This window comes from Tachyglossus aculeatus, chromosome 14, assembly GCF_015852505.1.
Source record: "Tachyglossus aculeatus isolate mTacAcu1 chromosome 14, mTacAcu1.pri, whole genome shotgun sequence".
NCBI classification, from domain to species: Eukaryota; Metazoa; Chordata; class Mammalia; order Monotremata; family Tachyglossidae; genus Tachyglossus; species Tachyglossus aculeatus.
The window spans coordinates 52248873-52370712 of NC_052079.1; the positions used below are offsets into that span (position 1 = coordinate 52248873).

Genomic DNA, 121840 nt, shown 5'->3' on the forward strand with positions numbered 1-121840 from the left:
AACGTACCAACGTAGTTCTAAAAGCAGTATGGAAAACGATGGGGAATTCACAAGGCTTCCCATCTCCCTGGAAAGTAAAACTCCCCAAGAGAATGCGATGGGGGCGGCGACAGAGAAAGAAAGAAACAAGTGGCCGGGGATGGCGGGGGGAGAGAACAACAACTCGGAAAAGAAAATATTCCAAGGATCTAGACAAACTGGATGCGGTGGCTGGAAAAGGAGGTAGTGGGAGAGGATTTCCCTGCTCACATGAGACTGCGCAGTTAATCTTTTCAATTGCTCTGCAAACCCACCGGTGCAGTAAAATGCTCCAAAAACAAACACAGATCTCCATCTCCAAGTTGGGGCTTTGATGGGCGACGGATTCATTCATTCCATCGTATTTATTGAGCGCTCACTGTGTGCAGAGCGCTGGACTAAGCGCTTGGGAAGTACAAATCGGCCACACAGTGCTCGGGATAATGGGATGCTCGGGCGGCGGGTCATTCTTTTTTCCTTTTTCAATGGCATTGGTAAAGCGCTTACTATGTGTCCCCCACTAAAATCATCATAATAATAGTAATAATAATAATGATAATGGCATTTATTAAGCGCTTACTATATGCAAAGAATGTTCTAAGCGCCGGAGAAGCAGCGTGGCTCAGTGGAAAGAGCCCGGGCTTTGGAGTCAGAGGTCATGGGTTCAAATCCCAGCTCTGCCACCTGTCAGCTGTGTGACTTTGGGCAAGTCACTTAACTTCTCTGTGCCTCAGTTACCTCATCTATAAAATGGGGATTAAAACTGTGAGGCCCCCCATGGGACAACCTGATCATCTTGTAACCTCCCCAGCGCTTAGAACAGTGCTTTGCACATAGTAAGCGCTTAACAAATATCATTATTATTATTATGTGTCCCCCACTAAAATAAATATAATAATAATGGAATTTATTAAGCGCTTACTATGTGTCCCCCACTAAAATCATCATCATCATAATAATAATAGTAATAATAAGGGCATTTATTAAGCGCTTACTATGTGCAAAAAATGTTCTAAGTGCTGGGAAGGTTTACTATGTGTCCCCCACTAAAATAAATATAATAATAATGGAATTTATTAAGCACTTACTATGTGTCCCCCACTAAGATCATCATCATAATAGTAATAGTAGTAATAATAAGGGCATTTATTAAGCGCTTACTATGTGCAAAAAATGTTCTAAGCGCTGGGGAGGTTTACTATGTCCCCCAGTAAAATAAATATAATAATAATGGAATTTATTAAGCACTCATGTGTCCCCCACAAAAATCATTGTAATAATAGTGATAATAATAATAATGGCATTTGTTAAGCACTTACTATGTGCAACAAATGTTCTAAGCACTGGGGAGGTTTACTATGTGTCCCCCACTAAAATAAATATAATAATAACGGAATTTATTAAGTGCTTACTATGTGTCCCCCACTAAAATCATCATAATAATAGTAACAATAATAATAATAATGGCATTTATTAAGCACTTACTATGTGCAATAAATGTTCTAAGCGCTGGGGAGGTTTACTATGTATCCCCCACTAAAATAAATATAATAATAATGGAATTTATTAAGCGCTTACTGTGTCCCCCACTAAAATCATCATAATAATAGTAAAAATAATAATAATGGCATTTATTAGGTGCTTACTATGTGCAACAAATGTTCTAAGCGCTGGGGAGGTTTACTATTGTCCCCCACTGAAATAAATATAGTAATAGAATTTATTAAGCGCTTACTATGTGTCCCCCACTAAAATCATCATCATAATAGTAATAATAATAATAATAATAATAATAATAATAATAATGGCATTTATTGAGCGCTTACTATGTGCAAAAAATGTTCTAAGCGCTGGGGAGGTTTACTATGTGTCCCCCACTAAAATGAATATAATAATGGAATTTATTAAACGCTTACTATGTGCACAAAATGTTCTAAGCGCTGGGGAGGTTTACTATGTGTCTGCCACTAAAATAAATATAATAATAATGGAATTTATTAAGCGGTTACTATGTGCAAAGCACTGCTCTAAGCGCTGGGGAGGTCACAAGGTGATCATGTAGGAGACGGTCCAGGGTCCCACCTGGGGCTCCCAGTCCCATTCATTCATTCAACCGTATTTATTGAGCGCTTACGGCGTGCAGAACACTGTACTAAGCGCTTGGGAAGTACAGTCTCAAGCCCCATTTTACAGATGCACAAGGAGAAGACAAAGTGACTCAGCCCAAGGTCACCCGGCAGACAGGTGGGAGGGTCGGAATTAGAACCCAGGACCTCCCGACGCCCAGGGCCGGGCTCTTAAATGCTTGCCAGGCTTTGGAGTCAGAGGTCGTGGGTTCAAATTCCGACTCCGCCAATTGTCAGCTGTGTGACTTTGGGCAAGTCACTTAACTTCTCTGTGCCTCAGTGACCTCATCTGTAAAATGGGAATGAAGACTGTGAGCCCCCATGGGACAACCTGATCACCTTGTAACCTCCCCAGCGCTTAGAACAGTGCTTTGCACATAGTAAGCGCTTAACAAATGCCATTATTATTATTATTATTATTGCCGCATTACTGCTTGGCAAATGCCATAATTAGTATTTTATGCACATTGGAGGGGAAGTGGGAAGGCCCTGGGGGGGGGGGGGGGGGGGTGTTTGTGTGTATAATGTGATTTTTTTTTGTGTGTGTGTGTGTGTTTATAATGTGCTTATAATGTTCCCTCCCAATCCCCTGCACCTTACCTCCTTCCCCTCCCCACAGCACCTGTATATATGTATATATGTTTGTACAGATTTATTACTCTATTTATTTATTTTACCTGCACATATCTATTCTATTTATTTTATTTTGTTAATATGTTTTGTTTTGTCGTCTGTCTCCCCCTTCTAGACTGTAAGCCCGCTGTTGGGTAGGGACCGTCTCTGGATGTTGCCAACTTGTAATTCCCAAGCTCTTAGTCTAGTGCTCTGCACACAGTAAGCGCTCAATAAATATGATTGATTGAATGAATGAATGAATGGGTAGGGACTGTCTCCAGATGTTGCCAACTTGTACTTCCCAAGCGTTTACTACAGTGCTCTGCACACAGTAAGTGCTCAATAAATGCGATTGAATGAATGAATGAATAGAACAGTGGCTTTGCACATAGTAAGCGCTTAAATGCCATCATCATTATTATTATTATTGCCGCATTTCTGCTTGGCAGGTGCCATACTTAGTATTTCGTGCGCATTGGACGGGAAGTGGGAAGGCCCTGGGGGGGGGGGGGGGGGGGTTGTGTGTATAATGTGATTTTGTGTGTGTGTTGTGTGTAACTTGCTTTTTCTAAAAAAATATACTGGACGGGCAAAGGTTGGGGAAAAGAGACGTTTTTCCCGGGGTCACCCGCCTGCCCCTAGACTGTGAGCCCGCTGTTGGGTAGGGGCCGTCTCTAGATGTTGCCAACTTGTTCTTCCCAAGCGCTTAGTCCAGTGCTCTGCACACAGTAAGCGCTCAATAAATACGATTGAATGATTGAATGAATGAATGGGTGGGGACCATCTCTAGATGTTGCCAACTTGTTCTTCCCAAGCGCTTAGTCCAGTGCTCTGCACACAGTAAGCGCTCAATAAATACGATTGAATGAATGAATGAATGAATGGGTGGGGACCATCTCTAGATGTTGCCAACTTGTTCTTCCCAAGCGCTTAGTCCAGTGCTCTGCACACAGTAAGCGCTCAATAAATACGATTGAATGAATGAATGAATGAATGGGTGGGGACCATCTCTAGATGTTGCCAACTTGTACTTCCCAATTGCTTAGTATAGTGCTCTGCACACAGTAAGCGCTCAATAAATACGACTGAATGAATGAATAGAACAGTGCTTTGCACATAGTAAGCGCTTAACAAATGCCATCATCATTATTATTATTGCCGCATTTCTGCTTGGCAAGTGCCACAATGACTATTTCGTGCGCATTGGAGGGGAAGTGGGAAGGCCCTGGGGGGGGTTGTTTGTGTGTATACTGTGCTTTTTTTGTGTGTGTATGTGTGTGTATAATGTGATTTTTAAAAAAAATAAACTGGACGGGTGGAGGTTGGGGGAAAAGGACGTTTTTCCCGAGGCCACCCGCCTGCCCCTAGACTGTGAGCCCGCTGTGGGGTAGGGACCATCTCTAGATGTTGCCAACTTGTCCTTCCCAAGCGCTTAGTATAGTGCCCTGCACACAGTAAGCGCTCAATAAATACGATTGAATGAATGAATAGAACAGTGCTTTGCACATAGTAAGCGCTTAACAAATGCCATCATCATTATTATTATTATTGCCGCATTTCTGCTTGGCAAGTGCCATAATGAGTATTTCGTGTGCATTGGAGGGGAAGTGGGAAGGCCCTGGGGGGGGTTGTTTGTGTGTATACTGTGCTTTTTTTGTGTGTGTATGTGTGTGTATAATGTGCTTTTTTAAAAAAATAAACTGGACGGGTGGAGGTTGGGGGAAAAGGTCGTTTTTCCCGAGGCCACCCGCCTGCCCCTAGACTGTGAGCCCGCTGTGGGGTAGGGACCATCTCTAGATGTTGCCAACTTGTCCTTCCCAAGCGCTTAGTATAGTGCCCTGCACACAGTAAGCGCTCAATAAATACGACTGAATGAATGAATAGAACAGTGCTTTGCACATAGTAAGCGCTTAACAAATGCCATCATCATTATTATTATTATTGCCGCATTTCTGCTTGGCAAGTGCCATAATGAGTATTTCGTGCGCATTGGAGGGGAAGTGGGAAGGCCCTGGGGGGGTGTTTGTGTGCATAATATGATTTTTGTGTGTGTGTATAATGTGCTTTTTTAAAAAAATAAACCGGACGGGCGGAGGTTGGGGAAAAGAGAACGTTTTTCCCGAGGCCACCCGCCTGTGGGGTAGGGACCGTCTCTAGATGTTGCCAAGTTGTCCTTCCCAAGCGCTTAGCACAGTGCTCTGCACGCGGTAAGCGCTCAGTAAGTACGACTGAATGAATGAATTTCCCTCAGCAAGCGTTCAACAAGTACGACTGAATGAATGAATGAGTGCTCCCAGCGCTTCGCACAGGCTCGCTAACCGCCCCCCCCCCCCCACCTAGGCCCGGCTTAGCCACTGAAGCGCCTTCTCCTCCGACGAGAAATCGCGCCGGCCCCTCCCCTTTAAGGCCCGCCGCCGGGGGGGCGGGGGGAGTTTGCGGAAGCGCCCCTCCGCCGCGTCACGTGACCCCTCCAGGCCACGCCCCCCGGCTCCCCCTGCCTTCCCATTGTGCGAGGCGCCGCGGCCCAAGCCCCGCCCCCTTAGGAAGCCCCGCCCCCTTAAAGTCCCACCCCCTTTTTTTTTCGGCTTGGCTCACTTCCGGCCGCCGCCGTCGCCGCCGCCGCTCCCCCTGTGAGGAGGACTCGGGAGAGGGAAGAAACAACAGCCGCCATTTTGTTTGTGTGCGAGACTGGCGGTGGGGGGGGCCGTGAGGGGAGAGAGAAGGAGGGAAGGGCGGGGAAGGGACGAGGGGTGGTCGCGGGGATTCAGGGAAGGGGTTGGAGGGGGAGAGCCGACCTTTTTCCCGCCATCACACCCCCCCCCCGGGGAGACGGAGAAGGGGGCACCATTACATAACCCCCCCCCCTCACGCTCCCCTCAGCCCCGTCGTCCCCCCGGCGACGCTCTTCTTTTTTTCGGGGCGGCACCATGTGAGGCGGCGAAGGACCGGCTCCTCTCCCTCGAGGCCCGCGGCCATTTAGGGGCCGGGGAGGAGGCAGGAAGAAGGAGGGTTGGGGAGGAGGAGGAGGAGGTGTGTTGGGGCGATGGGGAGGAGGAGGAGGATGGCGACCAAAAGGCCCGACAGGCGGAGGATGGCCCACCACCACCACCCCTAGACCCGGAGGAAACAACCCTTTCGTGGATCTGCTCAACAGCCCTCTTTTTAATTTTAATTTTTATTTTTTATCCCACCCCCGGCCCCAGAAGGGGGGAGAAATAAGGGCCCCCCAACGGTGTAAATTTCCGCCAGGGCCGAGGAGGAGAAGAAGAAAAAAAAAAAAGGAACAAGTCCGTGGCAGGAGGGGCCGGGAGGGGGGTCCGACCCCCCCCCCCTTTCTGTGAGAGGGGAAGGGGGGAGGTTTGGGGGCCAGCCTCGGCTCCCCCGCCCTCCGCTTGGGGCTCGGAAAAGAATTAAAAATGGCCGAGAATGTGGTGGAGCCGGGGCCGCCTTCAGCCAAGAGGCCTAAACTCTCCTCCCCGGCGCTCTCCGTGTCAGCCAGCGACGGCACAGGTTAGTCCTGGGGGGCGGGGGGGGGGGCTACACTCTTCCCTTTCCCCTCCCTGAACCCCCCCCTCCCCATTTTGTTGTCTAGATTGAACCCGTTGTTGGGAAAGGACCGGCTCTGTAGTACTTCCCAAGCGCTCAGTACAGTGCTCTGCACACAGTAAGCGCCCAGTAGATACGATTGAAGGAACCCCCCCTCCCCATTTTGTTGTCTAGACTGAGCCCGTTGTTGGGAAAGGACCGGCTCTGTAGTACTTCCCGAGCGCTCAGTACAGTGCTCTGCACACAGTAAGCGCCCAGTAAATACGATTGAAGGAACCCCCCCCCCCCTCCCCATTTTGTTGTCTAGACTGAGCCCGTTGTTGGGAAAGGACCGGCTCTGTAGTACTTCCCGAGCGCTCAGTACAGTGCTCTGCACACAGTAAGCGCCCAGTAAATACGATTGAAGGAACCCCCCCCTCCCCATTTTGTTGTCTAGACTGAGCCCGTTGTTGAGAAAGGACCGGCTCTGTAGCACTTCCCAAGTGCTTAATACAGTGTTCTGCGCTCAGTAAATACGATTGAATGAACCCCCCCCTCCCCATTTTGCTGTCTAGACCCCGAGCCCGTTGTTGGGAAAGGACCGGCTCTATGGCACTTCTACTTCCCGAGCGCTCAGTACAGTGCTCTGCACACAGTAAGCGCCCAGTAAATACGATTGAAGGAACCCCCCTCCCGATTTTGTTCTCTAGAGTGAGCCCGTTGTTGGGAAAGAACCGGCTCTGTAGCACTTCCCAAGCGCTTAATACAGTGCTCTGCACACAGTAAGCGCCCAGTAAATACGATTGAAGAAACCCCCCCCTCCCCATTTTGTTGTCTAGACTGAGCCCGTTGTTGGGGAAGGACCGGCTCTGTACCACTTCCCAAGCGCTCAGTACAGTGCTCTACACACAATAAGCGCCCAATAAATACGATTGAAGGAACCCCCCCCTCCCCATTTTGTTGTCTAGATTGAGCCCGTTGTTGGGAAAGGACCGGCTCTATGGCACTTCTACTTCCCAAGCGCTTAGTATAGTGCTCTGCACACAGTAAGCGCCCAGTAAATACGATTGAAGGAACCCCCCTCCCCATTTTGTTGTCTAGATTGATCCCGTTGTTGGGAAAGGACCGGCTCTGTAGCACTTCCCAAGCGCTCAGTACAGTGCTCTGCACACAGTAAGCGCCCAGTAAATACGATTGAAGGAAACCCCCCCTCCCCATTTTGTTGTCTAGACTGAGCCCGTTGTTGGGAAAGGACCGGTTCTATAGCATTTCTACTTCCCAAGCGCTTAGTATAGTGCTCTGCACACAGTAAACGCGCAATAAATACGATTGAATGAACCCCTCTCCCCATTTTGTTGTCTAGACTGCAAGCCCGTTGTTGGGAAAGGGCCGGCTCTATACCACTTCTACTTCTCAACAGTGCTCTGCACACAGTAAGCGCCCAATAAATACGATTGAATGAACCCCCCTCCCCATTTTGTTGTCCAGACTGTGAGCCTGTTGTTGGGAAAGGACCGACTCTATAGCACTTCTACTTCCCAAGCGCTTAGTACAGTGTTCCGCACACAGTAAGCGCTCAGTAAATACGATTGAATGAACCCCCCTCCCCGTTTTGTTGTCTAGACTGTGAGCCCGTTGTTGGGAAAGGATCGGCCCTATAGCACTTCTACTTCCCAACCACTTAGTACAATGCTCTGCACATAGTAAGCGCTCAATAAATACGGTTGAATGAACGAATGAATTCCTTAACCTTCCACCCTTCCCCTGCTTGAACCCCCCTCCCCATTTTGTTGTCTAGACTGTGAGCCCGTTGTTGGGTAAGGACCGGCTCTATAGCACTTATACTTCCCAAGCGCTTAGTACAGTGTTCTGCACACAGTAAGCGTTCAATAAATACAGTTGAATGAACGAATGAATTCCTTAATCTCCCCATACCCCCCCCCCCCCCCCCCCCGTCTCCCCTTCTCCTTTCTCTCCACCGCTTCTTCTCTCTCCCCTCCGGGATTTTTAAGGTGCATCTGCGAGATTCGTTCATTCATTCAGTCGTATTTATTGAACGCTTACTGTATGTAGAGGACTGTACTAAGCGCTTGGGAAGTAAAAGTTGGCAGCATATAGAGACGGGCCCTACCCAACAGTGGGCGCACAGTCTAGAAGATAAAAAAAAGAAGTCCCCACCGATGTTGGGGTCCTCCCCCGAACCCCTCATTTCCTCGCTTTTCTAAAAGATCACGGCAGCGCTATGTCATCTTGGCGTTTTTGAATCCGACTCGGGTAGGGATGTCGCGACTGCCCACTTTAAATCGTGGAATTGGGGACTGGGGTTCACGCCCCCCCCTTGATTATTTTCGAAATTCCGTAAGGCCCCCTCATGTCGTTTTCAGTTTCAGAATTTCCATTCGGTTCATAAAAGAGGGATTCGGAACCCCTCTCCTCGTAGGCGACTCCTGTTTATTTCCCTTACTTTCTACTTTTCCCTTTCGGTGTTTCTTCCCCTTGGTCAAGGATCTCGGATACGGTTAGGCTGTTTTGGTTTAAATTGTTTACTTGGTTTTTTTTTAAGGTTGTGGATGGGGATTGACTTGTGGGCTTTAGCAAGATTATTTTTGTCTTAACAACAAACACATAGCGTTTTTTTTCTTTATTTGCATTCAGAATCAATATGGAGCATAGCTCATTTTGCATCTCCCATTTCTTTGCTGCGAGACCAAAATGTCTGAAACTCCCATCTAGGCTTATCAGGTTGGGGGAAAGGGAGAGGGGTTTTCTTTGCACATACACACGCGCAGAATTTTTTTTTTTGGGGGGGGGGGGGCATGATTTTCTAGAGAGGAACAAACCGGTTTGTGTGGAAACGCCATAGCTGCCTTGAAATCAAACCAAGGGATAGAAGTTGTAGGTGTCTCAATATCCAACAGACCTGTACTGGTTGTACTGGAAGCTAACAATGAGGGGCTTACCTTTCTATGCCTCGACTGTCTTGAAGATGAGAATTTCAGATTTTACTTTGTTCTAAATTATTTCTGTGAACCACACCAGCGTAATCATTTTGGGACTTTTTTTTTTATGACCAGAAGAGAATTTCAGGGACTCTTTTTTCCAACCCCTCCTTCCCATTGCACATTTAGTTAAATAGTGTTGTTATCCCTGATGGCCACCAACCTCCTTGCTCCGTTGTTGTAGTGGTTTGAGCTAGCCAGGAAAATGAAGGGGAAAAATGGCTGGCCATTTGACAGTAAACAAGATGTTTTGGCTGCCCACTATGAATATTCAGCCTCATTTAGGCGCTGGTTTAACTGGGAGTAGCCAGTATACCACCAGAAATAGTTTAGACCGTCTTCCCTTCCACAGATAATTGTGAATGACGGATGTTCATGAATTGGCTATCCGAATCTACCCTTTAAGTTTGCGAAGAACTTTAATCACGTTTGTAAGTAGGCACCATTTTATAGGGTAAGAACGGTGAGATGACATGTTTGGAGTTTCTTCTGGAGATGGTGGTATTAATAAGGCAGCAGAAATGTTTCCTTGTGGGCTCATTGGAGTCCGGCTTTGAGGATCAGTTTATATATGTTGGCAGTGGTGAAATTCTTTAAGGCAGCAATTTTTTTTCCCTCTTCCCGATTATTTTACTTGGGAAAATGAGGTGTAGTATTCAAATCAGAAAGCCCAGCCCCTTCCCCCCACAAAAAGGGCATGCAGTATTTTGACTTGCAACAAGCTTGGGGAGCAGTAAAGAACGTTTAAACTTGGATAAATGGTGTTTTCCCAGTCAGTAAATGCATATGTGAGTTCTACAAGTTTTCATAAGAATGCAGGTGGTAAAGGACAAAATAACAGATGTTTTTGGAAAGTTGACTGGTTAATCACAGGTGACTTGGCCAGCAGAAATTGGTCACAGTACTATCTAGGTTTTGGAAATTTTAAGTAATGTTGTAAGTCATTCCTGAGGTGTATGAAGATGGGTATCTCCACCTTCTAGACTGTGAGCCCGCTGTTGGGTAGGGACCGTCTCTAGATGTTGCCAACTTGTACCTCCCAAGCGCTTAGTACAGTGCTCTGCACACAGTAAGCGCTCAATAAATACGATTGAATGAATGAATGAATCTAGCAAATTTAAAATGGTAAAATTCCCTCCGACCCCAACATATTTCTGCATCTTAGCTAGTCTTGTCATGTTTCAGCGTGGTGTTCCTTCATTATTCCGAGCTTTTTCTTTGCTCTTTCTCTGGTACCGTAGTATGTAGTTTGGTGCAGTGCACCTTCATTTATTTAGATAATCCACAGATTTCATCTGTACGAATTTAGGGGCTTCCCCTTCCCAAGATAAAAGGTGGGAGCAAAAAGTGTCTATTTTAAGACCTTTACTACTGAGCAGGTGAGAATTCAGAGACTTATGCTTTATGTATATTGCAATCTCCACCCATTTTATAGAGGACTGAACATATTTTCAGTTTGCTTTATTCTGGTTTTGGGAATTCCAAACCTGAAAAGATTACTTCACCACCTGAATGGTACCGTGGGCAGTACACCATTGATTTTTCAAGATTTAAGCCTGAAGACTACTGTAAGAGTGTAATTCATTATGTGTTCTGTTTCCCCACACAAACCGTTACCCCTTGAAATACATTTGAATGATGGAGATCATCCCAAACACGTTAAAGTGAGTTTTTATAAATGCTGTTTGTTCATCAATGAATTAATAGCTACTTTCTCATAATAATGCGCCTTTCTTTTCCTTTAACTGCTTTATCCAATTTTGAAGTCAGAATAGATTTTTTTCTCCCTCCTGATGTCAGACTGTACTGCAGTAGTACAAATAACTTTTGCCTTAGCCCCCCTCCCCCCCAAAAAAAACTATCCCTTTTTGTGCATGTGTGGTCTGCAGGGGGACGTGAAGAAAAACTTACTGCTTGTGAGCTTACTTTCCTATTGTCTGAAAATGAATGGCAAGTAGTAAGTATGTTGCTTCAAATTGGTTATGGGGCACGTTTGGTTCTTTGTAATTTAAAAATTGTAGGTTCTTAACTTAAAATCTGGGTGTGCTTAATTGAAAAAATGTTTCGTAAAGGTAGGCGAGGATTCTGTTTTTGAAACTGACTATAGTAGCTTTGGAGATTCCTTATTGCATTCTTCAGTCCCTCTAGGAGGCTTTCTACTAAATGGTTTAGATATCCTCCCGTTGGTAAAGTAAGGCCTGTTTAGAATGTGTTTCACTAGCATCCAATATTTTGACTAGAACACTATTTTTTACAGATGAAGCAACTGAATTCCAAGTTGGTAGGTGACTTATCAAACGACACAGCGTATATTAAAGCCATATTGAAACTTGAGTTTCCAGGCTGTTACATAGACAATGACCCAAAATGAAACTTCTGGTTGTTTTTTTAACTGAAGTGTCCACTGCCCTTCTTTTTTCGTTTTTTTTTGGCTCCTAATTTTTAGCACACTAAGTTTTGAGTTAAACTTAAAAAAAAATCTTTTACAATCTTTTGACTATAATCTAACAGGAATGATTAACATTCTTTTGGTAAAATGTAGTAGGCTTGGTAAGTGGTTATTCTCATGGGGTAACATTTGTAAAAATGGGTGCCAACCCAGTTGAGGTCTGGTTTGTGGAACTCAATGGTATTAAGGGCTTCCTCTCTGCAGAACACTATCCTAAGTGCTTGGAAAAGTTCAACAGAGTTAGTAGATGTGATTTCTGACCTCAAGGACCTTACAATTTAGTGGGGTAGGTGGGCGTTAAAAGAAATTATAGTTAGGGGAAGCAAACAAGTATAAAGATATGTACATAAGTATTGTGAGGGTGGGCAGTGGGGTGAATGCCCAGATGCTTAAAGGGTTGCATGGGTGACACAGGAGAGAGGGAAAGTAGTGTAGGGAAATGAGTCTGGGAAGGCTACTTGGAGGAGATGTGGTACTTTGAAGATGGGGAAAGTATCAGCCTTTCAGATTGAAGCCGTAGGCATTTTCAGGCAGGAAGGAGAGGGTGAACAAGGGGGTCAGTGGCTAGAGAGCTGAGACAGGATTAGAGGAGCAAAATACATGGGCTTGATTGCAGTAGCAGTTAGAATAAATGGTGGAAAGGAAGCTTATTGTGTGTCACAAATGGTTAGGAGTTTCTGCTTCAAGTGGGTGTGGAAGGGCAGGAGGAAGAGAGAGGAGACTTGTTCAGACCAGTGTATTCAGAATGAAGTATGGACTGGAGAGGGGAGAAACTGGAGGCAAAGAGGTCTTAGAAAGGAGGCTGATGCAGGAGTAGGCAGGCTATGACAAGTGCTTGGGCCAGTGGGGTGGCAGGTTGGATGGAGAGGAAGTGATGGATTCTGGATATGTAGTTATGGAGATAGAATCGACAGGATTTGGTGATTGCCTGAATACGGAAGTTAGCGGGCTTGTGAGACAGGGAGAAGGGTGATTTGGCAGTGGTGATGAGAACACTGGAGAAAGGAGGGGATTTAGGAGGGAAGATGAGCTCAGCTTCGGACATGTTTGAGGTGCCATCCAAGTAGCGATGTCCAAGTCTGGTCTAGTGCATGGAGCACAGACCTGGATTCTAATCCCGGCTCTGCCCCTTGCCTGCTGTGACCTTGGGCAAATCACTTAACTTCTCCGTACCTCATATGGAAAATGGTGATTAAGACTGTGAGCTCCATGTAGGACATGTGCCGTGTCCAACCTGATTCACTTGTATCTTCCCCAGCACTTAGTACAGTGCCGGGCACATAGTAAGCGCATCACAGATGCCATTAAAAAGAATAAAAAAGACTGTTGTTGTGCCTATATGATGTGGGTGTGTTTAGAAAATTTTCAGGTGGAACGTTAATGCCCCTAAAGTGGATAGCCATCGGATCAGGTGCTTCATACTTTTGGAGAAAACTAGGTTCAGGTCTGCCACATCAAGTGTTTTCACTCTGCATTTTGGCTAGCCTGTATGGAATTAAGGAACTGTCCTACAATGTAAACCAATTTGGATACGGGGGCTACTGGAGAAACGGCTTTGTGTGTAGTGGGTGACATTGGTACAGGAGACCTCCCCTCTGGGGTGTTGCAAGAATGCAACTCCCCTGTTGTAGGAGAACGGGTGTAATACAGATGAGTAACTTGTGGGTGTTTGGTCTAGATTTCCCCTCCACACTGTTAGCTCCTCGTGGATAGGGAACATGCTATAAACGCTGCTGTAATAGACTCTCCCAAGCACTTAATACAGTGATCTGCACCCAGTAAGCACTAGGTAAATATCACTGGTTAATTTTATGTTTTTCTTCACCCATGCGGCAGAACTAATGGCAAGCACCAGTTTAATATTAATAACCGTATAGGTAGGACAGGTGTATTCGATGGCACATACCACTAGTCCCAACATCCCGACCCTGGGGTAGCATGGTGGCCTGATGGGTCCCTTGCAACTGGACTTCTTCCCTTCAGATCTGTCCCCTCAGTGGGGACAGGTAGTCTGAGCTCAGGCATGTTAGTGATGGGTTGAGAAGAAGGGCGTGCACTGCTTCCCAGGTGGCCACTTGGGCCAATCAAGAGTGCCTGGTTTCACATCAACTGCCCTGTCCCCAAGAGCTCACCTTGACATTTTTGAGCCCTACCGTGTAGAAATGCAATACATATTAGTATCAAATTCCTGTAATGTGCACTGGCTAAAGGATCAAATAGCATCAGTGCCAGAATCCAAGAATTTTTTTCAACCCGTTGTTAAATTTGTCACCAGACCCAGCCCGTGGCACTATCCTTGACTCTTCTCTCCCCCATCGGTTCTATCTTCGTAACATCTCCAGAATCTATCCCTTCCTCTCTGTTTCTTTTGCTTTGGAAGGACGATGGGTGGTTAGAATTGGACAGTGCTTTGCACATAGTAAGTGTTTAATAAATGCCATTATTATTATTATTCATAGGTCCAGGGAGTTGGAGAACACCCACCAGGACAATAGTAATAGTGGTACTAAGCAGTGAGGTAGGTAGAAGAGAATCAGATCCCATATGATAATTGGCATTTGTTAAGCGCTTGCTATGTGCAAAGCACTGTTCTAAGCGCTGAACAGTCCATATGGGGCGCACAGTCCAAGAAGGAGGGAGGAAAGGTATTGAAACCCCATTTTGCCAATGAGGGAACTGTGGCACAGAGAAGTTAGTGACTAACCCAAGGTCACTCAGCACATAAATGGCGGAGCTGGTTTAGAACCCAGGTCTTTTGACTCCCTGGACGTGATACTTGTCCACTAAGGCTCCCTTTTGTCTTGTGTTACCTTTCAAAACCTTTTCATTATTTCTTTAGGCTTGTCAGACTAGGCTTTTTCTTCTTTGTGACATGAAGATAATTTGCCACCATGGTTGAGAGCCAGTTAGCAGTGGCAGTTTGTATAAGGTCACTCAAATCAGCCTGAACTACACGATTGGAACCCCATTCCTAGTTAGAGGTGCAGCCTTGGGAAGAGATTCTTGTTCTTCTAAGTCCATGTTCGAGGCCAGAGTGAGGCAGCCACTGGGTTGACTGTTGGATAAAAGGTGGTGTACAAAGTGTTCCGGACTGACGTGTATAATAGCCCCTTTTTCCTGGTGCAGTGTAGTTTTCCGTCAGCTTAATTTTGCTATTCCTTTTCTATTCTTTGCTGTCCAGGAGATGGGAAGGAAAGCACGAGATTGAGAATTGACACTTTCTCGTGTCAAGGAGCAGTTACTCCTCCAAGTTCTTGTTTGATGTGTAAATACCTGTGTCTCGGCGTATACAGTGTACATCACTGGGCTAAAAGCTGTCTGGAGATCTCATAGTTCAAATATTTGAGTATTTTTGAGGTATGAATTTGCATACAGTAAAGCAAAAATTTAGTGCAGGGGTAGATGAGAACTCAGCCGTGTAGATCATAAGTGCTACCTAGCAGTGTACCCATCAATCAGTGGTATTTATTGAGCACTTAGTGTGTGCAGAGCACTGTTTGAAGCATTAGGGAGAGTCCAGTACAACAGTCAAATTTTACTCAAGAGCTGGAAATCTGTACTGCCACTCAGTATGGTTTGAGATCATCAAAATCGCCAGCCTCAAATTTGCTTTGAGGAATAGTAACAGTTTGAACTGATGTTTGCTTTTTGGTTCAAATCACTGACAGTGCCATTTAATAGATGACTAACTTGAATTGTGGAGTGGGTAGAGTTTCACGCGCAGTTTTGTCTCCATTTAGCAGCTACTGAAGAGGATGGTATAATAGAGGAGGTAGACACATTTCCTGTCCACAACAAACTTACAGCCTAGAGGGACTTTTTACTTTAAATTTTTAAATGAGGGAAGGCTGTCACTTGGAAAAATTATTTTTCAGCTCTTACCACATGACACTGAGTTGATCTTCCAGTTTTTGTTTTTTAACTGCTTTAAGGTGTTAATGTAGGCTTTGTTGGATTTGGGAGGAAACAAAAATGGAAAATGTTGAGTTCGAGCTGAAAGTGATAATATTTTTCTAAGTAGAAATCACTTTTGATTCAAACTGGCCTATGCGAAGCTTTTATGATGAAGATTTTTAGAATTTTACTAAAGCACTAATTTCTTTATAGTCCTATGTAGTTTTAAAGACAGTGCCATGTTTGCTACTTGATTTTTCTTCTGTGGTAGACATCTGTCAATTTGGAAACATGGAAAAACTTTGGAGTTCCTTAAAATTTTTGCTCAACATATTTCTTATTATTACTCCCCCCTTCATATCTGACAGACTGTCATTCTTCCCATCTTCAAATTGAAGTCCCATCTCCTCCAAGAGGCTTTCCCCAACTAAGCCCTCTCCATTTTGTGTCGCACTTGGATATGTACCCTTTAGTCCCACAGCACTTGTGCCCATATCTGTAATTTATTTTAATGTCGTGCTCCCCCTCTAGACTGTAAACTCCTTGTGGGCAGGGAATGTGTCTACCAACTTTGTTAGAGTGTACACACCCAAACGTTCAGTAGAGTGCTCTACACAGGGCTCAGTAATCAATCAATTGTATTTATTGAGCACTTATCAGTAAGTAGGATTGATTGATCGCTCCCTTAGGTTTTACAGCTCTTTCAAGGATTTAGCAAACTGTCCAATTCTAATCAATGTTTTTGTACTGTCGGTAGGAGCAGGTTGTCACTTGTCTGGTTTAAGTGGAATCATAAACTCTTCACCTATGAAAACTCTTGGCAAACTAATGGCAACACAGCGTGATGGGCAGTGGAAATAGAGGGTTTACATCAGCCTGTAATTACGATACTACTAATATCGAGGGCTAACTACAAAAGTTGAGTTCAAGTACAGTCATTTCTCAAGTTGGTTCAACCAAGTGTTTAACATTTCTTTGTTTTTCTTCGGTGGTTCTTCCTTGTATAACGCTATAAGGGAGATAGTATCCCAGTTTCACAGATGAATGTAGAAGAAGTAAAATTGGTTGATATTTGGTTAAAGGGCATCCAGCAGGTCAGGGGAAGAGCTGGTAAAAGAAGTCTAGAATCCCTGACTTCCAAATTTATGTGTTTTCCATTAGGATCAACTACCTCGGTATACTTACTGTAGAGACTAGATTCGGTCAGAATTACAAAATTTGGCATGAGTTTGAACTCTCTTTGCGGTGGCAGCAGGCGGGTCTGCGAGTGCTGCTACTCTGCTTCTCTCAGGGCTCGTCTGGAGGTTGAGTTGGACTCTCCTGAAGCGGATAGTAAGACTAGGCCATAGCCTGCTTCCTTCTTTTTCCAATCACATTTCCAATGTGGAGGAGAGAGAAGGTGGGATCCGGCATAACTCCTTCTCTAGTGAGAAGGAAGTGAAGGTAGAGCTGACTGGCTGAGTGCCAAAGTCAGATTCTGACCAGAATGTGCCCAGGCCAATTGACTCCCACTGGTGGAGAGACTGAAAGTGATCAGGACCAGGGTTAAACTAGAGCTCATCCTGAATCTTATCTAGTAACTACCTATTTTTGAAGAATAAGGCTCTCCGACAGATCATCACCAAAGCATCTGTCCAAAGGGCTCTTAAAAACAATTTTAAAGCTACATATATACATATGTATTTTATACAGATATAATCATTCATTCAATCGTATTGAGCGCTTACTCTGTGCAGAGCACTCTACTAAGCACTTGGTAAGTACAAGCTGGCAACATATAGAGAATTATGGTATTTGTAAAACAGTGCTTGGCAAATAATAAGCACTTAACAAATACTATTATTATTAATAATATATAATGTAATAAAATGCTTACTATATGCCAGACACTGTACTAAGTACTGAGGTGAATACAAGCAAATTGGGTTGGACAAAGTCCCATGTGGGGCTCACAGTCTCAATTCCCATTTTACAGATGAGGTATGTTGCCAACTTGTACTTTCCAAGCGGGGCTCACAGTCTCAATTCCCATTTTACAGATGAGGTATGTTGCCAGCTTGTACTTTCCAAGCGCTTAGTACAGTGCCCTGCACACAGTAAGCGCTCAGTAAATATGACAGTGAATGAATGAGGCACAGAGAAGTTAAGTGACTTGCCCAAGATCATAGAGCAGACAAGTGGTGGAGCCAGAATTAGAGCCAGATGCCCAGGCTCTAGCCAATATGCCATTCTGCTTCCTACAGTTATTACTATAATGTATAAAGATAGCTGATAAAACTGAAGTTCTGGGCATTGAGGTTTTATTCATGAACGTAAGTGTGCTCTTAGACTTACTCATACCCAACTATCCCAGCCTCTGGGGTAAAAGTATTTTGCTCTTTGTTGCAGTTGCTTTTTGCAGGGTTTCATGATTGAAGTGTAGGACTGAAGATTATTCCTTCAGAGCTTATATATGAAGTACCTAATGACAGCTGAAATTTAGGTATTCAAAGTCAGTGTAGTCATGAAAGGAAATAAATTTTACAATTTTTATTATTTTTTTTGGCCAAAGTTGAGAGCAGGGTGATTCCTGGGGTTCAGTCCCTATGTTGCTGCATGTTTTTAGATCTGTGCTCCCTTGCATGTGGGGATGACGCTATTCCATTAACCACAAATTAAGCAGGGGATTGGGAAGAGAAGGCATTAGAGGAAGCTTTCCAGGGCCACTGGGCTCCAGGACAGTTGCAGAATGTTTCCCATCACATACCCTCCCCAGAATTCCTGTCAGTAGTTTGTTTTGAGGATGTGTTTGATGAGAGTGTTGGAAATCTGGGCTGGGTTGAGGATGGGCCCCTAGCTCTGGTTACAAAGAGCAGTTCCTGTCCCTGGGGCTTCCTCCCAATAGTCATGCTGGAGTGAGAGAGGAAGGGTTAGGGCTAGAGGACTTTGTCTCTTCTCTCCCAGGCAAGGTTTTGGATAAGAGGGGGATATTAAAAAAAAAAAGTTAGAGATCACTAACTGTGACAATTTTGGCAGTTCCAAAATCTTTTTTTTTTTAAGTATTTGCTTTATCAAGTAGGAAATAGATGTGCTCATTTTACTTGGGTTCAGAGGCCAGGTGAAACCTTGGAGAGTTAGAAAGGGCACTACCCTGCCTCAGTTCCTCAGGAAAGCAGAGGAAAGTTGGAGTTCATCCCTCAGTGATTTGATGTCTATCCACTTTTGGGAATAGATCTTACAATCATAATGATTTAGTGACAAAGTTAGTGGAAAGAGTGGAAATAATCTCAATTTGACAAGTATTTTTTAGATTTTTAATCCATTCATTCATTCAGTTGTATTTATTGAGCGCTTACAGTGTGCGGAGCACTACTAAGCGCTTGGGAAGTACAAGTCGGCAATATATGGAGATGGTCCCTACCCAACAATGGGCTCACAGTCTAGAAGCAGTTAATTGACAGTTTGCAGCATTGTGTAAGCATACAAAATATTAGAGTAAACTTATTAAAATTTGAAACTTTTGAATTTGTTGAATTTGTCCTTTCAGTTAATACTGTGTACATAGTGGGCTAAAAATATGCTCATGCAGCTGAAGAAAAAAGTCAGCAATCAGTTTGCAATTTGAGCCATATTTAAATTTAAATGATGACTTGCCGCCAAGTTTTCTACATTTGTAGTATTCATTCATTCAGCTGTATTTACTGAGGGCTTACTGTGTGCAGAGCACTGCACTAAGCGCTTGGGAGAGTATAGTACAACAATACACAGACACATTCCCTGCCCATAGTATTGCCATTGAACTTATGGTGCTTCTTGGTCTGGTTTTTAAGAAACACTGGTAAACATTGACTAAAATCACAAGATAAGAACTTTTGAATGATTTTAGTCTGGAAAAACATCTGAGCCTATGTATTATGAATTCTAGAGAAAGGAAGGTTGAGTCCACAGGTAGATGGTAAGATGGAGCCTTTGCCCTTCGAATTGCTTTTTCGTTGCCTTTCTGTTGTTCCAATATCAATGTCATATTTAGCATTTACTTTGTGGAGAGCACTGTACTAAGTGCTCGAAAGAGTACAGTATAGTGGAGTTGCTAGACAGGTTCCTTGCTCACAACCAGTACAGTGCTCTGCACACAGTAAGCGCTTAATAAATGCGATTGAATGAATTAATGAACCAGCTTACAGTCTAGAGAGTGTGGTTTTGAGGTCCTATAGAGGGTTCTACCTTTGGTGTCAGTACTAATTATTTAATCTTGTGTAATATTGCTAACTCCAGTAACCTATAACCTCTCCGATACTCAGCCAAGAGTCATTTAGGCTTTATTTAACAAATGAAGGAATTTTGTTGCAGTGTTTACGTGATAGCTTAAACCGCTTGTACCCTTCTCATAAAATGTGAGTTTTCAAAGCGCTAGCAAGGTGGCAGCAGTTGTGTGTGGCAGACATAAAATAACCCCTGATCCATGTCAATTATAGGGCCTAAAGCTCACAAGCTAGTTATTTCTCATAGTTTTATTATGAAATTATCCATTTCTTATTCAATGTAAGACTGTTTTTAGGATCACTGTTTTATTTTGTCCGTTCCAAAATCATTTATTTTCAAGCATTTGCTTTATCAGGGAGGAAATAGGTGTGCTCCTTTTACTCTCCTTCTTTCCCTTCCTTTTGAATAGAACTTTTAAGACCAGTAAGAGCACTCCTAATTACCCACCAAAATCATTTCAGAGGGAATGGAGAACATTTACCACATAGACCCCTGTACCCTCAGAACAGTGAGTTTGTGGGAAATACCCATATTTGTGTGAAAACTTCCAACAGTCTAGGTAATCATGTTAATGAAAACAAACTACATTAAATATTTTACCTAGTGAGGGGATTTCTCCCCCCTTCCTCCCCAGCCACTTATTTTCTGGCCTGCTCTTTTAAATCGGGTGAATAAATTCTTACTTCCAGGAAAGGTTTTTATCTATTTAAAAAGAGTCCTTGAAAATCATAGTTCTTTTTTTTTAAAAAAAAAAAAAACAACAACCAAAAACCTAGCTTGTTTCTTTTTTGTGTACTCCTAAACAACCCAAGTGATCAAGTGATTTCTGATGAGCGTTTAATTTCAGGAAAGATGCAAGCTTTACTCTTTTCCCCCCCTGTGGTCAAAGCCACCGACAAGTCTTTGCATAGGTATTCTGATGAAGAGGAGATAGAAAGTAAAGACTAGTGTAATATAAAATGGGCCCTGAGCTGAGTATCTTTAATATAGCCCAAATTGAGAGGAAAGCCCAGGGAATAAGCGGTCTGTGCCTGCCCTGACACCTGGCTAGGCTCAATCTCATTTCTGCTGAGTGCAGGGTTGGAACTGTGGCCTGCTGGGGTTTACTTTTAGTGAAAACAAGAAGGATTTTTGTGCACCCTCAACTCATCTGTCATGCATAGTGGCACCACCGTGGGAAGCTGCATAGCCTAGTGGATAGAACACAGTCATGGGAGTCAGGAGGACCTGACTTAGATCAGAGGACCTGATCTAGTCCCACCTATGCCACTTGTCTGCTGTGTGATCTTGGGCAAGTCACTTCACTTCTTTGGGCCTCAGTTACCTCGCCTGTTAAATAGAGATTAATACTGTGAGCCCCATAAGGGTCGTGGATTGTGTCCAACCTGATTAGCTTGTATCTACCCCACCACTTAATACAGTGCCTGGCGCTGAGAAGCACTTAAATGCCACCCAAAACAAAGAAAAAACAAAAAACCACCGCTGTTGCCTTCATCTGGGAATACAAGTACCCAGTCTAGTTTCCTCCCAGCTCAGTCTGACCCTGGTTTGTGAGGACTCTAATCTACATGCCAAATCTTCTAACACTTTGTGAACCTAGTTTTACAGATTTGGTAACTCAGGCCCTAGTTTGCCTGAATTGTGTTGATGAGTCTAAGAACCAGGACTTTGACAGCCAATTCTTGTTCATGTGAGGGTTGACTTTTAAGTTTTCGATATATCCAGACCTGTTGTCTCTCCCCCTTCTGTTACTTGCCATTTGGCCGTTGGACAGCTCATTAACACCTCCGTCATAGGGTGGGTGGGGAAATACTATACTGTTTTAGGAAATGAAACTCAAACCATTCAATTTTTGTGCTTGTTAGGAGGGCTGTTAAAATGTTTAGAGGGGGAGTAGAGTGAAGGAGTTGGCTGAAATGGGATTATGGGGTTCAATTTTCCATACTAGATTTTCCATACTAGCTCTGTCTTCATTACCATGTGTAATTAAGGTTTGCCTGTTCTATTTCTGATGCTTTTTTGAAAGCAGCTTAGGGTTTTGAAAAAATTAAGTGCAATAGATTAAAAGAAAGCATTTAGACTTAGTATGCTGAAAAATGAGAATTTTCACCATAAGCTTTAATTGCTAAACCTAAATTGGCGTAATTGAAATCAATGAGTGGTATTTGAGCCCTTACTTTGTGCAGAGCACTGTACTAAGTGCTTGGGAGAGCACGGGTTGACAGATGTGTCCCTTGACCACAAGGCGCTTGCGATCTAGAGAGGGATGCAGACAATAATATATATAAATTATGGATATGTACATAATTGCTGGTGGGCTGATGGAGGGGTTATTAAAGGACACAAATCCACGTGCAAGGGCCATGCAGAAGGAAGAGGGTGGGGAGGATGGTGGTCTGTCGGATATCGAGGGGGAGGGAATTCCAGGCCAGAGGCAGGGTGGGGGAAGACAGATGAGACAGAGGTACACTGAGAAGGTTAGTGGTAGAGGAGCTGAATGAGTGTACTGGGTAGTAGTAGGAAATCAGTCATGTAGATAGGAGGGGACAAGGTGATCGTGTGCTTTAATGCCTATGGTTAAGGTGTTTGTTGCAGAGCTGGATGGGGAAACAGTGGAGGTTTTTGAGGGGTAAGGAAGTACAGATTGGACATTTTTTGGAAAAATGATCTGATAAAGCAGGTGAAGTATGGACTGGAGTGAGGAAACAGGAGGCAGGGAGGTCAGCGAGGAGGCTGATGCAGTAGTCGAGGCAGGATGGGATAAGTGCTTGGGTCAGCGAAGCAACAGTTTGGAAAGGGCAGATTGCAAAAGGTTGAATTGAAAGGATTTGGTGGGTTTAAAGAGAGAGGAGTCGAGGATGGTGCCAGTGCTACGGTCTTGTGAGACATGGAGGACAGTGGTGCTGTCTACAGTGATGGGAAAGTCAGGAGGAAGATGGGGTTTAGGTGGGAAGGTAAGGAGTTCTGTTTTGGACATGGTTAAGTTTGAGATGTCATCCGAACATCCAGGCCGAGATGTCCTGAAGGCAGGTGGGAGAGATAAGGGCTGAAGATGGGAAAGCAGCATGGCCTAGAGAATAGGGCTCGGGCTTGAGTGCCAGAAGGACCTGGGTTCTAATCCCGACTCTGCCACTTGTCTGCTGTGTGACTATGAGCAAATCACTTCACTGGGCCTCAGTTTCCTCATCTGTAAAATGGGAATTGAGACTGAGTCCCATATAGAACAGAGACTGTATCCAACCTGATTAGCTTCTATCCACCCTAGTGCTTAGAACAACACCTGGCACATGAGCGCTTAATAAATACCTTAGCGGAGAGACATCGTCAGTGTAACACAAAGCAGTGTTCAAAAAGGCACAAGAACCAAGTGAGACCAAGACGAGGGAAGCGAAGCCTAGATTGGACGAGCCATGGAGGGTGGTGTACTTTTGTAGTGGAAGGATAGTTTTAATTTGAGCTGCTTTTGAATTATATTGTGACCAAAGTTTGTTCAGGTGACCCTACCCAAGGCCAGCACATAAATTTGAGGAGAAAGGACTTGGAAGTGAACATGATAGAGAAAATGTTTAAGATTCTCGAATTTACTGATCTTCCCCAAAAGACCTTAAAGAAGCTTTTAGCTTAAATGTTATCTCATACACTACAAGGACATTCGGTTTCAGATCAAGTATTCAGCTATAAAGCATAATCTGTATATTGCTAATTATTCTTGTCTTCTAACATTGTTAACCTGTTTTTCAACTCTGAGTTAAACTTTCATTCTTTGATGGTACTCTTTCTATTCTTCCTTTCTGTTCTGTTCTTATTCTGATTTTTCCAATGTCACTTTCAGAACTCCTCATTACAATTCTTGTCTATTTCCATTTGCCCACTGATTTCTATTGCTACTGCTCAGTAAATTTAGTATTTTCTTATCTAGTTGGTTGTGGGCAGGGATTGTGTCTGTTATATTGTACTCTCTCTGGTGTTTAGTACAGTCCTCTGCATACGGTAAGCGCTCAGTAAGTACAGTTGATGGATTGAGTCTCCTAATGTTAGAGAATCGTAAGGAACCCTTGCCTTGTATAGGTTGCAAACATCTTAAAAACTCAAATTGTTTTCCCTCTCCTTTAGAAAAAGTCATTATGTACTTTAAATCACTATTGACTTTAAAAGGGGTCCAACTTTTTGTCAGCCAAAGGTCTCCTTGGCCCCACTCAACATTTTTAGTAAACTCTCTGGTTAGTTTGATTACAGGAAAAAAAGCAATTATCCAAACTTTAGTTTCCTGACCAACATTTTATCTGAACCAAGTTTGTCTGGATAATACATTTTTTTTAAAAAAGAGGTTGTTGGATCAAAATTGGGTAGACATCTGCCTGTGATCGTCAGACCCAATTCTGTTCAACCATCTAAATGAGCTTTGGTTCCAGATAGTTTGGAAAAGTGACCTTACTGTGCTAGGCCCTTTTAAGCAGCTAATTTACTTTTAGAGATTGTAGGTATTCCAGTTCTTTTTTGGCTGCTCATATAATTTCATTATGAAATCTAGTAATGTTCATCATCATCATCATCAATCGTATTTATTGAGCGCTTACTGTGTGCAGAGCACTGTACTAAGCGCTTGGGAAGTACAATTTGGCAACACATAGAGACGGTCCCTACCCAACAGTGGGCTCACAGTCTAAAAGGGGGAGTCAGAGAACAAAACCAAACATACTAACAAAATAAAATAAATAGAATAGATATGTACAAGTAAAATAAATAGAGTAATAAATATGTACAAACATATATACATATATACAGGTTCTGGATTTTCAGTACTGCTAATTTTTTTGTGTTTATACCTTTACTTTTAAAGTTAGGACTATCTTAAGCATCCTATTTACTATGGAAGTTTTTGGAACCTTTCCAAAAGTTCCCTTAAAAAGTAATAGTATCCAAGTTACGTTTTAAACCAGCATAATTTCATATTTGCTTACACTTTATTCTGTGAAATTCTTAGCAGAACTCTTAAATTACAATAAACACAACTGTTTAGTAACTATTTTTTAAGTTCATGAAGTGTTTCAGTTTCTTATGACTAAAAAAATATACTGTGCAACAACAACAGTAAATTTAGGCGTATAGGTTAGGTTTGAGTTCCACTGATTTGGAAATTCTAAAAAAACCTTCATGATTGTTAACAAAGGATTTTGAAAACTACTACATTAGTTCTCTAGTTCAGTGTTGACATATTAAACTTAAATCTCTTCCTCTCCCCCCCCCCCCCCTTTTTTTTTTAGATTTTGGGTCTCTCTTCGACCTGGAGCATGACTTACCAGATGAATTGATCAACTCTACGGAATTGGGACTTACCAACGGTGGTGATATTAGTCAGTTACAGACGAGTCTTGGCATGGTTCAAGATGCTGCCTCTAAACATAAACAGCTGTCTGAGTTGCTACGGGCTGGTAGTTCCCCTAACCTAAATATGGGAGTTGGTGGCCCAGGCCAGGGCATAGCCCCCCAAACTCAACAGAACAGTCCTGGAATGGGAATCATAAACAGCATGGTCAAAAGCCCCATGGCACAGGCAGGCTTGACTTCCCCCAACATGGGAATGGGCACCAGTGGGCCAAACCAAGGTCCACCAGCTCAGTCGACCGCCGGTATGATGCCAGGGGTAAACAGTCCAGTTAATCAGCCTGGAATGGGAATGAACACCGGGATGAATGCTGGCATGAATCCTGGAATGTTAGCCGCAGGCAATGGACAGGGGATGTTGCAGGGTCAAGTCATGAACGGTTCTATTGGAGCAGGCAGGGGACGACCTAACATGCCATACCCAAACCCAGGAATGGGCAACGCTGGCAACTTGCTTGCTGAGACACTACAGCAAGGGTCACCCCAGATGGGAGGACAAGCGGGACTGAGAGGCCAGCAACCTGGAGCAATGAACAAGGTGAGAAAAGCAGTTTGTTTATTCATTTTGCATTTTCTTTATTCTTTTTGGTTCTGCCGTCAATAATCATTTGTATGCAATCTAGGCGTTATCTAGAAAAGCCATCATGTTTGAACTCATTTGGAGGTCTAGATGGGCCTCCAGAGCATGCACGTGATTGGACTGGTATGCTATTTTGCACTCTTAAACTGATGCTTTAAATTTCCTTAATTGAGGTTGAGGAAGGGGTTGAAGTTTTTATTAATCTTCTTTTCCTCCCCACAGATGTGTCCTTTCACTCATCTAAATTGTATTTTTACCTTTTTATAATCAAAAAATCATTATTGAGTGCTTATTGTGTACAGAGCACTGTAATAAGCACTTGGGAGAGTAAAAAGTAACAGGCACATTCCCTGCCCAAAACGAGCTTACAGTGTACATTTCAAGGTGGGACTATTTTAAGCATCCTATTTACTATAGAGTTTTGTGGAACCTTGCCAGAAGTTCCATAAAACTGTAACATTTTGTAGTTTAGCAATAGCTTAAATCCTTTGTCAGGAACTCATTTTGTTATTTAACTCTTAAGGAAGCCTTTCATTTTCACTTCGTGTATGTTTTCATTTTTGCATAGAGCTTCATAGTATTTTTAGTTCCTGCTCCTATCACAAACTGCTTCTCATACTAGAACACTTTTTAAAATTTCTGCTCTCTTATTCCCATCCCATTTAGGTTTTGGGACTCCCTTTTCCCATCAATGTAATCCATACCTAACCCTACTTTAGGAAACTATTATGAAATTTATGACAACAGTAAATTTGTCAGTGTATACCTCTGCTTTCTGTTAATTCATTTTAGCACTGTTTTTTTTTAACACATCCTCTTCAAAAACAATAGACAAACTTGTAGATTAAGATATTATATAATGCTCTGTCATCCACTGTAATCTTAGCTAAGTGAAAGCAAAAGCAAAATTGTGTGTGTGTGTGAATTTGTTTCCTCCACCATTGTGGAAAATAAGCAGATGCTCACCTCAGATCTAGTTTCTGCCACAATACTTAAAAGATTCAAGTAGGTTTTAAACAAACAGGATATAGCAATTACGAAGAAATATGACAAAAAGAAAGAAAAAGAAGTTTAGGAAAAGACAGCCTCTGCCCTCAGGAGCTATTTGAATGTTTTAATTAAGGAAGAATGTCTTCATTTGTCATTTTGCTAGCCTAGTAAATAATAGTGATAATAATAATAATAATAACAGTAATGGTATTTAAGTGCTTGCTATGTGCCAAGCACTGTTCTAAGCACTGGAGGAGATATAATAATAATAATAATAGTATTTATTAAGCGCTTACTATGTGCAAAGCACTGTTCTAAGCGCTGGGGAGATACAGGGTGATCAGGTTGTCCCACATGGGGCTCACAGTCTTAAATCCCCATTTTACAGATGAGGGAACTGAGGCACAGAGAAGTTAAGTGACTTGCCCAAAGTCATACAACTAATTGGCGGATCCAGGATTTGAACCCTTGACCTCTGACTCCAAAGCCTGGGCTCTTTCCACTGATCCACGCTGCTTCTCTAAGGTTATCAGGTTCTCCCAGGTGGGGCTCACAGTCTTAAGCCCCATTTTACAGATGAGGTAGCTGAGGCACAGAGAAGTTAAGTGACTTGCTGAAAGTCTCACAGCTGGCAAGTGGTGGAGCTGGAATTAATCAATCAATCAATCGTATTTATTGAGCGCTTACTGTGTGCAGAGCACTGTACTAAGCGCTTGGGAAGTACAAGTTGGCAACATCTAGAGACAGTCCCTACCCAACAGTGGGCTCACAGTCTAGAAGGGGGAGACAGAGAACAAAACCAAACATATTAACAAAATAAAATAAATAGAATAGATATGTACAAGTAAAATAAATAGAGTAATAAATATGTACAAACATATATACAGGTGCTGTGGGGAAGGGAAGGAGGTAAGACGGGGTGGGGGGGTTAGAACCCACGACCTCTGATTCCCAAGCCCATGCTCTTTCCACTAAGCCACTGCTGCTTCAATATTGAAGAGATAGGCTGATTTAAAAAAATAATAATGCCTCCGTATGATTTTATGGGGGGGAAGGGTCTTGTTCCGTATATTTGTTGATAGTAATTAAATAGTGTTATTTCTAGGCATAATTAGGTTCATACTAGTACTAGTAAAAATTGACTCTGGGGTATGGGATTGGTGAAAACTTGTTAGACTATTGGAAAATTTGAGGAAGGCTTAGGTTTTTTGAAAATAATGAAACCCTGTTAAACCGACTTCTGAACAGTGAGGTACCCACTCGGAATTATGAATATAATCTACAGGTGGAAACCAAGCCCCGTAGTATTTAGTCATTTTAGATCAGCGTCCTAGACTATAAACTCATCACGGACAGGGAACATTTTTGTTAATTCTGTTGTACTCTCCCAAGCGCTAGTACAGTGCTCAGCACGTAGTTAACGCTTGATGAATACCATTGATTGATTGATTCTCAGCGTGACCCCTGGAAGGCCAATGGAGATTGAAAAGAGGAGGTCACAGAAAAGATGTTAGGGCATAGCAGAAACCAGGTAGACACGAGGATTTGAGACCTCAATAATTTAAGTAGACTTTTGGCCAATTTTTTTATTGCATTAAGTAACGAACAAAATTTTGATCCAAACCACCCTATCTAATCTGCATATCTAATATATTTTCCCCCATGATTCTTTCTCCTTTCTGATGAGTGTACTAATGCACAAATTCCTCCAGTCTTCTCTTGGGGCACCCCTGGTTCCAGTATCACCCTCTCCTTGTCTTTTCAGTGCCAGGGTTTCTCTGAGCTGTTTCTCCCCCTTTCCCCATTTGAGGGCAGGAGTTTCACGCCTCCAGACCCTCCCTCCCCCCACCACCATGTGTCCTTCCAGGGTCCAAGCCTTATCTGTAAAGCAGCGTGGCTCAGTGGAAAGAGCACGGGCTTTGGAGTCAGAGGTCGTGGGTTCAAATTCTGGCTCCGCCAACTGTCAGCTGGGCCAATTGTCACAACTTCTCTGGGCCTCAGTTACCTCATCTGTAAAATGGGGATGAAGACTGCAAGCCCCCCCCCGGGGACAACCTGATCACCTTGTAACCTCCCCAGCACTTAGAACAGTGCTTTGCACATAGTAAGTGCTTAATAAATGCCATCATCATCATCATTCATTGTCATAATTATTGAGCGCTGCGCAGAGCACTGTACTAAGCATTTGGGAGAGTACAATGCAACAATACACAGACACATTCCCTGCCCAGAATGAGTACTCAAAACCCCCCTCTTCAAAATGGCTGAGGGTCTTCTTCCTTCAAATACCTGACCTCTCTTCCTCTTTTACCTTTTCTCTGCTTGGTTGGGTTCCAGGTTAATACCATATAAGTCATTAGAAGCAGCTCATTCCAACTTCCCTCATGAAGGGAAAGTTAGGAGTCCATGTCCTGGGTTCCTCTTTCCCATCCTAAGTGTGGAAGGCTAGTTAGTGTGATCGTCACAGGGGATGTGTACAAAAGTGCTTTGGAGTTAGGGGGCAAGTACATAAGTGAAGTAGGGAGAGAAAAGAGGCATTGGGGAGGGGATGTGATTTTAGTAGAGCTTTGAAGATGGAGAGAGCGGTGGTTTGTCAGCTCTGAAGGGCAAGGGGGTCAAAGGAGGGGCAGAGTGTTGACAGTGAGAGGGACAAGACTGAGACACAATGAGGAGTTTGGAGTTTGACAGTCTTCTAGACTGTGAGCCTGCCGATGGGTAGGGACCGTCTCTATATGTTGCCAACTTGTACTTCCCAAGCACTTAGTACAGTGCTCTGCACACAGTAAGCACTCAATAAATACGATTGAATGAATGAATGAATGCAGGCTGTGTTGCAGTGGGAGAGGAGTGAGGATGTTAGGGCAGAAAGCGCCGATTGAACATGTCAAAGCCAGTGATGAATTTCTGCCTGAGATGGAGATGGAACCTTTGGAGATTCTTGAAGAGTGGGTGGATGTGCAGAGAACAATTTGAAAAATATGATAAAGGGAGCTGGGCTGAAATAAGGCTGGGGAGTCTAGAGGAGAGGAGGTCAGAGAGGAGGCTGATGCAGTGGATGAGACAGAGCAGCCTCTCCTGTTGGTCCAAGTGCTTGGGCCATCATGGTAGCAGTTAGAATGGAAGAGAGTTAGAGTCTGGAGAGATGAAGGACGAACTTACAGGATTTGGTGACGTATCAAATGAGTTGAGGATATTGGCATGGTAATGGGCTTGTAAGATGGGGAATAGTGGTGGTATCTACAGTGGTGGGAAAGGTGTTGAGGAGAACAGGGTTTGGGAGGGAAGGTGCATTGGGTTCTGGACATCTCTGAGTTGGAAGGATTGGTGGGGCACCGAATAGAGATGTCCGTATGGTATTTTTTGAGTACCTCCTGGTTGCATTGCATTAATTCAGTTGTACTTTTTGAGTGCTTACTGTGTGAAGAGCTCTGTACTAAGCGCTTGGGGCACACAACAAAAGCATGACGTTCCCTGACCACGAGGATCTTACAGTCTATTGAAGGAGACCGGCCCCCAAAATTTTGAATATACTTACAAACCATATTTATTGACATAATGACCTACTTTTAAAATTTTGTAACTTTGAAACAGGACTGGGCTATAACAAAAGTTATGACTGAAATTTGAATTTAGGAGGTAAGGGTGGAAAAGGAGTTGGAAGAGAGAGGTAAGGGGCACTGGAGGGGAAACTGCTTCTCTTCTAAAACACTCTCAAGTGCTCCATCCAGTAGGCGCTGGGTGAGTTACTCCCCTTCCTCAGATCCTCCCCTAGCCTGTTGTGACCCTTCTCAGCATCAGCTTATGTCTTCTGCATTATCACATTCTGACCATTCTTCTCTTCCTGCCTCAGTGAACATTGCTGTCATTACATGAAGAAATTATACGAGTAAATATGGAAAAAGTTTTAGAAGCTCTGGCCTAGATAAATGCATTCTGTTGCATATCTGTGCCTTTCCGTGGCATCTTTTTGCCCCTTGGAAAAATGCATTCTTTAAAAAGGAACTGTCCTTAGCACAGTTCGTGGGGAATGAAGCCTCTTGTGTGTTTCAGTAGGAAAAAATGGAATCCCCCCTCTAGACTGTAAGCTCATTGTGGGCAGGGAACATGTCCATCAACTCTGTTATTTTGTACTCTCCAAAGCACTTAGTACAGTGCTTGTGCACATTAAGCCCCCAATAAATATGATTTATTGAATCAAAGTTTGTGAACAGTTTTGCCGGGGTAAGGGGGTAAACAGCTTGAAGGCAGAAAACTTACACTACCCTGAAGGAAATTTGTGCATGTTGAATCAACCCAAGTTCATGTTGTCTCGGGAAAGACATCTGGTTTACATTCAGGATTTTAAATGCATTTAAACTTAGCTAGTTTTAAAAATGCTTCAGGAACCTCCACGATTATAATGGAAGTCCTCTTTGAGGTTGCGCATTCTCTGAGGTGACTTGAAGGCTAAGATTGCGTTTGACCCTTCTCTTCCAACCCCATCTTGTGCTTGGAAGTTGCAATTTTCACACTATGAAGGGTCCTTCAATTACTAGTGATACTTGAGGGTGGGAAGCTTGTTTGAGCATCATTGAAAGGAAACTCCAAACTGAACTGTGCAAACATATTTGTTGATGTGTTAAAAGTGGGGGGGGGGGTTGGGGGGGGAACCTTAGTGCGAACCTCACAGTCGTGTTCATTATAAATAAGGTGTATATTGGCCTCCACGAGGTGCTAATGAGTGGCCATAGCCTAGATTTAATATTGGTTGGACAGTAAATCTAATGAATAAAGCTATGCTTGTTTACATAAATTCAGGCCTCCCTCTTTAGAGTGGTTCTGTTTTGTTTCAGTGTACAGAAGGCATAATTGGCCTGAGGTGTGTTTAATACATTATTTGAAGTTGCATGAGTTAAGTGCAAATGCCACCTCAGAATTAAATCTTAATTGCTTTTTTTCCCTTTCCGTTTGTAAAGTACATTGTTCAGAAGGCAGAGGGAACGGTCTGAAATGGAGGCTGAAATTCCAGAATGTCCTCAATTGGTTTGGTTGTTGGCAGGGAGCCTGTGTTTCAATTTCTGCAGCGGGTTAGCTGAAACTGACAACAGTTATGTCTTTCCAACAGTAGGGTTCTTTCCCCACCCACCCCCTTTTCCTTGAAGCGAGAATCTCCATCTTCTGGAAACGGAAAATTCTGATAATGAAACAAGCAGCATCATCTGTAGGGTCTCACTGTTTCTAACCCAAGAGCCGATGCTCTTTTGGCTGCTCTTGGATAGTGGAAGTGGTGGTGTTTGGGCAGTGATGTTAAAAATGAAACACTTCCTCAGTAGTGTTCAGCTTGGTGATGGAGCGGAATGTCGTATTTTCAAGACAGGCGGGTGTCTGCAGAGGGGAGGCCCAGAAAGAGTGCATGAGTTAGCGTTTTTTGGTGTATGATGAGCTTGCATTTTGGAGTAGGGAGATAATGTCATAAGTTCATCTCCTTTCTATTTGAATTTCATTCATTCATTCAATCAATCGTATTTATTGAGCGCTTACTGTATGCAGAGCACTGTAGTAAGCGCTTGGGAAGTACATGTTGGCAACTTATAGAGATGGTCCCTACCCAGCAGCGGGCTCACAGTCTAGAAGGGGGAGACAGACAGCAAAACAAAACATATTAACAAAATAAAATAAATACAATAAATATGTACAAGTAAAATCAATAGAGTAATAAATATGTACAAACATATACACACACACACACACACACATATATATATATATATATACAGGTGCTGTGGGGAGGGGAAGGAGGTAAGGCGGGAGAAGGGAGAGAGGAAGGGGGGCTCAGTCTGGGAAGACCTCCTGGAGGAGGTGAGCTCTCAGTAGGAGCTCAGTTGCATCTGTTGTTTTTGCAGGCCTAGAGGGTTTCAAACTTAGTGGCACTTAGGAGTTTGAATGCCTTTGCCATATACTATACTGAATAAAATGCAAAACAAGGGACTCCATTTTTTATCTTACTTTAGCTATTGGATTTACTGTGTGTTTGTTGTGGCAGTGTACTTATGTAGCAGTTCCTTAATGAAATGGGGCCTCTCTCAGCTTTGTAGAACTCAGGATTTTTGTGTCAAGTATCCTATTGGCTTTCTGACTAAAGGTCTCCACTCTTTGCTTTCTTTCCTCTTGCTCCTTTAAAGGTTTTCAAATGGAAAATATCAACCCCTTCGTGGTGATGTCATTGACTTCTTGGCTAACAATTAACCAACTTTTCCCTAAAATAGCAGTCTCTGTTTCCACCCACCCCAAATATGGGATCGTTTTTGCATAATAGAAGGCTCCCATTCACGAGACTTTTGGGTTTTGTATTCTCTCGTCTTTATGTGAGGTGGTTTGGTGTAAGTTTGGCTTGAGCAAAAGTTCCGAACAGGTTCTAGTTGTAGTAAGTTAATGGCTTCAGGGCGGCTCTGCAGAGTGAACCAAACGATAATATTAATTGTGTTACTTACCTGATCTTGGGCTAGTATGGTGAAGATGACATGATTCCTACCTATCTCGAGTTTATAATATAACTGGAGAGACAGAGCTGAAATGATATTCAAATAGGAGGAAGTGCTCAAAGTATACCGTGTAAAACTATATATTATCAACTGGTGGTGTTTATTGAGTGCTTTTTAAAAAATGGTTATGTAAGTGCTTACAATGTGCCAGGCACTGTACTAAGCTCTGGGGTTGGTACAAGCTAATCAGGTTGGATACAGTTCATGTCCTATGGGGAGGCTTACATTTTTAATCCCCATTTTACAGATGAGGTAGCTGAGGCACAGAGAAGTGAAGTGACTTCTAGACTGTGAGCCCACTGTTGGGTAGGGACTGTCTCTATATGTTGCCAACTTGTACTTCCCAAGCGCTTAGTACAGTGCTCTGCACACAGTAAGTGCTCAATAAATACGATTGATTGATTGATTGACTTGCCTACAGACACATAGCAGGCAAGTGGTGGAGCCGGGATTAGAACCTAGGTCCTTTGACTCCTAGGCCTGTGCTCTTTCCACTGGGACATATTGTTTCTCTCTGTGCTCCTCTACACGCTATGTGCAGAACACTGTACTAAGCATTGGGAGAATAGAATACCCCAGAGTTGGTAGACATGTTACTATGTACAAGGAGGTTTACAGCCCGGAGGGGGAAACATTTGACAATAAATGGCAGAGAGAGAATGGCAGAGTGCGAGGTTTTAAAGAATTTCAGGAAACTTTCTTCTATGTGGGGTATTAATACCCCCATCCCTCCTCCGACCCCATATCTAGCATCTCTAGTAGAGAGAACACCCCTTCTGCAGTTGCCTGCAGGCAAAGAGCTACTGCTATTATTGCTGTATATATGTATATATGTTTGTACATATTTATTACTCTATTTATTTATTTTACTTGTACATATCTATCCTATTTATTTTATTTTGTTAGTATGTTTGGTCTTGTTCTCTGTCTCCCCCTTTTAGACTGTGAGCCCACTGTTGGGTAGGGACTGTCTCTATATGTTGCCAATTTGTACTTCCCAAGCGCTTAGTACAGTGCTCTGCACATAGTAAGCGCTCAATAAATACGATTGATGATGATGATTATTGCAGCTTCCTTTGAGCTTCTAGAGCAAGGAAGATATGGCAAGTTCAATAGGAAAAATAATGAATTTTTCAGTCACAGACAAAACAACGTCCGTGGTTACAGTGGGGAAATGACAAATCATATTTAGCTGTGTCTTTGCTTAAAGATAGTGCCCTGAACAGAAGACTGCAGGGTGGCACTGAAAATGTTAATAGTACAAACTGCTTTTCCCACCCTCCCTCAGTGTCACCCATTCAGATGAACCGATGTCAAAGGGGCCCGTGATATAACTGCAGTCACTCCTCAAATAGACCCCTTAGGGTCTAAAAGGAGTAAGGCTGTAGCCTGAGAGCTCCTCACGGGCAGGGATTGTGTCTGCCATCTTTGTTTTTATTGTACTTTCCCAAGTGCTTGGCACAGTGCTCAGCACAGAGTGCCCAAATGCCACTGATTGATTGGAGAATTGGGCTCAACATATTGCTCAGTTATGTAGGAGCCATAAGCACACAAAACCTGCCAAAAGGCATATCGAGCCGGTCATGAAGTGATTGGGGAGGAACCCAGATGGTGACCCTTGGTGTTTTCAGTTCTGGATATTTTTAAAAAGAGTGTATTGGTTTTTTAAAAAAATAATAGTAAATGTTTAAACTTCAAAACCATAAAAAATTTGAAGTTTTAGCATTTTATTTCCATCTTCACAAATCACACATAACACCTGCACAGTTAGTGTTTTTAGTAAGGGAACTCCATGCCAATTTTTATAAATGGAGCAAATGGCTGAGAAGGCTCAGTGTTATAGTTATGGAAAGCTATACATTGCAGTTTTAGGACAGCCTTGCTTAACTTAGGATAGCTGAGAAATCTGAGTCCAGAGTCCATCCACATCAGTATCCAAACTTTGGATTTAAGGAAGCAAGAATAATAATGGTACACCCAAGGGAAAAGCAAACACCGACCAAGTGGGCCAGTTGTTCAAACTGTTTGCAGACTCTTTTTTAAATGGAGATACAGGAATATATATATATATATATATATATATATATATATATATATATGTCAGATATACAGATATAACTAGTTCAAAATAATGTTCATTTTATTAATGCCAGTGGAAATGCTGACAGTTCATCCCATAATTGTGTTAAATCATTGTCAGGACATTTTGGCAGAGAGAGAGTCAAACCTAACAAATTTTTTAAAAGATGGTAGGTTTATTCTAATTAAAAATAGGGTTTAAAAAGTTCATGAGGATCAAGGGAGATTTGGTTTGTTTATGATAAAACATCAAAAATCCATACTCCTTGTGACAAGGGGAAAGGAAACAGAAAATTATTGCAGCTAGCTTTCATCAAGTAAGAAATCTTGTAAGATGACTGCGCAGACATGTTGTAAACCATCCATTTTCATTTAACCTCATAAGCTCAAACTTCTTTTGTAGCAAAGGTTTGCAGCATTACAGAAGTGATAGCAATTGTGGTATTATGGTACTGAGTGCCAAGAACTGTGGTTGCTCAATTTTTTTTTGTTGTTTTGTTTTGATGTTATTTGTTAGGCACATACTAGGTGTTGAGCACTGCTCCATGTGCCGGAGTAGATCCAAGACCCTCATTCACATGGGGCTTAGTGTTTATTGAGTGCTTACCGTGTGCAGAGCACTGTCCTAAGCAGTTGGGAGAGTACAGTTCAACAAGGAGACGTTCTCTGCCCACAAGGAGCTTAGAGTCTAGAGCAAGAAACAGACATTAATATAAATAAATTACAGATATGTACATAAGTACTGTGAGGTTGAAGGTGGGGCGCATGAAATGTTCAAATCCAAGTGCTAGGGCAATGCAGAAGGGAGTGGAAGAGGAAATGAGGGCTTTGTTGGGGAAGACCTGGGAGGAGATGTGCTTTTAATAAGGCTTTGAAGGTGGGGAGATTGATGGTCGGTCAGATATTAAGGGGAGAGGGACTTCCAGGCCAGAGACAGGATTATTGTGAAGAGCTGGCAGCGCGATACATGAGATCCAGGTATAGTGAGTAGGTTGGCATTAGAGGCATGAATTGTGCTGGCTGGATTGTACAGGAAATCAGAGTTAAGAGATGGCAAGGTGATTTCAGTGTTTTAAAGCTGATGGTAAGCAGTTTCCGTGTGATGCAGAGATGGAGGTTCTTAAGTAGTGGGGAGACTTGGGTTGAATGGTTTTGTAGAAAAATAATCCTGGCAGCAAAGTGAAATATGGGCTGGAATGGGCAGAGCCAGGAAGCAGGAAGGTTAACAAGGAGACTGGTATAGTAGTCTAGGTGGGATAGGGTAGTGCTTTGATTAATGTGGTAGCAGTTTCGAGATGAGCCCACTGTTGGGTAGGGACCGTCTCAATATGTTGCCAACTTGTACTTCCCAAGCGCTTAGTACAGTGCTCTGCACACAGTAAGCACTCAATAAATACGATTGATTGATTGATTGATTTTAGGGGTGTCGTGAAGGTTGAATTGACAGGATTTGGTGACAGATTGAATATGTGGGTTTGTTGAGAGGCGAAGATAATGCCTAGGTTACGGGCTCAGGATGAAGGGAGAATGTATCTACAACAGAGTAGGTAGAAACATTCCTTGTTTACAAGGAGTTTACAGTCTAAAGGGGGAGACAGATATTAAAATAATTTAGGGCAAGGTACATAAGTGCTGTGGACCTGAGGGTTAGGTGACTATCAAGTGCTTAAAGGGTATAGGTGCAAGAGCATAGGCGAAACAGGAAGGAGAGGGAGTAGGGGAAATGATGGCTTTATCAGGGGCAGCCTCTTGGAAATGTGATTTTAATCAGGTTTTGAAGGTGGGGGGAGTGGTGGTCTGATAGGTGGAGGGGGAAGGATAGCTATGATCAAGGTACAGTGACTGGGTTGACATTAGTATGTAGGCTGGTTGTAGGAAATCAGTGAGGTAATGGAGGGAAGGGAGAGCTGATCTGGGGGCCTTAAACCTGATGATAAGGCTTTTTGACATGGAGGTGGATGGGCAACCACTGGAGGTTCTTAAGGAGTAGGAAGATATGAGAAGCAGCGTGGCTCAGTGGAAAGAGCCAGGGCTTGGGAGTCAGAGGTCGTGGGTTCATTCATTCATTCATTCAATCGTATTTATTGAGTGCTTACTGTGTGCAGAGCACTGTACTAAGCGCTTGGGAAGTACAAGTTGGCAACATATAGAGACGGTCCCTACCCAACAGCGGGCTCACAGTCTAGAAGGGGGAGACAGGCAATGAAACAAAACATATTAACAAAATAAAATAAATAGAATAAATATGTACAAGTAAAATTCATAAATAGAGTAATAAATATGTACAAACATATATACATATATGCAGGTGCTGTGGGGAGGGGGAGGAGGTAAGGAGGGGCAGATGAGGAGGGGGAGAGGAAGGAGGGGGAAGTCCCGGCTCCGCCACTTGTCAGCTGTGTGACCTTGGGCAAGTCTCTTCACTTCTCTGGGCCTCAGTTCCCTCATCTGTCAAATGGGAATGAAGACTGTGAGCCCTACCTTGTGTCCTCCCCAGTGCTTAGAACAGTGCTTTGCACATAGTAAGCGCTTAACATGCCATTATTATATGGGCTGAATGTTTTTAGAAAAATGCTCTGGGCAGCCAGAGTGAAGTAAATAACTGGAGTGGGGAGAGGCAGGGAGGGTCAGCAAGAGGGCTGATGGAGTAGTCAAGGCAGGATATAAGTTCTTGGATCCGTGGGGTAGCAATTTGATTGGAGTGGATACAATAGAAGCAGATTGGACACTGCCCCTGCCCCAAATTTGGGACTTTCAGTCCAGGAGGGAGGGGGAATGGGTCCTTTTTAGAGAAGCAGCATGGCCTAGTGGAAAGAGCACAGGCCTGGGAGTTGGAGGACCTGTTCTGAGTCCACCGCTTGCCTGACGTAACTTCTCTGTGCCTCACTGAAAAAAATAGCCACCTTAAAACAAGTTAAAAAACTTACAACTCACTTTAAAAAAAGGCAGGGGGAGCAGCAGCAGTGAGGCCTACTGTAAAAAGCATAAGCCTGGTGGGTCAGAGGATTCGAGCTCTAATCCTGGCTCTGCCATTTGTCTGCTGTGACCTTGGGCAATTCATTTCACTGCTCTGTGCCTCAGTTATTTCATCTGTAAAATGGGGATTTAAGCTGTGTCCAACTTGATTAGCATGTATCTACCCCTGTTTAGTACAGTGCCTGGTACATAGCGCAAACGCAAGCACCATTTTTTTAAAAAAAGTGCAGCGTACAAAACTTAAATGATTTGTCAGATGATTTAAGGTAGAGCCAGAATTAAAACCAGGTCCTCTGATTCCCAGGTCAGTTCTCTTTCTACTAGGCCTTGCTGCCTCCCGTCATCAAAGAGGGGTGGGATAGATGTGTTAAAAAAACAACAACAACAAAACCTCCTGTAAAGCCTGTAAACAGCAAAAATGAGAGCCATTGATTTTCATCATCACTGATATTTGCCGACTATATTTAATGCAGTACTCTGTACTAAGTCCCAGGAGAGGTTTAGAAGAGAAGATAAAACTTACCCCTCTGTTACAGTTGCTTTCAATTAATCAGAACCCAGTTTGGAGATAGGCAAAGCAGAGATTTGAGATACTCTTATCCTTATTGAAACACCCTAATTTGTATTTCTTTCTTCTCTTCCTGCCAATCACTTTTAATGGCTTGTGGAATTTACACTTTCATTAACCTAGTTTTTGAGCATGTTCAAAACCAGTAGGAGTACTAAGGTAATTTTGCCTCAAATGGTGAGCAAAAATAAGTACTGCTTACTGAAAAGAAATCTCAAAATTGGGCACATTATTTAACATTAACTTTTTATAGAAAAGCTTTTACAACCTCAAAACTCAAAATTCTATGCTTTATTTTCCCAAATCTTTATAAATATTTGAAATTCATATCTATTGTTTCTTAAGCATGGTTTTTTGAACGCATGGCACTGTTTTAAAAGGAATATTCATTAGGCACCCAGTAATGGTCTTGATACATCGATCAATTGTATTTATTAAGCACCTTTTGTTTGCAGAGCACTATATTAAGTGCTTGGGAGAGCTCAGTATAATGGAGTTGGTAGGCATGTTCACTCCCCACCAGAGAGCTTACAATGCAGAGGGGAGTGCAGTCATGTATAAATAAAATACAGTTATGTATAAATGTGCTGTGGGGCTGAAGGGATGAAAAAAGTGTGCAAATCGAAGCACAGGGGTGACACAGCAGGGAATGGGAGAAACCCAGAGTAGCCTATTGCTCGGCAATCTGTTAAGCAGGTGGTAGTATAATGAAATCTAATGAAATCTCTGTATTCTCTAATAAAACCTGATAAATTACATCTAATCTGCTCATTCCAAAATAGGAACAAAACACCATTTCTGTGATACGGAGGGATTCATTTTGGAGTTTTTCAGTCCTTCAATAATTCACCTCAATATAAGTACTTCTGAGTTCAAGAGTATTGTAAATACTCTAAATCTCTCCTAGAAGGTACTGCTTTGCGTTAGAGCTGCAATAATTTTCACCTTTCATTTTTAAAGGAAATTTCAATAATTTAGAGGAACCCAGGTGGTTTTTAACCAAACATTTGGTTGAATTTTTGGCCCCTTAAAATTTAAAAGCAGTGTGGACATACTCCTTGAAAACTTGGGACTTTGTATCATTGGGAATCTGTTTTCCCATGGTCGGGCATGCACAAATTAGGATCCATTCCAGAACCACTGAGGAAGTAATAAATTATTTTGTGTGCTATGTATTGTAGTGATAAATGTCACCAAATTGTATAATCTTTGTAATTGAAAGCACAGCGTAACCATTTTAATTGAGTTGCAATGTGATAGAGTCTTTGCAAGAGGCTATAGAAGTAGTAGAAGCTTGTTATGCTGATGTAGTGTCTTTTCAACTTCAATGAAGAATTTGTCCAGGTTAGGTTGAACAGGAGGCGTTCTTTTATTGTGGGAGCACCTTGTGGAAGAAAATTCTTTAATGAACATCAGAGTACCTCTGAACCCTCCATTAAGGCCTTTGATCCTTTTTTATAAATTCATCTGCTTTCTTAATTGATGCAAGACATTTTAATCCCAAGACCGTAACTGGCGGTGGAAAGATCATAACTGCTACTTAAATTATTTCAGCCTCTTGCAGTGGTGCAGCAGGTTTTGGGAGTTTTCTGTCTTCTGTGTAGATTTCATAGGAGATGGAATTTAATTCCCAGTCTTCATAATCCATTTCTAAATTAAGTTTCTCTCCAGTTGAACAACTTCCTTGGTTATCTACTCAGGGGTCTGTTTCTAGAACATCTTGAAAATCTAGCACAAGCAGTGGGCAGAACTTCCCCCAAGATCTCTTCGTTGTTGATTGCTTAATCTCAGCCCAAGGGGGTAGGGGGTGGAGGGAGGATTTACTTGCCCAAAGCTGCAGGCTGGAACTTTGGGGCTAGTGAATGTGTGTGTGTTGGGTAAAGCATCGACACAATGAGGGCTGTATCCCCATGGTGTTTTTTTTCTAGGATGGTTGTAATTTAGGATTTGCCTAGTCAGTAAACTCCTTTATGCTTCTGCCATCTCTATTGTATTGCACTCTTCCTAGCACTTAGTACAGTGCTCTTTTCTGCTCCCAGTAAATGCTCCGTAAATGTCACTGATAGATTATGTTAAATCCTTCACTGTTCTGGGACAGGCTTCTTCAATTCTTATGGTGGGATTCTCTTACTCTGTCTTCCCGAGTGAATTTAAAGAGTGATAGAATCATCCAAGATCATAACTTACAGTCGAAACAATAAGATTGTGGGCTTTCCATCCTTTGGTACAATCACATGACTACGCCCCAAACCGTGGTATTTATTTGAGTGCTGACTGTGTGCAGATCACTGTACTAAGCACTTGGGAGAGTAGTATACGATAGTGTACAATGGAGTCCTCTAGACTGTAAGCTCGTTGTGGGCAGGGATCGTGTCTACCAACTCTTATTGTGTACTCTCCAAAGCACTTAATATGGTTCTCTACACAGTCAACGCTCAATAAATATGATGGATTGATTGAGCCCTAAGTGAGCTTTCCCCCACCTCACTGGGCCACAAATTAAGGTCAACAGTTTATCGCCATTCATGAAGATGAGTCTCTTACCTCTGTTACAAGTCATGGTGAACTTAAATCTTTTAGGCATCATTATAACCCATGGCTGGGTCATCTCTTCCTCCTCTAGAATCCTTTCCTGGGAGTGTGTTTCATCTCTGAATTTAGGCTGTCCAAGCTAATGTGTATTGACAGTGCACTGTGTGCAGTCCCCTGAAGTCAGGGACTATGGAGAGTTCTCAAAGAAGGCGGCAGGGTCCCTGGCCTTGACGAGTTTCTAGAGTAAGCGAAGGCAAGATAAACATTTAATGGAAAACACAGTGTTCCTTTGTTATACTCAGGCTCAATCTGCATCCATTGCTATGGCCAAAACCGGCTGTGCTGATGAAAAAATAAAATTTTCGTTTCCTGTCGGTCAGTGTTCACTGCCTTCTTTTTTCAGTGAGATAGGGAGTCAAAGATTAGTATCCAAAATTTATTTTCTTCCTTATCTGTCCACCTCTCTTCCATCACCCCACAAAGAAAAGAGGTGGTCTGGGTGATTGCTAAAAAGAGCAGGGAGGAACCATTCCTTCCAGCAATAGCTGGATTTGCCAGAAAGGGCAGACAAACCCTTTCACCTGCTGCAGTGGCTGAGTTGTCTCCTGAATATGGGTAACTTCAGGCCAGAGTTTAAAGGAACCAAGGCGTTCGGGCACCTCAGAATAACCATCCAATCTGGACTACCGCTTATTAGGTTTTAGGCTGACAATTGAGGCGGTGCTATAGGTAATTTATGCACCTAGGGCTTACTTCAGGGACTGAAGGGGAGTTTACTTGCCCATCTGCCTACTTGGCTTGTAAATACCAGGGCACCAAAAGGTCCACTATAAATAATCAATATTTGGCAGAAAATATGCTATTATGAGTGTTTTTGTTTTGTAATTTTTTATTAGCTGTGGCACGAAAGCCCAGTTACCTGAAACCAGTTTTCAAAACCTGTATTTTAATTCTTTTCACAGATGAGCTGGGGTCTGGATGCTAATTCAGCAAACAACTTTTTATTGGCTAGCCATTTTTACAGTTTCTGAGTTGAGAACCAGCTTATTAATTTATTGTATACTGACATCGCGTAAGCTTTGTGCAGAGTGCTTCAGGATATCACTGTACATCACTTAAAATACCCTGAGGCTTTTGATGTTCTCTAATTCTAACATGGAGGCAAACTGTTGAATACTTACCTTTGGACTTTGAACTGTTGATTCATTCCTTCAGTGTGCAGGGTAATACTCCCAAATAGACTTTTGAGGATCATAAGCATAAGATTCCCTAACACCTAATCCACAGTAAAAATGCATAGACTGGAGTTAGAATTTATGCTCTCTGGAAATTGCAGTATCCTATTTATTAATTACTCTGGATACTATGTAATGGATTAAACGCCCGCCAACCTGCACTTAACTGCACTAAACTGCAGCCGTCTCTCTCGTCTACTAAAAATAGTGTTAATTTTTTATTTTCAGGTGAAAAATAAAGTGGCAAAGTTGGCTGTATAAAAATGCTGCATCAGCTTAAAAAAAGGAAAATCCATATAATGCTGTTTTTCCAAGTCACTAAAAATGACTTTAATGCATAATATCATCTTCTTTTGTGTTTGCATGGTTAATGAACTTTGTTGACTAAAGCACTTTTGTATATAAAATGCAAAAAGCAACATTAGCATGAAGATAATTTAGTGGATGAACTGAGTTGTCTGTGGCTATTACATTTTGTGTTATCTTCTCCTTTCACTACTAGATGGGAATGATGAGCAACCCTAATCCTTACGGTCCACCGTACAGTCAAAATTCTGGTCAGCAGATTGGACCTGGTGCCCTTGGTCCTCAGATGCAGAATAAGGCTGGGCTACCCAACAGCCTGCCCCAATTTCCAATGGACAAAAAGCCAGTTCCGGGGGCAGGAATGACTAACATGGTGGGTACTGTTCTCCTTTAAACGGTGTTACTGTAGGGGGTCAGGGTTTAGCTTGGTGTAGGGGCTGCTTGGACCCCTAGCAAAAATGGATAAAATATAAATGAAACAGTTCTAATAAAATAAATACAGTTTTGCTATTTTTCACCACAAAGGTCATGGGAAAAATATGGGGGGAAAAAATACATGGGTGTATTGTCTAGAAGTCTCCAGTAGCCTGGATGGTGAAAGCATATCCTGCTTGGAATTGTGTAATGGAGTGGTACCCATGAATGGTGAGGAGGCCTTTGGGTGGGAGCAAGCTCATCTCCCCACTGAGCATGAGAGCACCTGGCTCACACTCAATTTCCAGGGGAGAATGGAGCTCACGACAGTTGGTGTGCCTCCAGAAGCAGGCACTCACTCAAAACAGGAATGTGATGAAAGTGCCTGGTGGGAAGGTTTTTGGTATTTATTCATCAAATATTTTTTCAGTTACTGATTTAGCCCAAATACAAGAGGGCTGTCTCTCAACTGCCGCCTTTGCTCCCCTGTTCCTCCTTGTCACCAGAAATGGAGTGTGGCTTCATTCATTCAGTCATATTTATTGAGCACTTAACTGTGTGCAGAGCACTGTACTGAGTGCTTGGGAAGTACAAGTTGGGTTATATTTGCTACTTCAATAATATGCAGGCCCCCTAGACTACGTAACATGTTAACTAGCCAAGCCTTGGTTTGGCTACCTGGTTGATGTTGGGATAATCAGGTTTCCGGTGTTTTACATACCAGCCTTAGAGAGAGCAAAAAATGTGTCCATAGACTCTTTTTCTTTAGCTTGCTTAATCTCTTTTCAGAAGGTTCGTGAATAAAGGGCACTTGCTGATTATCTGAGCCATCAAAAATTCATTGGCGAGTGTGTTTTTACTCCCCATTTCACTAGGAAGATATTCCGCAAAGCTTCTCTTCCTGTTAAACTGAAAAGTAATTTTCTTTCTGAAGTCAGACTGAAAATCTTGGCAACTTCAGTGTAGATGAACCATTTGTAGTTTCATATATCCTTTCCGTAATAGTGCTCCTAATTTCCTAGAGTAAAAATTTTATTTCAAATTGACAGAATTTTTATTTTCAAAAATTTTCGGTAAGCTCTAGTTTCACAGTTTGCAATTTAACGCAAGGAATTGCAGCTTAAATGTAGAACTGATTTGTAAAATAAGCGTGTGTAAAAAAAGGAAAGTGTTCACTTACCAAAAGAGTCCTAAAATAACCTTCAGAAATCCCTCCTTTAGCAGCAGAGTTTTATGAAATATCTCGCTACCCAGTGGTTAAATTGAGTGCTATAATTTGGGGGGAAATGCTATCAAGTTTCCATTTGTTCTTGTATTTTTAAGGGCCAACAACAGGCCCCAGTTCAGCAAGCTGGGATGGTGCCTACAGCCCCCCAGGGAATGGGGTCCGGGGCCCCCACAGCAGATCCAGAGAAGCGGAAGCTCATCCAACAGCAACTTGTTCTCCTCTTGCACGCCCACAAATGTCAGCGGCGGGAGCAGGCAAACGGTGAAGTCCGACAGTGCAACCTTCCCCACTGCCGCACGATGAAGAATGTCCTCAACCATATGACGCACTGTCAGGCCGGCAAGTCCTGTCAGGGTAAGTGGCCGGAGAAGCAATAGATCAAATGGGTGGAAAAAAACAAGAAACAAATGAGGCCTCAGCGGAAAAAACAGTTTCTCACTACTTAACATAGTGAAGTCCTGCTTGGATTTGGAAGTAGTCCTCTTTTCTCTAAAATAGGGAGATGTACAATGACTCCATGCTAACTTACCTTATTGTGACCGGAGTCAGAGGTGAGCTTGGGAGAAGGAGTGAAACTGAAAGTAGATACTTTATTGTTACAGTACCGTAGGGTAGTGGTTCTCAAGTGGTGTTCTACAGAAATCTCCCTAATGAGCTCTGAAACTCTGGGGGTTGGACCACCATTTAAAATTTTTGTGCAGCTCCACTCCCAAACCAGAGAAGTCATTGGGTGGACTAGATTAGACCACTCGGCATCAGCTGGGTGTGCCTCCAAAGCACTGCAATAGAGTGTCACCTTTTTTGGCTTTTGGTCCCAGGGGAGAAGGGATAGAAAGTGGTTTGATTTTCTTTGGTTGAGTCAGAATTTAGACCAACACCTTTGGTTTTCATCTCGATCTCTATTTTGGTCATGTGTGGCTTCAAGAGAGAAGGAAATCAGTATCTATCTATTGTGATGATTTCTGCTTTCCTCAGACATTTGGTTCCTCAGAAGAAAAGTGTGATTCAAATGTAACAAAAAAAAGAGTTGTATTCAGTGATGAGTCCCTAGGAAAGACTTCCAGATATTGGTAGTCCAGTATAAAAGGTGTCACAGATATGTGACGCCTTTTAGACTGTGAGCCCACTGTTGGGTAGGGACTGTCTCTATATGTTGCCAATTTGTACTTCCCAAGCGCTTAGTACAGTGCTCTGCACACAGTAAGCGCTCAATAAATACAATTGGTGATGATGATGATGTTACTTTCCCACTTCGCTGGGACCTGAAGCCCACAGAGACTACCGATTTCAGGCAGCTGGCTCCAAGTCAGGATGGGGCCACTGCAGGTGGAAGTGATTGGACTTTAAAATTTAAAGCCCCCATTGCCGCCTACTCCTTTCCTCCCATCACCTCCATCCTGCCCTTTCTTTCTGAATTGCCTTCCCCCGTGTAAATTCAGGTAACACACCACAATTGGTCTCTGCCTTGTTACAGCGTAGATTCTGATCCTGAAAGGGCCCAAGCCACCTTAACTGTTCCTGTATGGAAAGAGGCTTTTGCCCCTCACCTTGGATTTCGTTCTGCCACAATCCAGAGCTTTTTAATGTAGAATCTCTCCCATGAATGTTTCAACTTTTATTTTGTACTGAACTTCGATTAAGTCAGTTGAATCAGGAAGGAAGAACACCAAATGGTCAGTCAGCGCCAGCCCCCTCCATTCATTCAGTCGTATTTATTGAGCGGCAGAGCACTGTACTAAGCGCTCGGGAAGTACAAGTTGGCAACACATAGAGATGGCCCCTCATTACTGGAGTGAGCCGAGTGAAGCCGCTTTAATACAACTCCACCACCTCCTGAGTCCAACCGACTGGAGGGTTGTGGAGGGCACTAGGGGGTAACTGGGGTGCTGCTATACGTGGGAGGTGCATTCACATTGTGGTGACCACCCAGTCCCATGCTGGGATATACCATCATCATCATCAATCGTATTTATTGAGCGCATACTATGTGCGGAGCACTGTACTAAGTGCTTGGGAAGTACAAATTGGCAACATACAGAGACAGTCCCTACCCAACAGTGGGCTCACAGTCTAAAAGGGGGAGACAGAGAACAAAGCCAAGCATACTAACAAAATAAAATAAATAGAATAGATATGTACAAGTAAAATAAATAGAGTAATAAATATGTACAAACATATATCCATATATACAGGTGCTGTGGGGAAGGGAAGGAGGTAAGATGGGGGGGATGGAGAGGGGGACGAGGGGGAGAGGAAGGAAGGGGCTCAGTCTCGGAAGGCCTCCTGGAGGAGGTGAGCTCTCAGCAGGGCCTTGAAGGGAGGAAGAGAGCTAGCTTGGCGGATGGGCAGAGGGAGGGCATTCCAGGCCCCGGGGGATGACGTGGGCTGGGGGTCGATGGCGGGACAGGCATACCAGCTGTGGGAGGGTGATCATGGTGCATGTGAAACCTCAGCAGAGCCTCCCAAAGTGCAGGCCAGGCCCTCTCCGTTCCCAGTGGACCAAGGTCATCCCTATCATCATCAGCCAGAGTATTTGAGTGCCTGCTGCATCAAAGCCTTGTCCGGTGGGGAAAATCCAGCCCTTGTGGGGCTTTACTTTCCAAGCTTTTGCCAGGCAATTTAAACCTGCCAAGTCTACTATGGAAGAGCCAGGCAAAAGAATCCTAGAGGTGATAGTCTAATTTTTGCCTATTGTGTGTGTAATTAAACCACTGTTCACATTTTTACAGAAAAAGATAGAGCATGCCTTTCTCTGTCTGAGTGAAACTGTAAGAATAAATGAGAAAATACTTGAAAAAATGCTTACCTTCTCTCTTTCACTCTTTAGTGGCACACTGTGCATCGTCACGACAAATCATCTCTCACTGGAAGAATTGTACAAGACATGACTGTCCTGTCTGCCTGCCCCTCAAAAATGCAGGAGATAAGAGAAATCAGCAATGTAAGCCTTGAACTTGCGTGTGTTTGTGTGTGTGTGTGTGTGTGTGTGTGTGTGTGTGTGTGTACACATGCATATATGCATATATGTCCCCATGATGGAATTATGACTGCCTCGTTTCAAGAAGCTCAACAAAATTCTGTGCAGGTGATATTCGTGACAGTGAGAGATTATAATAAAAATAATTGCATGTTACGTTGCACTCTTGATTTGACAGTGAGACTTTTCTAATACTATAATTAGGCTTCTGGTATTCAATATATTTGATTTTAATCGAGGTCACAGCTGTATTTACAGATTTAGCGATCTTTTTGCCCCACTTATCGCTATGGGTTACCTCACTGTTAATATATTAATACCAGAGCCTGCACTTCCATTATGTTTGCCATTTTAGAAGACATCATCCACCAGCAGAAGGGCAATAGAGAGAAAGCACTTGCAAACTGGTTGTTTAAAATTTGTGATGGGAATGTTTGTATTTTTCCTTTCTTTGAGCTCCTATTTGGATATTCCTAGTGCCTTTTTTTCTTCCACTGGCCTCCTAATGCTTTTTGCTGTTTTTTCCCCCGCTTCTAGCATTATTGAGTGGAGCTGCAGTAGGACTTGGGAATCCTGGCTCCGTAGGCGTGGGCCAACAAACTACCCCCAGCCTCAACACGACCAGTCAGATTGATCCCAGTTCTATTGAGAGGGCTTACGCAGCCCTTGGCCTAACCTATCAAGGCAACCAGATGCAGCCCCAAACCCAAGCTCAAGTGAAGAATCAGCCGGCAGGGCAGTCCCCCCAGGGGATGCGCCCCATGAATACCATGAGTAAGTTTATGTGTCTTTCACTCATCACTCGGCATTTACGATCAGTGTGTTTTCTCATCTTCCCCTTTAGAGGCCCATCCAGGTATAGCTCACCTTGAAAAATATCCAGATTGCCTCAGTTCACACCAAATTTTTCATCTAGCATTCCTCAGAGAGAGGTCTGGGGTAAAATCGGTTGTCAGCTTTCTTTTCTGCTTGTCAGACTCCAACTCTAGGTATTTTGGTAAGGCCCTTTTCCAAGCCTGTAATACACCTGAATTTTCCTGTTCCACCTAACACATTTCTTCTGTGAGCAAGTGTTGATCAGTATCGGCTGCTTGAAAAATGTTCTTAGAAGGTTTTATGTGTTTAATTTTCTCCCTTTAGTTCATTAACTGTAAATGTAGCAAGAGACTTTAAAAACTAACTTTTCAGCCGTATCACAAGCCTTCAAATAGCTTTTTAGGCTATGCATTTCTTCTGTGAAGGCCTTTTGTAGCTTTCCCTCTGGTATAATTGTTTTAAGTAATTTTCTTAAATTTTAATTTCATATCGCAGGGATGAATTTCATAAACAGTGCTGTTGTCTGACACTTCAGGGCCTCTTATCCAAATAGACTCACCTTGCCGGGCAGTGTTCTCTAGTTTCCTAATAATATTTTAGCCAAAAAAGTTATTGCAGAACTGAGTATTCTAGTTGGGACTTTAGCTATCTATTGACTTCTCAGAGCACTTGGCAGTCTTCTAAATAAAGGGTTGCTAGGGAAGACCTTCCATTTCAGTAGCCAATTTGACCTAAAAAATGTGTCATTTAGTGGAAGGAGAATCAAAGTAGCTACGATGTAGTTCTCTAATAAACTAAAAATGAAAGGAATGAATGCCTTATGCCTGGGGCCCCGATTAAGAAGGTATTTTTCCTTGGAACTCAATTCTGTTAACACATAGACCGCGTTCTCCGGTAGCACAGGAGTGTTCTTGAAAAAAACAGTGTCAAGGAAGACTCTTTCTGTAATTCTTTTTCTCTGACACCATAGCGTGCTGTATTCAGAAGACAAGAGTGACCAAAAGAATGTCCTCCTCCTTCTGCTGCTGTCTTAAGTGCTTAGTACAGTGCTCTGCACACAGTAAGCGCTCAATAAATGCGATTGATTCTACATAAAATGTGTAATCAAAGCACGTGTTCTAACAGAACGGAACAAAAATGTGTTGGACCTCTGGAAAATGTTCTAGCCTCTATGTGATCAAGATTCTTGAAGAGAAATGCATTACCGACAAGAATGTCGTTCCTGCTTCTTTGAGCAGTAAAGCCCAATATAGAAACTGACGATCTAGAATAATACCTAAATAGGGGTCTCACTTTCCTATTTTGTGAGTGGAATCATGCTACCCTTTTGATGGTCTGAAAAAGCAAATAGCTTAACGGTTGGCTCGGAATCTACTGCCTCATCTGTTGTAGATAGCTGATGGCCAAGACATGCGAATGCAACCCCGAGATTGTGTGCTTTCTCCTTCCCTTTCTGGGGCATGGAGAGCAAGGTCTGGAGAAGTGAAGTTAGTCTCCCAGAATGTGTAGGGAAGTCTGTGGTGCAAATTCCAGGGTGCTGTGGAAACCAAACTGAGCGTGCTTCAGCCTTGATGTGGGAATCTGAGTCTTGAAAGTGAGCAAGAGGAGCTGGAGTCAGCCCATCCTCAATGAGGCTAGTTTATCCAGGAATCAATTAGTTCTTGGGCGTTAAAACCACTGAGGTTGGCTATGAATATCCGAGTCTGTCCTGGCTAATAAAATTTTCCCAGTATTTAGAATTGGTTTCCTTCCAAACCGTAGCCCTGGGGCTTTCTTTTTGGCTGTGCACTTTTTGAGGAACCTGAATGGGCTCTTGGGATACTGTGACATCTCCTTTTTTAAAGACTGAAAACTAAAAACGGGCCAAGGTGTCCATCTGTTTGGGATAGTTTAGGGGTTGCTCACCTTGGAGAGTGAGGAAGCGAGCAGGAGGTGCCAAGTTCCCCAGCCCAACCCCAATAAGTCCTGGACTGACTAAAGAACCGGAGAAGAGGGAGGTGCGTGACAATGCATTCAGTTCCTGGGTAGCACTTCTGTAGCATGCATCTAATTCTCTTCACATGACTGCCCGAATTTTAGGACTTGGGAGAACACCTGAGGAGGTTGCCTTCAGTCTGTATGTCTAAGATTACATTATTATTGAATGTGGCCTTTGTCACTCCCTCTCCTTCTTGTGGTCTAAGTTGCCTGCAAGCTACCCCTTGTTCCAGGTAGCTGAATGGTTGTCTCTTGTACTACCAGAGCTTGGTTGGTTTCTGAATTATAGCACCATTCATGTGAAAATCCTCCCACTGATTTTGCAAACTGAAAATGCAACTTTGTATTGACCATCATCTCCTGTCGTGTCTGGTTGTTGGTAGGGCAAGTATTAGTTGCAGGATTAGCTAGGTTGGAAGTGCATTGTTGTGTAGGGTTTGTTTGTGTTTTTGGCTTTGATATATACTAGCGACTTCATTAGACCAGCGTGCCGCTTAGTAAGGTTAAGGGGGTTCTTTCTAGGTGGTGGAACAGCCCTTTAACCATGGTAGCATTGGCTCTGGATCAGCAATAACTGGAAATTGATAGTGGGACCCGCACTGGCAAGGTAGGAAATGCCCCATGCGCTGTGCCCGCTGCTCGTTGTTTGGAGGGGTGGGAAGGTAGCGTTATCCCTACCGCCCACTATTTATTCAACTAGGAATGTCCTATTCAGCCCCACACTGTTTTCTCCGTCTTTGTTTTTGGATCCCCTTTTGAACCGTCAATCTTCAGCAGTAGATTGATTGTGGTCATTGCAGCTACTCTTTCATATTTAAGATCTTGGTATGGCTAATGGTAAAGACTCCTTTCCAGGTATTAGTCTCAATGTTCTCTTCAGAAGGAACAAGAAATCTTACTCCTTTTTCAAGGCAATCATTGGTTAGAGGGATGGCCGTTAGAATTTCATTTCCTTAATGGCGGTCCTATTGTCTTGTACCATGCTTTTCAGGATTGTGACACAATAAATGTTGTCCAGAAAATGTTCCCGTGTTACTTTCCTTGCTGTGTATAGGTTTTCTCTCGTACCACTTGAAGGACTGAATCTCGGTAGCTCATTAGTTGTTGAACTCACAAGGCCAAAAGACATTCCTTGTCTGGTGTTGTGCTTCTTTCGCTCTCGGTCCTCTTCCTCTCTTTCCCCTCCCTATCTGTTGAAGTCTCCAGAATTCCTACACCCTTTGTGCGCAATTCTTTCCCTTGGTCTAGAGTATGTGTACGATGTGAATCCTTCAGTCGTCACTTTGCCACTCTGCCCAGTTGAGACAACTGGATGATCTTGTTGCCCCTGAGGCCCAGTAGCCTTGGACTGTTGGTGCTCGCTTGCTTTGTGGAGAGCCTGCTTTGCTGCTGAGGATGCAGGAGGCTGAGACCACATGCAGCAGTAGCATAGCGTTTCCATGTGGAAACAGAAGGCAAATAAGACATGCAGAGCCTTCTCTTGTACAGTCAATCTGTTCCACACCTTTCGCTCTATTGCTTCCTTTGCCTATGAATAAAACTGTCTTGAGAGGGTACAATATTTTTTCCAAAAGTGATACCACACATATGGGTGTTTCCGGTGACAAATGCAGGATTGTGGGCAAGCAGGGCCCTTTTTCTAGGGGAGAATGACTATTCCAGAAGCGCCACTGCATAGTATCCATCTGCTGAGAGAGAGAGAGAGAGAGAGCGTGCATGCACTCTCTGGGAAGCAAGAATCATTCACTACAATCGAAACACATGATACACAAATGTAACATTTTTGTGATGGCTTTTTGGTCTGTTATTTTTATGTGGTGTATAAAGTAATGTCTTCTGAAAAGAAACCATCTAAAATGCAAATCTTCTCTTGGTTATATAGGTGCCAGTCCCATGGGAGTAAATGGAGGAGTGGGGGTTCAAACCCCCAGTTTGCTTTCTGATTCAATGTTACATTCAGCGATGAATTCTCAAAAGTAAGTTCTCTATTTTGTTTCCAATCCAAGAGATGATTTTTGATACTTGGATCCCACAAAGAAAAAGGAAAGATTTTCCTTCCCTGAGCATGATTTCTCTCATTACACTAGAAAGAGCGGGGGGGGGGGCGGTGGGGGGGTGGGGGGGACCAGAGGAAGACCAGGTCAGCTGCCCCAGACCTCAGGCCAACAGGAAATTCTGCACTGGCAGAAGAGACCAAGGAGCCCTCCCTCACCCACAGACTCTGGCTCAGGGGTGTGTGGAGATGGATTTTCTTAATTCCTTTAGGAAAATATGTCATTTGACCTCTTGTAGAACTAGTCCTCAAGGTGGACCTATCTACTAATAAATTGGACTGGCTATATACATGCTGGACAAGCCCTGGTGGTACTTTGGTCCAGATGTTGGAAGTGAACCCATCCCTTTATCCCTCATGCTAGGAAATCCTGTAGTGTGAGAAATCTCAGAGCACTTTCAACCTGCCAACAGAAAGTGGCAGTGTCAGCTTTATGCCTCAAATCATAGTGAATATTATGGGAACTCTAGTTTGACAGAACCCCCTCTCCCAGTCTTTCTCCTAGTCCCCCTCTACTTGGTAAATTATATCTATAACTCCTTTTTTAAAGCCCAATGATGAGCGAAAATGCCAGTGTTGCCAACTTGGGGGCCATGCCAACAGCAGCCCAACCGTCCAGTACTGGAATTCGGAAACCATGGCATGAAGATATTACTCAGGACCTCCGAAATCATCTTGTTCATAAACTGTAAGCACGCTGGCATGATTTCATTCTTCCCCATGCGTGCTGCTAATAGAACCCTAATTAACAACATTTAGTTCCCCTTCCTTGCTGCTGCTCCTTCTGTTCCTCTTTTGGCTTCTACTGCATTCCCCCTTTTGCCCCCTACTCCTCATCCTTTACCTATCTAACCGTGATCCTCATTCCCACCCTGCTTTTCCTGTGCAAGAAATGGGGCGTGAATCCAAGAAGCTAGTTGTCGTCTCTTCTACTCCCCCTCCCTCCCAACACCCTTGTTTCTCCCCTCCCGTCCCCCCACCCCCACCCTGTATTCCCAGTTTTCTAATTGAAAGATTCGCCCAGCTTTGCAAGGCTCTGTGTTGGCTCTTTGTGTGATCTCCATGCATGGGTACCATCATTGGATTTCATTCTGCCTCTTGAAAGGGTGCATAAGAAATTGCAAGTTGAAGTTGGGGGGTCTTGGAGAGCAATAGAAGCAAGGCGCATTGTTTTTTGTATTGTGGGGTTTTTTGTTTTTTGTTAAATTAGTAATTGACTATTTTTAGGGGATTTTCCTTTTGTGAGTATTCATGACGATCATGCCTGGTGCCCATTTTTATATACTTAATGGGGTTGGAAAATTCTAGGAACAGAATTGGGGAGGACAGTGGGTTATGAAGTGATCGCTATTGTGTCTGCTTTCACACCTCCACGTCTGCTCTTGCTCTCCCTTTGTATGTCCATTTAGAAGTTGCTTTTTGTATAACTCATTCTTAAAATAGATCCTGGAGATTTCGTTCCATCTAGGCTAATGACAAGGTGGGAGGATTTTTTTTACATGATGGGAAAACACCACTTATTTTTCTATTTCAGGGTCCAAGCCATATTTCCTACTCCTGATCCTGCAGCTTTGAAAGACAGGCGAATGGAAAACCTGGTTGCGTACGCTCGGAAGGTGGAAGGTGACATGTACGAATCAGCAAATAGCCGAGTAAGTATTTGCTGTCCATATACAGACTTCACTCTTTCTGTGGTCAGCTTAAAACTGATTGAGGCTGAGAGTCTGTTATGATGGCTTATGGTAGTAAATCCAGTTGGAGGCATTACAGTCGTGTTGTTTGATCTTTTTCAGCAGATTAGTAAAAGCTAGAACTATGCTTTAAGGGAGAGGGAAGTTTAGCTGAAGTATTTCATTCCTAAAACTATTAAATATGCTGAAAAGAAATGTGGAAGCATATCTTGTAGCGCTGTAGTACTTTTTAACCCCACGCGTGTTTAAAGAAATGGAGACCACTGATGAGCTAACAGGCCAAAGTCTCATCTCCCTCTCCTCCTTGCCAGCAAATCTACTCAGATGAAGCCAATGAGCAAATTCATCTCTACATTTAACCTGTTTTCTCCCCTTGCTCCCTCAAAATTGTAAAGGCGGAGTACTATCATCTGTTAGCCGAGAAGATCTATAAGATCCAGAAGGAACTGGAGGAGAAGCGGAGGACTAGACTCCAGAAACAGAGCATGATGCCGAATGCCCCAGGCATGCCGCCCCCAGCCTCCATGAATCAAGGACCCAACATGGGGCAGCCACAGCCAGGAATTTCTGCTAGTAAGAGCTGTTGTGATTGTGTTGGTGGTGGTAATATGTTGGAGGAATCTTGGGGCAAGTTAAATGTATCAGGATGGAATGCCCTCTCCCCTCCCAAAAGCTGTTTAAATCTTCACTGGCTAGAAGGGCTTGAAATGGCTCTGGGTTTTAAAAGAATTCTAGCCTCTGTTCATCTGGATGGGTTCTTTGTCCTACTTGTCAGATTGTACGTGTAAAACAAGTGGCTTCTCAAGATTCAAGACGAGCTCAAGAGATTTGAGAGCAGCCAGAAATACTTGTTAGAATTGAAGAGCTGAGTTAGATTGTGGAAGCTAAGCGACCGACTTGGTCCCTGATAATGGCGGTGGTACTTTGGTGGGCCGGATAGATCTGGCGCTGATGGGAGGGACCCTTCCTCCAAGGTCCTGTGGCTCCTCCCAGGCGCCCCGGGGGGACATATTTTATCCTGGCACTTTGGCCAAATACCAATGGTGGCAATTATGTTTTGCCAATATTTCATTTTCCATTTCGCTTTGCTAGAAAATTGACATTTGTGTTTTAAAGAGTTTAGACTGTATCTTTCAAGCATGCACTATCCAACAAAATTGCATTGATGAATGCGAATGAATACTCATGCAGTGATTTCACAGTCTTTCAGTCTAGAAAAACTTCTAGGAACATGATTTAAGCATACTTTTAGAAGCCGCTTTTTTGAGTGCTTCTCTCAGTGTCCTTATTCGATTGTATCGGTTCTACTTTTGGGTGAAACACAATTCTTTCTGGAAATTATGAGCCCGAGAGAAATTTTTTTGGGGTGGAGGAGTCTCTATCTTTTTGTAGATCGGTGTTAATGTGAGCTACTTGTCTTTTTTTTTAAGCAGTCTCTTAGATTGTGATTAGATCGCATATTCAGCATGTATATTATTTGTCTGAACCATTTCCTTTGTACCAATACGTTGCTTTTTAAAAATCTCATTCTTCAACACCAAATTGGAAAAAGAGCAATATTTTCATGATTTAATTTCCATTGTCTTTCTATAAAATGGAGGGTTTCCTGTCAGTTAATTAAGGAAATGTTTTCTTTTTTTATGCTACTTCCTTACTCAGAATAGACATCTAATATCATTATCATCAATGGTATTTATCAAGCACTATGTGCAAAGCACTGTACTAAGTAATTGAGAGTGTACACTACAACAGATTATCTAATACTCTCTTTTTAATAGAGGACTAATTTTACATCTTACACTACTTGAATCCATTTTGTATTTTTTCGGTAATACTGATACATTCCAACCAAAAGGAAACTGCCCTGTGAAACCAAAAATCCAACAAAAATAGAAGAGGGCTGTTTTTCAGAAGCATTGGTCCCAGATTCAAATTGAACCACTTTTTCTTACCCTACTTATTAGTGAACAGCGTGGAACAGGTTAATCCGTTGTACGTCATTTGCCCCCTGAAATCAGCAGGTTGGATCATTTGCCAGAAAAGTGAGCATGAGCAGTCTTATTACTATCCTGAATTGAACGATGTATTTTTGTTTTTTAATGCTTTTATTGTAGAGTGTGTTATATGTAGATGCCAACAGCATTGAAGAAGGTATGAAGTGGTAGTTGAGGTCTCTGATTTTTCAATTTGATTCTCTTTGTGCTAGCATTTAGAAAAACCATACTGTGATTTTGTGTGGGTAGAGTAGGAATCTACTTAATGTTCTGCTATGTTCTATTCAAGACTAGACTCAAGTTCTGTTTTCGGTGATGCAGAACCAAATTTCTGGACTTCATTGTGGAAGATTAATGTTGACTCACCCCTTTCTTTTCCCTTTCCTGTAGATGGTCCTCTACCTGACCCAAGTATGATCCGTGCCAATGTGCCCGGCCAGATGATGAATCGAATGCCCCCACAGCCAGGTAAGTCAAAGGGAAAGGTGACTTAATAATCATCCAACATGATCGAAACTGAGTTGGGTATTCTTTTGCTTCAGTGCATCAAAGTCCTGCTGCTTGGCAAGTAGAAAGAGGTGGTTGGGGGAAGCAGTTGAGGGAGTATTTTATTCCTCCTTTAATGGCCAAGAGGCCTGATTACTGACCAAAAGGGAACTCTCCTGGAGATTGGATAACTAGCTGAATTATTTCATTTTAGAACAGCTGTTCCCGAAACTTGGCCGAAGGATGATATTTTAGTACGGGTTGACTCTGTGGGAATGTGGAATCGTCAGACTCTGTAGTTCAGTAAATGTTGCCTTGCTTTTATTTGTTGGACCTGAAGAAATCTGGGCATCATTGAGCATTCTTACTATTATAGACTCATTTGGAAAATATTCGAAAGAGACTTTTCCTGAGAAATGGATAAGAAATGAAACTTTATGGACTAGATCAGTTCTTGAACACTTTGGTGGCCCTTGGAAGGTGGGAGGAGTGTACGGGACTGGGAGTGCAATGCACAAATGTGAGCAAGCCCCCACGCACAAGTCCTGTCATAGAAACACTTAGAACAGCTCATCCAAGTGGGATACTTGCCTTTTCCTAAAGGTGGGAACCTTGTGGGAATTGTGTTGGGCTGAAAGGGCATTGCTTGCTTTGCACACGTAAAGCTGGAGCTATTATAACGGAGTGCTTAAAGCCAAACACCCGATACTCCGGAAATATGGAGCAGTGGATTGAAGCCTAGTTCCGTGAAACGATTTTGCCTTAATGTTTTGCCTCTGTGAACCCAGGGATGAATCAGTTTGGCCAGATAAACATGCAGCTGCCATCCATTGGCCCGCGGCAGACGCCTCCCCTTCAGCACCCTGGACAACTGAGCCAGCCCGGGGCCATGAGCCAGGTCAGTGTCCTTTTTTTTCTTACCATGGGTCAGTGGGGATTCTCAGTTGCTTCCGAAAGGCTGCCGTAACAGTTGGACCAGTAGGCAAGTGTGTACCGATGGGGAATCTCAGTACACACCCTTGAACCCCCCAAGTGATAATCGAATCCGGGGGTTGTAAAGAAGATAGGTTAATAAATGTATTGATATTTGCTTCATCAAGTTGATGTTTCTTTTGGGACGAAGATGTGACAAAGTCCTTTTGGCACGTGTGCTTTGTTAACAGCAGATGGGATTTGCCTCTCGGATGCAACAGCCAGGGGCTGGACAACCTTCTGGCCAGAGCCAGTTCCTTCAGAATCAGTTTTCCGCTTCCACTCAAGGAATGAATCCATCAAGCATGCCCATGGCTCAGCCTAGCAATCAGACCCCAGTGTCTCAAGTAGGTATTGTATAAGTGCGTAAGGCTTGTCGTGTCGTGGAACCGGGCTGTTGGAAATGGCAGGAAAGTGGGAACTGGTAAAGGGGAGTGGGGGCAAAATGTGATTTTTCTAGAAATTAGAGTAATTATGGATTTGTAGGATAGTGATCACTGAGATTGTTGACTGGTGTAGCAACGGTGGTGCCATTTGCTCTTTAGCAAAAGACCCACCAAACTTGGTTTTCAACTGTCGGTAAGGCAGAGATGACATATTTTGAGACCTGTGACGGGCACGTGCAGAAACATTGCCCTTTTGGATTTCCAGTTTGTGCTCGACGATGGTTTGTATATTCCTGGTTTTTCTATAGGCACAGATGTCTAATTCGTCCTGCTCCGGGAATTCTCCTGCCATGGCCCCAGGCTCTCAAGGGAGCCATATTCACTGCCCGCCTCTCCCGCAGACGGCTCTGCATCGGAATTCGCCCTCCCCCGTACCCAGCCGAACCCCTACCCCTCACCACACCCCTCCAGGCCTGGGGCCCCAGCAGGCACAGGCTACGGCTCCTGCGGCCCCTGCCCCAACGCCCCCAGCCATGCCCCCCGGTTCCCAGCCCCAGCCTCTGCACCCCACTCCGAGGCAGACTCCCACTCCACCTCAGGCGCAGTTGCCTCCACAAGTTCAGCCTCCGATTCCTGCCGCGCAGCCAGCTGAGCAGTCTCAGCAGCAACCCCTGTCACAGCAGAGCACAACGGCATCTGTGCCCACTCCAACGGCTCCGCTCCCACCTCAGCAACCCACGACTCCGGTAAGAATCGGCCTCTTTGGTTACTTCGTCCGGGGGTTTTCATGCAGAAAGTGTTACAGGCACGCTTAGCCCTACTGAAGGACATAGTCGATGGGGGATAGATCCCTCGATTTGGGGCGTAACGTTGCACGATTGATTGGATTTTGTGGAGAATTTGCACCTCCTTTCGATACTCATTCCCTGAATGTGGTATTTGTGTGCCAAATTACCTCCCAGTGGTGCTTCGAGTAGCAGAATCATAAATTGGCCTCTTCCTTAGACTGAGTGGCCATATGCTTTTATGTCTCACTCTGGTAGAGCACCTGAATGGCCATTTTATTGGCCATAAGAGCAGACGATTAAATGGATGATTGAATCATACGAAAGACCCAGTTTTCTCCTTGGTCTCGTTTTACGTAGAGATGGTAGAGTAGGAAAAGTTGTGGGCCTGAAACATAACACGCTGATGAGCACTGCCACGTGCAGTAAGATTTAGGCTAACCCTTGGTAAATCTTTCCAAGAAAGCCATCTCCCATTCCGGACCGTGCTTTCTATGGTTAATGATAGGGCCGTCAGTAGTTCTCAGTAAAGTCGGTAAAATGTTGGGGGGTTTTTCGGAGCGTTTTACATCCTGTGATCTTGCTGAGTCTGTAATTTTCTGGGGTTTTTTAATGAATCTTTTTTAATGATGCAAAGAATATTTCAGTTTTGTAATGTGAGGGTCATGGCAGAAATGAGGCCCTGGAACAGCTTCATGCTTATTTCCCAGTCATTTGGCTGCTGACAGTGACATCGACAAATAATTAAATACTTTCAAACTTTATCCATTTGTTAGAAAGAACTGCCCGTCCCTAAGGAAGTTAAAGTGCCTCAAGCCCTTTTAAGGAATTATTGGTGGTGGATATACCACCAGTAAAGTTCTCCATTATGTTCTTCACTAGCCCAGTTAGTTATGTGAATTTACTTCTGGGCTTCATGTCATGTAATATGGGTTGGGGTCCTTGTTGCTTCGGTCAGTTAAATTTTATTCTGAAGATAATAATAATAATAATAATGTTGGCATTTATTAAGCGCTTACTATGTGCAAAGCACTGTTCTAAGCACTGGGGAGGTTACAAGGTGATCAGGTTGTCCCACGTGGGGCTTACAGTCATCATCCCCATTTTACAGATGAGGTAACTGAGGCACAGAGAAGTGAAGTGACTTGCCCAAAGTCACACAGCTGACGATTGGCAGAGCCGGGATTCAAACCCATGACTTCCGACTCCAAAGCCCGGGCTTTTTCCAGAGCCATGCTGAGTGATGAGAGAAGCGGCATGGCCTAGTGGAAAGAGCATGGCCCCTGGGAGTCAGAGGATCGATTCCTATCCCAGATTTATCTGCTGTGTGACCTTGGACAAGTTGGTTCATTTCTCTGTGCCTCAGTTGCCCCATCTAAAAAATGGGGATTAAATCCTCCTCCCTCCGACTAGAATATGAGAGTCCTGTGTGGGATGGGGACTGTGCCCAACCAGATAATGTGTATCTACTGCTCAGAACAGTGCTTGGTACATAGTAAGAGCTTAACAAATACCATAAAAGAGAGCAATTGTAACCAATGATCTAAGTTCAGTTTTTCATTTACGCTCCCCTTTCAGCTTACTGCCATTGTTTCATTCATTCAATCGTATTTATTGAACGCTTACTGTGTGCAGAGCACTGTACTAAGCGCTTGGGAAGTACAAGTTGGCAACTTATAGAGACGGTCCCTTCCCGACAGTGGGCTCGCAGTCTAGAAGGGGGAGACAGACAACAAAACAAAACATATTAACAAAATAAAGCAAATATGTACAAGTAAAACAAATAGAGTAATAAATATGTACAAACATTTATAAATTTATATAATATATATAATATATTATAATATATAATATATATAATATATATATATATATATATACACACACAGGTGCTGTGGGGAGGGGAAGGGGGTAAGGTGGCGGGGAGGGGGAGAGGAAGGGGGCTCAGTCTGGGAAGGCCTCCTGGAGGAGGTGAGCTCTCAGTAGAGCTTTGAAGGGAAAATTTCATGTATTTGGTGGTAGAAGAATAGATCAATTCCGTACTTTTTGACAGCCATAACATTTCTTGAGGGGAGGAAGTGTGAAACAGGCTGAATTGAGGGTTTGAGATGGTAAGCTCCTTGAGGATAGGGGTCATGTCTGCCAACTATTATTTACTCTCCCAAGCACTTTGTACAGTGCCCTGCCCACAGTAACCACTCAGTAAATACAGTTGATAATCTGTGAACTTTATCAGTGCCGCCCCCCTTACCACAGATAATTCAGAGTAGTTGGGCATTTAATAAGATAATAAGGCATACATACAGATATTTAAATTTTAATCCTAAAATGGAGGATAAAAGAATCATGTTGGTTCAAAGTAACAGAACCCTCTGCCCTAAAATACAAGTTTCCAGACTAACCTGTTTTTTAGTTTTTTCATAACCTGTTTATTCATAGCAGCGTTGGCCTGGTGGAAAGTACACAGAGCTGGGAGTCAGAAAACTCTGGTTTGAGTCTCAGCTCTGCCCTTAGTCTGCTGTGTGACCGTGGGGAAGTAACATCACCTCTCTGGACACTCAGCATCCTCATCTGGGATAAATGGGCATAAGATAAGGTTTTTGAGCCCTGTTGTGGGGCTGGAACTGTCAAATCTCATGACCTTGTATATACTTCAGTTTTTAGGACATGGTAGGGCCCTTCGTAAATGCCATTAAAAATCGCAACAGGAGAAATGTGCAGTTTAAACTAAAACATAGTATTATTTCTTAGTGTTTAGGAGGATTTTAGGATTTTCATGCCTTCAGAGTAAAACATCTTATTTGCTCTCCAGAAATTTTCTTTAGAGAGCTAATAAGGGGTTTTCCAGGATTTCATCAGCTACCACAAGCATCAAGATCAAGTGTAACCCCTGAGCAAATGGTGGCAACTTTTTCTGAGTGCCCACAGCTTAGACTTGGCTATCGGTTAAATGCTTTGATTTTTCTTCCTTTCTTCACCCAGCTCTCTCAACCGGCTGTAAGTGTTGATGGACAGGTATCTAACCCACCCTCCTCCAGCAGTACAGAAGTGAACTCTCAGACTGCTCCGGAGCAGCAGCCCTCACAAGAAGTGAAAATGGAGCCTAAAATGGAAGATGAGCAACCAGAAGCCACAGATGCACAGTCAGAGGACAAACAGGAGGCAAGGAGACCCCCCCAAAAAAAAATCTTGTATTTTGTCCAGATTTAGGTTAAGAAGTTGCCTAGAAAAATCAGAATTGTAGGGAGAGTTGTGATTTCTCTGACAGCTTCTTGGTTACATTCTCTTACTGGGGATTTCTACACATTCTGTTTAAAATGCGTATCATAACTGAATTGGGGTTCAGATGCATAAGTGCACCTGGAAAGAAACAATCCAGAGTAAGTGATTTGCACGTAAAATGTTCCATTAGCTACCTGAGTTGCTTAACCAGACATGTCAAAAACCTTAACTGGTCCCCTCACAAAAATCACAACTCTCCGGTTGCCTTCTCAACCAGGGAACTTGCAAGCGAAGTTTATAAGGCTGTTTGCAAAGGAGTTCTTTTCTCTGTCTTCTAGGTGAAAGTGGCGTCAGTGGCAGAAGACTGTAAGCTAGAACCTATGGAATCTGAAGAGAAAGCAGCTGAAGGGAAGACTGAAATAAAAGAAGAGGAAGACCAACCAAGTACTCCAGCAACCCAGTCTTCACCAGCCCCTGGACAGTCAAAGAAAAAAAGTAAGTCCAATAATGCATTCATTCAACCATATTTATTGAGCACTTACTGTGCGCAGAGCACTGTACTAAGCGCTTGGAATTACAATTCAATCAGTCAATCGTATTGAGCGCTTACTGTGTGCAGAGCACTGTACTAAGCGCTTGGGAAGTACAAGTTGGCAACATATAGAGACGGTCCCTACCCAACAGTGGGCTCACAGTCTAGAAGGGGGAGACAGAGAACAAAACATATTAACAAAATAAAATAAATAGAATGGATATGTACAAGTAAAATAAATAAAGTAATAAATACGTACAGTAATAAATATGTACAAACATATATACAGGTGCTGTGGGGAAGGGAATTCAGCAATAGAAGCAATCCCTGTCCATACCAGGCTTACAGTCCAGACTGTATGCTCGGAGGAAGGGAAAGAACCATCTTGTGGAACACATGTTTTTGAAAGGGAAATATAGAGTTCTAAATAAATGTGAAGGTATTCACTGGGTTGAGCCTGTTGGATTGAAGGAAGAAAACTCACTCTTAGATATTATTGTGTATCCGCCCCGAAGGTACCATTGGGAACACTGTTTTCTGCATAGTGCCCAGTAATAATAATTGTGGTACTTGTTAAGCACTTAATCTGTGCCAAGTTCAGGTAAAAAAAAAACTCATTTGAGTCAGATGGGGCTCACGGTCTTTTGGCGGGACCGCAAGGCAGAGGGGCAGAAACGTGAGGGAATCCTGCCTACTAAACAGCCCAAGGGTTGCAGCCTTACGACTGAGATTGGGGACTAGTGGGATATATCAGGAATCATCAGACTGTCATTGAGGTTTGTGGGGAAAAGTCAAGGGCACTGGGCTATTACTTGGTCTGGGAGTCAGCAAAATTCATAGCTAACACTTGAGGACGTCACTCCAGCCTCCCTGGGCCCCTCAGATCAGCCTAGGCCAGCCCTCAAATCGCCTAGGCCGGGGGGCTGGGGTGCAGGTATAGTTAAGTAGGCGCTGATATATTGCCACTCGAAAATACCTGGTGTCAGATCTCAGGGTGGGTGGGAGATTCAGAGGTGGTAGTCCCCCCTGTAGTGATTTTTGAGGCATACCCTATATATAAAACAGGGGAAACAGAGTAACCTACAGAAGAACACTAGTGTAAATACAATACTGACAATGCCATTTGCCAAATCTCGCCCAAGTGGCCTGACTGAATTAGGACACCTTCTTTGCAGGGCAACTTATCGGCAGGTGTGGGTTCACTCGTTGTCTTGTGCTGCTGTGGTCTGGCAGTTCCTGTTGTCTCTTCCAAAGTCCATGCACCATCTAGTAACCATTCATTCATTCAGTCGTATTTATTGAGCGCTTACTGTGTGCAGAGCACTGTACTAAGCGCTTGGGAAGTACAAGTTGGCAACATATGGAGACAGCCCCTACACAGCAACGGGCTCACAGTCTAGAAGGGGGAGACAGGCAACAAAATGAAACATGTGGACAGGTGTCATGTCAGAATAAATAGAAGTAAAGCTAGATGCACATCATTAACAAAATAAATAGAATAGTAAATATGAACAAGTAAAGTAGAGTAATCTGTACAAACATATATAGGTGCTGTGGGGAGGGGAAGGAAGTAGGACAGGGGGATGGGGAGGAGGAGAGGAAAAAAGGGGCTCAATGTAGGAAGGCCTCCTGGAGGAGGTGAGCTCTCAGTAGGGCTTTGAAGGGAGGAAGCAAGTTAGCTTGGTGGATGTGCGGACTATTCATATCACTACATATTTGAGCCTTATAGTCAATGCAGCATTGCCACATCTACACCCCTACTGTCATAACTTGTTGAACCTCCCTGAATTCTCTTGGAGGCTTAAAGATTTTAGAGTCGAGATTCTTAGAGAAGCAGTGTGGCTTAGTGGAAAGAGCACAGACTTGGGAGTCAGAGGATATGGGTTCTAATCCCGGCTCCGCCACTTGTCCGCTGGGCGACCTTGGGCAAGTCACTTAACTTCTGTGCCAGTTACCTCATCTGTAAAATGGGAATTGAAAGTGTGAGCCCCATATGGGACAACCTGATTACCCTGTATCTACCCCAGCTGTTAGAACAGTGCTTGGCACATAGTAAGTGCTTAACAAATACCACAATTATTATTATTATTATTATTATTATTATTATTATTGAGCTTCAGCTCCTTGGTCAAGTTACTTTGTTTTCGGGGGGTCTCAGTTACCTCACCTGTAAAATGGGGATTAAGACTATGGAGCCCTATTTGGGACAGGGACTACTGTGCCCCACCTCATTGTCTTGTGTTCCCTCTAGACCATAAATTTGTTGTGGGCAAGGAACATGTCTGTCAACTCTGTTGTATCGTACTCTCCCAAGTGCTTAGTACAGTGCTCTGCACTTAGTAAGCACTCAGTAAATGCCATTGATGATGATAAGACAATAATCTTAGTGCAGCGCCTGCCCGGCACTTAGGAGGTGCTTTACCATTATCATAAATGAAAATAGAGGCAATCCTGCTCGTATGCTTTTTCCATTAATTTCATGTATGTTCTTTAAAAGTTTTCAAGCCGGAAGAATTACGACAGGCACTTATGCCAACACTGGAGGCACTTTATCGTCAGGATCCGGAATCCCTTCCCTTCCGCCAGCCTGTGGACCCCCAGCTTCTAGGAATTCCTGTAAGTGTGTGATGGTTTCTCTGATTTAAATTACTTATTTATTCATACGAATGCCTGTCGCCCCTTCTAGACTGTAAGCTCGTTATGGGCAGGGAGCATGTCTGCTAATCCTGTTGTATTGTACTCTCCCAAGCACTTAATACAGTGTGCAGCGTATGATAAGCACTCAATAAATACAATTGATTGATCAAGCAGCATGACTCAATGGAAAGAATGCAGGCTTGGGAGTTAAATGTCATGAATTCAAGTCCCGACTCTGCTAATTGCCAGCTGTGTGACTTTGGGCAAGTCACTTAATTTCTCTGTGCCTCGGTTACCTCATCTGTAAAATGGGATGAAGACTGTGAGCCCCCCGTGGGACAACCTGAGCACCTTGCAGCCTCCCCAGCGCTTTGAAGAGTGCTTTGCACATAGTAAGCGCTTAATAAATGGTATCGTTATTATTATTACTACTATTTAAGCACCCCTTTGGGGGTTGGGTGGAAGAGTACTGTAAATCATTGGCCTTACAAATGTCCTCATTTACAAGGTATCCTGTTTGTCAGTAGGATTCTGGGGTGCCGTACTCGCACTTAATCGATGCAAAACCATCATCCCCTAACATTTTCATTGCAGTCCCCTCTCACCTTTGCCCCCCTCCCCCAGCCTAGAGAGCGGCCCTAAAGACTTTGTATTTGGCAAATGGAAAGACCTTGACCCGATGTTTTATTGCAGGGGTCGGGCAAACTCGTTAGAGAAGCTGGTAGTGCTGTTAGAGGGGCAGCAAAAGTTAGCTCTGTTGCCGAATAGAGCTTGAAGTGACAATGGGATTAAGGTTTCGTAAAAAGCTACGGCAGATTCTGTGTAGAATCTGAAATGGCTGCAATACCGTATAATGGCCAGTGATGATTTCGGAAAATAGTCTAATGGATTGTCACAAGTGGAAAGTAGAAAGTAGTTCATTACTTGCGTGATGGTACTTTCAGATAGGTGGTCCAGCAGCAAGTTAGTAAGAGTTCTGTGAGTGCGCCGCGTCTCCTCTTCCAACTGTCTATCTTTGTGCCCTTTGGTTTTTCTAGGATTATTTTGACATAGTAAAGAGCCCCATGGACCTCTCCACCATTAAGAGGAAGTTAGACACTGGCCAATATCAAGAGCCGTGGCAGTATGTGGATGATATCTGGCTCATGTTCAACAATGCCTGGCTGTATAACCGCAAGACTTCCCGGGTGTATAAATACTGCTCCAAATTGGCTGAGGTGTTTGAGCAAGAAATCGACCCAGTAATGCAAAGCTTGGGCTATTGCTGTGGGAGAAAGGTAAGATCTCCATTTCAAAATGCCAGTGATTTCAGATTTTAGAAATTTATCTTAATGCTTTTTTTTTTTGTCTTCTCCTTAAGTGATAAAGCTGTGAGGGTTGTTTTAGGTCCTCCCCCAGGGGCTTCCAAGGCTGACCTTTCACTCCAAAGTCCTGGCACAGTGATGATCATACAAAGCCCCTAGCCAAACTCAGGCGACTGGCAGTTCTGGAGTGGCTTGTGAGTCTATTCACCACCTGAGAATGTGATCTGCCATCCAAATGTGGATCGGGTTGGGCTGGCTAAGGAGTTTTTTCCCTATGAGTGGCCCAACTTTCCCAGAGTTTGGAGTATCTTCTCCTCTCCTGGTCCTGAAGTAGCCTTACGGGTCCAGCCCCTCCTTTGCAGCTCTCTCTCAGACTTGGAGAAACTTCCAATGTGGCTCCAAAGTTGGGCTCCCATGGCATCTGTCCTTTAGAAGATAATATTTCTTTTAATCGTGTGCTTCTAAATTGGAGCTCCCTTTTTGAATGTATTCCTATAGATTTTGGAGCAGCTTTGACAGGATGATTGCATGAATAGTGGCGAATGTATTTCTTGTCTTCTCCCATGTTATCCTCTGCTTGTTGGGGAAGATTGTAGTTCTGTCTTTACATAATTGTAGAACAGGGAGAAGACTTTCCTTGGCAAAATAATATTCCAAATAGGAAATTGGTTTGTCACGTGTTAGCATCTGCCATTCACGCCTAAGTGCGGGACTTAAAATTCTGTTTCTCTTGCAGTTGGAGTTTTCTCCCCAGACACTTTGTTGCTACGGCAAACAGTTATGCACAATTCCTCGAGATGCCACTTATTACAGTTACCAGAACAGGTGAGCAAGACCTTGGTCAAAAAAAAAACCATGTGTTCCTGTGTCCTGTGAGAGTCTGAGGCAGGCATGCATATGCGTGCTGCAAACCTAAAGCATTAGCTTGTATTGTCTGCTAGACAGCTAGCTTCCTTATGGCCAAACTTCTGGACCCTTTATTCCCTTGCCCTATGTTTTTTGTGCAGGGACAGAGGGGAGAGGAGAGGTTCAGCTCTTTCTATTCAATGTATTCTGCAGTTCAGGACATTTTCAAAATGAATTAGATTTGAGCACCAGAATAAAGATGCTGACCTGATTCCTTTTAATTCGATCATATTTAATTGAGCTAAGCTGTGTGCAGAGCACTGTACTAAGCACAATTCTCACAATTCTTCCTTTCTCTGAGGGCCCAGCAATCCTCATTCAAGGCTTGTTGACGGCCTGAAATTTTTTTTAGATATTTTAAGTAATGTTGTGGTTTCTTAAAAATAAAAAAGTTCTAGGGTGTGGAGCCAGTATAAACTTGGGTCTTGTTTGTAAACTCTAACCAGGAGTGTAGAGGAGGCTTCTGGCTGACTGTTGGCCTTGAAAAGTTCCAGGAATGGAACCGTATCCAGAGGATTGTTACAAAGCAGCGTGTGACGTATTTTGATTTTTATATGTGTACATGTTGAAATTATTTTCTCTCTCAGCAACTGGTGACTTGCTCTAGTAATTTTGGTATTTATTAAATGCGTTCTATGTTCCAGGAGCTGGGCTATGGATAGATAGCAGTTAATCGGATAGTCTCTGTCCAAAATAGTCTTTCTCCCTTCCTTTAGTGAATAAATCCAATAAGATATTTGTCACCCTTAGTTCCTGTAATTTGTCTTCCATTTTCAAGAGCTAGCAGACAATACAAGTGTAAACATTGTTTCAATTTTCATGCTGTAATAAAGTGAAGACAAGGCTGGAGAATTCGATTAAGCAGCCTGTCATCCCCTTAGTGATGGCAACCCCTAATTGTTGGTTTGTGTTGAACCTGTGTGCTATAGGTGCATTTCTGGCTTTGATAAACTGTCGCTTTTTTTTTTTTTTTTTTAATTTTTAGGGGGGTTTGGATGTTATGTGCACTATAGTTAACATGATTTGTGGTGATTGAGGGGCCACAGTTTTTTTTCCCTCCTTTTATTTGTTTTGTTTTTGTTCATTTTTTTTTCCTGATTTTTGGTGTGTTTTACTGAATTGAGCCATTAAAACATGTTGGGTTTGGAATGCGAGAAGTATCTGGCATGAAATCTCCCCCATTTTGCCATCTTGACATTTGTCTTATTTCCTCCTTCTAAATTGGATCACTCCGATGTTTGTTTATTTGGCAACTTACTGAAGTGAGTGTGAGCATGTACATACACACCACCCCCCCTTTCTCTTTGGCCTTTTGACTATTGTCAGCAGCTCAAGTAAATGCATGAGAGTGGTTTTCACCACCATTGGTTCTGGCCATTAAATTGGTGAAAGCGTCAATAGTCCAAGCTTACTCCCTTCCTTGAAGAGAGAATTCTGTGGCTTTCCAATCCCTGATTTTTGGAAAAAAAAACAAAACAACCCAGATGATTCCTTTCATCTCGCAGATGGTTTTTAGGAAAATAGGATTGCTAGGCTTAAGTTATCGTTGAAGTCGCAATTCTTCCCTTTGCCGATGCACTCTACCCCCTTCCTCATTTTGATTCTTTGCCTCAAGTGGCATTGATTACTAAAATGAGAGGGTGTGGGTATGCTTAAATGGAATATTCTTTTGTTTTATTTGCTGTAATCATTTGCTGCTTGTGATCCCATTTAAGAGATTTAATGCTAATCTGTGCTTTGCCTTGGCTTTCTGCTTTGTGTTGTCTTGTCTTGCTCTGTGTTTTTTGTTGTCCTGCAATCCCTCATTTCTTCGTTTGTTTTTGTGTGTTTTTTTTTTTTTATTTCTCCCTCATGCTTGTCGTTGTCCGCACTTGGCTTTGCACAAAAACAAACCAAACAATCCAAACACAAACTGTGGGGGCCCATAAATCTACATCATTGAATGTCCTTGTCGCCGTTGATGACCTGCTCTCTGCTCCCGTCCCCCTCCTTGGCCTGCTGTGATTGGTGGCTCCGTTGCTTGGCTTGGGCTGTGTTGTGTGAACGGAACAGTTCACCCCAATATGGCCTTCTTGCCGACAGGTATCATTTCTGTGAGAAGTGTTTCAATGAAATCCAGGGAGAGAGCGTTTCTCTGGGGGATGATCCATCCCAGCCTCAAACGTAAGTAACCGTGTGTCTGCTTGTGGCTTGTATATAGCATTTTGAAAGCTTTCATCTTACCTTGTTTGCCCTTCTCCCTCAGTTCAGTTTCTCCATATCCCAACTCAAGCGCTCTCTTGTTGCCTTCAGAATTGCGCAAGTTCTTATTCTAGAGAACAGTGTCAAGTTGTTGTATGAACAGTCATTCCCCTTAACACCGTAAATAAGAGGCAGGATTTTTCTCATCCCAATTCATTGGCATAATTGTCAGTTTAATATCGAGCAGTTCCTTTGAATCATCGTGGGAAAGGTTGCTTTGGCCTTTCTCATTCTCCCAAGCCATTTCCACGGTGATGGAGTTGAGTTTACTGAAGTGCCCAAGACTATGATTTGACCTTAAAAAAATATATAAGAAAAAACTTAAATCTTCTTCAGAAGCTTGCCCCATCACATCTACGGTGCCCGACTGTCCCTTCTTTAGTCTTTGAGGTTTGACTCGAAAGGAAGAACTTGCGAAAGTTACTTCTCTCTAGCAGGGACTGCATGCTTCAGAGAGAGAGGGGAGCCTCCGAAACGGAATTGACTTTAAAACAGCTTCTGAAAGTCTTAGTCTCTCCAGACTTGAGCTGAGCCTGTTTGCAGATACCGAATTTGATTTATTCTGGCCTCGAGCCTTTCCTTCATACTTAATCTACAAAAATAAATAGAACAACTAGGGAAAAAGGAAGATGGGTAATCATGAGACCAGTAAGAATTATTTAGTTATCTCTGCAGAAAGCAGTTGGCTGGGCCAGATGATCTCAAGGGCTCATCCAGGTGAAGGATTTTAGGATTCTAATGAGAAAAGTCCAACACATCCAGGAGCTGTGAGGAATTTCTGTTCCCTTTTTATCAAGGCAGGGTTTGATGTTGAACTATGGCTAGAAGTTATTACTAGAGGTAGGATATGTTCACTCTCCCGAGTTTTATAGGGGAAGGCCACCGTCAGCGGAGAGCTGACTTCTAATGACTGGTCATTAGACAGGTGAGCCCACTGTTGGGTAGGGACCGTCTCTATATGTTGCCAACTTGTACTTCCCAAGCGCTTAATACAGTGCTCTGCACACAGTAAGTGCTCAATAAATACGATTGATTGATTGATTTTAGGAAAAACAGTAGCGAAAGCAGGGAAGAGTGCTCAGAGTGGCCGATGCTGTATTGTGTATAAGAGACTCAGTCAGTGACAATCTGGTTGGGAAAGTGGTTTGCATAGTCACATTCCCACTTAGCAGATAATTTAATCATCCTGATGGAAGTACCATTCTGTCTTAGTCCTTGTGAGGGTCTGTTGCATCTGGCTCTAAGGTTGGGCTGAAATGGTTAGGTAAGAATGTGGTAAAACTGTTGAGAATTTCATTCTAAATCACTGGGCGAGATGGATCGCAAAAACCAGAGTGAAATATTTGGCTTAGGATTTTGTTAGATCTCCATGATCTAAAGCGGGATTGGTGTTTCCAAAACTGGTCAGTAACTTAGTGGGAATACAGATTTAGGGCAAAATTATTTTTTAAGTAAACTAAAACTGAGCCGCATAATTTTATCCTCCCAAATCAGCACTTGGTGCACTGGAAATAGTAAAGCCATAAATAAGTGCGTTACCAATAGACAAACTTTTTCCCCCTATAAGCAGCCATTTTAATTGACAGATTCCACTAAGGTTAATCAAATTTAGTTGACTTACCTCACTCCAGGAACCATTTTGAATTTTCGGCATGTTTTCCAAAATTATGGGTGAGACTGTAAGGTCTGAGCAAAGATGGATGGGAAGGAGGGATATTCAAACATTAGACCTTGATATGGTGGACAGGAGTGGTTTTTGTAAGACTTTCTCCAGCCCCACGTTGTTTCTAAAATACAGTGAAAACAACTGCAAGTGCCAAATACCACAGCATCCATGATTATGCATTTTTCGCTAGCCTCTTTCATTTGTGAAAACTCTATTACCCACAGCAGTCTTAAAGAATTCTAGTTAGAGTATTCTTCTTGAACCTTTTGTTAGCCTTTAGAGTGTGTATTGTGAGTGGTTTGTTGTTGTTTTTTCCCCCCTATTCCTTATACTCACCATGGGTATCCCCTTTTTCCTCTCTCCATAGTACAATAAATAAAGAACAGTTTTCCAAGAGAAAGAATGATACTCTGGACCCTGAACTGTAAGTAACTAAGGACCTCCTGGACGTGTTTTCCCATTTTGTTACTGCTGGAAACTTTCCACCTCTACCCATTCTTCCCCCCTCCACCTCCAGCCTGCTACGGTGGACTAGTTCTGTTTGTTGAAAGGCAGAATTGGTACCACTTTATCATCTGGACAGCCGGGGTCAGTCAACCAGGTAGTCCTGCACCCTTTCCCAGCACCAAGCCGCATTGTCCTTTTCCAGGGAGTGTATTTCACTCCTGTCATTGTGTGACACAGATGGAAACAACTCTTCTCGTTGATGCTGTTATCTGAATGTTTGGTTGAGTAACTGAACACCAGTCTGCCTGAGGGACTGATTGTGTGACGCCCTGGTTTGTGACCCAGAGGACCGGGAGTTATTAAACGACCATGTGTTCTGGGTCATCCGAAGGAAGAGTGACTGGATGAAACCATGTCAGAACTCAAAGTTTTGAGTAGTAACAGGCTAGCAGGTTGCCCAGTCAGTTGGTGGTTTAGCCAAGCAGTAGGCCTGGACTCTGCTTTTGACAGTTGTTCGCCCCTCTCCTTCTGACATCCGTCCATCTAGAAGTCGGTTTACATCTGCAACGACTGAGCATTTCTCTTTGGCCTAGCTAGTCCAACAGGTTCGTAAGGATTGGCGTACTAAGAAGTTGAGGCTTGTAAGTTCCAGATTTTGAAAGATCACTATGGATCTCTCTCAGCTTATAATTATCTCCTTTGGTTTGTTGTGAACCTTCAACTTCAAGCTTTATTCGGAGCCCTCACCCCCGATGTCTGGGAAATTAAGTTCATAGCAATTCCACGATCACCCTGTCCACAATCTTTTTGTCGTTTCCCAGGCCCCAGAACTTGCTGGGCCTATATTTCCTACTGTTTACGTGGCTCCTCTCGGAGCAGAAAGGAAATGCGAGAGATTTGGTGGGTTTGATGGTGAGACATGCAGGTTATCTTGAGTTAATAACTGTAAGTGTGCTTTTGTTCCTTCAGGTTTGTTGAATGTACTGAGTGTGGCCGAAAGATGCATCAGATTTGTGTCCTCCACAATGAGATCATTTGGCCATCCGGGTAAGGGTTCTGGACAGTCTTGGGTCCTCTGCTAGTATTTGCAATGGCTTATTTATGTATTGGTTCTCTGAGCTTCTAAAACTGTTATTCCTGTTTGACACAAAATGCCTTCAACTTTGTAGAGTGTCCTTGCCAACCTTAAGATAATTTTGATTTTATCAGTATTTTGATAAATGACTTTTTTCTATTAGAGATTTTTTTTTCTTCTCTAGAGTGAGTGACACCGGGAGTTTTTTTGTTTTGTCAGCTTTTATAAGGAGTGATTTGTGGTGTCTGAACTAAATACGAAAGTTCCTTTTTAAGCCATTTGTGTCTAACAAGACACCATTAGAGGGGTGTAACTGCCATGGTGACGATGATGTGTAGCGCTTTATAGAAAAGCCTAAAGCCCCTGCTACAGTCCCAGGTCAACTTCATTCCTGCCTGGTGTGCAGAGGGTTTCATCTCAAAGACTTACCTTTTAAACAATAGCCAGAGTGACTATTTTGTCAGGAAATTTAGGAAAAGATGATTTTTCAGCAGATTCCTGATCTTGCTTTTGCAAAATTTGCCATTCATGTGTGTGCAGACATTTGTGGGAAATGTCCCCGTGCCTGAGGAAGATTCTTTCCTGACCAATTTGGTGGTCATTTACATATTCAGGCCCTGTTTGGCGACCACCTGATTTTAGTTCCCCCTGAAAGGTCCTCACTATAGAAGATTCTTGGTTTTAGCTTTCAAGCCTGTCATGAATTTTACTTTCCAGTAATTCAGAAGAGATATAGTTGTCTTTTTTTTTCCTTCCCCCACTCCCTCAATTCTAGCTTTGTTTGTGATGGTTGTCTGAAGAAAGCGGGGCGAACTAGGAAAGAAAACAAGTTCTCTGCTAAAAGTAAGTTTCCTTATTCCGAGCACGTTTTGAACTTGGACCATTAGCTTAAAGCCTGTTATCTCTCATATCAGAGGGAGACCTCGGAAAAGCTTGATGGGTAAACAAATAGCCTTTCACCATACGGCATATGATCTCATCGTATATGAATAATATCCACTCCAGTGCGAAATGGCTGCTTATGGCCTTTATGATAAGAGCCGTCACCTCAAAACTTAGTTCAGAATACCTTTTTTGTAACCTGCCACCCAGGCTAGATATCAAAAGGCAGTGAGTGAGCCAAAAATATTGTGCATTTTTCCTTCTGAGATGGTTTCTTCAGGCAGAGAAGTAGCTAAAGAGGGAATAGATTTTAATTTCCGCTATCCCCAGTTCTGTGACTAACCCGTACCTTCACTAGTTAGGTACAGGGAATGAGTATGGCTTGATGACATTTTCTTTGAAGAAAATAATTTCTTTGCCAGATCTTTAATTTCAAAGCAAAACCTACTGGAGCACTCGTTTTGTTCCAGCAGTCTCCAAGAGCAGCACTACTTCCTGGGGCCGGAGTGGATTGCTCCACCTTGCTAGTTTTCTCTCAATTACCTTAAGACGTGGAAAAGTCTACCCGGATGACAACCAGAGAGTTATATAAACTTTTAAAGGTTGAACAGTTATGCCCCACCATGGTGTAGGGTTTCTGAGTTTGCTAAGAAAAAGTTTCTTGAGGGAGTCATAAAGAATGAAGTGGTTTTGTTCTGTTCTCAGAGGCCCTCCCTGGGATGCAACTACTTCCTGCCGGCGGGCAGCGATCATCCCTGAGGCTCTGGAAAGCATTCGCCTTTGCCACACATTTTGAACTGGTCCTGGAGTTTGTCAGACACTTTAACTTCAGATTAGTGGTGGGAATAAGGAGACCGGTGTAAATTCAGCCCTGGAAATTGAACCTGCCTCTGAAAATGAACTAGAATTTAACCGGGTTTATCCCCTACGAGGAAAAGTATTATGTTGGATGATAGCGTATGTTGGAAATGCTAATGAAGTGGGGGGTTTTTTTGTATGTGTAGGGCTACCATCCACCAGGCTTGGCACCTTCCTGGAGAACCGAGTGAATGACTTTCTTAGGAGGCAAAATCACCCTGAGTCAGGAGAAGTCACTGTTCGGGTGGTTCATGCTTCTGACAAAACTGTGGAAGTGAAACCTGGAATGAAAGCAAGGTGTGTATTTCTCTCTTTCTTAGGCTTTTAATTATCCTGTTTTACTTTCCAAGGATTTCCCCCTATTTGCACAGAAATTCTCCAGCAGAATATCGTGGTCGTCTTTTAATAATAATGATGGCATTTGTTAAGCACTTACTTTGTACGAAGCACTGTTCTAAGTGCTGCGGGGGGTGGGAGGGATACAAGCCTGTACTAGGTAGTGTCCTTTCGTTTGGTTTTCTGTATTGACCGCTGACTGTGTGCAGAGCACTGGATTAAGCATTTAGGAGCATTCAGTATGTCTCATTTTTTGCCCTCGGAGTAAACAGTCTGATGGACAAGAAACCAGCAGACTCTCACTGTATACTTAAATGGGAACAAGATAGTTAATCCCCTGTGTATTCCAGGTGCATGCACACCCGCATTTGTGTGTTTGGTGTTGGTTTTTAACGGTCCACAAGTGGCTTATCCGAAGCAAATTTATTTTGAAATGTCTTTCCAGCTGCACCCCCACCTTCCTTTTGACCATCTCCCAGAGTCGACAAAAGTAGCTCTTTCTAGGCTCTGTTGACCCAAGACTGTCTTCCCCATCATTGAGTCAGGTCCTCTATTTCGGAGCCGAAGTTCATTACCTCCCCAGTCATTATTATTCGCACTTTGCCCTATTAACCCCAGGAACTCAAGACTTGACTCTCTTCATTCATTCAGTCATATTTATTGAGCACTTACTGTGTGCAGAGCACTGTATAAGCGCTTGGGAAGTACAAGTTGGCAACATATAGAGACGGTCCCTACCCAACAGCAGGCTCACAGTCTAGAAGGGGGAGACAGACAACAAAACAAAACATATTAATAAAATAGAACATATGTGCAAGTAAAATAGACTAATAAATTTGTACAAACATACAGGTGCTGTGGGGAGGGGAAGGAGGTAAAGGGAGGGGGAGAGGGAGAGACTCTCTCTTGCGACTTTTCCCTCCCATTTGTAATTTTTAGGTTTGTAGATAGTGGAGAGATGGCCGAGTCCTTTCCTTATCGAACAAAAGCACTCTTTGCCTTTGAAGAGATTGATGGGGTTGACCTGTGCTTTTTTGGCATGCATGTTCAAGAGTATGGATCTGACTGCCCCCCGCCCAATCAGAGGTGAGACTTACTTTGGAAGCTCCGGCTGTGGGAATGGTAACTTGTGAGGTTTGGAGAAGAGATGAACGGTCCAAGCCCCGATGTGGGGGGGTACTGGGAAGGAGGGAATTGAGGGCTAGGAGAAGGCTGTTTTGTTTTCATTCACAGGCATTTCTGTTGCCATTTCTTGGCCTGAAGGATGATAAAGATTTGGGGCGGCGGAGAAGGAAGGGCAAGAATGAGAAGTGGAAACTGTAGCAAACAGTTGGCAGGCTCCTGGTTGGTTGCAGACAAAGGGGACAAAAATCTGCTAAAGGCATGGAGGGTTGCAGTAATCTGTGCTGAGGATAAGATATATGTATCCTCCAAGAAAAAAAAAATATAGGAGCTCCGCAGAAACAGTTAGCAAGCAGTATTGCCTCATAAAGAGGTGGGATTGTGATCAAATACCCCCTAAAGAATTTCTCATCTCATTGGTGCCAAAAATCTATGCATCTACATGAACAAAGTCTTTCATAACGACATGTGCCACTTTTCTGCTTTTCCTCTTCCCCCTAGGAGAGTTTACATATCTTACCTCGACAGTGTTCATTTCTTCCGCCCAAAATGCTTGAGGACTGCGGTTTATCACGAAATCTTAATTGGCTACCTAGAATATGTCAAGAAATTAGGGTAAGCCTATCACTGTAGTCCCCTTCCCCCTACCCCCTCCCCCACCCCTTCTTTTCTGTGTGTTTTTTAAGTGTCAATTGCTGTATTTTTTATTAATGGTTAAACTAGTTGTAGTCAGGAAGGGAAAGGGTAACTGACCTGTAACCAGGTGCTCCTTCGGAAAAGCGGGTTGTGAATTTGTCTCCTGGTAACTACTGCACTATAGCTAGCCCAAACCTGTTGATATCTACGTTTGTGCCGACACAATTATAGGGTTATAGGTAGATTATAGGGTTGTCTTGTGTGCTGCCAGTCATCGTGGGCGGGGGGGGGGGGGGGGGGCGCCTCTTAAACCCTTGATTTTGGAGGGTGGTTTTTTTGTTTTGGGGTTTTTTTGTTTTGTTTTTACAGTTCTGTGTTGTCATATTACTATGGAAGGGGACGATTGGTGGGGCGCTTCACATTACACAGTCTTGGGGGCATAGTCTAAGGTTCCCAAAAGGAAAGAAAAAGATTTTAAAATACTACCTACATGTTGCATGAGGAAGCGTCAGTGAATTCTTAAAGAGATGCTGTTTGAGAAGAATTACCTTATTTGTCACCTGAGGTTTAGGGGCCTTGAGCTGTATTCAGTCCCTTCACCTTGGTATACAGGTGATGATCCCAGGTGATGTTCTTTCATCTCCCCAAATTGATCTGCCTGGTGGACCAACAGTTCATCAGCCTGGCAGTTGTGGGACTACCCTGTGAAATTGACTCAGTATCCTCCATTTGCCTTCAGTGTGAGAATTCGCAGCCCTGTCAGTTTAATGCAGCGGTTCGTTTGTGAGTGTGTGAGATGCCCCCTGCAATATAAGCAAACTGCATGGAGATGAGCACAACCCCACCCCCCGCCCCTTACAGTCCGTTTCCCGCCTCCTCTTGTTGGAGGTATGCAAGCGGCAACCAAAACGTCATCGGTTCTGGGTCGCTCGGCCGCCGCTGCAGTGCTAGCATTTCGATCCGGAGCGTGATTGCGGTAGCCGTTATCGTGCGATAGTGGCCGTGTTTTCTGGTCGTGGCCCCATCTGGTGTCTTCCTGTCGTATATCAGGCCTTCTAGGAAAAAATCATTACCCCTCCTTCTCCTCCACCACCTTCTCCCCTCCCCTCCCCTCCAAAAATGCGTGCGTGAAGACCTCAAACACGCTCGCCTTCCTGGACTAATATTTCCTCCCAATTGCTAGATACACAACTGGCCATATCTGGGCTTGCCCGCCGAGTGAAGGGGATGACTATATCTTCCACTGCCATCCTCCTGACCAGAAGATTCCCAAGCCTAAGCGACTGCAGGAGTGGTACAAAAAGATGTTGGATAAGTCCGTGTCGGAACGCATCGTCCACGACTATAAGGTCGGTTGAAAAGTGATGGGGCTGTTTCGTCATCATCATCATCGATCGTATTTATTGAGCGCTTACTGTGTGCAGAGCACTGTACTAAGCGCTTGGGAAGTCCAAGTTGGCAACATATAGAGACAGTCCCTACCCAACAGTGGGCTCACAGTCTAAAAGGGGGAGACAGAGAACAAAACCAAACATACTAACAAAATAAAATAAATAGAATTTCAGTCACTGTCCGTTGATTTCGGGAAGAATTGTGAACATGGGCATCCGTTGAATTACTCCTTTGGACTACCAAAGAGAGAGAATTCACCACTCCACAAACCATTACAGATACCATAGCTGAATCCAGAAGGAAACAGGAGGGTTTGTGTAGAGGTAGGCCAGTCCAATATATAAAATTGAGCCGCAGATGAAGTCTTAGGCGCCATTTGATCCTGGTTGTGGAAAGGCCGGGTAGAGGTGGGAAACAATTATTTTCCTTCGAGTGGAGTTGGGCTGTCAGTTTGAGCTGAGATGTTCAAATGGAAATAAGATTCCCCCCAGTAAGTCCATAAGGTACACAAATCCTTGTCACGTGGGCTTTTGGGGCAATTGGGTGGTCTTCATGGGTTCCTGGGAGATAAGGAAGGGCACGAAAAGTTTTATAGTCAACCGTTTCACTGGGAAATGTCACCTTGCCTCGTGTTGGGCTGCTTTAAAACTTGACGGTAAATTTAAATATTTTACACAATCTGAACTGTAAATCCATCTAAGTCCTGTATTTGGAGTTGTGTCAGCCTTTGTGCAGGTGTACTGGAAAGGATGATGGTTGTGACTAAGCTGTATTTGGGTTTTTTTTTTTCAATTCCCAGGATATCTTTAAACAAGCAACAGAAGACCGATTAACAAGTGCAAAGGAGCTGCCTTATTTTGAGGGGGACTTCTGGCCTAATGTGCTAGAGGAGAGCATCAAAGAACTGGAGCAAGAGGAAGAAGAGAGAAAGCGAGAAGAAAACACTAGCAATGAGAGCACAGATGTAAGGAAAAAAATTTCCCCTGGAACTTATCTTTTTGTCGCAGAATTCTTCTTGTGGTGAATGACTACTCTTTTCTGACTCCAGATAGAACCCACCAATAACCCTTCGCTAGTTCCAGTTGAAGACCCTCCTTAATTTTACGTGACTGGAAATCAGATATCTGTCTACGGTGAAACCTTGAGTGATTTTTATACCTGATTCCTATTAAGGTTGAATGTAGTCATTCTGATGCATTTCTGACTTCTTTCTGATCTGGCGTTAGTAGTGTGAAATAGAGTAAGCTACTTCCCAGGTTATTCATAAGCGTCACAAGTACCCAGAATATCCCCAGGTGCCCTTTTTGGGGTTTGACTTTTTAAACTGGGGGGTATTTATTAATATCATTGTTATAATTATTATTATATTAGTGAATTGGAAGGGGGAGATCATTCCTGAGTATTCCTCCTCTCCTATCAATTATGTCACTCCATAGGAGCAGAAGAGAAAAAGCGTGCGTTCTGCTCACTCCATTTCAAGGATTCCCCACTTTCCATCTGGTCACTCTGAGTTTTATATTTTCCAACCCCTCAATCTGCCTTTTTTTTTTTTTAACCCCCCTCCCCCTTATGTGGGATGGGGCAGCAGGGGTGGTGTTAATATTTCTAGGTGAAATCCTCTGGGTCCCCCAAAAATAGACTCTGTGCACTCCTTTATAATTCTCGTTATGATATCGCAGCCATGGGAGCTCTCATCTGTTAGCAACAGTGGAATTCAAAATTTGAAAAATTGGACTTCCCTTAGAACGTTTTAATATAAGATGTGAGAGTAGGCCGTAACTTCTGAAAGAGGAGATTATCACCCTGGGCTCAAAGGTATTGTGGCTTGCTCAATCGATGTTATTTACGGAGTGCTTACTGTGGACAGAGCACTATACAAAGTGCTTGGGAAGAGTCCAGTACAGTAGAGTTGGTAGATATATCCCCTGCCCCCAAAGAGCTTAACAGTCTACAAGGGGAGACCACTTTGCTTAGGAAAGATCTGAAGTGTGTAAGAAGTGAACGTTGCTGGCCATTCAGTTATCCCCCCTTCTCTTCCCTTGGTAAATGTATGATTATTCCTTATTAGGTTGACATCGGGAAGTTGAATTTGCAGGAACTCACACCGAGAAGGATTATTCTACAGGCTAAAATGCAGCTGAGAATTTAACTTGTATTGTTGAGCTGTTTTCCTTTGCTTGGTCTCATCCTATTTTTCTTGACTGTCGTCTCGTCCAGCCTTAATGGGACTGTTTATTTTTTTCTGTCCTGGGGTGGGTGTGGAGTGGTATGGGGAGAAATATTTAGGTGTAATGAGCCTGATTCTCCCAGTCCCCTGATAGACTAACTAACTACCGAGGAGTATCATTAGGAACTGGGAAATTGGACTGTTTACTGAATATGATGAAGATGGCATTTGTTAAGCGCTTTCTATGTTCTAAGCGCTTGGGGGGGATACAAGGTAACCAGGTTGTCCCACATGGGGCTCACAGACTTCATCCCCATTTTCCAGATAAGGGAACTGAGGCCCAGAGAAGTTAAGTGACTCGCCCAAAGTCACACAGCTGACAAGTGGCAGAGCTGGGATTAGAACCCATGACTTCTGACTCCCAAGCCCGGTCTCTTTCCACTGAGCCACGCTGCTTCTCAAAAATGTTGGTATTTAGCGCTTACTGTGTGCCAAGCACTGTTCTAAGCACGGGGAGGGGTGGATATACAAGGTAATCAAGGTTGTCCCACGTTGGGTTCCCAGTCCTAATCCCCATTTTACAAATGAGGGAACTGAGGCCCATGTATCTGTGTGTGTATAGTGGGTGACTCTAGATGGGGTGTAAACGATCCTTTTGAAGCTGATTTGCCAATTAGTCATCCCTGGATCAGCCGTGGCCCCGGAACACACCCCTACCTTGCCTGTTGTCCCCTTACTAAGAATGCAGTCTTTGCGGGGCACTTGAGATGCTGTATTTACAGCGGGGCTGCTGCTGAACGCTCTCTCTAAAACTGATGCCCCTGAGGAAGTGGCTGGCGGTTCCAGTTCTGCATCAGAGGTGGTCCATTAGGACTTCGAAGGCAGTAAAGTGATGCTTCAACTGAAAAGTTTGGAACCACTGTTTTAAAGCCTAAGAGGTCATTTAGATGTCGACCTCCATCTCTATCTTGACATGAGCGGGACTGCCACCAACACATCCCACTAAGGGAAAGGCATGGTTTTTATCAGTTGTGGTCTTCTTGAGCTTCATGAAGCTATGCAGTCCAGATTTGGCCTAGTGGATTCCTATTCCGAGAAGCTCACAAAGATCAATCAATCATCAATCAATCAATCGTATTTATTGAGTGCTTACTGTGTGCAGAGCACTGTACTAAGCGCTTGGGAAGTACAAGCTAGCAACAAAGATGAATATAAAATTTTTACCTTGGGAACGAATTATCCCGGCCAGACCCGGTGCCTGCACTGAGAAAGGAGTCTTGAAACTGATATATAAATATGGAAGTTTCTCTCTCCTGAAATGGTGTGTGGCATAGGCATAGACGATATTGAAAAACTAACCATCCCTCACCCCCTTTGAACACATCTGCAGGTGACCAAGGGAGACAGCAAAAATGCCAAAAAGAAAAATAATAAGAAGACGAGCAAAAATAAAAGCAGTCTGAGTCGTGGCAGTAAGAAGAAGCCAGGCATGCCCAACGTCTCCAATGATCTCTCCCAAAAGCTGTATGCCACCATGGAGAAGCACAAGGAGGTAAGCACCCACTTCAGAGAGGCTGGTTTCAGTTTTCCTTGAAAGCAGCAGGGACGTTGGAGGTTTATCTCTGTGGGGTTTTAACAGTGAATCTATAGGATGGTTTGGCCCTTGTGAAGAGAAAGGAGAGCTGGAGGAAAATTCCCCAGTGTCCCGCTTTTCTAATTGGAACCGTGCACACATATAAGTAACTGGATGACCTTCTGGGGGATTTGGAGGAGCAGGGGAAGAGTGCTAAAACTATCAACTAAGTGCAGAGATTTGAGTTTTGTCCAATCTCTCAACTTAACTGTATCAGAGGAAGGAATTCCTCTGTTTTGAATAAAGAAAATGTGGCCAGCCTGATTGTTATGTATTTCAGATTATATAATGTCTATTTTTTTGAAAATCTCCCTGCACCTGATGCTCCCAGATAAGCCCCACGGCACTCAGAAAACCACTCTGGAGATTTGAGCTCCACACAAGCAGGGTGCTGAACAAATAATGTCACTAAGATAGACAAAAGAGCCCTGGGAACCAGTCGTTTCACTTCTGGCAGGGTCTTCATTGCTGCCTCAGCACAAGCGGCACGGATCCAAGCTCTTCCTGGGGCTGCACCTAGCCATGGTTCCCCGAGGCGGCCCCTCTTCCCGGGTAGCCCCCGGCCCCAGGTCAGGGCTGCCGGGGCAAAAGTGGCTCTTGTCTCGGGGCTGCACAAAAAGATGTGCTTTAAGTTATACCAATTTCTTCTTCTTAGATGTTTTCTTGGAAATCATGGGTTTGGTCGTTTGAGTAGTGTTTATTGAGTGCACTCTGTGGGGTGCTTGGAGAGGTATGGCTCGCTGTGTCCAAGTGGGGAGACAGGCAGAATTCTTTGGAGTGCACGAGGTTGCCGGCACCTGTCCAAGGGAGATGATTTAAGGAATGGTAAGGAAGGGAGGTAAAGGAGGAGAGAGTAAAAAGACTCCTTTTAGTATCTCACTTTCTTTAGCTTCTGTTGACAGTTAAACTAGTTCCCATATTCTTTGGCTGTTTTGTACTTTGTAATAATAATAATGATAGCGTTTATTAAGCGCTTACTATGTGCAAAGCACTGTTCTAAGCGCTGGGGAGGTTACAAGGTGATCAGGTTGTCCCACGGGGGGGCTCACAGTCTTAGTCCCCATTTTCCAGATGAGGTAACTGAGGCCCAGAGAAGTGAAGTGACTTGCCCAAAGTCACACAGCCGGCAGTTGGCGGAGTCGGGATTCGAACCCTTGACCTCTGACTCCAAAGCCCAGGCTCTTGCCACTGAGCCACGCTGCTTCTCTTGTACAAGCGAACTAGATTTTGAATAAAGTAAGCCATGTTAACTCAGCATTTGTTAGCTTGTCGCTGTGCTAGCGGCACAATAAGGGGACTAGAGATAAAGACCATTCAAGCCCAAAGCCAACACATAGACGTACTCACGTGAAAGTGTAGTGGGAAGTGAAGTTTAGACAGTTGGATCAGGAAACTCCGAGTTGGTGCCGGATCAGTCAAAGTGAATTCCGGGGGCCCGGCTTGCGGCATCCCAAGCGTGACCGTAATCGATCAGCAGCGGCCGTCAGCGTCCTCCGTTGGGCTTCTGGCAACCCTGGGACCCCCGTCGCTGATTCATTCATTCATTCATTCAATCGTATTTATTGAGCTGATCCTCTCAGTGGGCGGGCATCAGACTCGGGCTCTGTCTTGCAGGTCTTCTTTGTGATCCGCCTCATCGCCGGCCCCGCCGCCAACTCTCTGCCACCCATCGTGGAGCCCGACCCGCTCATCCCCTGTGACCTGATGGACGGTCGCGACGCCTTCCTCACCCTCGCCAGGGACAAGCACCTGGAGTTCTCGTCCCTGCGCCGGGCTCAGTGGTCCACCATGTGCATGCTGGTCGAGCTGCATACGCAGAGCCAGGATCGCTTCGTCTACACCTGCAATGAATGCAAGCATCACGTGGAGACCAGATGGCACTGCACGGTCTGCGAGGTGAGCGGGCCGGCGGCACGGCTGGGGAAAAGAGGACTCCGGGAATATGCCCATCCTGGGGGGCGGCCCTGATTCCCAATGCTGGAAAGTCGGGGGAGAGAAAAACATAGCTTTCATTCTACGGGTGGCAGTGTGGCCTGCCTGAATCCAGCCACTCATAATGATGATGATAATCACTGTGGTATTTGTTAAGCGCTTAGTGTGTGCCAAGCACTGTATTAAACCCTGGGGTAGATAGATGATCCCCTCCGACCTGGGCTCACAGTCTAAATAGGAGGGAGAACAGGTAGTGAATCCCCATTTGTAGATGAGGGAACTGAAGCATAGGTAAGTGACTCGCTCAAGGTCACACAGCAGGTACGTGGCAGAGCTGGGGTAATAACAATAATGGTGGCATTTATTAAGCACTTACTATGTGCAAAGCACTGTTCAAAGTGCTGGGGAGTTTACCAGGTGATCAGGTTGTCCCACCTGGGGCTCACAGTCCCCATTTTACAGATGAGGGAATTGAGGTCCAGTGAAGTGCCGTGCCCAAAGTCACACAGCTGACATTTGGCAGAGCCGGGATTTGCACTGATGACCTCTTGACTCCAAAGCCCGGGCTCTTTCCACTGAGCGACACTGCTTCCCCGCGCTGGGATAAGAACCCGTATCCTCTGACTCCGAGATCAATGCTCTTTCCACTAGGTCACAATGCTGCTATTTATATTGGGCCAGCCACACCTCTGGTATCTATGGGGAAGACGTAGAAACCGCTGCGGCGGAGAGGGCTGGTCGGGGGGTACTATTCCCAAGGCTTGATAGGAAGAGATGAGTCTGAATCCTTTTGAGGCAGCCACTCTTAGTAGTAGTATTTATTTCACACGTACTGGGTGCAAAGCACTGTTCCAAGCACCGGGGGACAAAGTGTATGGATGCGAATTAGACACAATCCCTGGTCTTCGAGGGGCCCACAATCCAAGGAGTAAGGTGGGAGGATCCCAGGCACACTGCAACAGACACGTAAGGAAAGGTGATGACAAAATATGTAGTGGTGCTTACTGTGTGCTGAGTGTTGGGATGATATACAAGGCAATGGGTCCCTTGCCCACAAGGAGCTCACAGGAGAACAGGCATTTTATCCCCATTTCACAGATGCGCGGCTGTTTCAGCCCCGTTTCAATGCTTTAGTGCCTTCAGGAATTTAAAATTCCTGGATCGGGTGACCAGCCGTGTGACTGGAGCATCCAGAAAACGAGCTTGTGGAATTGTAAACTCAAGGAGCCAGAAGGGACCTTGAGAGGTTTTCTGGCCCAGTCCCCGCCTTCCAAGCTGGTGAATGACATAGCCAAGCGAGGGCGGGTATCGGCCTCGGTTTTCCCCGCTCGCTGTTGCCGTTGTTCCGTTGCTGGTTTTTAATCGTGCTGACGATCAGAAACTTCAGTAGCATCCCAGCTGAAGATTTTTTTATTCCCCTCCGTTTCAGACAACCCACACTGGTCCCTCATCCGTCGTGTCCCAAAAGAGAAAATAGCGATGTTACGAGCAGGATCGGTAGACTTTTTATCATCAATCGTATTTATTGAGCGCTTACTGTGTGCAGAGCACTGTACTAAGCGCTTGGGAAGTACAAATTGGCAATAGACTTTTTAGAGACATTTAACTAAAGGAATCCTTTCTCCAAAGGGACCCAAAGCATCGATCGCGGAGTCGGATGGAGGGGCTTCACGCGTAGAGTCAGCCGCAGCGCGGGTCGAGAAGGGGAGCTTGGTCCGACGGTCGAGTCGCGGGGTGTTCACTCTCTGTCTTGTCTCTAGGACTACGACCTGTGCATCACCTGCTATAACACTAAGAAACACGATCACAAGATGGAGAAACTGGGCCTCGGGCTGGACGACGAAAGCAACAACCAGCAGGCCGCCGCCACCCAGAGCCCCGGAGACTCGCGCCGCTTGAGCATCCAGCGTTGCATCCAGTCCCTGGTCCACGCCTGCCAGTGCCGCAACGCCAACTGCTCGCTGCCGTCCTGCCAGAAGATGAAGAAGGTGGTCCTGCACACCAAGTGCTGCAAGCGCAAGACCAACGGCGGCTGCCCCATCTGCAAGCAGCTCATCGCCCTCTGCTGCTACCACGCCAAGCACTGCCAGGAGAACAAGTGCCCGGTGCCCTTCTGCCTCAACATCAAGCACAAGCTCCGGCAGCAGCAGCTGCAGCACCGCCTGCAGCAGGCCCAGATGCTCCGGAGGCGGATGGCCAGCATGCAGCGGACCGGCGTGGTGGGCCAGCAGCAGGGCCTGCCGTCCCCGACGCCGGCCACCCCCACGACCCCCACGGGCCAGCAGCCTCCGACCCCGCAGACGCCGCAGCCCCAACCTCCCGCCCAGCCCGTCTCCCAGCCCCCGCCGGCTCCTCCCAACAGCATGCCGCCCTACAGCCTCCCCAGAACTCAGCCCCCCGGCGTCGTCTCCCAGGGCAAGGCGGGTGGCCAGGTGACCCCTCCCACCCCGCCGCAGGTGGCCCAGCCGCCGGTCCAGGGCCCCCCCCCGGCGGCGGTGGAGATGGCCATGCAGATCCAGCGGGCGGCCGAGACGCAGCGCCAGATGGCCCAGGTGCAGATTTTCCAGAGGCCGATCCAGCACCAGATGCCCCAGATGCCCCAGATGGGCCCCATGGGCATGAACCCGCCCCCGATGGCCCGCGGGCCCGGCGGCCACCTGGATCAAGGGCTGGGGCCGGCGGGCATGCAGCAGCACCCGCCCTGGGCCCAGGGCGGGCTGGCCCAGCCGCAGCCGCTGCAGCCGGGCATGCAGCGCTCGTCGATGATGTCGGTGCCCCAGCCGGGGCAGCCCATGAACGTGGCTCCCCAGCAGGGGATGGGCCAGGTGCCCGGCGTGGCCCAGCCCAAGCAAGGCTCCTTGCCCCAGGCGGCCTTGCAGAACCTCTTGCGGACTCTCAGGTCTCCCAGCTCGCCCATGCAGCAGCAACAGGTGCTCAACATCCTCCACTCCAACCCCCAGCTGCTGGCGGCCTTCATCAAGCAGCGAGCCGCCAAGTACGCCGGGGCCCAGACCCCCCAGGGCCTGCCCGGGCAGGCCGGCATGCCGCAGGGCCAGCCGGGCCTCCAGCCCCAACCCACCCTGCAGGGGCAGCCGGGGGTGGTGCACCCGAACCCCGCCATGCAGAGCCTGCCGCCCATGCAAGCCGGAGTCCAGAGGACCGGCCTGCCGCCGCAGCCGCCCCCGCAGCCGCCGCCGCCGCCGCCGCCGCAGGCCATGGCGGGGATGGCCCCCCAGGCCCAGCAGATGAACATGAATCACTCGGGAATGTCCCCTCAGTTCCGGGAACTCTTAATGAGACGGCAGCAGCAGATGCTGGAGCAGCAGCAGCGCCAGCAGCAGCAGCAGCAGCAGCAGCAGCAGCAGCAGGGAGCCGGCCCGGGGATGGGCCCCGCCATGGCCAACCACAGCCAGTTTCAGCAGCCCCCGAGCGTCGGCTACGCCCAGCAGCAGCAGCAGCAGCAGCAGCAGCAGCAGCAGCGGATGCAGCATCACATGCAGCAGATGCAACAGGGGACCATGGGACAGATGAGCCAGCTTCCCCAGGCCATGGGGGCGGAGCCGGGAGCCAGCCTGCAGCAGGCTTTCCAACAGCGGCTGCTGCAGCAGCAGATGGGGTCCCCGGCGCAGCCCAACCCCATGAGCCCCCAGCAGCACATGCTCCCCGGCCAGGCCCAGTCCCCTCACCTGCAGGGCCAGCAGATCCCCTCGTCCCTCAGCAACCAAGTGCGCTCTCCTCAGCCGGTCCCCTCCCCGCGCCCCCAGTCCCAGCCGCCCCACTCCAGCCCGTCCCCGCGGATGCAGCCCCAGCCCTCTCCGCACCACGTGTCCCCGCAGACCAGCTCCCCGCACCCCGGGCTGGTGGCCGCCCAGGCCAACCCCATGGAGCAGGGGCACTTTGGCGGGCCGGACCAGAGTTCGATGCTCTCGCAGCTCGCTGGCAATCCGGGACTGGCCGGCCTCCATGGTACAAGCGCCACGGAACTGGGGCTCGGCACCGACAACTCAGACTTGAACCCAAACCTTTCACAGAGTACACTAGACATACACTAGAGATACCTTGTAGCATTTTGGGAGCAAAAAAAAAAAAGGAAAAAAAGGAAAAAAAAAAAGAACTTATTTTCTCTTAACAAGACTTTTTGTACTGAAGACAAAAAATTTTTTTGAATCTTTCTTAGCCTAAAAGACAGTTTTCCCCAGAACACATCCGAACTGTGCAGTAGTAACGTTGTGGTCGAAACAGGAAGCGGACAGAAAAGGAACCTGAGGGATGATAGAGTACAAAGAATATATTTTTGTTATGACTGGAAGTGTCCAGTCTTCCTTTCTTTTCTCTTTTTTTTTTCTTTTTTTGTTTTTTTGGGTCCCCCCCCGCCCCCCCTCGCGTGCGTGTGTGTGCCCTAGAGGTGTGGGCCACGGTATTTTCTGATCTCGGATGCTCCCTCTCTGCATCTCCAATAGGTTTTATTATTTTTTTTAAATTAATGAAAATATGTAATATTGATAGTTATTATTTACCGAGGCAGATGGTTGACATTTTTCCCTATTTTTTTCCTCACGTCATGGCGCAAAAAAAATAGCATTCACGGACGAACATTTCCTAGAAAGAGGACAAAGGGGTTAATGTTGCTTTAAAAATACATTCTATATATATATATATAAATATATATTAAAGTACCAATTTTTCCTCTTCGGGTGCAAAGATGTCAATTCTTTTAAAAGTGTAAAAAAATGAAATAACCCGGTCCCCCTCCTCAGATCCACTTTTGTCCTCCAGAAATTTTCTACGCGAAGAGTCGGAACGTAAAACTTCAAGTATTAAAATAATTTGTACATGTAGAGAAAAAAAAATGACTTTTTCAAATATACAGGGGCAGCTGCCAAATGGATGTAGTATATATATTGTGGTTTCTGTTTCTCGAAAGAATTTTTTTCGTTATTTTTACATCTAACAAAGGAAAAAATAAAAAAAGAGGGTAAGAAACGAGTCCAATGGGATGATTTTAACACACAAAAGGTCCCTGGGGTTTCTTCTTTACGCTTGCTTTCTTTACCCCATCCCTCCCTCTTCCACTTTCTGTAAAACTTGAAGATAGAAAGCAAAAAAACAAAAAAAAAGAAAAAAAAACCCTCAAATGTTGTAAATCATGCAATTAAAGTTGATTACTTATAAATATGAACTTTCGATCACTGTATAGACTGTTAAAATTGATTTCTTATTACCCATTGTTAAATAAACTGTGTGAGACAGACAGCCTGGTTTTTAATGACTCCCTGTCTCTTGCCACCCCCGGAGGCTCCGTGTCTTGAAGGAAACCGGTTGGAATTTGGGCCGTGTGCTGTTAGAGGATTGCCCCGTCGGCAATCCCGGCCGAGGCGTGAGATGGTATCGTAACCGGCGTCGTCGTTGAAAAACGTAGGCCGCAGCCCCGCGAAGCGGGGCCGGTGAATGAATTTCGCCTAGCCAGAAGAAGGTTCGGTTGGACGAGAACGGGGAGGTCGCGGCCCTGGAGAATCCCGCGTGGAGGAAATCCGTGTTGTGCTTCCACCGTGTCCGAGGCCGCACATCCGTGCACAACCATTCCCACCTCCCGCCGCATCACCGGACTCAAATTCTGCTGTTGCGTTCTTTCAGACGAGTACTCGAAGGCGTGATACGGCAGAACCGCGAGCCTCCGTGTCTTCGGCCCCACGGAATCTGTCTTCTGCCCTACGGAATCTAGCTACCGCTAAGAGCGTCGGCCGCCGGTTCATCGCGGAAAGAAGTGTTGAGGTCATCTAGGCTGGCTTTTCTGCTGGGCTTCTGGTTGTCCGCTCCCTTAACTGCCGCTGCCTAGGGGCAGCTTATACGTCGACGCCACTTTGCTGTGACACTGGGGCTCCCTTGGGACCGCAGGAGAACGAAGTGGTGGGACAGGAGCCCAGGAATAGATCGATCGATATTTATTGAGTGCTAACTGGGCGAGCGCTGTACTAAGCACTAAATCATCTGTATTTATTGAGCACTGTATTGAGTGCTTGGAAAAGTACAATATAACAGATCGGTAGACCCGTTCCCTGCCCACAACCAGCTTTCGGTCTAGCGGGGGAGACAGACGTTTAATATAAATGTTACAGATATGTAAGTGCTGTGGGGTGAGGGAGTGTGCAAATCCAAGTGCTAGGGTAATGCGGAAGGGAGTGGGAGAGGAGGTTCTGATCAGGGAAGGCCTCTTGGAGATGTGCTTTCAGTAAGGGCTTTGAAGGTGAGGAGGCTGATTGTCAGATATGAAGAGGGAGGATGTTCCAAGGCCAGAGGCAGGATGTGGGCAAAATGAAGAGAACGAGGTACGTTGAGTAGGTTGGCACTTGAAAAGCAGAGTGCGCAGGCTGGATTGTAGTAGGAAAGCAGCAAAGTAGGAGTGGACAAGGTGATTTAGTGTCTTAAAGCTGACGGTAAGGAGTTTCTGGGTGATGCCGAGGTGGATGGGCAACCCCTGGACATTTGTGAGAAGTGGGGAGACACGGACTGGACGTTTTTGTAGAAAAATGATCAAGGCAGCAGAGGAAAGTAGGGACTGGAGGAGGGGAGAGATGGGAGGTCAGCAAGGAGGCAGATATAGTCATCAAAGTGGGGTAGGATAACTGCTTGGATTAACGTGGTAGCATTTTGGATTGGAGAGGAAAGGGCAGGTTTAGCAATGTTGTGAAGGTTGAACCCAGGGGATTTAGTGATAGGGGAGTTGAATGAGAGAAAGGAATCAAGGATAAAGCCAAGGTTATGGGCTTATGAGACAAGAAGAATGGCAGTGCTGTCTACAGTGATGGAAGAGTCAAGGGGAGATCAGGGTTTGGGTAAGAAGAGAAGGAGTTCTGTTTTGGACATGTTAAGTTTGAGGTGTGGGTGGGATATCCAAGTAGACATGTCTTGAAGGCTGGAGGAAATGTGAGACAGCAGAGAAGGAGATAGATCAGGGGTGGAGGTGGAGATTTGGCAATCCTCCACAAAGAGATGGTAGTTGAAACCATGGAGATGAATGAGTTCAAGAAGGTGGGTGTAAATGGAGACTAGAAGGGGACCCACCACTGAACCTTGAGGGACTCCCACAGTTAGGGAAGGGAAGGCAGAGGAGCCCATAAAAGCGACTGAAGATGAGCGGCCAGAGAGATGGGAGGAGAACCAGGAGAGGACCGTGTCAGCAAAGCTGAGGTTCGTTAATGTTTCCCAGAGAAGGGGGTGGTTGGCAGTGTCGAAGGTAGCTGAGCGTTTGAGGAGACTTAGGATAGAGTAGAGGCCATTGGATTTGGTAAGAAGGAGATCTTTTGTGACCTTCGAGAGGGCAGATTCTGTGGAATGAAGGGTCCAGAAGCCAGATTGAACGGGGTTGAAGAGAGAATTGGAGGAGTCGAATCGGGAGACAGGAGGTGTAGACAACTCATTCAAGGAGTTTGGAGAGGAATGGCAAGAGAGAGATGGGGTGATAACTGGGGAGAGGGTTTTTGAGGAGAGGGGAGGCATGAACATCTTTGAAAGCGGTGGAGAAGCCATTGGAGAGTGAAAATTTAAAGATGGCAGTCGGGGAGGTGAGTGCTTTGCTAAGGTGTGAAGGTATGGATTTAGAGGTGAAAGTGAAGGGGGTGGATTTTGAGAGGAGGTGGGATGTCTCCAGATACTGCTTAGGAAGGATGGGAGGCAGGAGGAGGGAGGAACTGGAGAGGAGTAGGGGAGATTTTAGGGCGATCGCACCTGTTGGTTTCCATTTTCTTAACTATGTGGCCAGGTCATTAGGGGCAAGAGGAAGGGGAAAATGGTGTTTGTGGAGGGAGTTAAATATCTGAAACAACTGGTGAGGACAATGAGCATGGGAGTTATTCAAGATGGAGAACTCTGCTGGGCAGAGTTAAGGTATGCAAGGATGAACTTGAGGTGGATAAGGTCAATTTAATATTTGGATTTCCACCAGGAGCAAAGAAAGTGGACTGCTCCAGGGCTTTGGGTTAGTGGTATGAGTTTGTTGAAGAAATTGTTGGGGGCTCGGGGGGAGGCAAGTGAGTTGAGTTCTGGAGAGGATTATGTTGAAGGTGTCAAGGTAGTTTAGGTATGGAGACTACATGGGGCATGACGAAAAAATTGGGTAGGGGCCAAAGATGGGATGTTTATGGGGGAACAGGGTGGATGGGAGAGAAGGCAGGTGTGGAGATTGGGGTTGGTGAGAGGAATTTCAGGGTTGGTGATTGGAGAGATGGGGAGATGGAGAGGTGGGGTGGAGGAGGAGGTCAGTGGATTTGAAGCGGGGAGCGGAAGGGTTGTCGGTATATATCTAAATGGATATTGAAGTCCCCAGGGGTCAGTGTAGGGATGGAGAAATCAATCAATCATATTTATTGAGCGCTTACCGTGTGGAGAAGAAATGTGAGAAAGGGATCAAAATGGTTCAGAAAGTTGGAGATGGAGCCTGTGGGGTGGGTGGTAGATGAGTAGTAACTGGACTGGGTGGTACAGATGGATGATACTGGCTTCAAAGGAAGGGGAAGGGGGGAGGGGGAATGGTGCATAAGTGGCATTGGGGAGCAAGAAGGAAGCCCACTCCTCCCCCTTTCCCTGGGGAGAGCCAGGTTTGTGATGGTGAGGAGAAGTGACTCGGTCTAGGATGAAGAGAATCTTTCCCATAATGGAGCAGGCATTGGTTCCACAGCCACACTTGGCCGAGGCTGTGAAAGGAGGGATTGAATGGGAGTAAGCTGATGGCAGGGAGAGGGGAATGAGGGATGGCACCGGGACAGGATAACAGGGATAAGGTGGGAGCGGGGTGGGGCTGGGAAGGACTGACTGGAGGGAGGCGTTTGAGAGGACATGTTGAGGTCGGAGAAGTTTAAGGTTGCAGGTGAGATTGTCAACAGCAATAAGTGCTTGATTTGGTGGTTCCATCATTAAATTGCTGAATTGTGGGCGGGTCCTTGAGAGCGGCGGGTATGTTTAGGGGTGACTAAACTAAGGACTGGGTTCAGGCAGCTGCTGATCCGAAAAAATCTGGGTGGTTGTCACCGGGGTGTCACACCTCTTCTGTATTCTACACTGCAGATTCACTTGGGAAGAATACAATAATAATAATAATGGCATTTATTAAGCATATGCTATGTGCAAAGCACTGTTCTAAGCACTGGGGAGGTTACAAGGTGATCAGGTTGTCCCACGGGGGGCTCACAGTCTTCATCCCCATTTTACAGATGAGGGAACTGAGGCCCAGAGAAGTGAAGTGACTTGCCCAAAGTCACACAGCTGACAATTGGCAGAGCCGGGGTTTGAACCCATGACCTCTGACTCCAAAGCCTGGGCTCTTTCCACTGAGCCACGCTGCTTCTCTGCCACAGAGAATGCCACAGAGTTGGATAAAACCTAAAATGGAATCATGAGGGTGGCTGTGGCGTGAGTCTCCGGGATGAAGTGGAAGGAGAAGCTAGTGGTAAACAGTTCTGAGAAGCTCCGACTGCCCAAAGCTACCTCTATGTATAATAGCCTAATGCTTAGAATCGTCCAGGGTAGATTTCATTAATGAACATTGCATTTATTTCCCTCTCCACTTGGAATATAATAATAAAAAGAAAAATATTGATGATGCTTCTGTAGTAATGCCAGGCTCAGAGGAGGGTCCATTTCTAGACTGTGAGCCCACTGTTGGGTAGGGACTGTCTCTATATGTTGCCAACTTGTACTTCCCAAGCGCTTAGTACAGTGCTCTGCACACAGTAGGTGCTCAATAAATATGATTGATTGATTTAACCAGGCGCAGCAGGAGCTCAGAGGGTCAAATTCCTAGATTGAGGGGAGATTACTGGTCTGAGTGCTTGAGAACTGACCTACTCATCCTAATTACGGTATTTGTTAATAATAATGATGGCATTTGTAAGCGCTTACTATGTGCAAAGCACTGTTCTAAGCGCTGGGGAGGATACAAGGTGATCAGGTTGTCCCATGGGGGGCTCACAGTCTTAATCCCCATTTTACAGATGAGGTAACTGAGGCACAGAGCAGTGAAGTGACTTGCCCAAAGTCACACAGCTGACTGTGTAGCCGGGATTTGAACCCATGACCTCTGACTCCCAAGCCCGAGCTCTTACCACTAAGCCATGCCACCTAATAATAATAATAATAATGATGGCATTTGTTAAGTGCTTACTATGTGCAGGGCACTGTTCTAAGCGCTGGGGGGGATAAAAGGTGATCAAGTTGTCCCACGTGGGGCTCACAGTCTTAATCCCCATTTTACAGATGAGGTAACTGAGGCCCAGAGAAGTTAAGTGACTTGCCCAAGGTCACACAGCAGACACGTGGCAGAGTCGGGATAAGAACCCATGACCTCTGACTCCAAAGCCCGGGCTCTTCCACTGAGCCACGCTGCCTCTCTAAACCCTTGTCTCAAGCCCTGTTCTAAGCGCTGGGGAAGTTACAAAATAATCAGGTCAGACACAGTCCGTGTCTCACACAGGGCTCACAATCTAAGTAGGAAGAACAAGCACTGAGAATCCCCATTTTACAGAGGAGGTAACTGAGGTATAGAGAAGTTAAGGACTTGCTCAAGGTCACCGAGCAGACAGGTGGCAGAGCTGATATTTGAACCCAGGTCTTCGGACTCGCAGGTCTGAACTCTTTATCTACTATGCCACGCTTCTCCTCAGTTAGCAAGTAGTACAGAACTTGGCACATGGTAAGTAATAATAATAATAATAATGGCATTTATGAAGCGCTTACTATGTGCAAAGCACTGTTCTAAGCACTGGAAAGGATACAAGGTGATCAGGTTGTCCCTCGTGGGGCTCACAGTCTTAATCCCCATTTTACAGATGAGGTAACTGAGGCCTAGAGAAGTGAAGTGACTTGCCCACAGTCACACAGCTGACAATTGTCAGAGCCAGCATTTGAACCCATGACCTCTGACTCCAAAGCCCGTGCTTTTTCCTACTGAGCCACGCTGTGAGTTGACCATCATATTAGGAACTACTTATCAGTACATTTTGGGTTAATTGTTTTCAATCGAGTCCCATCGTAGTTTTGATGATTGCCTAAGTACTTTCTCCATCATCTTTATTTAACCCATCTTAAGTAATTAAAATACTAAGACAGAGAAAAATAGGTTGGATATTTGTTTTTTGGCTTCCAATACCATGATTTCCCTGGGTATGTGACAAAAGATTTTTTTATGGCATTTGTTTAGCATGTTATTGGGTATTCTTGGACCGAATGGCTGATAATTGAGGCTAATGAGTATCTCACAGGTAAGTGCGTAACAAGTACTGTTACTATTACTAATAATAATGATGATGGCATTTGCTAAGTGCTTACTTTGTGCCAAGCGCTGTTATTAGTAATAGCAGTAGTGTTTTCATTATTATCATCATCATTATTATTAATAACGGGGTAAAAGGCATGATCAGTGCTTACTGAGCTTTGTGTTAAACTAAAACTTTCATCTTAAGAGAAGCAGCGTGGCCTCATAGATAGAACACAGGCCTGAGAGAAGGATCTGGGTTTTTATTTCAACTCTGCCACTTGTCTGATGTGCGACGCTGAGCAGGCTACTTAACTTTTCTGTGCCTCAGTTACCTCACCTGTAAAATGGGGATTAAGACTGTGAGCCCGATGGTTGGGCATGGACAGCTTCTAACCTGATTAGCTTGTATCTATCTACCCTGGAACACAGTAAGTGCTTAACAAATACTATTATTATTATTATTACTGTTATTACCATTTTTTTAGTTCAGAGTAGCAGGCCATGTATTGCAGCTGCAGGAGAGAATGGAGGAACATCTGTGCTGAATAAGGCCAACAAAATTATGCCCAATACCAAGCTAGCTTTGAGATACTCCACAATCTAGTCGAAGATTTGGTGACCCAGGAATCCCAACCTGAGAGCTCGGATCTGTGGTAGCCAGCTCTTTCATTCATTCAATCGTATTTATTGAGCACTTACTGTGTGCAGAGCACTGTACTAAGCGCTTGGGAAGTACAAGTTGGGAACATATAGAGACGGTCCCTACCCAACAGTGGGCTCACAGTGTAGTTCAGAAGCAAGGCATTCCCTGTCCTCACGTACTGTGACTTCAGCCCTGGGCCTGCCTGAGGACAAGCAACCATGCTTTGAAAAGTCATCTGATTTGTTTTTTTGTTGTTGTTTATTTTCAATTCTGCCTGGTAACTCTCTGGGCTTGTCAGACACCAGGGATGGGTGAGACTGGGAACCCGCCTGAAAATGTTTGTTGGGGGTAAGGGAAATGATAAGAATGATTGTGGTTTTGGTAAGTGCTTACTATGTGCTAGGCACCGTACTAAGCATTGAGGTAGATATAAGGTTATCGGGTCGGACACAGTCCCTATCCCACACAGGACTCGTAGTTTTAATTCCCATTTTCAGACGAGGTAACAGAGGCACAGAGAAGTGAAGCGACTTGCCCAGGGTAACGCGACAGACAAGTGGCAGAGCCAGGATTATAACCCAGATCCTTCTGATTTCCACGCCCGGGCTCTTGGCTCCCACCGAGTTGGCATCTTTGGGCCATGGTTTTTTGGGTGTGACTGGAACTAGGGTTTAGATGGCCTGTCATGCAGCCACAGAGGGATTATTGGTTTGGGACGTGGAGCGTTCCGGCTGTGATCTTTCATTCCGGCGCTGCATCTTTCAAGTTGGGGTATGAGCCAGAGGTTCAGACCCTCCCAGGTGGTTGAGACAAGTAAGCCCTGTGCAAAATGGATTCTTTTAAGTGCCAGCACCCTAAAGCACATGCTCAGAACTTGAACCAAGGAATCTAAGTTCTTCCTCCTTAGGAAGGACTTTTTGAAGCAGGAAAAGCCCTGAAGAGCAAGGGATGGGAGGAATTAATAATTGTGGTATTAAGCGTTTACTATGTGCCAGGTCCTGTATTAAGCACTGGGGTAGCTACAAGCTAATCAATTTGGACACAGTCCCTGTCCCACGTGGGGCTCGGTCTTGATCAGACTGAGCCCCTTTCTTCCTCTCCCCCTCGTCCCCCTCTCCACCCCCCCCATCTTACCTCCTTCCCTTCCCCACAGCACCTGTATATATGTATATATGTCTGTACATATTTGTTACTCTATTTATTTTACTTGTACATATCTATTCTATTTATTTTATTTTGTTAGTATGTTTGGTTTTGTTCCCTGTCTCCCCCTTTTAGACTGTGAGCCCACTGTTGGGTAGGGACCGTCTCTATATGTTGCCAACTTGTACTTCCCAAGCGCTTAGTACAGTGCTCTGCACACAGTAAGCGCTCAATAAATACGATTGATGATGATGATGATGATGATCTCCATTTTACAGACGAGGGAATTGAGGCACAGAGAAGTAAAGTGACATCCACGGTCACAAGTCACACAAGTGACAGAGCCGTAATTCCCAGAGCCCTGATTCCCAGGTCCTTCTGACTCCCAGGCTGGTGCGCTATCCATTGGGCCACACTTTTGCTTAGTCCCTGATGCTGCAGGTGAGCCAGAGAGGAGGGGCAGGAAGGATGCCGGGTTGCCGCTCCCACACTGAATTCTGAGAAGGGAAGAGACACATAAAAGAGAAAGAAGAGACAGACTCAGACGGGGTAACAGAAAAACTCCCTCTTCCTCCTCCCCACCACTTGATCCAACTTTTCTGTCCCCAGGCCCCTCCCCAGGAGAGAGGCTGTACGGAAGAGGGGAGGGAGGAGAGGGATCTCCAAAGGATCCCACCCCCAACTCCTCCCAGCCAGGAAGAGCTTCGTTTCAGAATTAGGAAGAAACCTCTTCTCATTACTTCACTTCCCGCCCAGCCTGCCTGCCTCCCTCAGCCCTGATCCTCAGCTTGGAAAACAAGGTGAGCAGAGGGGCTTCAGTGATGTGTGCCCAGCAAACCCCCGTGAGGTCAGAGGGGCGGGGAAGGCATGTAAGGCACTCTCCCCCTTTTAGACTGTGAGCCCACTGTTGGGTAGGGACTGTCTCTATGTGTTGCCAACTTGTACTTCCCAAGCGCTTAGTCCAGTGCTCTGCACACAGTAAGCGCTCAATAAATACGATTGATGATGATGATGATGAGTGCCAGGGTGGCCTTAAGGAGCAAATTGGGTTTTCCTAACTTGCAGGCCGAGGGGGAGGGAGTTCTGGGCCTGGCAGTGAAATGCCCAGCAAACATTAATACTGGGGGGAACTTGGGGAGTCCCTTTTCTCCCCTTCCATGGAGGGCAGGGGGTCTCCGGGGACCAACTTCTCCCACTTCCAGTGCCCCTTCCTTCCTCTCCCCCTCATCCCCCTCTCCATCCCCCCCATCTTACCTCCTTCCCTTCCCCACAGCACCTGTATATATGTATATATGTTTGTACATATTTATCACTCTATTTATTTATTTATTTTACTTGTACATATCTATTCTATTTTATTTTGTTAGTATGTTTGGTTTTGTTCTCTGTCTCCCCCTTTTAGACTGTGAGCCCACTGTTGGGTAGGGACTGTCTCTATATGCTACCAACTTGGACTTCCCAAGCGCTTAGTACAGTGCTCTGCACACAGTAAGCGCTCAATAAATACGATTGATTGATTGATTGATTGGAGGGCCCAGCTGTCCCTAGCAGAGGTGACCATGGCTCTTTCTTGGTGCAAGACCACTGAGCAGCTCTTCCCTCCTCAGGGCCCAGCAGCAGTGGCCGAAGCTGGGCCACTGGGCGAGTTGGAAGAGAAGGTGAAATGCTTCATTCATTCATTCAATCGTATTTATTGAGCACTTACTGTGTGCAGAGCACTGTACTAAGCGCTTGGGAAGTACAAGTTGGCAACATATAGAGACGGTCCCTACCCAACAACGGGCTCGCAGTCTAGATCTGCCTGGACTTCGTGTCCCACCCGGTGACCGTCGACTGCGGGCACAACTTTACCAACCACTACGACACAAAGGGCGGGGACCACGGGGCCATCTCATGCCCCTTCTGCCGGATCCCGTGCCACAAGGAGAACTTCAGAGCCAACAAGCAGCTGGCTCTTTTAGACTGTGAGCCCACTGTTGGGTAGGGACCGTCTCTATATCTTGCCAACTTGGACTTCCCAAGCGCTTAGTACAGTGCTCTGCACACAGTAAGCGCTCAATAAATAAATACGATTGATTGAGTCTGGTGGAGAGGGTCCGGGAGCTGTGCCAGCTGCCCACAGTCGGGGAGGAAAGACGTCAGCCCGTGACCGAGGCCTCCCAGCAGTGGCTTGGCCAGAGCGAGGCTCCCCGCTCCAGGAAGCAGCGTGGCTCAGTGGAAAGAGCCCGGGCTTTGGAGTCAGCGGTCATGGGTTCGAATCCCGGCTCCACCACAAGTCTGCTGTGTGACCTTGAGCAAGTCACTTAACTTCTCTGAGCCTCAGTTACCTCATCTGTAAAAATGGGGATTAAGACTGTGAGCCCCACGTGGGACAACTTGATCACGTTGTACCCCCCCAGCGCTTAGAACAGTGCTTTGCACATAGTAAGCACTTAACAAATGCCATTCATTCATTCATTCAGGAAGACTTACCGCCCCTCTTACAGATTCTCAGGTCTCCCAGCTCGCAAGAACAGCTGCGACAGGTGATTATTGAGAATATGCGTGGCTCAGTGGCTTTGGAGTCAAATCCCGGCTCCGCCAATTGTCAGCTGTGTGACTTTGGTCAACTCACTTCACTTCTCTGTGCTTCAGTTACCTCGTCTGTAAAATGGGGATTAAGACCGTGAGCACCCCCATGGGACAACCTGATCGCCTTGTAACCTCCCCAGCGCTTAGAACAGTGCTTTACACGTAGTAAGTGCTTAATCAATGCCGTTATTATTACTATTATTATTATTATTATTAAAATCCTTCATTCCAACCCCCAGTTGCTGGCCGCTTTCATCAAGCAGCGAGCCACGAGATACACCGGGATCCAGAACCCCCAGGGCCGGCCCGGGCAGCCCGGAAAGCCGCAGGGGCAACCAGGCCTTCAGCCGCAACCCATCACGCAGGGGCAGCAGATGCCCTCGTCCCTCCTCACGCCAGCGCGTGGTCCGCAACCGGTCCCTTCCCCTTGGATGCAGCCCCGAACCTCTCGGCAACCCCTCCCCCTATACCCTGGGAGCAGCGTGACTCAGTGGAAAGAGCATGGGCTTTGGAGTCAGAGGTCAGGGGTTCAAATCCCGGCTCCGCCGATTGTCAGCTGTGTGACTTTGGGCAAGTCACTTAACTTCTCTGTGCCTCAGTTACCTCATCTGTAAAATGGGGATTAAGACTGTGAGCCCCCTGTGGGACAACCTGATTACCTTGTGTCCCCCAGCGCTTAGAACAGTGCTTTGCACATAGTAAGCGCTTAATAAATACCATTATTATTATTATTATACCCCAGGCTGGTGGTTGCTCAGTCTAACCCCATGGAGCAGGTGCACTTTGGCGGGCTGGACCAGAGTTTAATGCTCTCTCAGCTTGCTAGCCACCCGGGCCTGACCGGCCTCCGTGGTACAATAATAATAATAATAATAATAATAATGGCATTTCTTAAGCGCTTACTATGTGCAAAGCACTGTTCTAAGCCCTGGGGAGGTTACAGGGTGACCAAGTTTTCCCACGCGGGGCTCACAGTCTTAATCCCCGTTTTACAGATGAGGTAACTGAGGCACAGAGAAGCTAAGTGACTTGCCCAAAGTCACACAACTGACAATTGGCAGAGCCGGGATTTGAACCCATGACCTCTGACTCCAAAGCCCGGGCTGTTTTCCACTGAGCCACGCCGCTTCTCTTACAAGCGCCACAGAGCTGGGGCTCGGCACCGGCAACTCAGACTTGAAACCAAACCTTTCACAGAGTACAGTAGACATACACTAGAGATACCTTGTAGCATTTTGGGAGCCAAAAAACACCCCAAAAAACCTTATTCTCTCTTAACAAGACTGTACTAAAGACAAATTTTTTTTAATCTTTCTTAGCCTAAAAGACAACTTTCCCTGGAACAATTCTGAACTGTGCAGCAATAACGTTGTGGTCATTAATTCATTCATTCAGTTGAATTTATTGAGCGCTTATTGTGTTCAAAATACGGTACTAAGCGCTTGGGAGAGTACAATATAACAACAAAGACAGACTCCTGCCCACAACAAGCTCACGGTCTAGAGGTCAAATAATAATAATAATAATGATGGCATTTATTAAGCGCTTACGATGTTCAAAGCACTGTTCTAAGCCCTGGGGAGGTTACAGGTGATCAGGTTGTCCCCTGGGGGGCTCACAGTCTTCATCCCCATTTTATAGATGAGGTAACTGAGGCCCAGAGAAGTTAAGTGACTTGCCCAGAGTCACACAGCTGACAATTGGCGGAGCCGGGATTTGAACCCATGACCTCTGACTCCAAAGTCCGTGCTCTTTCCACTGAGCCACGCTGCTTCTCAAAGCAAGAAGCAAACAGAAAAGGAACCTGAAGGATGATGAAGTACGAAGAACATATTTTTGTTATGACTGGAAATGTCCAGTCTTCTCTTTTTCTTTCTTTTTTCTTTTTGTTTTTTTTTCCCCTCCCTCCTCCTTCCATGTGCGTATGTGCCCTAGAGGGGTGGGCCACAGTTAGTCTTTTCTAATCTCAGGTGCTCCCTCTCTGCAATTCCAATAGGTTTTATAATTGTTTTTAATTAATGAAAAATATGTAATATTGTTATCATTTACCGAGGCAGATGGTGGACATTTTTCCCTACTTTTTTCCTCACATCATGGTACCAAACATGTCCCATCTGCCTGGACTTCCTGTCTGACCCGATGACCGTGGATTGTGGGCACAACTTCTGCTGCCGCTGCATAATAATAATAATAATGGCATTTATTAAGCGCTTACTATGTGCACAGCACTGTTATAAGCACTGGGGAGGTTACAAGGTGATCAGGTTGTCCCATGGGGGGCTCACAGTCTTCATCCCCATTTTACAGATGAGGTAACTGAGGCACAGAGAAGTTAAATGACTTGCCCAAAGTCACACAGCTGACAATTGGCGAAGCAGGGATTTGAACCCGTGACCTCTGACTCCAAAGCCCGGGCTCTTTCCACTGGGCCACGCTGCTTCTCCATCACCTGGCAGTGGCAGTGCATCACCGGCACTGCCACACAAAGGGCAGGGACCACAGGACCAACTAAGATGAACATTTCTTAGAGGACAAAGGGGTAAATGTTGCTTTAAAAATACATTATATATTACATTATGCATCATATATACATATATTAAAATATCAGTTTTTTCTCTTTGGATGCAAAGATGTCAATTCTTTTAAAAATGTAAAAAAATGAAATAACCTAACCCCCCTCCTCAAATCCACTTTTGTCCTCCAGAAATTTTCTATAGGAAGAGCCGGAATGTAAAACTTCAAGTATTAAAATAATTTGTGCATGTAGAGAAAAAAAAATGACCTTTTCAAATATACAGGGGCAGCTGCCAAATGGATGTAGTATATATATTGTGGTTTCTGTTTCTTGAAATATATTTTTTTTATTTTTCCGTCTAACAAAGTAAAAAATAAAAAAGAGGGTAAGAAATGAACGAGACCAAAAAGATGATTTTAACACACAAAAGTTTTCGTCTTTACCACGTCCCTTCCTCTTCCACTTTCTGTAAAACTTGAAAACAGAAAACAAAAAAAATCCTCAAATGTAAATCATGCAATGAGTTGATTACTTAGACTGTGCGCCCACTGTTGGGTAGGGACTGTCTCTATATGTTGCCAACTTGTACTTTCCAAGCGCTTAGTACAGTGCTCTGCACACAGTAAGCGCTCAATAAATACGATTGATTGATTGATTGATTACTTATATGAACTCTCAATCGCTGCATAGACTGTTAAAATGGATTTCTTATTAGACAAACAGCGCATTGATGGGTTGGGATTCTCTCTATTTGTCGCCGAATTGTACTTTCCAAGCACTTAGTACAGTGCTCTGCACACAGTAAGCACTCAATAAATACGATTGAATGAATGAAGGGTTATTATTGACTCCCTGTCTCTTGCCAACCCTGGAGGCACTGCGTTTTGAAGGAAAACTGGTTGGAATTTGGGCAGTTTTGCTGTTGGAGGATTGCCCCGTCAAACTAGGTGGTCCTGGTATCGTAACCGGCGTTGTTGGAAAAAAGGCCGCAGCCCCGTGAAGTGGAGCAGGAGGATGAATTTCTAGCCAGTAGGAAGTTCAGCTGTACAAGAATGGGGAGGTTGCTGTATTTATTTATTAATTTTACTTGTACATATCTATTCTATCTATCTATCTATCTATCTATTTATTTTATTTTATTTTGTTAGTATGTTTGGTTTAGCACTTTAATTTTTTCCAAAGCCCTTTCACAGCCATCGTTTATTCTCACATTGAAGTAGGAAGATGGCAGGTGTTGTTGCTCCTTGTTTTCAGACTTTTAGACTGTGAGCCCACTGTGGGGTAGGGACTGTCTCTATATGTTGCCAACTTGGACTTCCCAAGCGCCTAGTCCAGTGCTCTGCACACAGTAAGCGCTCAATAAATACAATTGATTGATTGATTGATTGATTGATTGCTGTCTTGGAGAATCCCGCATGGAGGAAATCCGTGTTGTACTCCCATCCATCCCTTCACAGCTCTCGGGAGGTGGCAGGGAGGGAGGGATGCCCATCCCTGAGCAGCTGCAGACGGGCACTCTGCCACAGACACTTGCCGGGACTGGTCCAAAGGCCACCAAACTTCAAGTTTGGCCCTGAGGACCCGGGGGGTGGGGTGGGTAGCGCTTCTGGGAGACAGAACCCAATAACCAGGAGAGCAGCGTGGCCTAGTGGATACAGAATGGGCCTAGGAGTCAATAGGACCTGAGTTCAGTGCCACTTATCTGCTGTATGACCTTGGGCAGGTCATTTTACTTCTCTGTGCCTCAATTAGTTAATAATAATAATAATAATGATGGTATTTGTTAAGCATTTACTATGTACAAAGCACTGTTCTAAGCACTGGGGAGGATACAAGGTGATTAGGTTGTCCCATGTGGGACTCACAATCTTAAACCCCATTTTACAGATGAGGTAACTGAGGCACAGAGAAGTTAAGTGACTTGCCCAGAGTCACACAGCTGACAAGCGGCAGGGCCGGGATTCGAACCCATGACCTCTGACTCCCAAGCCTGTGTTCTTTCCACTGAGCCACAGTCTGCACACAGTAAGTGCTCGATAAATACGATTGAATGAATGAAAGTCACTTGACTTATCTGGGCCTCAGTGACCTCATCTGTCAAATGGGGATGAGCCCCCCCTTGGGACAACCTGATCACCTTGTAACCTCCCCAGTGCTTAGAACAGTGATTTATACATAGTAAGCCCTTAACAAATACCAATCAATCAATCAATCGTATTTATTGAGAGCTTACTGTGTGCAGAGCACTGTACTAAGTGCTTGGGAAGTACAAGTTGGCAACATATAGAGACAGTCCCTACCCAACAGTGGGCTCACAGTCTAAAAGGGGGAGACAGAGAACAAAACCAAACATACTAACAAAATAAAATAAAATAAATAGAATAGATATGTACAAGTAAAATAAATAAATAAATAGAGTAATAAATATGTACAAACATATATACATATATACAGGTGCTGTGGGGAAGGGAAGGAGGTAAGATGGGGGGATGGAAGGGGGACGAGGGGGAGAGGAAGGAAGGGGCTCAGTCTGGGAAGGCCTCCTGGAGGAGGTGAGCTCTCAGTAGGACCTTGAAGGGAGGAAGAGAGTGACTTGCCCAAAGTCACACAGTTTATCGGTGGCGGAGCTGGGATTAGAACCCATAATAATAATAATAATAATAATGGCACTTATTAAGCGCTTACTATGTGCAAAGCGCTGTTCTAAGCACTGGAGAGGTGATCAGGTTATCCCACGGGGGGCTCACAGTCTTCATCCCCATTTTACAGATGAGGGAACTGAGGCCCAGAGAAGTGAAGTGACTTGCCCAAAGTCACACAGCTGACAATTGGCAGAGCCTGGATTTGAACCCATGACCTCTGACTCCAAAGCCTGGGCTCTTTCCACTGAGCCACGATGCCAGTCAATTGAATTTAGTGAGCCCTTACTGTGTGCAGAGCACTGGACTAAGCACTTGGGAAACTGTAATATAACAGACAATTCCTGCCCACAAGGAACTGACAGTCTAGAGAAGAGAAAAAAGAGACAGGTCTAGGCAGGGGCAACAGAAAAACTCTCTTGTTATAGTGTACTCTCCCAATGCTTAGTCCAGTGCTTTGCACACAGTAATTGCTCAATAAATAGGACTCTCCATCCCCCACGTCTTACCTCCTTCCCTTCCCCACAGCACCTGTATGTATGTATATATGTTTGTACATATTTATTACTCTATTTCTTTTAGTTGTACATATCTATTCTATTTTATTTTGCTAATCTGTTTGGTTTTGTTCTCTGTCTCCCCCTTCTAGACTGTGAGCCCACTGTTGGGTAGGGACTGTCTCTATGTGTTGCCAACTTGGACTTCCCAAGCGCTTAGTACAGTGCTCTGAACACAGTAAGTGCTCAATAAATAGTACTCTCCATCCCCCCGTCTTCCCTCCTTCCCTTCCCCACAGCACCTGTATATATGTATATATATATATGTTTGTACATATTTATTACTCTATTTATTTATTTTACTTGTACATATCTATTCTATTTATTTTATTTTGTTAATCTGTTTGGTTTTGTTCTCCATCTCCCCCTTCTAGACTGTGAGCCCGCTGTTTGGTAGGGCCCGTCTCTATATGTTGCCAACTTGGACTTCCCAAGCGCTTAGTCCAGTGCTCTGCACACAGTAAGTGCTCAATAAATACGATTGATTGATTGATTGATTGATTGTACATATCTATTCTATTTATTTTATTTTGTTAATCTGTTTGGTTTTGTTCTCCGTCTCCCCCTTCTAGACTGTGAGCCCGCTGTTGGGTAGGGCCCGTCTCTATATGTTGCCAACTTGGACTTCCCAAGCGCTTAGTCCAGTGCTCTGCACACAGTAAGCGCTCAATCCGATTGTCTATACGTTGCCAACTTGTACTTCCCAAGCGCTTTGTCCAGTGCTCTGCACACAGTAAGCGCTCAATAAATACGATTGACTGATTGATTGATTTTTAGACTGTGAGCCCACTGTTGGGTGGGACTGTCTCTATATGTTGCCAACTTGGACTTCCCAAGCGCTTAGTCCAGTGCTCTGCACACAGTAAGCGCTCAATAAATACGATTGCTTGCTTGCTTGCTTGATTGATTGATTGATTGATTGAAAGAATGAACTCCTCCTCCCCACCACTTGATCCTGCTTTCTGTCCCCAGGCTCCTCCCAGGAGAGAGGCTGGATGGAAGAGTGAAATGGGAGGGGGAGCTCCAGAGGTTCCCGCCCCCAACTCCTCCCAGCCAGGAAGACCTTTGTTTCGGAATTGGGAAGAAGCTCCGTCATTTCACTTCCCTCCCCAGCCCCTTTTCCTCAGCTTGGGAAACCAGGTGAGCAGAGGGGCTTCAGTGATGCCCACGCAGCAGACCCCCTCGGGGTCAGAGGGAGAGTGCCAGGGGGGTCTGAAAGAGCAAATTGGCTTTTCCTAACTTGCAGGCCCAGGGGGAGGGAGTGCTGGGCCTGACAGTAAAATGCCCAGAGAGCATTTTATGGCGGTGGTGGAAGGTGGGGAGGTGGGGGGGGGGGTCCCTTTTCTCCCCTTCCAGGGAAGGCAGGGGGGCCCTGGGGGACTATTTATTTATTTATTTATTTTACTTGTATATATCTATTTATTTTGTTAGTATGTTTGGTTTTGTTCCCTTTTAGACTGTGAGCCCACTGTTGGGTAGGGACTGTCTCTATATGTTGCCAACTTGGACTTCCCAAGCGCCTAGTCCAGTGCCCTACACACTGTAAGCGCTCAATTAATAGGATTGATTGATTGATTGAGTTGCCCACCTTCCCCGCTCCCTGACAGAAGCCGGTCCCCACCAAGTGGAGGGCCCCGGCCGAGGTGACCGTGGCTCTTGCTTGGCACAGGGCCCCTGAGCTGCTGTCCCGCCCCAAGGCCCAGCTGCAATGGCCACAGCCGGGCCCACAGACAAGTTGGAGGAGGAAGCCAAGTGTCCCATCTGCCTGGACTTCCTGGCCGACCCGGTGACCATCGACTGCGGGCACAACTTCTGCTGCCGCTGCATCACCTGGCACTGCCACGCGAAGGCCGGGGACCACAGGGCCAAGCTGTGCCCTCTGTGCCGGACCCCCTACCGCAAGGAGAACTTCAGAGCCAACAAGCAGCTGGGAAGCCTGGTGGAGAGGGTCCGGGAGCTGTGCCAGCCGCCCAGAGCAGGAGAGGAAAGGCGTCAGCCCGTGACCAAGGCCTCGCAGCAGGGCCCGGGCCAGGTGCCCGGCGTGGCTCGGCCCAAGCAAGGCTCCCTGCCCCGGGTGGCCTTACAGAACCTCTTACGGACTCTCAGGGCTCCCAGCTCGCCCCTTCAGCAGCAACAGGTGCTTAACATCCTCTGTTCCAACCCCCAGCTGCTCACTGCTTTCATCAGTCAGCGGGCCGCCAAGTACGCGGGGACCCAGAACCCGCCGGGCCTGCCCGGGCAGCCTGGCATGTCACAGGGCCAGCCGGGGCTGCAGCTGCAACCCACCGTGCAGGGGCGGCAGGGGATGGGGCATCCCAACCCAGTCGTGCCAAACATGCCACCTCTGCCAGCCCGAGTTGCCCAGCTGGGAGGAGAGTCTATTTAGGTGCGGGATCAGTAAGCCGAGGGGTTGACAGTGAGCGGATTAGGGGAGGCCTCAAGAACAGCCTCTCCACCTAAGGGTGTGCTGTCCTGCTTATTAAGTCAGCAGAATGGCCTAATAATAATAATGATAATAATGATGGTGTTTGTTAAGCGCTTACTATGTGCAAAGCACTGCTCTAAGCGCTGGGGAGGTTACAAGGTTGTCCCACGGGAGGCTCGCAGTTTTAACCCCCATTTTACAGACGAGGGAACTGAGGCAAAGAGAAGTTAAGTGACTTTCATTCAGTCGTATTTATTGAGCGCTTACTGTGTGCAGAGCACTGGACTAAGCGCTTGGGAAGTACAAGTTGACAACAAATAGAGACGGTCCCCACCCAACAGCGGGCTCACAGTCTAGAAGGGGGAGACAGACAACAAGACAAAACATATTAACAGAATAAAATAAGTAGAATAAATATGTACAAGTAAAATAAATCAATAAATAGAGTATAAATCCGTACAAACGTATATACAGGTATATATACAGTCGGTCCCTACCCAACAGTGGGCTTGCAGTCTAGAAGTGGGCTTACAGTCTAGAAGACTGCCCAAGTGACTTGCCCAAAGTCACACAGCTGGCAGAGCCGGGATTTGAACCCATGGCCTCTGACTCCAAAGCCTGTGCTCTTTCCACTGAGCCATGCTGCTTCTACCAAATGGAAAGAGCATGGGTGCCAGAGGACTTGGGTTCTAATCCCTGCGCCACCACATAGCTACTGTCTGGCCTCGGGCAAATCCCTTAACTTCCCTGGGCCCCAGTTCTCCATCCTTAAAATGGGAATTAAATGCCTGGTCTCCCTCCCCCTAGAAACTGAAAGCCCAGTGTGGGCCAGGGACGGTATCCAACCTGATTATCCTGTATCTGCCCCAGTGCTCAGTGTAGAGATTGGCACGCAAGCACTTAACAAATGCCGGTATTATTACTCATCATCATCCAGAGCATATTTTGGGTGCAGGGCTTTGGTCTAAAAGCTCGAGACTGGATTTGAGAAGTGAAAGACCTGACCGTCGCTCGCTGGACTTCAATCTCGTGAAGTGACCCGGAGCCCGGATGAGCATCGCAGCAGCGGAAGACGGGACGGAGGGTTGAATAATAAACGAACGAAATGATGCCCAACCCGAAGCTGGCCTCGAGGTGCTTCTCCATGGGTTGGTGGAAACTTGGGGAGCCAGGGGTCAGACCCAGCGGGGCTGGAAGTAAGCGGGATCGGGTAGACTTGGAATGGGCGTTCTGGTGGGGTGGAAGCGGAGAGGGATGGTGCCTCAGTCCCTGTCCCGACCTTTTTCTCCAGTCTTACTCCATCTCAAGTAGGCAGAGTAGTCCATTTGGTCTCTTTTCTTTTTTTGTGGCTACCCACTTCCTCCCCCACCAAGCCCTCTTGTCACCAGAGGGCTGGGTGTGTGGTGGAGGGGGGAGGCGGTCACCAGTAGGTCATAATTTTGTTTTTCACTTTTACTGTTGGTCCAGTGGGAAAGACAGGAGGCTGGGCCCCAGGCAGGCCGTCTATTTTTTTTTTTTTTTGTATTTTTAAGCGCTTACTATGTGCAAAGCACTGTTCTACGCACTGGAGAGGATACAAGGTGATCAGGTTGTCCCATGTGGGGCTCACAGTCGTTATCCCCATTTTACAGATGAGATAACTGAGGCTCAGAGAAGTGACTTGACCAAAGTCACACAGCTGACAATTGGCGGAGCTGGAATTTGAACCCATGACCTCCGACTCCCAAGCCCGTCCTCTTTCCACTGAGCCACGCTAATTTTGTATCAAAAATAGGGCAGCCCTCCCCGCCCACCAGGACTTCAGGCCCGGCCCAGCGTGCCCCCGTAAAGTCAGTCATTCCGTTGGAGGCCAGAGACCTTCCTCCACCGTTTGTGTGGAACTGGGACATGGGCGAGGGGGAAGAAGGGCTGCTCTGCTAAAGGCACTGGGCAGGCCCCCGAAAGGTGGGCTGGTATGCCGACTTACAACACAAACTCCGGGCTTTGGGCCAAGATGAGGTGGCAGCGGCCAAGAGACTTCCGCACATACTTGCTCAGATGCCATTTTGGGCACGTGGTCCAAGCAGGTCCTCCCCCCTCCAGGCCCCGGCAGGACCCCCAGGGAGCCACATTCGTTCTCATTCGACCCAGCAATCAGATCGGTGGTACTTATTGAGCCCTTATTCTGCGCAGAGCACTGCTCATAGCGCTTAGCAGAGTACAATAGTTAGTAGACACGATCTCTGCTCCCTAAAATAATCAATTCCATTCATTCATTCATTCAATCGTATTTATTGAGCGCTTACTGTGTGCCGAGCACTGTACTAAGCGCTTGGGAAGTGCAAGTTGGCACCAATATAGAAATCCTAAAATCTGTGGTCCTGAAAGTGTCATCTGGCTTAACTCCCACCTCCTGGAAACCTATTGCCCAAACTATCAAGGGCATCTGAGGGGCAAAGGGGTCTGTTCTCCAATCAATCAATCAATCAATCGTATTTATTGAGCGCTTACTGTGTGCCGAGCACTGTACTAAGCGCTTGGGAAGTGCAAGTTGGCAACATACAGAGATGGTCCCTACCCAACAGTGGGCTCACAGTCTAGAAGGGGGAGACAGAGAACAAAACATATTCACAAAATAAAACAGAATAAATATGTACAAATTCCACAATTACTATTGTGTTATAGGGGAAGCAATACAGTATAAGGACATGTACATAAGTGAGGTGGGAATGGGGAGAGTAGAAAAGTGCTTAGTGGGGTGGGACTAAGTACCAGGATAAAGGGGGTAGGATGGGAAAGTAGGGTGAGGGTTTGAGAGGTTAGTCAGGGGAAATCATCATCATCATCAATCGTATTTATTGAGTGCTTACTATGTGCAGAGCACTGTACTAAGCGCTTGGGAAGTACAAATTGGCAACATATAGAGACAGTCCCTACCCAACATTGGGCTCACAGTCTAAAAGGGGGAGACAAAGAACAAAACCAAACATAGTAACAAAATAAAATAGATATGTACAAGTAAAATAAATAGAGTAATAAATATGTACAAACATATACATATATTCAGGTGCTGTGGGGAAGGGAAGGAGGTAAGATGAGGGGATGGAGAGGGGGACGAGGGGGAGAGGAAGGAAGGGGCTCAGTCTGGGAAGGCCTCCTGGAGGAGGTGAGCTCTCAGCAGGGCCTTGAAGGGAGGAAGAGAGCTAGCTTGGCAGATGGGCAGAGGGATTGGGGGCATTCCAGGCCCGGGGGATGACGTGGGCCGGGGGTCGATGGCGGGACAGGCGAGAACGAGGTACAGTGAGGAGATTAGCGGTGGAGGAGTGGAGGGTGCGGGCTGGGCTGGAGAAGGAGAGAAGGGAGGTGAGGTAGGAGGGGGCGAGGGGATGGACAGCCTTGAAGCCCAGGGTGAGGAGTTTCTGCCTGAAATGGGAAGAGGGCAGGCTGCCTTCCTGAAGCACACAAATATATATCCCAAAGTCAGTCTCAGCAGCCTTTAGGATCTAGATTCTTTCAACTTGTACTTGCTAAGTGACCTTGAGTAAGTCACTCCACCATCCTGGTTCTGCTTCTCCATCTAGAGTCCCATCCCGCCCCTCCCTCCCAGGGTTGGGGTGAGGATGCTGAAGAAGGTGGGATCTGGAGATGGAAAAACCGGCCCAGCAATATTTGGGGGGAAAGGCTGGTCCACGGACCCCTGCCCTTCCCTCCCCACTCCCCCTTCCTCCACCCCCTGATAGTCTCCAAGAATCTCTGGTTCATTTTGCATAGATGTAAGAGGGTTGTCAAAAGTCAGATTTCAGGGAGGAGAACAAGCCCTTTCCTCAGGGAAGGGTAAGGTGGTGCATTGGCAGGGGTTGCCAAGGAAACATGCAGGCTCTCGCTCTGACAGCTTCGCAGAACGTGGGGCGATGTGAACAGGACGACATGTTTAGAAAAGTATCCCGGCAGTAGAGCAGAGTTGCCAACTGCTAATAATGATGGTTGAGGCATTTAACACTTTCTGTGTGCATTGCACTGTGCCAAGTGCCGGGATAGGTACAAGATAAACAGATTGGGCACAATCCCTGTCCCACGTGGGGCTCACAGTCCAGAGGGAGGGAGAACAGGTATTTAATTTTCATTTTACAGATGAGGAGACAGACACAGAGAAGTTAAGTGGCTTTCCCAAGGTCATCCAGTCAACAGATGGGATTAAAACCCAGGTCCCTTGACTCTCTGTCCTGTGCTTTTTCCACCAGGCCATTCATTCATTCATTCATTCAATCGTATTTAATGAGCACTTACTGTGTGCAGAGCACTGTACTGAGCGCTTGGGAAGCACAAATTGGCAACATATAGAGACAGTCCCTACCCAACAACGGGCTCACAGTCTAGAAAGGGGAGACAGACAACAAAACAAAATATGTGGAAAGGGGTCATGTCATCAGAATAAATAGAAATAAACATGTGGACAGGTGTCATCAGAATAAATAGAAATAAAGCTAGATGCACATCATTAACAAAATGAATAGTAAATATGTTCAAGTAAAATAGAGTAATAAATCTACAAACATACATACATGTCTCTTTTTAAACAAACAGCAAGAAAAATCACTGATTTTCAAACAATTTTGCATAACAATAATAATAATGGCATTTATTAAGCACTTACTATGTGCAAAGCACTGTTCTAAGTGCTGGGGAGGTTACAAGGTGATCAGGTTGTCCCACGGGGGGCTCACAGTCTTAATCTTTTTAAAGGTATTTATTAAGTGCTTATTATATGCCAGGCACTCTACTAAGCACCAGGGTAGATACAAGCAAATCAGGTTGAACACAGTCCATGCAATAATAATAATGATATTTAGGCACTTATATACCAGGCACTCTACTAAGCACTGGCATGGATACAAGCAAAGCAGGCCCTGTCCCACATTCATTCATTCATTCAATCAATCGTATTTATTGAGCGCTTACTGTGTGCAGAGCACTGTACTAAGCGCTTGGGAAGTACAAATCGTCAACATAGAGAGATGGCCCCTACCCAACAACGGGATGGGCTCAAGTCTTAATGTTCATTTTACAGACGAGGTAACTGACCCGGAGAAGTGAAATGACTTGCCCAGGGTCATGCAGCAAGCAAGTGGGAGAGCCTGGGAATAGAACCCCAGTCCTCGGACTCCCAAGCCTGTGTTCTAGCCACTAGGCTGCTCTGCTTTCTCTCCCTCCTTCCCCGACTCTACAGCTGAATAGATGCATGGCTTTAGGTACACCATTTGAGAAAGGGGGTGGAGGAGGGGAAGGAAAGAGGGAGGAGGAGGGAAAGGGAGAGAAGCAGGAAGGAAGGAAAGGGGGAGGAGGAGGGAAGGGAGAGGAGGAGGGAGGGAAAGGGGGAGGAGAAGGTAAGGGGGAGGAGGAGGGAAAGGGAGAGGAGGAGGGAAAGGGAGAGGAGGAGGGATAGGGAGAGGAGGAGGGAAAGGGAGAGGAGAAGGGAAAGGGGAGGAGAAGGGAAAGGGGAGGAGGAGGGAAAGGGAGAGGAGGAGGGAAAGGAAGAGGAGGAGGGAAAGGAAGAGGAGGAGGGAAAGGGGAGGAGAAGGGAAAGGGGAGGAAGAGGGAAAGGGAGAGGAGGAGGGAAAGGAAGAGGAGGAGGGAAAGGGGAGGAGAAGGGAAAGGGGGAGGAGGAGGGAAAAGGGAAAGAGGAGGGAAAGGAGGAGGAGGGAAAGGAGGAGGAGGAGGAGGAAGGAAAGGGGGAAGAGAAGAGAAGCAACGTGGCTCAGTGGAAAGAGCCCAGGCTTTGGAGTCAGAGGTCAAGGGTTCAAATCCCACTCCACCAATTGTCAGCTGTGTGACTTTGGGCAAGTCACTTAATAATAATAATAATAATGATGATGGCATTTGTTAAGCACTTACTATGTGCAAAGCACTGTTCTAAGCGCTGGGGGGGATACAAGGTGATCAGGTTGTCCCATGTGGGGCTCACAGTCTTAATCCCCATTTTACAGATGAGGTCACTGAGGCTCACAGAAGTTAAGTGACTTGCCCAAGGCCATACAGCAGACATGTGGCGGAGCCAGGATTTGAACCCATGACCTCTGACTCCAAAGCCCGGGCTCTTTCCACTGAGCCACGCTGCTTCTCTTAACTTCTCTGGGCCTCAGTTCCCTCATCTGTAAAATGGGGATTAAGACTGTGGGCCCCCTGTAGGCCAACCCGATCACCATGTAACATCCCAGTGCTTAGAACAGTGTTGTGCACATAGTAGGCGCTTAATAAATGCCATCAAAAAAAAAAGTGGGTGAAAACTTGGCTGCTGCAAGTGAGTAGCTTCCTCCGAGGGGAGGGGAGGTGGCCATGGGGTCGAGGAGCTGCTGGACGCTCCGATGGGAGGCCAACCAGTTCCCAACCAGCTCCTCTCCATCCTTCCGGAATAGGCCCTGGGCCTGCCGTTGCCCCGGCAACCAGGACCAGCCTGGGAAACTGTGGACAGACAGACAGACAGAACGGGCTGCCTCCAGCCTCCCCAATCTATGACACGGAAAGGTGTTCCGGGCTTCAGGAACACACCATTTTAAACAAATACCAAAATTATTATTGATACATGCGGGCTGTGCATTTACCCTTCAGCCGAATCAAGTGTAGACTGGACAGGGGCAGGAAGAAACAAGAAGAGCCGTGATAAAGCTGGTGTGTGTCCAACCGGATTCGTTTATATCTATCTCAGCGCTTAGTACGGTGCCTGGACCTTAGTAAGGGCTGAAACACCTTTTTCAAAAAAAATGACAATAGAGAAGTCAAACAGGGATATGAAAAGTGCCGGAGGAGAGAAAGCAGAAGCCCAAGTTTAGGATTAGATTAATTCATTCAATCGTATTTATTGAGCACTTACTGTGTGCAGAGCACTGGACTAAGCGCTCGGGAAGTACAAGTTGGCAACATCTAGAGACGGTCCCTACCCAACAACAGGCTCACAGTCTAGAAATTAAGGGATTAGATATAGTCCCGGCTCCTCCACTTGTCTGCTGTGTGACCTTGGGCAAGTCGCTTCACTTCTCTGTGCTTCAGTTACCTCATCTGCAAAATGGGGAGGAAGACTGTGAGCCCCATGTGGGGCAGGGACTGGGCCCAACCTGATTAGATTGTATCTCCCCCAGCGTTTAGAGCAGTGCTTGACACACAGTAAGCGCTTAACAAAGCACTTAACACAGAAGCAGCATGGCTCAGCGGAAAGAGCCCGGGCTTTGAAGTCAGAGGTCACGGGTTCAAATCCTGGCTCCTCCAATTTTCAGCTGTGTGACTTTGGGCAAGTCGCAACTTCTCTGGGCCTCAGTTCCCTCATCTGGAAAATGGGGATTAAGACTGGGAGCCCCCCGTGGGACAATATGATTTCCTTGCAACCTCCTCAGCGCTTAGAACAGTGCTTTGCACATAGTAAGCGTAGGGACAATATGATCTCCTTGTAACCTCCTCAGCGCTTGGAACAGTGCTTTGCACACTGTAAGAGCTTTATAAATGCTATCACTATTATTATTATTATTATTATTACTATTATTTTTATTATTATTAAAGACCCCAAGGAAAAAAGCCAAAGGAGGAACAGGACATTAAGCTCCTGTGAACTCACCTTCAGCCTGATCTGTTCTGGCATCCACTCAGCCTGGTAGGTTAATACAACGGGATCACAGTACCTTCGGCCCTCCTGCCTAACGTGCTTGTGCAGCTCAAACTCATTTGCTAGCCTCTTGTTTAGAACAGTGCTCTGCACATTGAAGCGCTCAACAAATACCACTGACTGATTGATAGAGAATTGACTTTAATTCAACACAACTTTGGGGCAAGGAATAGGGAACAGTACAATTCTGTTGTGTTGTACTCTCCGAGTCTTAGTACAGTGGAAGCATAGTATAGGGGAAGCAGCGTGGCTCAGTGGAAAGAGCCCGGGCTTTGGAGTCAGAGGTCGTGGGTTCAAATCCCGGCTCCCCCACTTCATCAATCGTATTTATTGAGTGCTTACTATGTGCAGAGCACTGTACTAAGCGCTTGGGAAGCACAAATTGGCAACATACCACTTGTCAGCTGTGTGACATTGGGCAAGTCACTTCACTTCTCTGGGCCTCAGTTCCCTCATCTCCAAAATGGGGATGAGGACTGTGAGCCCCTCGTGGGACAACCTGATTACCTTGTATCTACCCCAGCGCTTAGAACAGTGCTTTGCACATAGTAAGCGCGTAACAAATACCAACATTATTACAGTGCTCTGCACATTGTAAGCGCTTACTAAATACGATTGATTGATTAATTGAGCAGCTTGGAAGAGATTGGGGAGAATCTTATAGCAATGGCAAACAAATAATCCATTGGTTTATAAGCCCCTTGAGGGCAGGGATTGGGTCGATTTACTCTGTGCTCCTCTCAAATGCTTAATACGGTGTCCTGTGCCCAATAAGGATTCCATAAAATACTGTCAAATGAAGCAATGTCTTTCCGTCTCAGAGTCCAAGCCATGATTCCTAACCATTTTTCTTCAGCTCCTAGAGAAACACAAGCAAGACAACAGCCTCACTGCATATGCTGGGAAAGTGGAAAAGGTCCGATTCGAATCAGTCCAGAGTCAGGTGAGTCACAGCCTGTGCCTGTTTCTTTCTGCTCCGTTTGGAAATTGAGTGAGTCTGCTGGGTTGAAAGGGACACTTTCTGTGGTGAGCTGGTAGCCGGAGACCCTGCTCTGATCTGTAATTATAGGGATCCTGCATTGTAATTATAATAATTATGGTATTTGTTAAGCACTTCCTATGGGTCAACCACTGTTCCAAGGCCTTCCTTCTGTGTCACCCTGACTTGCTTCCTTTTTTCATCCCCCCTCACAGGCCACGGCACATACGTATATATCTGTAATTTATTTATTTATACTAATGCCTGTCTCCCTGTCTAGACTGTAAACTCACTGTGGGCGGGCTTACTATGTGTCAAGCACTGTCTTAAGCACTGGGGAAGATACAGAATGATTAAATCAGACACAGTTCCTGTCCCACACAGGACTCACAATTCATTCATTCATTCATTCAATCGTATTTATTGAGCACTGTTGAACCCAAGTCAATCGGGTTTCTCACAGTCCAGTGTCCCAGATGAGACTCACGGTCTGAGCACTGCCTTACAAGTGGGCCACTGTTGCGTTGCCTATACAAAATATATCCTTTCTAACCCTCTCATCTTCCAAAAAATACATATGTCCACTCTTCTGCCATCTTACCTCCTTCCCTTCCCCACAGCACCTGTATATACGTATATATGTTTGTACATATTTATTACTCTATTTATTTTACTTGTACTTATCTATTCTATTTATTTTATTTTGTTAATATGTTTGGTTTTGTTCTCTGTCTCCCCCTTTTAGACTGTGAGCCCACTGTTGCGTAGGGACTGTCTGTATATGTTGCCAACTTGTACTTCCCAAGCGCTTAGTACAGTGCTCTGCACACAGTAAGCGCTCAATAAATACAACTGATTGATTGATTGATTGATCTTCAACTGCCCTGTCTCCAATACGCTCACCTCTCTCCCATGCCAAGAAAGCTTTTCAGAATCCCACTGCATCCTCCAGCCATCTGAGGAGCAGTGTGTCTGAATTGGAAGAGCATGGCCGTGGGAGTCAAAGGATCTGGGTTCTAAACCCAGCTCTGCCTCGTGCCTGCTAAGGGACGTTGTGCAAGTCACTTCACTTCTCTGTGCCTCAGTTATCTCATCTGCAAAATGGGGATTCAATACCCGCTCTCCCTCCAACTTAGATTGTGAGCCCGTTGTTGGGTAGGGACCGTCTCTATATGTTGCCGACTTGTACTTCCCAAGCGCTTAGTACAGTGCTCTGCAAACAGGAAGCGCTCAATAAATACGATTGAATGAATGAATGAATGAATTGTGAGTCCTGTGTGGGACAGGAACTGTGTCTGACAATCATTCTGTGTCTTCCCCAGTGCTTAAGACAGTGCTTGACACATAGTAAGCCCGTCCACAATGAGTTTACAGTCTAGACAGGGAGACAGACATTAATATAAATAAATAAATCACAGATATAGTAATAATAATGGCATTTGTTAAGCACTTACTATGTGCAAAGCACTGTTCTAAGTGCTGGGAAGATATAAGGTGATCAGGTTATCCCACATGGGGTTCACAGTCTTCATCCCCGTTTTACAGATAAGGCCCAGAGAAGTTAAGTGACTTGCCCCAAGTCACACAGCTAACAAGTAGCAGAGCCGGGATTTGAACCCATGACCTCTGACTCCCAAGCCCATGCTCTTTCCATTGAGCATATGTGCTGTGGCCCGTGACGGGGGATGAATACAGCTTTTGAGATCATTTTGCCCCATTTATATCCATTCATTCAATCCTATTTACTGAGCACTTACTGTGTGCAGAGCACTGTACTAAGCGCTTGGAAAGTACAATTTGGCAACAGATAGAGACCAGTCCCTACCCAACAACGGGCTCACAGTCTAGCTATGGGTTGCCTCAGTGTTACTTAATAAGTACCAGATCCTTTCCACTTCCATTATGTCTGGTGTTTTAAAGACATTGTCCACCAGCAGAAGGGCAATAGAGAGAAAGGGCTTACAAGCCAGGTGTTTAAAACTTGTGATGGAAAGTTTGCATTTTTCCTTTCTTTGAGCTCATATTTGGATATGTGTGGTGCCTTTTTTTCCTTCCATTAGCCTTTTAATGTTTTTTGCTTTCTCTCCCTTCTCCCTCCCCTCAGCATTATTGAGTGGAGCTGTGATCAGACTTGGGAATCCCGGCTCCGTAGGTGTGGGCCAACAACCAGAGGTCATGGGTTCAAACCCCGGCTCCGCCAATTGTCAGCTGTGTGACTTTGGGCAAGTCACTTAACTTCTCTGTGCCTCAGTTACCTCATCTGGAAAATGGGGATTAAGACTCTGAGCCCCCCATGGGGCAACCCTTTTAGGCTATGTATTTCTTCTGTGAAAGTCTGATATAGCCTCCCCTCTGGTATAATTGTTTAAAATAATTTTCTTAAATTTCAAATTCAGATTGCAGGGTTGAATTCCTTAACTAGTACTGTTGTCTGACACTTCAGGGCCCCATATCCAAGCAGCCTCGTTTTGCCAGCCAGCGTTCTCTAATTTCCTAATAATATTTTAGCCAAAAAAGTTATTGCGGAACTGAGTATTCTAGTTAAGAGGCTATAGCTGTCTGTTGATTTCTCATTTGAGCACATGACAATCTTCTAAATTCAGTGTTGCTAGGGAAGAACTTCCATTACAGTAGCCAGTTTGTCACCCAGAAGGTCCCTGCAATGAGTCATTTTGTGAAAGGAAAATCGAAGTAGTTGCGACGTAGTTCTCTAATAGAATAAAAATGAAGGGAATGAATGCCTTAATCTTGGGGGCCCAGTTAAGAATGTATTTTTCCTTGGATCCGGTAATCCAGGAGGGTTTTCTTGTAAAATCTTAGGGAAGACTCTTGCCGAAATACCTTTTCTCTGACACCATCAGTCTCTGACACTGTATCCAAAAGACACAAGTGGCTGAATGAGTGTCCCCCTCGTTCTGTTGTTGTCTTCTACACAAAATGTATAGTTAGAGTACATGTTCTGACAGAACAAAATGCTGCTTGCTCAATCCTCTTCCTCTCTTCCCCTCCCCACCTCTCAAACTCTCCTGAATTCCTGCACCCACTGTGAGCAATTCATCCCCTTGGTCTGGAGAACATGTCTGATATGAGTCCTTCAGTAGCCACATTGCCACGCTCCCATGTTCAGACAATTGTATGTTCTTGTTGCCCTGAGTCCCAGTAGCCTTGGGCTGTTGGTGGTCACTTGCTTTGTGGAGAGCCTGCTTTGCCGCTGAGGATGCAGAAGGCTGTAGGATCACATGCAGCAGTAGCATAACGTTGTTGTGTGAAAACAGAAGGCAAATAAGTCACCCAGAACCTTCTCTTGTACAATCTGTTCCATACCTTTCACTCTATTGCTTCCCTTGCCATTGAATAAAAACTGTCTTGATGGGGTACACTGTTTTTTCCAGAAGTGATACCACACAAATGGGTGTTTCCAGTGACAATTGCAGAATTGTGGGCAAACAGGGCCCTTTTTTTTAAAGGGAGAATAATTATTACAGAAGCACCGCTTTCTTTCATCTGGAAAGAAAGAACAAACAAACTTGCCCAATCAATCAATCAATCAATCAATCGCATTTATTGAGCGCTTACTATGTGCAGAGCACTGTACTAAGCGCTTGGGAAGTACAAATTGGCATCACATAGAGACAGTCCCTACCCAACAGTGGGCTCACAGTCTAAAAGGGGGAGACAGAGAACAGAACCAAACATAGCAACAAAATAAAATAAGTAGGATAGAAATGTACAAGTAAAATAAATAAATAGAGTAATAAATATGTACAACCATATATACATATATACAGGTGCTGTGGGGAAGGGAAGGAGGTAAGACGGGGGGATGGAGAGGGGGACGAGGGGGAGAGGAAAGAAGGGGCTCAGTCTGGGAAGGCCTCCTGGAGGAGGTGAGCTCTCAGCAGGGCCTTGAAGGGAGGAAGAGAGCTAGCTTGGCGGATGGGCAGAGGGAGGGCATTCCAGGCCCGGGGGATGACGTGGGCCGGGGGTCGATGGCGGGAAAGGCGAGAGCGAGGTACGCTGAGGAGATTAGTGGTGGAGGAGCGGAGGGTGCGGGCTGGGCTGCAGAAGGAGAGAAGGGAGGTGAGGTAGGAGGGGGCGAGGTGATGGACACCCTTGAAGCCCAGGGTGAGGAGTTTCTGCCTGATGCGCAGATTGATCGGTAGCCATTGGAGGTTTTTGAGGAGGGGAGTAATATGTCCAGAGCGTTTCTGGACAAAGATAATCCGGGCAGCAGCATGAAGTATGGATTGAAGTGGAGAGAGACACGAGGATGGGAGATCAGAGAGAAGGCTAGTGCAGTAGTCCAGACGGGATAATGATACCATCTTTTGCCCAGGCAGGCAAACAAACAAACAAGCAAACAAACTCTTGCCCAGTCAGGCAAAAGATGGAAAACCAAAACTGGGGGGAAAAGAAGTAAACGGGAATCATTCTCTTCAATGGAAACACATAATGCTTCTTTCACAAATATAGCATTTTTGCGATGGCTTTTCCGTTTGTTATTTTGATGTGGTGTATAAAATAACGTCTTGAGAAAGAAAGTGTCTAAATGCAGGTCTTCTCTTTGTTATGTAGGTGCCAGTCCCATGGGAGTAAATGGAGGAGTCTCATCTACCTCCTTGCCGGTGAATCTATTCAAATGATGCCGATGAGTAAATTCATCTCCACTTAAAATACAAATTCCAACTTTATGGTGTTCCCAGTGACAATGTATGGATCCAAAAGCTGGACTGTGAAAAAAAGAAAGAACATCGATTCTTTTGAAATGTGGTGTTGGAGAAGGCTTTTGCGAATACCATGGATTGCCAAAAAAACAAACAAATGGATTTTTGAGCAAATTAAACCAAAGTGGTCCTTGGAAGGCCAAATGACTTGACTTAGATTAGCATAATTTGGAAACATAATCAAGAGGACTAATTCTCCGGAGAAGACACTAATGCTAGGAAAAGTCCAGGGAAAGCAGAGGCAGACCAGCAACTAGATGGATAGAGATCATAATAAGGATAACAGAAGAACCATTAGAAAGTTTGAGGATTATGGCAGAGGACAAGATGTTCTGGAGAAAGTATATCCATGGAGTCGCTATGTATTGGAAATGACTCAATGGCACATAATAATAATAATAATAAATGTTCTATGTTTAACCTGTTTCCCCACCTTGCTCCTTCACCCCAAAAATTTTAAAGGTGGAGTACTATCACCTGGAATCCGAGAGGATCTATAAGATCCAAAAGGAACTGGAAGAGAAGCAGAGGACTAGACTCCAGAAACAGAGCATGATTTCGAACGCCCCAGGCATGCCGCTGCCATCCTCCATGAATCAAGGGCCCAGTATAGGGCAGCCACAGTCAGCAATGTCTGCTCGTAAGAGCTGTTGTCATTGTTGTGGTGATGGTGGTCATGACATTTTGGAGAGATCTCGGGAAGTGAAATGCATCAGGATGGAATGCCCTTTCCCCTCTCAAAAGCTGCTTAAAGCTCCACTGACGAGGAGAGCAGGAAACGGCTCTTGGTCTTGAAAGAATTCTAGTCCGTGTTCATCTTGATGGGTTCTCTGAACTACCTGTAAGGTTGTCCCTTTAAACAAGTGGCTTCTCAAGATTCAAGAAGAGCTCTAGAGATTTGAGAGCAGCCAGAAATGCTTGTTAGAATCGAGCTGGATCGTGGAAGCCAGGGGGCTGAC

General features: G+C 45.1%; 2 protein-coding genes and 1 pseudogene across 3 annotated transcripts; all 3 read left to right on the plus strand.

Moving 5' to 3' along the window:
• The first annotated feature begins 6115 nt into the window (after positions 1-6115).
• Positions 6116-89060, plus strand: EP300 (E1A binding protein p300). 2 transcript variants are annotated; one of them, XM_038756935.1, is made up of 31 exons: positions 6116-6269; positions 25133-25791; positions 43237-43413; positions 44778-45036; positions 47510-47623; positions 48197-48433; positions 52335-52428; positions 53056-53193; positions 54040-54157; positions 54592-54769; positions 56581-56658; positions 57465-57574; positions 57840-57995; positions 58343-58780; positions 61802-61981; positions 62380-62536; positions 65071-65189; positions 66248-66487; positions 67251-67339; positions 69503-69583; positions 71695-71751; positions 72744-72821; positions 73625-73692; positions 74736-74886; positions 75865-76011; positions 76549-76662; positions 77867-78032; positions 78875-79039; positions 81633-81794; positions 83490-83771; positions 85568-89060. In XM_038756935.1, exons 1-31 carry the CDS (start codon positions 6176-6178, stop codon positions 87857-87859), a joined length of 7398 nt encoding a protein of 2465 aa, XP_038612863.1. In that variant the 5' UTR covers positions 6116-6175; the 3' UTR covers positions 87860-89060. The 2 variants fall into 2 exon arrangements, with proteins under 2 accessions (XP_038612863.1, XP_038612864.1); XM_038756936.1 differs by having other exon boundaries at positions 57843-57995.
• Positions 89061-90812: 1752 nt separating this feature from the next.
• On the plus strand, positions 90813-100630 carry LOC119936627 (annotated as a pseudogene).
• A 5547-nt stretch (positions 100631-106177) lies between these two features.
• LOC119937130 (histone acetyltransferase p300-like) lies at positions 106178-107631 on the plus strand. Its single transcript, XM_038756768.1, has 2 exons — positions 106178-106263; positions 106793-107631. The coding sequence occupies exon 2, from the start codon at positions 106832-106834 to the stop codon at positions 107507-107509; it is 678 nt and encodes a 225-aa protein (XP_038612696.1). The 5' UTR covers positions 106178-106263; positions 106793-106831; the 3' UTR covers positions 107510-107631.
• The last annotated feature ends 14209 nt before the right edge of the window (positions 107632-121840 follow it).

Bases quoted from the DNA above. Each gene is read 5' to 3' on its own strand.
- LOC119937130 (XM_038756768.1), top strand. From the start codon at position 106,832: ATGGCCACAGCCGGGCCCACAGACAAGTTGGAGGAGGAAGCCAAGTGT.
- EP300 (XM_038756935.1), top strand. From the start codon at position 6,176: ATGGCCGAGAATGTGGTGGAGCCGGGGCCGCCTTCAGCCAAGAGGCCT. The intron at 48,434-52,334 runs GTAAGTTTATGT...TTGGTTATATAG, and splicing joins GCGCCCCATGAATACCATGA to GTGCCAGTCCCATGGGAGTA. The intron at 65,190-66,247 runs GTAAGTGTGTGA...TGGTTTTTCTAG, and splicing joins CCCAGCTTCTAGGAATTCCT to GATTATTTTGACATAGTAAA.